Below are 135,141 nucleotides of genomic sequence, written 5' to 3'. Positions count from 1 at the left end.
CGTCTAGTCAAGGCTATGGTTTTCCCAGTGGTCATGTATGGATGGGAGAGTTGGACTGTCAAGAAAGCTGAGCGCCAAAGAATTGATGCTTTTGAACTGTGGTGTTGGAGAAGACTCTTGAGAGTCCCTTGGACTGCAAGGAGATCCAACCAGTCCACTCTGAAGGAGATCAGTCCTGGGTGTTCATTGGAAGGACTGATGCTAAAGCTGAAACTCTAATACTTTGGCCTCCTGATTCGTAGAGCTGACTCATTGGAAAAGACCCTGATGCTGGGAGGGATTGGGGGCAGGAGGAGAAGGGGATGATAGAGGATGAGATGGCTGATGGCATCGCTGACTCGATGGACATGAGTTTGAGTGAACTCCAGGAGTTGGTGATGGACAGGGAGGCCTAGCATGCTGCGATTCATGGGATCACAAAGAGTCGGACATGACTGAGTGACTGAATTAAACATACCACGCATAGTTCTAAAACATTTACAAATAATAACTCATTAAATCCATGTAGCCACCCTATAAAATACATACCATGACTATTACTCCCATGTTACTTACAGGGAAGCAGACCAGAGGGTGAAGTTACTCACTCAGTCTCATGTAGAAAGTAACTGGCAGAACAAGGATGCAAACCCAGACAGACTAACTCCAGATTCCATGACCTTAATGGTTATGTTGTGCTGCTTCTCCAGACTCAAAAAGCAAACAGTATAAACTGCAAGCTTAATTCAAGGCCTGGACTGTTATTTCTTTCTGGGATTTTCTTCCATAGGTATTTGCAAATGTCAAGTAAATCATTCTTTCTAGAAAGCAGCTAACATGGATTACAACTTTGTGCTGGGGACTGAGACAGTTCAGTTCAGTTCAGTCCCTCAGTCATGTCCGACTCTTTGCAACCCCATTAATTGCAGCACGCCAGGCCTCCCTGTCCATCACCAATTCCTGGAGTTTACACAAACTCACGTCCATTGAGTCGGTGATGCCAACCAACCATCTCATCCTCTGTCGTCCCCTTCTCCTCCTGCCCCCAATCCCTCCCAGCATCAGGGTCTTTTCCAATGAGTCAGCTCTACGAATCAGGAGGCCAAAGTATTAGAGTTTCAGCTTTAGCATCAGTCTTTCCAATGAACACTCAGGATTGATCTCCTTCAGAATGGACTGGTTGGATCTCCTTGCAGTCCAAGAGACTCTCAAAAGTCATCTCCAACACCATAGTTCAAAACCATCAATTCTTTGGTGCTCAGCTTTCTTTATAGTCCAACTCTCACATCCATACATGACCACTGGAAAAACCATAGCCTTGACTAGGCAGACCTTTGTTGGCAAAGGTCTCTGCTTTTTAATATGCTGTCTAGGTTGGTCATAACTTTCCTTCCAATGAATAGCATCTTTTAATTTCATGGCTGAAGTCTCCATCTGCAGTGATTTTGGAGCCCAAAAAAATAAAGTCAGCCACTCTTTGCCATGAATTGATGGGACCAGATACCATGATCTTAGTTTTCTGAATGTTGAGCTTTAAACCAACTTTTTCACTCTCCTCTTTCACTTTCATCAAGAGGCTCTTTAGTTCTTCCCTTTCTGCCATAAGGGTGGTGTCATCTGTATATCTGAGGTTATTGATAGTTCTCCCGGCAATCTTGATTCCAGCTTGTGCTTCTTCCAGCCCAGTGTTTCTCATGATGTACTCTGCATATAAGTTAAATAAGCAGGGTGACAATATACAGCCTGACATACTCCTTTCCCAATTTGGCACCAGTCTGTTGTTCCATGTCCAGTTCTAACTGTTGCTTCCTGACTGGCGCATAGGTTTCTCAAGAGGCAGGTCAGGTGGTCTGGTATTCCCATCTCCTTCAGAATTTTCCACAGTTTATTGTGATTACACAAAGGCTTTGGCATAGTCAATAAAGCATAAATAGATGTTTTTCTGGAATTATCTTGCTTTTTCCATAATCCAGCAAATGTTGGCAATTTGATCCCTGGCTCCTCTGCCTTTTCTAAAACCAGCTTGGACATCTGGAAGGTCACGGTTCATGTATTGCTGAAGCCTGGCTTGGAGAATTTTGAGCATTACTTTGCTAGTGTGTGAGATGAGTGCAATTGTGCAGTAGTTTGAGCATTCTTTGGCATTGTGTTTCTTTGGGATTGGAATGAAAACTGACCTTTTCCAGTCCTGTGGCCACTGCTGAGTTTTCCAAATTTGCTGGCATATTGAGTGCAGCACTTTCACAGCATCATCTTTTAGGATTTGAAATAGCTCAACTAGAATTCCATCACCTCCACTAGCTTTGTTCGGATGCTTCCTAAGGCCCACTTGATTTCACATTCCAGGATGTCTGGCTATAGGTGAGTGATCACACCATTGTGATTATCTGGGTCGTGAAGATCTTTTTTGTATAGTTCTTCTGTGTATAGTTCTTCTGTGTACCTCTTCTTAATATCTTCTGCTTCTGTTAGGTCCCTACCATTTCTGTCCTTAAATGTGCCCATCTTTGCATGAAATGTTCCCTTGGTATCTCTAATTTTCTTGAAGAGATCTCTAGTCTTTCCCACTCTATTGTTTTCCTCTATTTCTTTGCACTGATCACTGAGGAAGGCTTTCTTATCTCTCCTTGCTATTCTTTGGAACTCTGCATTCAAATGTGTATATCTTTCCTTTTCTCCTTTGCTTTTTGCTTCTCTTCTTTCACAGCTATTTGTAAAGCCTCCTCAGACAGCCATTTTGCTTTTTTGCATTTCTTTTTCTTGGGGATGGTCTTGATCCCTGTCTCCTGTTCAGTGTCATGAACCTCCGTCCATAGTTCATCAGGCACTCTGTCTATCAGATCTAGTCCCTTAAATCTATTTCTCACTTCCCCTGTATAATCATAAGGGGTTTGATTTAGGTCATACCTAAATGGTCTAGTGGTTTTCCCTACTTTCTTCAGTTTAAGTCTGAATTTGGCAATAAGGAGTTCATGATCTGAGCCACAGTCAGCTCCCAGTCTTGTTTTTTCTGACTGTATAGAGCTTCTCCATCTGTGGCTGCAAAGAATATAATCAGTCTGATTTCAGTGTTGGCATCTAGTGATGTCCATGTGTAGAGTCTTGAGACAGACCTGGATTCAGATCCCAGCTCTGCAGTTTGCCAAGCTGGGAGGCTTGGACAACTAACTTCAGATTTCTGTGCTTCACTGTCTTTGATGTAAAATGTACATATTAAAACCAACTACCTTTTAGAGTTGTGGTGAAGAGGAAATGGGTTGATGCAAATAAAATTCTTTGCAAAGGGCCAGGCCCAGAGTACTGAACACAGGTTCGTAGTTACTCTTTTTAACACTATCATCTTTATTTCATCCATATAGAGTGAGATACTGAGGGGCAGAGTGAGAAGAACATGGAATCTGGAGAAAGGAAATCCTGGATTAAAATATAGCCACATAATGTGTTCCCTGTATAGCCATAAGCAAGTCACTTCTAACACCCTTTCCTCCTCTTAAATAGAGATTCTGACAAGAGCTACTCTCTCAGCATTTGTCAGGATCTCATAAGCTCATATCTGTCAAAAGGGTTTCCTGCTTATCTACCAAGAAACACAAAAATTTTGTTCATCATTTATATAAAATAACCCATCAATAGTGGACTGAATGGTGACCCAAAAAATACATCTCAACCCACAGATGAGGAGAAAATATTTGTAAATGAAACAACTGACAAATGCATTAATCTCTAAAATATACAAATAGCTCATGCAGCTCACTATCAAAAAAAAAAAAACAATTAAAAAATGGGTAGATCTAAATAAACGTTTCTCCAAAGAAGACACACAGATAGCCAAAAAGCACATGAAAAGATGCTCGACATTACTAAATACTAAAACATTACTACTGCTGCTGCTAAGTCGCTTCAGTCGTGTCCGACTCTGTGCGACCCCATAGACGGCGGCCCACCAGGCTCCCCCGTCCCTGGGATTCTCCAGGCAAGAACACTGGAGTGGGTTGCCATTTCCTTCTCCAATGCATGAAAGCGAAAAGTGAAAGTGAAGTTGCTCAGTCGTGTCCGACTCTTCAGGACCCCATGGTCTGCAGCCTACCAGGCTCCTCCGTCCATGGGATTTCCCAGGCAAGAATACTGGAGTGGGGTGCCATAGTGAAATGCAAATCAAAACTACAGAGAGGTATCACCTCACACCTGTCAGAATGGCCATGATGAAAAAATATATATATATACATACACACACACAATAAACGCTAGAGGGACATAGAGAAAAGGGAACCCTCATACTTCGCAGAAATGTAAATTGGTGCAGCCACTATGGAGCACAGTATGGAGGTTCCTTTAAAACCTAAAAACAGAACTACCACATGACCCAGCAATTCCACTCCTGGCCGTATATCCAGAGAAAATCATAATTTGAAAAGATAAATGCATCCCACTGTTCAGTGCAGCACTATAATATTTATAACAACCAGGACACGGAAGCACATATTTCACACAAACGGAACTAGAGATTATCATATGATATCACTTACATGTGGAATCTAAAAACAAACCCAAAAAATGATACAAATGGACTTATTTACAAAATAGAAACAGACTCACAGGCTTCAGAATCTGGTTACCAAAGGGGATGGATGGGCAGGGGGATAAATTAGGAGTTCAGGATTAACATATACACTGCTGCTGCTAAGTCGCTTCAGTCGTGTCCGACTCTGTGCGACCCCATAGACGGCAGCCCACCAGGCTCCCCCGTCCTTGGGATTCTCCAGGCAAGAACACTGGAGTGGGTTGCCATTTCCTTCTCCAATGCATGAAAGTGAAAAGTGAAAGTGAAAGTGAAGTCGTGTCCAACTCTTGTCGCAGCCTACCAGTCTCCTCCGTCCATGGGATTTTCCAGGCAAGAGTCCTGGAGTGGGGTGCCATTGCCTTCTCCAAACATGCACACCACTATACATAAAATAGATAATCAATAAGGATCTACTGTAAATGATATGGAACTCTATCCAATATTCTTTTATAGCCTATATGAGAAAATAATCTGAAAAAGAATGGATATATGTATATGTATAACTTAACCACTTTGTTTATACAGTGGAAACTAACACAATATTGTAAATCAACTATACTTCAATATAAAATAAAAATTAAAAAAAAAAACCACATCTCAATCCTAACCCCCAAAACCTGTGAGCATGTCCTTTATTGCAAAAAGAGTCTTTGGAGATATAATTAAGTTATGGATCTCAAAATGAGATTATCCTGGATTATCTGAAAGTGAAAGTTGCTTAGTCATATTCAATTCTTTGTGATCCCATGGACTGTAGCCTGCCAGGCTCCTCCATCCATGGAATTCTCCAAACAAGAATACTAGAATGGGTAGTCATTCCCTTCTCCAGGAGATCTTCCTGACCCAGGGATGGAACTCAGGTCTCCTGCATTGCAGGCAGATTCTTTATCGTCTGAGCCACCAGGGACGCCCAGATTATCTGGGCAGACCCTAAATCCAATGACAAGTGGCAGGAGAAGATTCAGAGAGAAGGAGAAGTGATCTGAGTTCTGCTGGCAGAGCCAAGGAAGGAAGCCCTAGAGCCAGCAGAAGCAGGAAGCAGCAAGGAGGATTCCAAACCAGAAACTTCCAAGGGAGTGTGACCCTGCCAGCACCTTGATTTCAGACTTGATTTCAACTTCCAAGGGAGTGTGACCCTGCCAGCACCTTGATTTCTTGAAACTGTGTAAGAGAATGAATTTCCGCTACCTTAAACCATCAAGGGTATGGTAATCTGTTTCGGCAGCCCTAGGAAACTAAGACAATGTCCCCGGGGAGAAAGAAGAAAGAAAACCCATGAGAAGGCTGCCTCAGTTTCCTTGAGCCACCATAACAAAGTACCGCAGACTGAGTGGCACAAAAACATTTCTATCTCACAGTTCCGGAGGCTGGAAGTCCACAATCACGGTGCCAGCAAACTTGCTTTCTGGTGAGGACTCTCTTCTTGGCCAGCAGACGTCCCCTCGCCATTGAGTCCTCGCATGGCCTTTCCTCTGTGCTCACACAGGAAGAATGCTTCCTCTTGCTATAAGGACACCAGTTCCATCAGATGCCAGCCTCCCTTTCTGGCTTCCTCATCTAAAGTGAAAGTGAAAGTCGCTCAATCCTGTCCAACTCTTTGCAACCCCAAGGACTGTAGCCTGCCAGGCTCCTCTGTCCATGGAGTTCTCCAGGCCAGAATACTGGAGTTGGTAACTGTTCTCTTCTCCAGGAGATCTTCCCAACCCAGGGATGGAACCCAGGTCTCCCGCATTGCAGGCAGATTCTTTACCATCTGAGCCACCAGGGAAGCATCTAGAGGCCCTCTCTCAAAATACAGTCACATCGGGGGCTGGGGCTTCAACATGCGAATTAGAGGAAACACAATTCGGTCCATGACAGAGGCCATGTGAACAATATGTGAAAATCCAGAGCATGCAGAAGTGGTTCCACCACCGCACGTGGAGGCAGGCATTCTGGAACACAAGCTAACTTCCAGGAACTGGGCCCAGGACATTCCGCAATGATGGCCCAAGAACAGGCAGCAGCAAAGGGAGGGCCTAGGGGAAAATCTCCTACCCTCAGCCACCTCCCCAAGTCAGCCTCACATGCAGCTTATGCCCAGCCCTATTATTGCCCTTTATTTTTGTTTTTTAATTGAGCCTGCAGTACATGTAGGTGTCTTTTTTCCTTTTTTTTTTTTTGGCCATGCTGCTCGGTACATGGGATCTTAGTTCCCAAACCAGGGATCAAACCCAGGCCCTCTGCAATGGATGCAAGGAGTCTTAACCACTGGATCACCAGGGAAGTCCTTGCCCTTTCTCAGTCAATTGGCTGGTCTCCCCACAGAGAACAATCACAAAATTTCCCCACAGGGACTTAGATAAACCTATGGCTGATTCATGTTGATGTTTGGTAGAAAACCAATACAATTCTGTAAAGCAGTTATCCTTCAATTAAAAATAAGTAAAATTTTAAAAAAATTTCCCCACAGGGAACAACCACAAAGTTTCATTTTCAAAAAGTGAATTCTTAGAGTGGAAGTATCTCCAAAGAGTATCTGAATCCCTTCACACCACATGAGATGGTGTGTTTATAAATAAATATCTGCGTGCATTTGGGTTTCGAACAGCAAAGATGGCTGGAGTCATTTTATCAAAGAATCATTAAAAAGGCCGTTTATCCCCAAGTGGACGGGAATACACACCAAATCCAAATGGCAGAATTGTGAACAGGATTTAGGATTATACAGCAAAAGCATCCAAGGTAACTGCTCTGAAATCTGAAGAGTTGCAGCATGTTAAATTAAGTCCTCTGGCACCTCTTAAAATCTAGGGAGATCAGTCTTAGGTTTCTCTAACAGGTTAGGTTTTGGTGAAAAACAATGCAAGCATTTTATATCATGCTGGCTTTGAAAACAAATAACCGATCACCATCCATTCCTGCAACATCCTTTACCTTGTTGTTGCTGTTTAGTTGCTAAGTCGTGTCCAACTCTTTTGTGACCCCATGGACAGCAGCCCAGCAGGCTCCTCTGTCCATGGGATTTCCCAGGCAAGAATACTGGAGTGGGTTGCCATTTCCTTCTCCAAGGGATCTTCATGACCCAGGGATCAAATTTGCATCTCCTGCATTACAGGCAGATTTTTTTTTTTTTTTTTTTACCACTGAAACACCTGGGGAACCGTATTCTTTCCCTTAAATGTTTACAATTTATTTATTTAAAAAATATGTATTCAGCTCTTACTATGTGCCAGGCATAAGGCTGGATCCTGGGCTATTAATCATAAACAAAAAATGGACAATGCCCAACCAGAAGGTGGGCCCACCGTTGGCACTGGGGGTCAGGGTAAGAGGACTGGAGTCGGGAAACAGGAAGGCAGCCTTAAAGAAGGGAGTCCCCCTCCACCACACAGAACTCAGCAGGAAAACTAGAACACAGGCCAATCATAGGGAATCCATCAAGATTTAGAGGAACTCAGGAGTAGTAAAATCACTGCCGGAAGTGGGTGTCCTGATACAAGAAGCGGAGGCAGGGGGAAGGGGCACATTTCAGGCAACAGCCAGGGTCACAGGGACCCATGCCAGGAGCCCCATCCCTACTCTAACAAAGAGGCTGATGCACCGCCAAGTCCACCCTCCCCCACCGTTCCTGCCAGGAATGCCCTCGTCGTGGTTCAGCCTGGATGGGTTGGGGGCAGAGAGGAGAGAGCACGTGTTGAGGGCATCAGTGCATCCTGTGAGGCAGGAATGGATTCAAACCCACCTGGGGAAAATCGGGTGGCCAGAGACTCCCACAGCCACTGGGACTTTAAAGGCCACAATCCAAATGCACGCCACAGGGTCCAAGCACACAGCGAGTTTGGCCCGCCAGCCCCTGACTTCCTGGACCTGTCACTGTCTCACTGAGGAGCCCCTCTGGTCTCTGATCACTGTGCAGGGAGTCTCCCTGCCCTGGAGTCTGCGTGAGAACATCAAGACGGGGAGGAAGGAGAACGTGCAGGACAAGGGGAGCTGGCTGCGCACCGTTCACCACATACCCTCACAGTCCAATCCTGTTCTTGCATTTGTTTCTACTTGGTCTTATCTTTTCTGGGAAGCTGCAAGTCTCCAAATTTACACAGTGTCCCCAAATACCAAAAAAGTGAGGGGTAAATAGACTTATTTACCTGCTCTATATTAAAGACATCATGAAATCTGATTTTGGAAAAGCCATGGCCTCTCTAAGCCTCATTTTTCACCTCTGAAGAATACATAGAGAAGGTTTACTCGGGTGTGATCTGGGGGATCACCACCCATGGAAGGAAAGGGAGGGAAGGGGGCAGAACTGGGGAGAGGGAGAAGCTGGGCTGTGATGGAGCCTCAACCGAGGCCTCCACTCTGAGGCCCTTCATAGCTGCCAGGCTTGCAGGGAGCCGGCAAGGCCTTTATTTCCCTGCTATATCATGGAGGCGGCCAAGGAAGGGGCCAGGACTTCGGCGAGGCAGCTGTCTACAGTGGAGGTGACGCTAGAGAGGGGTCTGAGGGTAACACTCCTGGCAGCTGGAGGACTGCAGCCTGCATTGCTGAGAGGGATCTGAATGGTCATCCCAGCGTCCAGCACAGCAGCATTGGGACAGTGCATGTGACCACAGGGGCTGGGCTGGGCTCCCTGTGAGGGGACTGGAAATCAGGACAGAGACCCAGGCAGACAGAGCCAGGTGGTGGGAGTTTTGTGGGTATGAACAAACCAGAGCCCTCCTCAAGCTCCGTGGGCAGCAGGCTGAAGGCAGCAGGAGTTCTGCAGACCCCATGGAGTGTTTGAAGCCCCACTGACCACCGTTCGCAGACTGGGATGACTCAGTCCGGGCCAGGTCCCTGGCAGCCACTGCTGGCCTGTGGGCATGGGAGGGATTGGCACCAGTTGCTCTCAATCCACGATCACCTGGGAACATCTGCCTGTCCCACAGCAGGCCACACATGAGTCAGTCAACGTGCTTCCCTTCATAGACCTGTCCTACAGCCTTTGAAATAATTCCAGTCACTTTCAAATGACAGGAAAAATCGGATTCATTGGGCAGAGAAAAGCACATGAAATATGCACCTTATCAGTGTAACTATAAAAACGAGCTCTGCATATGGACAGGCATTGGCAGCAAACCCAGCAAATGAAACCACTGATTTTTATGATTGAGGGAGCATTTTTAATTCCTGTTATCATAGTGTGTAATAAATACTTCTTTTGCAGCCTTGACCGTCTCCCACCAGAGGAAGCTGAGGACACATCCGTACTGGCGGGCAGCCGGCAGACGCTCTTTTGCATTTCACACTCGCAGTGACAGCTGTGTGCAGCCCACACTCAGGCAGACCTCCAAGCCCACGAGGAGACTGCTCATGGGCAGCCACCAGCAAAGCCTCTGAGCAAGATGGGTTCAAAAGCTGGTGACAGGGGAAAATTTTTTTTTGGAGGGAAGAAAAGAGGATTTTGTTCTTCCCATACCCAGCAACTAGCAAGGGGGATGTTAAAGGAGGCAGAGTTTCGATCAATACTTAAGGAAAGTGTTTGTAATAACAACTGATGGCCTGTCTCCAGAGCATTAAGGCCACTAGCTTCAAGCAGAGGCTGAAAGATCATTGGTCAAGGATGCCACAGAAGCAGTTCAGTTCAGTGGCTCAGTCCTGTCCAACTCTTTGCAACCCCATGGACTGCAGCAAGCCAGGCTTCCCTGTCCATCACCAACTCTGGAGCTTACTCAAACTCATGCATCAAGTCAGTGATGCCATCCAACCATCTCATCCTCTGTCGTCCCCTTCTCCTCCTGCCTTCAATCTTTCCAGCATCAGGATCTTTTCCAATGAGTCAGTTATTTGCATCAAGTGGCCAATGTATTGGAGTTCCAACTTCAGCATCAGTCCTTCCAATGAATATTCAGAACTGATTTCCTTTAGGATTGGCTGGTTGGATCTCCTTGCAGTCCAAGGGACTCTCAAGAGTCTTCTCCAACACCACAGTTCAAAAGCATCAATACTTCGGCGCTCAACTTTCTTTATGGCTTAGGGAGGGTCAAAGACTCTGGCTTAATTTGTTTAATCATAAGATTTTATAGATGATCATTAAAATAATTCAAAACTTAACTCAGGGAAGGTGGGATATGGAGCAGCTGGGTCAGATCTCCATGGGTTCCTGAAGGGACAGTGGTCCCCAGTAGCCCATGGAGAAGGGGATGGCACACTCTCGCCGCCAGCGCCCTCTGGTGGTGACCGGCTCAACCGCATCTGGGCTGTACAATAGCCCAGACCTTTCAAGGCCGACTCACTGAAGAAGCCACAAACACTCATCTCTTCCTCATGCTCAAAAGCATTTGTAGAAGTATGGTGAAAAAAGCCCCACAGTTAACCAAGTGGTCTTATTTGCATCATTTTTTTCCCCTAAAAGTACTTTTTATTTTTACACTGAATTTAACACCATGGCCAAAGGCATTTGAATTGCAGGCTCACAACAAATTTTTATGACAAATTGTCAAGGAGCCCTAAACACCATTTACACATCAAGCGGGCTTGGATTCTGTCCATAATTCCCAAAGAAAACACTCTGTACCTTTCCTGTAGACGCTCAGCAAACATCTCGTCAACTCCTCATGTGCCAGGAACTATGTCAGGTGCTAAGGACCCAGAGATGAACTAAGCAGCAACTGAGAGATGGAAACACAGACAGACAGAGAGGGAGAAAGGCACTTAAAGTAACATTACGTATCAAATGTGAGAAGAGCCGAGAAGGGAGCACAGAGCGTAATCCGTGAGATTCCACGACTCTTCAGATAGCGGTGACATCTCACCTGGAACAGGAAAGTTAGTAGAATCACTCCGGATGGAGAAGGTGGCACAGGATATAACAGGGGCTAATATTTGTCGGGAAAGATGAAAAAGGTGAGTTTCCTAATGTGAAAGAAAGTTAAGGTGGAAAAAGAGAAGTTGCCTGGAGAGGTAAGGAGAGTTCTGATTGGGAAAGGCTGTGAGTGCCAAGCCTAAGAGTCCGGGCTCTATCCTGAGAGTCATGGGAGCCGCGGGGGTTTTCAAGCAAGGATCCAGTGGAATTTGTGGTTTTTATTTTAATCTTTCTGGCACAGCGAGAGGATGGGCCAGAGGCGAGTGGGACAAGTGACAGGAAATTATAGCCATCTGTTATAATTTCACCTGTCTCATTTAATCCTGATATCTATCACCATGATTACCTGTCCCTCACCTGACAGACAACCCACCGTGATAAAGAACTGATTCTGTACTGGAAAACCTCCCTGGTGTAGTTTAAAGAGTACAAGAACCCCCAAATTAGAATTATGGCTCCTCTACTGACCAGCTGTGTAACCTTGAAAAAGCCACTTAACAACACTGATTTCTAGCTCACTTAACTATAAAGTAGGAACGCCTGCCTCCCAGGGATGTTGTGACGATTCTGAGACACTATGTGAAAACTCAGGAAATCACAGAACTCTGTGAAAACAGAGTTTTCACAGTAGCTAATGCCACTGTCCTCTCGCTACGCTGGGATAAAGAGGTCCTCATTCCCCTTGGCATTAACTTTGCAATGGGGATCTGCCCAGATCTGGATTCCTTCTTTTCACTGTATTAAGAAAGTCTTCAATAATATGTCTTTTGACAAGACTGTAGTACATGAAAGAAAGTGTCTGTCTTTCTATATTTACCTGTGTCCCCAAGAAAGTGAGGTTGTGCCAAACCACACTCTGCCACTAGAGGGAGCTCATTCTTTAGCATCAAAGAAGTCATTCAGTTCAAACTGAAAGTAAGAGATCATCTGTTAGGAGAGACAAAAACCTAGAAAGTGTTGGTTGGCATGATGGTAGTGGTGATGGGTGTGTGTGTATCTGTGTGGGTGGGTGTGCCTCTCTTGGTGGTGGTGATGATAGGGTGTGAATGTGGGTGGGTGGGTGCGTTAGGGTATTCTAATTGTTATTCATCATTAGTCTAAGAGTAAAATCTCTGCAGAGAGGGACTAGAGGCTGACGCCAGTGCCACCATCTCCTAGTGTATGGACTTGGAAAAGTGACTTAATTTCTCAGAGCCTAAGTTTCTTCATCATGCCTACCTGATGGGAATGATTAGACAATGACATATTAGACACAGTGTCCAGCGAGTACCTAGCACAGAACAGGAATTCCATCAATTTTAGCATCCTTTCCTTTTTACATTCTGCTACAAATAACAATAACTGAGAACTATATTTAAGTGACATTGAAAGGCAAATAGGAGAAAACAGGAGTGGAGGGAGGCATGAAGGTGCCACAGAAAGCGCCTAGTGTTGGATGAGGGTCTCCCTCATCCTCCCAGCTGCTGAGTGAAGGCATCCATAGATGTGGATACCGTTTTATAAGCCCCCTGGCTAGACCAGGCAGCCACGAACAGATGGGCCACTAGGCGTGACTGCAAAATGAAGCGGGCATATGGACCGCAACTATGGCTCCCTCTCCCTTCTGTTGGAGCCGTTCCCCTCAGTCCTGGAGTCATTACCCTGAGGTGGGAGGGGAAACATGATTTAATCGATTTCATGTCACCCTATTTTATGTTTCCAAAGTCACCACATCAATCCTGCCTTGTATTTCCACAGAGTCTCTTCTTTTGGTATTCTAGCAAGTGGCTCTGACAAACGCTATGCTGAGACCATGCCAACACAACTGGTGGAAAAAGAAAATTCGAGTCAGACAACCAGGTTCCCTTGACTGAATTCCAAATATCAGAGGGGGTGATTTTTCCTGTCTGAATTCACACCCCCACCCCCGGCTCCATTTTTTTTTTTTAACTAAACCAACAGAATCAAATAGATCTTTCGGTTCTTCTTAGACAGATGGGGAAATTCACCTTTGTTAAGCACCTTTCGTGTGCCAGGCTCTGTGCTGGGCACATCACACACCGTCATGTAATATTCACAATAGTCTTGTGACAAAGTCATGTTTGTTTCTGCTTTCCCAAGGTGGCACCTGAGGTTCAGAGAGGTTGAGTAACTTGCCTGAGGTCACACAGCTCAGGTGGGAGAGGTTTGGTTTGGGAGAGCTCAGGTTTGGTGCTCTTAGGTGCTAGACACCGAAGTCTGTTTTTCCACCCAGTGTAAGAAAAGCTGTGTCCAACCTAGACAGCATATTGAAAAGCAGAGTCATGACTTTGCCAACAAAGGTCTGTCTAGTCAAAGCTATAGTTTCTCCAGTAGTCATGTATGGATGTGAGAGTTGGACCATAAGAAGGCTGAGCACTGAAGAACTGATACTTTCTAAGTGTGGTGTTGGAGAAGACTCTTGAGAGTCCCTTGGACACCAAAGAGTCAAACTAGTCAGTTGTAAAGGAAATCAACCCTGAATGTTTATTGGAAGGACTGAAGCTGAAGCCAAAGCTCCATTACTTTGGCCACCTGATGCGAAGAGCCAACTTATTAGAAAAGACCCTGATGCTGGGAAAGATTGAGGGCAAGAGGAAATGGGAACAACAGAGGACGAGATGGTTGGATGCCATATTGAGTCAATGGACAAGAGTTTGAGCAAACTCCAGGAGATGGTGGAGGACAGGGAAGCCTGGCATGCTGCAGTTCATGGGGCCGCAAAGAGTCGGACACAACTGAGTGACTGAACAACAAGAACATACCAACAAATACGCCAAGAGCCTCTCTGAAAGCTGCCGCTTTCAAATGTCCCTATGTGATATGCTCCCTCTCAGATCTCAGCCTTCTCAATACTTTCTTGAGTCTTCCTCATTATAAAATTTTTCCACTTAACTCACCCTCAAAGTTGATCATGGGCTTCCTAGGTAGTGCTAGTGGTAAAGAACCTGCCTGCTAATGCAGGAGACTTAAGAGACGCGCGTTCGATCCCTGGGTCAGGAAGGGAGAAGGAAATGACAACCCACTCCAGTATTCCTGCCTGGGAAATCCCAGAGGCAGAGGAGCCTGGCCAGCTAGAGTCCAAAGGGTCGCAGAGTCGGACATGACTGAATTGATTTTGCATGCAAAGGATCATCCCCTCTTTATTCACTGTAGCAATTACCCCACAAAAGCTAAGAATCCCTGTCTCGCAAGCAAAGAAATTGTGTGACTTGGCTGTCTCAGGCCACTCAGTTGGCATGCCTGGAACCACAGAAAAGCAACTTTCTCTCGTGTAAGAAACTGCCTCTAGGCTGAGCTGAAACTGCTCCCCAGTGTCCCGGATCTCTGAATACAAAACCCAGGAGTCTAGCTTTGAAACTCAAATGCTTTCCTGAACTCTCATCTCAGTACCGATTAAACATACCCTGAATTCATCTCTGTCCCCACTGTCAGTGCCCCCGATTAGGCTCTCTGCTGGATCCTCACACAAGTCAGCCACCTGCTGACCCGACTCCAGTCCTCCCTGGTCAACTCGACTGCTCGCTGTCAACAGAGGACTTTTCCCTGTGCACAGTTGCTTTACAATGTTGTGCTAGTTTCTGCTGTACAGCAAAGTGAATCAGTATACATATAGTCCGGAGAAGGCAATGGCAACCCACTCCAGTACTCTTGCCTGGAAAATCCCAGGGACGGGGGAGCCTGGTGGGCTGCCATCTATGGGGTTGCACAGAATCGGACATGACTGAGGTGACTTAGCAGCAGCAGCAGCAGTATACATATAGTCCCCTATTTTTTGGATTTCCTTCCCATTTAGGTGACCACAGAGCATTCAGTAGAGATCTCTATGCTATACAGACAGTTCTCCTTAGTTATCTATCTTATACACAGTAGTGTATACATGTCAATTCCAATCTCCCAATCCGTTAACAGAGCACTCTTTTTAAAAATTTAATTCCATCAGGTCACAGGTCTGTTGAAAACAGTGACCATCCCCCACCATCACCGCCAAGTGAAAGTCACTCAGTCGTGTCTGACTCTTTGCAACCCCATGGACTGTAGCCTGCCAGGCTTCTCTGTCCGTGAAATTCTCCAGGCCAGAATACTGTAGCCTGCAAGGCTTCTCTGGCCATGGAATTCTCCAGGCCAGAATACTGGAGTGGGTAGCTGTTCTCTTCTCCAGGAGGTCTTCGAACCCAGTAATAGAACCCAGGTCTCTCGCATAGAAGGCAGATTCTTTACCAGCTGAGCTACCAGGGAAGCCCTTATTTAACAGAAGTGTTTCTTCATTTGTACTTAGTCGCTCAGTTGTGTCTGACTCTCTGCGACCCCATGGACTGCAGCCCACCAGACTCCTCTGTCCACGGGGATTCTCCAGGCAAGAATATTGGAGTGGGTTGCCCAGCAAAGAGAGCCATAATTCATTAACCTGCCTAACAGCTTCCTGCATATTCTCACCCAGGTTGCCTTTTTAACCTCACCACAATCCACCCACACCCCCACTCCCTCCCCCTCGATTGCTTAGAAACAGTACAGTGTAGTGTCTCTGTTATTGTTGTTTAGATGATCAGTCATGCTGACTCTTTTCCAACCCCACTGCAGCTTGCCAGGCTCCTCTCTCCATGGGATTTCCCAGGCAAAAATACTGGAGTGGGTTGCCCTGCCCTTCTAAAGGGGATCTTCCTGACCCAAGAATGGAACCCATGTCTCCTGCATTGCCAAGCAGATTTTTTACCACTGAGCCAGGGAAGCCCACCTCATGCCAATCCATCTTCCACTCTTTCCTTTTAGAGATGGAACTCTGGAGTTTTCACTGAGCACAAGGACTCCCTTGCAGACAGCTATGACTATGTGACGAGACTGTGACCCATGGGATATAAGGGAAAGTGATGTGCACTACTCCTGGGTCATGTCACTCAAAAGAACCTTCTTCTGTACTAATATTTAGTCCTCACTCCCCTTCCCACCCCCTCACCTCCCCACCCTTGGCCTCTAGCATCTACCAATGTACTCCCTGATTCTATGAATTTGACCATTCTAGGGAGCACATATAAGTGAAATCAAACAGTGCTTGTCTGCACCTACTGTATATTGGAATGCATTTTTAAAGTTAACAATGCATGTCCCACAAACAGACTGCACCTTTTTCCCCCTGTGCTATACAGTAGGTTCTCACTGGTCATCTACCTTATACACAGTACTGTGTATGTATCAATCCTAACCTCCCAATCCATTCCCCCATCCCTTCTAATAGAGTTTCAGCTTAGGAAAGTGAAGATTTGAGAGATGGATGGTCGTGACAGTTGAACAACAGTGTGAATGTACTTAGTGCCCCTGAAATGTACAGTTAAATATGGTTAAAATATTATGTTTTATGTGACTTTTGTCACGATAAAACATTTTTTAAAAAGAAGCTTCTTGCTCTTCACTTTCTATTTGTTCTCAGGAATGAGAAAATGGATGTATTGGTAATACACCAGCTTTGATCATGTAGATGAAGATAACACCCTGGTGGGGTGGGAGGGGTGATGCAGCAACAAGATAGAAGGAACTTGGGTCCCTGAGGCTCTGCAGAGTACACCATGGCTGGACTTGTTTGGGCTGCCCTGTCGCAAAGAGTCGGACACGACTGAGCAACTGGATGAACTGAACTGAACTGAAAGATTCCACTGCACTGATTTCAGAGGCGATTCCAGGAATCACCACTAGGGGGTGGGGAAGTGAAACAGAGAAGGGAGAGAAATCAATGAGGTGTACATTACCTACTGACTGCATATGGGCAGCTGGACCTCAGTCACAATGGGGAATACTGGGAGAGAGAAGAATGTGACTCAGATGTCCTGGTCAAGGAGCGAGGGAGCTGGGGTAGTTATGTACCAACAGCTGCGGAAACTCACTGAGGGATACTAGAGAAGGGGGCACTCTGACTCCAGGCAGAGTGCTCTGGGGTCAGGGAGAGCCCCAGGCAGGTACAGGTGTTACAATGTCAGTAATCTGGGTGGACAGATGTGATAAGTCTTGAGAAGCCTTGGCTATCTCATCATACATATGCGTCTGCTACACTCACCCACCTCTCCATCCCTTTGACCTAGCTTGGAATTTTAGGAAAGAAATAAACCTATTTTAAGTCACCATTTTTCGTTAAGTCACTTAAAACCTATTTTAAGTCACCATTACTTAGTCTCTGTTAATGCATACGTTTCTGTTAAGGATCAACCTACTTTATACACTAGCATGAGACTACCTGCATTCAAAGCCCATCTCTACCACTTACTAGAGGCAAGGGACTGAACTTTTCTGGCCCTCAGTTTCTCCTCCTGAGAAATGGGCCTGTTTATATTTTTTCACGGGGCTGGTGTTCAGGGGCACCTGGGAGAATGCATGCAAACCACACTGCCTGGCCCAGAGCGAGCCAGCTGCTGCTCCTGTTTCACGCATCGGAGCCCTTTTTGAAAGCTGCTCTTGAATTTGTTTTGACAGTTCACGTGGTCCCTCCAAAGACAGAACACAATGGGCATCCCAGGGCAGCGCCAGAGAATGTAACAGCAAAGGCTCAGTCTGCTTAGATGCCGCTGCCCCAGAGTCAAAAAGAAACTGGGACCAGAAGCTAGAGCCAAAGATCAAAGCCAGGAAATGACAGCCAACCTGGGAAGAAAACGACAGGAAATGAGACCAGGCCACAGGGAAGCCACGAGAGGAGGGAGGAGATTCCAGCACTTCTGGAGTTTACAGCAGAGGTTCCCCAGGCTGCTGAGCTTCTCTGGCCCAAGCTTCCAGCCAGTCAGCAGGAAGCCAGTGCCCCACAAGAGTCTATGAATGAGCAAGCAGGTGCCCCTGGCGGTGGCCTGGCTGATTCCCAGCTCTGCTCAATTAGCACCTCCCTCATCATGCACCTGGACATCTGCAGATGACTGGCCCTCACCCCTTCCTGTACGCCTTCTCATTCCCCCAGCACCCATGGGAGCAGAGAACATGCCCCAAGACTGGAAACAGCAACTTCAGCCTTGCAAAGACCAGGCAGTGGGGACCAGGAATCATTAACAATTGCAGCATTGCCCAGGGTAAATGCCTCCTGATGGAGTCAAGAGAGAAATGACTGCAAGCAAGTGCTGTGTCATTAAGATTAGTTGAAACTGAACTTAGGGGGTTATTGTTTTAACCGTTTCTCTCCACGGGTGCCATCACAGATGCAGAACTGGTCGTTAATACTAATTATTCAGTCCACTTCTATGGAGCACTTTCCTGAGCCAGGTTCTGTATCAGCCCAGGGTCTCAGAGACTAGGAGACAGGCTCCACGACTTTGATTAAATCCTGTCCAAGTGGGGAGCAGCCAAGCAACCAACTGTATGATGAGCCAGTGATTTTTTAAACACTGACTGATAGTAAGTACGTGAGTGTGTGTGCTACATCGCTTCAGTCGTGTCCGACTCTGTGCAGCCCGCCAGGCTCCTCTGTCCATGGGTTTCTCCAGGCAAGAATTCCAGAGTGAATTGCCATGCTCTCCTCCAGGTGATCCTCCCAATGCAGAAATCGAACTGACCGTTTCCTATTTCTCCTGCATTTGCGGGCAGGCTCTTTACTAGGGTTTCCCTGAAAGCTCAGTTGGTAAAGAACCCTCCTGCAATGCAGGACAAGTGATGTGAAGTCTCTCAGTCGTGTCTGACTCCTTGCGACCCTGTGGACTCTAGCCCACCAGGCTCCTCCATCCATGGGATTTTCCAGGCGAGAATACTGGAGTGGGTTGCCAATGCAGGAGACCCTGGTTCAGTTCCTAGGCCGGGAAGATCCACTGGAGAAGGAATACACTACCCCCTCCAATATTCTTGGGTTTCCCTTTTGGCTTAGCTGGTAATGCGGGAGACCTGGTTTGGGAGAGATCTCTTGGAGAAGGGAAAAGCTACCCACTCCAGTATTCTGGCCTGGAGAATTCCATGGACTACAGTCCACAGGGTCGCAAAGAGTGGGACATGACTGAGCGACTTTCTCTTTCACTTTTTCTTTACTACTAGCGCCACCTGGGAAGCCTCTAGACGTGGAAATCCGCAGCTTCCTGGGCCCCACCCCCAGTGACTTCATCCAGCATCTGCATTTTTTTTTTTAAAGACTTTATTTTTTGGAACAGTTTTAAATTCACAGAAAAATTAGGAAGAGAGTATACAGGGAGTTCTTAAACACCCTCTCACCCTTACATTCCCAAAATACACTTATTAAAATTTATGAACCAATGTAGATATTTTTATTAAAGGCCAGGAAGCAACAGTTAGAACTGGACATGGAACAACAGACTGGTTCCAAACAGGAAAAGGAGTGCGTCAAGGCTGTATATTGTCACCCTGCTTATTTAACTTATATGCAGAGTACATCATGAGAAACACTGGGCTGGAAGAAGCACAAGCTGGAATCAAGATTGCCGGGAGAAATATCAATAACCTCAGATATGCAGATGACACCACCCTTATGGCAGAAAGTGAAGAGGAACTCAAAAACCTCTTGATAAAAGTCAAAGTGGAGAGTGAAAAAGTTGGCTTAAAGCTCAACATTCAGAAAACAAAGATCACGGCATCTGGTCCCATCACTTCATGGGAAATAGATGGGCAAACAGTGGAAACAGTGGCAGACTTTATTTTTTTGGGCTCCAAAATCACTGCAGATGGTGACTGCAGCCATGAAATTAAAAGACGCTTACTCCTTGGAAGGAAAGTTATGACCAACCTAGACAGCATATTGAAAAGCAGAGACATTACTTTGCCAACAAAGGTCCGTTGGACTGTAAAGAAAGCTGAGCGCCAAAGAATTGATGCTTTGAACTGTGGTGTTGGAGAAGACTCTTGAGAGTCCCTTGGACTGCAAGGAGATCCAACCAGTCCATTCTGAAGGAGATCAGCCCTGGAATTTCTTTGGAAGGAATGATGCTGAAGCTGAAACTCCAGTACTTTGGCCACCTCATGTGAAGAGTTGACTCATTGGAAAAGACTCTGATGCTGGGAGGGATTGGGGGCAGGAGGAGAAGGGGATGACAGAGGATGAGATGGCTGGATGGCATCACTGACTCGATGGATGTGAGTCTGAGTGAACTCCGGGAGTTGGTGATGGACAGGGAGGCATGGCGTGCACAATTCATGGGGTCGCAAAGAGTCGGACATGACTGAGCGATTGAACTGAACTGATAGTTTATTCAGATTCCCTCAGTTTTTACCTAGTGTATCCTTCTGTTCCAGAATCCCATCAGGATACCGTATCACATTTAGCTATCAGGTCTCCCCTCTTGGCTGTGACAATTTCCCAGATTCTCCTTGTTTTTGATGACCTTGACCATTGTGAGGAGAGCTGCTCAGGTATTTTATGGGTTTCCCTTCTACTGAAGTGTATCTGATGTTTTCCTAATGATCAGTCTGTGGCTATGATTGGGGAAGGAAACCAGAGAGGTAATGCACCCGTCTCATCACATCATATGCCTGGGTGCAAACAGTCAATGTGACATTACTGTTGATACTAATCACCTGACGAAGGTAGTGTTTGTCAGTTTTCTCTGCTATAATGCTATTCTCTCTCCTTTTTCTTTTTAGTCACTTCCCTACTTTACTCTTTGAAAGGAAATTATGTGCAGCCCACACTTTAAAAATGGGGAGTTGTTGGCCGCACCACCCAAATCAATCTACAGATTTGAAACAATCTCTATCAAATTACATTTCTCTCAAAACTATTACCAAAAAATCCCAAAATTTATATGGAACCATAAAAGATCCATAACTGCCAAAGCAATCCTGAGGAAAAAAGAACATAGCAGGAAGTATAACCCTCCCAGACTTTAGACAATACTACAAAGCTATAGTAATCAAAATAGTGTGGTAGTGGCACAAAAACAGACATGTGGATCAATGGAACAGAATAGACAGCCATAAATAAACCCACATACCTACAGTCAATTAATCTTTTCTTTTTTTCCACCTAGCGTTCAGTTCAGTTCAGTTCAGTCGCTCAGTCGTGTCCAACTCTTTGCAACCCCATGAATCACAGCACGCCAGGCCTCCCTGTCCATCACCAACTCCCGGAGTTCACTCAGACTCACATCCATCGAGTCAGTGATGCCATCCAGCCATCTCATCCTCTGTCGTCCCCTTCTCCTCCTGCCCCCAATCCCTCCCAGCATCAGAATCTTTTCCAATGAGTCAACTCTTTGCATGAGGTGGCCAAAGTACTGGAGCTTCAACTTTAGCATCATTCCTTCCAAAGAAATTCCAGGGCTGATCTCCTTCAGAATGGACTGGCTGGATCTCCTTGCAGTCCAAGGGACTCTCAAGAGTCTTCTCCAACACCACAGTTCAAAAGCATCAATTCTTCGGTGCTCAGCCTTCTTCACAGTCCAACTCTCACATCCATACATGACCACTGGAAAAGCCATAGCCTTGACTAGACAGACCTTTGTTGGCAAAGTAATGTCTCTGCTTTTCAATATGCTGTCTAGGTTGGTCATAACTTTCCTTCCAAGGAGTAAGCGTCTTTTAATTTCATGGCTGCAGTTATCATCTGCAGTGATTTTGGAGCCCAGAAAAATAAAGTCTGACACTGTTTCCACTGTTTGCCCATCTATTTCCCATGAAGTGATGGGACCAGATATTTAGAGAGCTAAATTAATCAATATTTGTCAACATTAGTAACAGGCTAATGTCTATGAAGGATGAAGGCCTCTCTCTCAAAGGAGGTAAGTTTTGAGTGAAATCTGAAATGAAATAAGTCATGCAGAAATCTGGGAAAAGAATGTTCCAACCTGAGAGACTACTCAATGCAAAGGTCCAAAGTTGGATATGCTTGGCATGCTCAAAGCTATCAAAGCGGCAGAATGTTGGGACATTCAAAAGCCTCAGACAGGATATCTGACCTAGGTCTTACAGGATGAATAGGAGTTGTTGTTTAGTCACTAAGTCGTGTCTGCCTCTTTTGTGACCCCATGGACTGTAGCCCCATCAGGCTCCTCTGTCCGTGGGATTTCCCAGGCAAGAATATTGGCGTGGGTTGCCATTTCCTTCTCCAGGGGACATCCTGACCCAGGGATCAAACCTGCACGTCCTGCATTGGCAGGCGGATTCTTTCCCACGGAGCCACCTGGGAACCTGAATAGGAGTCTGCCAGACCTAAAAGGGGCAGTGTGCTCCAAACAGAAGGCACAGCAAGGGCAATGAAAGTGTGGGGACAAGATTAAACTACACAGCGCTTTATACAGTATAAAGGGCTCCAGTCACACCAGCTGTTGCTCTTACTCATCAAGAAGGCATACAGAAGAGGAAGCAGTGGTACTAGAACAAACGGTAAAGAAAGCTGAAGAATCTGGGAGGTAGCTTTGTCAGGGAAAATAAACCTATGAGATTAAAAAGAAATCAGTGACAAACACTGGCATTAGTAATACAGATGCAGCCTTCATCTGACAAGTCCTCTTGGTGCTCTAGAAGCCCTGGAGAAAGTTGCAGAAACTGTACATACTTGATCAAAATCACTCTTGCTGGTTCTGCTGCCACTGCTCCTACTGCTACTTAGAAAAGTTACAAGAAAACTCAGGGGAAATCATAATAGGAGATTAAGCATCACATTAGAAATTAGCCTGATTAGATGTGTATTAGTCCAGGCCCTCCAGAGACACAGAACCAACAGGAGAAAGAAATAGACAGAGAGACAGACAGATAATGAGGAATTAGCTCTTGTGATTATGGGGGCTGAGAAGCCCCATGACCTGCCACCTGCAAGCTAAAGACCAACCTAGGAAAGCCAATGGTGTACATTTCACTCCAATTCCAAAGGTCTGAAAACCAAAAGCTCTGATGGCACAAGTCCCAGCCTGTGGGCAAACCACTGATGTCCCAGCTCAAGTAGTCAGGCAGAGAGAGAGAATTCCCCCCTTCTCTGCCTCTTTGTTCTGTTCAGGTCCTCAATGGATTTGGATGATGTCCATCCAAATTTGGGAGGTCAATCTGCTTGACTGAGTCCCCTTATTCAAATGCTCATCAGATCCAAAAATACTCTCAGATACACTCAGAAATTAATGTCTATTCTGAGTATCCCATGGTCTAGTCCAACTGACACATGAGATTAGTCATCACAAGATGCCAGTTCCCAAAGAAAGACATGAGCAAGTCAACCCATTCTTCAGAACCAAAATTGACAGTCCTGGGCTCAAGAAAACCAGAGGACTGATGTTGACCACCCCCCTCCCCTCCACATGGACCTATCTCTCCAGACTAGGAAACACTGGCAAGTGATTATCTTTCTGGAAGCAACAGAACATGGTAATTAAGAATATAAGGTGAGGGACTTCCCCGGTAGTCCAGTGGGTAGGACACCGCACTCCCAGTCCAGGGGATCTGGGTTCAACCCCTGGTCAGGGAACTAGATCCTACATGCTGCAGTGAAGACCTGTTGCAGCCCAATAAATAAATACAAATATTGTTTAAAAAAGCATATAAGGTAGATCTAGTCTCATCTCATATCTGCCATTACTATGTGTGTGTCCTTGGACAATCACCTCCCTCTCTCAGCCTGCTTCCTCATCTGTAAATTGAAAATGATAATTATAATACTATCTTCCTCAAAAAGCTGTGGTGAGAATTCAAAGATAATGCATGTAAAACACTCCATAAATGTTAGTTATTATGGATACATTTAAATATTATTCTTAAGAATCCTATTACAGTTAGAAAAGGGTTGGTAGAAAGCCTGAGAATAAAATGTATAATGACAGGGTTAAACCGCAGATATTCAAATTGTGACCAGAAGGAGGAAGGAAGAAAGAATTCAACTTTATTAAGCACTAACTGTGTGACAAACACTCTTAGACCCTTTAAATCGGAGTCCCATTCATGTCTCACAACCATCTCTGAAGAGTGAATTAGGCACTTACTGTCTTCATTTTTCAGAGACCAAATTTCAGGAAAGTTCAGTAATTTGTTCAAGGTCACAAAACTCCTAAATGCCATTTTTTTTCTGACTGTTCAACTCTGTTCTCTTTCTATTACAGCAAATACGTTTCTGCATGTTACCAACATCCAAGCTGTTATTCTAAATTCTAAGGTTAATCATTAATCTCTCAAAAAAGCACATTCAAATTCAACTCTTCAGGCTCAAGAGCAATTCATTTCAAGGATAACTGTGATTTTTGATGATGAGGTTTTCAAGAAAGTCACAGCTCATACTAGCCATGTAACTTGGGGGTGAATTCCCTAAACTCTCAGAGCCTTTATTTGCTCACCTGAAAAATGGTGATCATATATTTGCAAAGTTGCTATGTAAATTAAATGAGATTACATATGAGAAAGCACTCAGCACAGTGCCCATGTCTTTAATCTGAGTCTTCAAATTAGTCCTACTGAAATAGTTGGAAATCCTTTTCAGTCAGAATCCACTAAAATGATAACCTCACTGCTAACAGCCTTGATTACTTTTGTAGCTATAAAAAATATTTCCTTGGACAAATTCTTTTGGGGAATTAAGAAAGCAATGGATACAGTCCATTATACAGTGAAGTAAGTCAGAAAGAGAAAAACAAATATATTAATGCATATATGTGGAATCTAGAAAGATAGTACTGATGAACCTATTTGAAGGGCATCAGTGGAGACATAGAGATAGAAAAAAGACTTATGGACATGGGTAGTGGGGGAGAGGAAAGAGAGGGTGGGACGAATGGAGCGAGTAGCATGGAAACATACATTCAGTTCAGTTCAGTTCAGTCGCTCAGTCGTGTCCGACTCTTTGCTACTGCTGCTAAGTCACTTCAGTCGTGTTCGACTCTGTGCGACCCCATAGACGGCAGCCCACCAGGTTCCCCCGTCCCTGGGATTCTCCAGACAAGAACACTAGAGTGGGTTGCCATTACCTCCTCCAATGCATGAAAGTGAAAAGTGAAAGTGAAGTCGCTCAGTGGTGTCCGACTCTTAGCGACCCCATGGACTGCAGCCTACCAGGCTCCTCCGTCCATGGGATTTTCCAGGCAAGAGTACTGGAGTGGGGTGCCATTGCCTTCTCTGGTCCGACTCTTTGCGACCCCATGAATCACAGCACGCCAGGCCTCCGGGTCCATCACCAACTTCTGGAGTTCACTCAGACTCACGTCCATCGAGTCAGTGATGCCATCCAGCCATCTCATCCTCTGTCGTCCCCTTCTCCTCCTGCCCCCAATCCCTCCCAGCATCAGAGTCTTTTCCAATGAGTCAACTCTTCGCATGAGGTGGCCAAAGTACTGGAGTTTCAGCTTTAGCATCATTCCTTCCAAAGAACACCTGGGGCTGATCTCCTTTAGAATGGACTGGTTGGATCTCCTTGCAGTCCAAGGGGCTCTCAAGAGTCTTCTCCAACACCACAGTTCAAAAGCATACGTTACCATATGTAAAATAGATAGCCATTAGGAACTTGCTATAGGACTCAAGGAACTCAAATTGGAGCTCTGTAACAACCTAGAGGGACTGGCGGGAGAGTTTGGAGGAAGGTTCAAAAGAGAGGGGACCTAGGTATACCTGTGGCTGAATCATGTTAATGTATGGAAGAGACCAACAGAATATTGGAAAGCAATTATCCTTCAATTAAAATTAAATAATTTTTTAAAATAACAACAACAACAGCAAGGGAGTTCACCTTTCCATTCCCAAGTTAGATTCTTTCACTAGTGCCACCTGGGAAGCCCCAAAACAGAAAGACAACAGAAACTAAACTAACTTCATAACTCAATATTATAAATTTTTTATTTTTATAAACCGGGGAGTGTGTTTCACTTTTGCTGTATACGAGTATGTAGGGGATATGCAAAAAAAAAAAAAAAAAAAAACACACACACACACTGGATTTGTTAAAATAATATATATGTTGAGTTTGTTAGCTTTTAAAACTAAGATTTAGGAATAAGGCAGGAATACTAAGACAGGTATAAAAAATATCTCCCAGATGTACAAAATCAGTGCTTTCCAGAGTTGCCTGATGCTAAGAATTAGCTGATTCATGCCCTCAAGGGTGGCCGGGTGCGGGGCAGGAACTCTGTGCTTTCGAGAGCACCCCAGGTTATTCCTGAAACCCAGCGAATTAGGAAAATACTATTCAAACCCAACTTGCAAATTTCAAGATGTTTCACCTCCCCATGAGTCCACTAATTTTGGCCTCAAGTATTTTTGGCAATGCAACTACCAAATCATTAACTAATTCCCTAATGTGACTGACAATTAACTTTTAATAAAGAAAAGTACTGCTATAATTAATTTCAGAAAAGAAAGTACAATATGAAAACTGTCTGTCTCCATGAATGGTAAAGAAAGTCTTCTGACCGCGCTGGAAGGGAGAAGCCCACTTCCAGCAGAGAAAGTGATCCAGTGCGTCTCTCTGACCAGGTGATTTCAATCAGGTCCTACCCGCCACCCCAGGCAGGTGTTATACATGTTAGTAACTCCTGTCATCCAGCCAGAGAGAAGGTATCACAAGAACAGGGCAGATAGGAGATGACTGAATGGGAAGAAATTATGAACAACTGAACTAAACAAACTTAATCAACATTTGCATAATGTCCTAGGATTTACAGAGCCTTTTTATACAAACATCTTTTCATTTAACCTTTAGAACAATTCTGCAAGGTAAATGATCCCGACTCTACAGTCAAGGAGATCACGGCTCAAGCTAATTATCAAATGGTCCCTGGGCACAGGTTTTTCAGATTCTAGATTCCAGGTTTTTCTACACTTGGAGCTGCTTTGACGGACAATACTGGGTTAGAGGGAAAGGGTTTCTTTGAAGCAATGCAATAAAGAGGGAAACTGTCATGACTCAAGCAGAATAAAATATAAAGAGAAGAAAAGGATAAGGACTCTTAAGCAGAAAACATGAGAGAAGGCATTAGAGAATTCAGAACAGGAAAGTGACCAGTGACTGCAAATCAACCTCATAAATCTTGAAAGCTGTGTGAGGGGTAAAGCTTGTCAAGGCAGACCCAACACTGAAAGGTCCTTACCAAGACGGAGAATAGTCCATTATTCCTCACCAGGTGCCAGCCCCAAGAGCACAGGAGTGCAGCAGACTTACAGGGTCAGCAAAGGTTCATCACACTGAATGTGGTGCCCTGGGCCTGAAGACCATAAATCAGAGACAGACGTGCAGGGCTGTGAGGCTGGAAGGTGGGTGTGAGGTCGGATGTCCCCTCCAGGGTCTCCCCTCCAGCCCTCTAGCCTCTGTCCTGATCCAGACCTCCTTATCTCTGCCCTGATCTCTTGAGCAGTCACCCTGCCTCCAGCCTTACGAACTGTCTGCAAAGCACCATTTCAAATTGCAACCTGAGGACCCAACTTGATTCCTCTAGTAAAAGGTATCCAGTAACTCACATGATGCCTGAGATATGGCTCAGGGTCACATTCATAACTCCAGCACTAGGGACTTCCCTGATGGTCCACCGGCTAAGGTACTGTGCGGAGGTGGGCCCAGGTTCAACCCCTGGTCAGGAAAATATATTCCACATGTTGTAACTCGAGTTCGCACGCTGCAACTAAAAGATTCTGTGTACCACAACTAAGACCTGGTGCAGCCAAATAAATAAATAAAATATTAACGATAAGAACTCCAGCACTGCAGTTAGGCTGCCTGGGTTCAAATCTCAGGTCCCCTCCCACTGGCTGCAGATCCTTAAGGATTCACTTACCCTCTCTGAGCTTCTTCTGTGAAAAGGGGGTAATGGTGATACCAGTAGCACCTGCCTCCCAGCCGGCAATGAAGCACTTTGCACAATGCCTGGCCAGTGGCGTCTGCTCGGTTAGTGGTGGCTGTGATTACTGCCAATGAAAATAGCACTCCCGGGAAGATACAACTGGATTGTTTGTCCAGCGCATCCTTTGCTAGGAACTGTCCCAGTTTAGGATGAACTCCTGGCCATCACAAAATGATTCGGGCCTCCATCTACTAGCTCATTCATTCAGCAGTCTTTAAGGGTCTACTAGGAGTCCATGGGGTCGCTAAGCGTCAGACACGACTGAGCGACTTCACTTTCACTTTTCACTTTCATGCATTGGAGAAGGAAATGGCAACCCACTCCAGTGTTCTTGCCTGGAGAATCCCAGGGACGGGGGAGCCTGGTGGGCTGCCGTCTATGGGGTCGCACAGGGTCGGACATGACTGAAGCAACTTAGCAGCAGCAGCAGCAGGAGCCTGAAACTATTGTCAGTGCTGGTAAACCTCTATTTTTTAACATTTTATTATTCTATACAAATTGTATATATTTAAAGTCTGCAACATGATGTTTTGATATACACATGTTATGAAATGATTACTACAGCCAAGCTAATTAACACATCTATTACTTCACAGTTACCTTTTTTAAATGTGGTAAGAACTTCTGAAGATCTATAATATTAATATCATAATACAGTGTTATAACCATAATTCCACCATGCTGTACCTTAGACCTCTATAACTTACTCATCCTGCAAAACTGAGATTCTGTACCCTTTGACTAGCATTTCCTCTTCCCCCCACCCTTTCCCTGCTCTGGTTCTATGAGTTTGACCTTTTTGGATTCCACATATAAGTGAGACCATGTGGCATTTCTCTTTCAGTGTTTATTTCATTTAGCATAATGTCTTGTAGGCTCATCAGTGTTATTGGAAATAGCAAGATTCCTTCTTTTTTAAGGTTGAATAGTATTCCATTGTGTGTGTGTTGTGTGTATTTATCACAATTTCATTATCCATTCATCTATCAACAGACAATTATGTTGCTTCCACAGCTTGACTACAGTGAATGATGCTGCAGAGAGGATGAGATGGTGGTTATCCCCTCAAGATTCTGATTTTGTTTGTCTTCATGCTGTCAGTGCCCTGGCCTTTCTCCCACAGGAGCAGCTGCTGAAGAACATGACTGTTAATCTCCAGGATGAGAGTAACAGGAAGAGCAGCCTGGTTCCTCAGTGCAAAGACTCGGATTCACAACCGGGACAAAAAAACAATAACTATATTGCCCAACGCTTAAAAAATAAGGCTTCACTTTAATAAAATGGCAACCCACTCCAGTATTCTTGCCTGGAGAATCCCATGGACAGAGCAGCCTGGCAGGCTACAGTCCACGGGGTTGCAAAAAGTTGGACACAACTGAGCGACTTCACTTCTAATAAATCATTGGCTACATCTCTTATCACACACCCTCAACCTACATGTCTCACTCTGACCTCCTCTACTGGATTCCCAGCACCTGAGTTTTATATAACATCACAGAGCCCGATTTCCCAAACCAGACTGCTGCCTGAATCATCTGGAATGCTTGCTAAAAGCAAGATCACCGGGCCTGTCCCCTAGAAATTCTAATTCTAGGAAGCAGCCCAGCAATCTGTATTTCTAAGCAGAGTTCCAGATAAGTCCTACCTTTGAGAAACATTGAAAAACTCTGATATAACACATAAGGCCATGATAAGTAATTTCGGAAAATTTCTTAGCTAGAAAACAATCCTATGCAGTTAACACCACTGCCTTAGGGCAGCGGTCCCCAACCTTTTTGCGCCAGGGACCAGTTTCTCTGAAGACAAGTCTTCCCCAGACAGGATCCGAGAATGACTCAGGCCGTAATGCGATGGATGGGGAAAGATGGAGAGCGGCAGACGAAGCTTCTCGCTCACCCCTGCTGGCATCCTGCCCTGCGGCCAACAGGCCTCGGGGCCGGGACCGGTCCACGGACCCTGTTGGGGATCCCTGCCTTGTAGTTTTTGTTAAACGGCTGGTATTTGTGCATTACGCAGCAGCGACTTCAATGGACTCTTACACAATCACCTGGGGGGTTAAGTGGAAATTGGAAACAAAGAAGGTAAGTGACTTACTTGTCCAGGAGAAAATGATGAAGTTAGGCTTTCAGACTCCAGAGTCAGCCACACTCTTGCCTATTTGTTATTCTGCACTCCGTTCAGTGGTGCGCTGGTGGAGACTATGACTACAGCAGCCGCGAAGGTTCTCCGCCGACACATCGTCCACCTGGGCGCCGGATGGGGCTGGGCGGGAGGAGGAGGGGAGCAGGGGAGGCGAAGATACAGCTGGAGGGGCCAGGCGGAAGGTAAGGCGAATCACTCCCTATAACAGAGACTGTAACACTGCGGGCTAAGCAGGGTCAGGGCCTGGGCTCCAACTACACTGGGTAGCTTGGAAATTATTAAAGGTCAAAGAACACAAGCAACCAGCCAGCCAAGGTGATGGTGACCTCTGACCCCTGACCCGACTCTTGGCCTCTGTCCAGTCTACTCTCCTGCTGGGTCAGGGTCTGTGTCCTTCCTGCTGCTGCTCCCACCTCCTGAAGGCCCCCTTCCCCAGTCACCGCATCCCTGACTGTTAACACCCCCTCGGCTGGATACCTGCACCTCCAGGAAGCCCTCACTTGCATTTTCCTTGGAGTCTCTTACTTTGAACCCGTCATACTAATCCTCTCCGCCACTTGGACGAGGAGTCGCATGAGGGTGGCCGGGAGGCCAGGATACAACACTGTAGTTCAGGCCTGCGGGGAACCGGCAGCACGCACTCCGAGACACCCTGGGCAGCGCGGCCAGAGCGCAGGTCGTTCTGGACCTATGCTGTGGCTTTCTTGCTCCAGGTTGCTTTCTCCTTCTCTCTCACTCACTCTCACTTGCCATCCCTTTTCCTACCTCCTCCTTTCTCCCTACCCTGTTCCCTCCCCTCCTGACTCAAAATTTCTTCCAGTAGGCTTTTGCTTAAGCGCACTAAATCTCAACATGCACTATCTCCATCTCTCCTCCTCCCTCCCCGAGCTCACCACCATCACGGGCTTAGGCAAGAGGTGAGGCCAGTCCACCATGTCCGGTCTTCTGGAGGCACACGCGCCACCAGTCGCCATGACCAGCTTTTGTCTAGAGCCGGTTTCCTCTTTATTGCATGTTTGTGGCCCACAGTGGTAGCAGGCATCACTTTAATCCACTTCACAATTCAATTCCGGCTCTCCACTGGGTTCCCTCCAGATCCTGTGGCTCATAGAGATTCAGGATGGCAACAGGAAGTCCCCAAGACAGCACCAGCCGTGGTTCCAGAAGTCTCCTTCGGAGTGAGGGGGCGGGGTCTCAGTTCATTAATCCAACTGGTTCAAGATCAGGTTCTTCTAAGCCTGGCCTGTTCCTGTCTGGTACATTTTCTCAAATTAAACAGTTCACACCATATCTCTTGTTAGATGGGAATATCGCTGCTGCTGCTGCTGCTGCTAAGTCACTTCAGTTGTGTCCAACTCTGTGCGACCCCATAGACGGCAGCCCACCAGGCTCCCCCATCCCTGGGATTCTCCAGGCAAGAACACTGGAATGGGTTGCCATTTCCTTCTCCAATGCATGAAAGTGAAAAGTGAAAGTGAAGTCACTCAGTCGTGTCTGACTCTTAGAGACCCCATGGACTGCAGCCTACCAGGCTCCTCTCCCATGGGATTTTCCAGGCAAGAGTACTGGAGTGGGTTGCCATTGCCTTCTCCGGGGAATATCACTAGTGTCTCAGAATTCTCTTTGAAGCCCAAAGGTCACAAGTGGCCACAAATGGGTCACGGGGCCCTCCGTTTATCACCCACCTTCAGCCTAGACAAGCTTAGGAGAGTCGGAGGAAGGGTTTTGTGGACAAGGGTTGCCCATCCGGCAGGAAGTATGTGACATCCCCGTCCCCTCTCCATGAAGGAAGGAAATGACAAGGGTTCCGGTGTTCAGCCCACCTCAACCCCCAGGGAACTGCCTGTGACTGCAGAGTAGAGATAGAACCCCCTACCCAGAAGGTGAGGCATGTGTGTAGGTTTACCATGGGTTAGGTGGACTCCACTAAGAGTACTGGGCTGGAGCCATACAGGAGGATGGCCCGCAGGCTGAAGACATGCGAGCGGGAAGAGTCCGGATCGGTTCCCTCTGAGTCAGAACTGAGGGAAGGCTGTTAGCCAGCCAGAGGCTGCATCATCCATGCCAGAAATATGCTGCCCCTCCATCCCCTGGGTGGGGCGGGGCTTCAGGGACTTACAGAATCTCTCCTTGAGCATTTGGGCATCTGCCACACTGAGAACATCAAGACCCAATTATGCCAGCAAGTGTCAAGAATTACTACTTCCCTCTAATTCCTTCTCCCCAGAAGCAGGTGAATGGAGAGGAGAGGGCAGGAGTTGGAAGGCAGGGTGAAAAAACAGACCTCCCTTCCAAGGCAGGAGGCTGAGTCTGAGTCTGCCCTGAGCTGGGAACTGGAGGACAAAGAGAATTGGGTAAGAGAGTGAAATTTTAATTTAAATCAAACAGAACTTGTTAGTACTCTAAAAGTGAGTCTGTTCTGATACGTGAAATTGCCAGAAAGGCTCATATCTCTGAGATTTTACCCACAAATAGGAAGTGGGTAAAGAGTCTTGGTTGGGGGGAAAAAATTATTTTCAGATTTTATTCTACAACATTCAGCCCTTTCAACATAAATATAAATTATACTTGTAGTTCGGTTGTGCTCAGATGTAAGGTATGCTGGAACCTTGCAGGAGACAGGGGTTAAATGTGGACTCTGAGCTGGGAGGAGAATCAAGAATATGAGACCAAAGAGAAGGGGTCTGAGGGAGCTAACCTGGCTCAGGACAGGCTGGTGTGGACCAGTGTATGACCCCCCCCACCCAGCTCCTAAAGTCTGGTTCTCCACATACCTGTCTGGGCCAGTCTGACCACACATGAAGATGCTGTAGCAATAGGAGTCCAAGGCTCAGGTATCAGAGGGGAAGGGGGTACTGGTGGGAATTAGGCATGGAACTTGGGGTCTAGTCAAATTCACTTCTAGTCAAGATCTTCCAACCAAAGGCGGGACTGGAGAATTAGAAAGAGCAACCAGCAAAGTATGAGGCAGAGAACTAAGGCAGAAACAAGTCCCATGGACAGAGGCAGAAGTGCTGGCTGTGTGCAGACTCAGTTCCATGAATTTGCTTCCAACGAAACGTCTGCACAACTGCCCTCTCTGTGCTCTCTGTTCAGCCCTTGACTGGGTGAAGAATCTCTTCTTCATAGCATTCTGGGCTTCACTCTAACTTAGCCTTTATGTTACTATTGTATAATTGTCCCCTTGCTTTTCTGTCTCCTTTGCGAGGCCTGGGGGAAAGTCTGTTTGAGAGCAGGGATCCAGCAAATCTTTATTGAGTGGTTAAGTGAATGAATGAAGGAAGGAAGGAAGGACTGCATAGGTACCTTGAACCAGCTCCTGGTGGTGCATAGGTCCAAAATTTGGTTACCACCAAACAGACTTTAGTAAATGGCTTAGGGGATGGGTCAAAAAAGAAACCAAGATTGGTGGCTAGCTGCTGGGGCCTGGATCTAGGGTACAGGTGAATTCCTTTTAAGGACCATAGTGTTAAGGGAAAGGAGTACAGGAGCTTTCTTAATCATGATGGGCTCAGGACTTGAGGAAGAGAAATCCTATAGGTGGACGATGTCAGGGAACCCAGTGGGAAATTGTTGAGGAAGGCAGAGTTCAGGGAAGCAAGATGGCAGCTATAACACTGTGGTCTTTCTAGAGTGTTTCACAAAGGACCCTGAATTGTTTACAGCATAGGGGCCATATCAACCGTTGTTGTTTAGTCACTCAGTCGTGTCTGATTCTTTGAGACCCTATGAACCGCAGCACACCAGGCTTCTTGTCCTTCGCTATCTCCCGGAGTTTGCTCAAACTCATGTCCATTGAATCGGTGATACCATCCAACCATCTCATCCTCTGTCATCCCCTTCTCCTCCTGCTCTCAATCTTTCCCAGCATCAGAGTCTTTTCCAGTGAGTCAGCCCTTCACATCAGGTGGCCAAAGTATTGCAGTACATCTTCTGTATTAAATATTAATAACACAAGGACAACCATTCATCTGTGATGCCTAACACTGTGGCACTACGTCTTATAAGTAGAGGAATCACATCCAAGGGGCAATGATCCAGCTCCTACTGAATCTAGTTCCCACTGAATTACAGCTACAGAAGAATAATGTCATTTGGGAACATATGCTAAGAACACCTTCCCAATAAAATGCTTTAAATTAAAAGGCAGTGTTTAAATCAGACTGAGCATGTCAATATCAATGAGATGCAACTGGTTCCAACTGCCAGAGGGACACATCAAAATCCACATCATCACGCATATCCATTTCACCACGGAAAGGAAAGCTGGACAGACAAGGAGAGGATGGTCAGACATCACACCCAACATAATTTCAGATCTCTGAGTCCCATGCCAAGATTCTGCCAAACCTTATGGCATCCAAGAGAAGGGAGTTAGATAGAAAAGGCATATGGCTAGGGTGGGAGGGGGCTGGGGATAAACTGCACAAGGAACAGACTTGCTTTTCCAGAGGAGGTCTGCTTCAGCATCAGACTGTTGAGACAAAAATATGCTGTTTGAAACCCCCCAAAATGTCCTCGGCATTGTTTTTTAACACCAGGAATTGTGTCCTGGGGTGGGAGAGCTGCATTCAGCCCATACCTTACATACACACAAAGTGCAGACATGTGGACGGGAACACACGGGAATGCAATTCCCAGAAATCTAGACCTTCTTGGGTGCTGTCAGAGGCATCTGGCAGAAGTAACTTGATTACTTGATTCAAGACCCACACTGTATGTTTTGCAAGTATAATTTTTTTTTATTATTTCTTAAGGGGTAAAAAAAAAAAGTACACACATAAAATTAAGGTTTGGCATATTTTTAGTGTTTTTGCCAACTGTTACATGGGGGAGGGGTGTTAGCTTCAGTTCTTTAAATTATGTATAAAAAAAAAAAATAAAAAACCAAGTGGTCATAAGTAATTTGAAAAGAAACAAAAGAAAAGTAAGCTATCACAGAAAGCCAAAAGGCTACTGAGTGAGGAAAAGCCGCCATAGGAATTTCAGAAGTGGATGAAAATGGCGCTCAGAGAGAATCGGGTCAAAGCATAGAACACCCAAGCAACAGCCAGTCCTTCTGTATTTAACATGAGTCCAGGCCATAAATCTAACAATACTTAGACACGGTGCCCAAGGGCATTCCTTAGTTCAATCAGATATGTGACATTGAGCAAGTCACCCTCTCGCAAAATTAATTAAGAGCTTGGAGGACCTACAACATGTCTGCTACTATGCTAAATTTCATCATCATGCACTTTTTAAAATCCTCATTACAACTGGCATGTACAATTGTTATTCCCAACTTCCAAGTGAGGACACTGGAAGAAACAAAGGTTTCATAACATTCCCAATGTCACACAGCACCCTAACACATCAGGACTGGCTAGGGGATGGAATGCCAGAGTTAGAGGGTAGTACCAAACCAGTAAACCAGCCAAGCAAGGAGAGGAACCAGGGCAGAACAGTAGCAAGGACATGTGATGTTCTGCCCAATCTGACCCCATTTTATCTCATCCACCGAAGCTTCTGACCCTCAGAAAACCTGAAGGAGGACTCAAGCACAGGTCGTGATGATGATGAAGACTGACGAGGATGTGGATAATGGTAAAGATCCATGATGAAGAGCATGAGGGTAACAGTGATGATCAATAAAGCGGTACATTTATCAAGCCCTTTCTACGCGCTAGGCGTTGTCAGGGATTTTAAGTCCTTTATCTCCTCTGTCCCTTACTATAACCTTGTAAGGGAGAAATGGTCATTATCCTCCATGTCACAGATGAAAAGACTGAGGCTCAGAGGGAAATGAATCCCCTAAGGCAACACAGCTAGTAGGTAGTAAAGCTGAGACTCACATTCAAGCCTAGACACTCCAAAGGCCATGCTCTTAACCAGTACACTTACTTGACGGCCTTCCCATAGCTCAGGTTAGTCAGAAATCCACTACGGGTCTACTAGCCTACACTGCACCCAGGGAGGAAAATGACCAAAGAATTGAGTTGGCCAGAAAGTTCATTTGGGTTTTTCCACAACATAGTACAAAAAACCCAAATGAAGTTGTGGGCCAACCCAATAATTCCTAAGGTTCCATGTAGATATTAAATGCTAGGATCATGACTTTGTCATTATCATTACCTTTCAAAGTAGGTTTACCTTTTAAATTCTGGTTATTTTTGTTGATGGACAGAAGTTTTCATTTTATGGACTCAAACTTGAAATTCTTTAAATGATTATTTTTCTGTGACCTCAGTGCTTGGTAAGGTATTCTGCTGCAGAGGAAAAAAAAATGGTAACAACTCTATTTTACTTTTGTTCATTTTCTTACTATACATTCTTTAAACTCTTGAATCCATCTGGAATTCATTTTGAATATGGTAGGAATCAAATCTGAGATCCACTTGTCTAGCTAACCAGTGTTTCTGATAAAAGTCTTCTTGTCGCCTCTTCCCGCAATTACTATCACAAGATAAGGCATTCTTCTCTCAAAGCTGAAGTTTTCCAAGTGCTTTTCCAATTATGTGAATTCCTACCAATACATCTGTGACTCTCAATCTTCCTAAATTATGACGAGGTAATTCAATATCAAACCTTTTAACAGATAAAAAAAAAAAAGGACTGGCAAATAGAGCTGATATCTGATATCTTACAGCAGACATTTGATATCCCCACTCACAAATTTCAATGAAAATGGCAAACAAACTTTAGTTAACACTCCATTAGCTATTTGTAGACTGATCCCAGGGAAGACAACTAAGACTGGCATTACCCCAGGGCATGTACAACATTTAGGAAACAGCTAATTAGTGTTCATTGTGGAAGGCCAGGCAGTGCTGTCTTGGAGATGGCATGCCCCAAGTGGAGAAACAGTAAAGTCACATCTACAAGATAAATAAGAGGGAGAGAATATCTTTTTTAAAAAATTCCTCTTATGAAAGAGATTTACTCCAAGTAGCAGGAGACATTTTTGAAGCATTTATGTCATACGCTAAGCAAGATTCAAGGATATATTGCATCTATGAAACTAAAACAAAGAGTCATGAAGAAGTAATAATCTGACACCAAGACAGACTGCTGCTGCTGCTGCTAAGTCACTTCAGTTGTGTCCAACTCTGTGTGACCCCATAGATGGCAGCCTACCAGGCTTCCCCGTCCCTGGGATTCTCCAGGCAAGAACATTGGAGTGGGTTGCCATTTCCTTCTCCAATGCATGAAAGTGAAAAGTGAAAGGGAAGTCACTCGGTCATGTCCGACTCTTCACGACCCTATGGACTGCAGCCTACCAGGTTCCTCTGTCCATGGGATTTTCCAGGCAAGAGTACTGGAGTGGGGTGCCATCACCTTCTCCTCCAAGATAGACTGGATAGAGATAAAAATGAAATGGGAATTAAAGCTGTAATGGAAGCAAATAGATACTGCAGAAAATCAAATTACTGAAGTAGAAGAGCAAAGTAGAAAAATAAACATTTTTTAAATTTAAGAAGACATGCAGGATATACTGAGATTCAAACTGCATATGACCCTAATGTCTGCAGTATTCTAACCTTCATAACAGCTTTGTGCTCAATCGTGTCAGATTCTTCATGACCCCATGGACTATAGCCTGCCAGGCTCCTCTGTCCATGGAATTCTCCAGGCAAGAATACTGGAGTAGGTAGCCATTCTCTTCTCCAGGGGATCTTCCCGACCCAGGGATCAAACCCAGGTCTCTTGTCCATTGCAGAGAGATTCTTTACTGTCTGAGCCACCAGGGAAGCCCCTTTGTTGAGATATAATATACATACCATATAATTTACCAGATAAAGTGCACAACTCAATGCTTTTTAGTATATATGTACAGAGATGTGCAACCATTATCACAAAATAATTTTTAAATATTTTCATCAACCCCAAAAGAAACTCCATACCCCTTAAGAATCCCTAAACTCCTTATCCCCCATTAACCGCTAGGATAGGCAACCAATAATACACTTTGTTTCCATAGATTTGCCTATTTGGATATTTTGTATAAATGGAATCATAAAATACGTTGTCATCTGTGGCTGGGTTCTTTCATATACTGTATTTTTTAGATTCATTCTTTCAATACTTTTCAAAATCCAGTAATGGACAATTGGGTTGTTTTCACCTTTTGGCTATTATGTGCTCATAATATATAATATTATATAATAATAATATATCACATACATATTATAATAATACATAATGCTGTTATGAATATTCATGCACAAGTTTGGTTTTTTTGTCAGTCTTCAGCAGAATTACTGGGTCATAGAATAACTCTATTATCTACATTTTCAGGAACAGACTGGTTTTCCAAGGTAACTGCACTATTTTACATAACTACTAGCAGTATATGAATGTTCTAATTTCTTCACACCCTTGCCAACACTTGTTATTATCTGTCTTTTAAATTATAGCCATCCTGGTAGGAATATAGCAGTGTCTCATTGTGATTTTGATTTGCATTTTCTTTAATCAGCTAATAATGTTGAGCATCTTTTCCTATGTGTATTGGCCATTGGTATGTCTTCTTCAGAGAAATATCTATTCACCTCCTTTGCCCATTTTTAATTGTGTTGTTTTTTTATTATTGAACTGTAAAAATTCTTTATTCTAGATCTAAGTCCTTTATCAGATTTATGATTGACAAAAATTTTCTTCCACTCTGTGGATTGTCTTTTCATTTTACTGATGATGTCCTTTGAAAACTTTTGAAGCAAAAGTTTTTAACTTTGATTAAGTCCAATTTGCTATTTTTTCTTTGAGGCTTGTGCTTCTGTTGCCATATATAGGAAACAATGCCATATATAGAAAACTGAGATCATGAAGATTTGGGCCTATTTTTTTTTAAAGAATCTTATAGTAGTACTGCTTACATTAAGGTTATTAATCCAGTTTGAGTTAATTTTCCTATATTGAATGCAATAGGAGTTTGGCTTCATTATTGTGCATTTGGATATCATGCTGTCCTAGCACCACTTCTAGGCTTTTAAGTCACTCTGTTAATAGCCAAGAGAAATAGCTCAAAACCACAACCCACATAGCTGTAGGAAGTTCAGTGCCATCACCTCTATTCGTAAGGATTCCTGCATAGAGAAATGTGTCACACTTCATCATTGCTCTTTCTAAACCTCTTTCTTCTGGGTTTTTTTCTATCACAGATGCTATATGGCTCAGAAAGTAGATGCCCATGAACTGCACACATTGCAAAAGAAGTCCATAGTGTGCCTTCCAGTTCACTTTCCTCCTGAGAAAAGGGACCCCAAGCAGGTCTCTTCCACAAGCATGGCCTGGCTGAAGTACATATGTCACATATGCAACCTTGCCACTCCAGCCATAGCTGATGGTAGCAGGGAGGAGCTTCCAAGGTATGAAGCCGGATCTTCCTGACTCGGGGATCAAACCTGGTCTGCTGCATTGCAGGCAGATTTTTTACCGTCTGACCACAAGAGAAGCCCCATGAACTCTTAAGATGGCTTGATATAGACACTGCTTTAGAGGTATACACCATATGTGTGAGAGCAAACTGAACCCATCAAATCTTCTATTTTGGGAAGTGTAAATACTCCCACTGAAGTTGTGAGATTAATGGGAACTCTTGATCACAACAACCGATTATACCAAAGACGATTTTGGCTTAGACATCTTTTTTCAGGGATCCCACTGTGACACTATGGATATGATGTCTTATTGTAATAAAGTCCTGAAAGTAATCCTTTCCTCCATGGAATAAGCCCTAATTGGTTTTGTTATGTCATTCTCCATCCACTTTTTTTCGTAAGCTTTCAGGTTCTTAAGAATGATCTCCAGGTTTCCTTTTAATCCATCTCGGTTGAGAATATCTAGATTATGCTACTTTGTGATTGGCTTTAAACTCATCAGGTTCCATATTCTAAAACAATACAAGTAGTGAAGTGAAGTGAAGTCGCTCTGTCATGTCCGACTCTTTGCTACCCCATGGACAGCAGCCTGCACCAGGCTCCATGGGATTTTCTAGGCAAGAGTACTGAAGTGGGTTGCCATTTCCTTCTCTAGGGAATCTTCCCAACCCAGGGATCAAACCCCACAAATGATATGAAAATCTCCAATTCTTATCAACTGGGGAAGAATTATCCATAATTACCTCTAGCCTAGAGTATGTTTTCTTTTTTTTTTTTTTGAGATTTAATAATTTTATTTCTATTTTTTTCCTTGATTATCATGCCATTCAGGCTTTCTATTTCTTAGAATCAATTTTGATCATTTCCTCCCTCCCCAGGAAACCATCCATTTCTAAGTTACTCTGCTCCAGCTGTTCACATGATTGATTTTTAATTTGTTAATATTCTGTATATCTATTATTACTATTCTGAGCTACATTTTTATTTACATAATTTCTCCACTTCTGTTGTGATTAAAATTTCCAGGTTTGTCTCTTTAAAGAACCAGTTCTGACAAATCTACAAATTCCACAGTTTTCTACTTGTAAGTATATTTTTTATAACTGCCTTATTTATACTTTCTTTAAAGTTTTTATTCTTTTTCTAGCTTCTTGGTATAAAAAATTAATATTTTTTCCCAAAAACTTTAATTATATATTTTTCTACCTCAATCTTTATAAATGGATTATTTATAAAGGTCTATAAAGGTACATTAATTTGTGGTTAAATCAAATATTCCATGCATCCTTGAAAGGATGTTATTTGCTATGATATTAATATAATAATATAATATGTACTATATAATAATGTTAATATTTAGATAATTTCATCCCTTTAAAAATTACTTCTGTTTAAGAATAACAATGTGTTGAAATGTGTTATTTTCTTTCTTAATATTTCCAGTGCTTTTGCTATGTATATTTTGATGTTTCCTTAGCACATGCACTTTTATTACTATTGAATCTCCACTCTCCACTGTTTCTCAGTGACTGGCAGCATCAGCCTCACCTGGGAATTTCTTAGAAATGCAAATCCTCATGACCCAACCCAGACTTAATAAATCAGAAACTCTGTGGGTGGGGCCTAGGGATCTGCTTATTAACAGACCCTCCAGGTGATTCCGAAGCAGCTTAACTCAAAGAACCACAGATCTATATCAGCTGTTCTAGCAGTATAAGACCGGAGAAGGCAATGGCACCCTACTCCAGTACTCTTGCCTGGAAAATCCATGGACGGAGGAGCCCGGTAGGCTGCAGTCCATGGGGTCGCGAAGAGTCGGACACGACTGAGCGACTTCACTTTCACTTTTCACTTTCATGCATTGGAGAAGGAAATGGCAACCCACTCCAGCGTTCTTGCCTGGAGAATCCCAGGGACGGGGGAGCCTGGTGGGCTGCCGTCTATGGGGTCGCACAGAGTCGGACATGACTGAAGTGACTTAGCAGCAGCAGCAGCAGCAACAGTATAAGATAATTCTGACTTGGTTAACAGTTACTATAAGCACTCTACTTTCTTTCTTGTTTCTGTTTTCCTGACATATTTTTACATTTTATTTGATTATTGAATATAGCAAACCACTGAATTTTGTGATCAAATTTCAGAAATTTTAACTTGTTTAAACAGTAAAGTTTAAGCTTTTTTACATTTACTCTCATACTTATTATATTTGGTCTCTCTAATGCCATTGGAGCTTCCTTGGTGGCTCAGTGGAATCTGCATGCCAATACTGGAGACTCGGGCTCGATCCTTGGGTTGGGAGGATCCCCTGGAGAAGGAAATGATAACCTGCTCCAGTATTCTTGCCTGGGAAATTCCATGGACAGAGGAACCTGGCAGACCCACAGGGTCGCAAAAGAGTCAGACATGATTTAGCGACTCAACCACAATGCCATTTTATGCTTTCTGGTTTTCGTTTCTTTGATATTTCCTTTCTGTTCTAGTATTCTGTAGGTTAAACTTTATTTTACTCTTCTAAAACGTTTGAAAACCTAGTAGTGAATTGCATGTAAAACTTTCAAAAGCACTCTCAAATCTATCTTTATTTACCAAATACAGACGGTCATTTTTACTGTACTCTATTAAAGACATGAAAATCAGCAGCTGTATTTTTCCCTTGCCCTCCATTCTTTCTTTCATTTTGAATTCAGATAATATTATTTTCTCCTTTAGATATATAAAATATGTATAATTTCTTAATATATAGTCCTGTGCCTTCTGTGCAAATACATTTACCACTAAATTAATATATTCAATGCTTACCACAGTGTAAAATATGTCTTAATGATCTGGAACACCTTGTCACTAATTTGTTAAGCAATATTATATGGGTGTTATGTCTCTCCAGGTACCAAACATACCTGACGGTGTCTTCTTACACCCTTCATATGAGAGCCACAGCATTCTCCAGTAAGTTCTACATACACTACGACATTGTTTTCTAACATTTACTGTTGCCAAGAATTCTAAAGTCAATCTACTTTTTGGTCATTTGCCAGAACTGGGTTTTTTCCTTCTTATCAGGATGTTTGTACGATTACTTCTTTTTCTTTGAAATTCAATGTTCTTAATTTTTTAAGTTTTTTAATCCATAAATCCTTTTTTCATATTTTCCTCTATTTCCTCTACTGCATTTGTTCTGGATTCTTTTCCTAGAGTACCTATTAATTATGAAGTTAATTTCTTCTTTCTGTTGCTTATAGAGGTTTCCCTGGTGGCTCAGTGGTAAAGAATCCGCCTGCCAATGCAGGAAATGCAGGTTCAATCCCTGGGTGGGGAAGAGCCCCTGGAGGAGGAAATGGGAAACCACTCTAGTATTCTTGCCTAGGAAATCCCATGGAAAGAGGAGCCTGGCGGGCTACAGTCCATGGGGTCGCACAGAGTCGAACATGACAGAAGCGACTAAAAAACAACACCTTTCTCTTGCTTATAGATGTCGTTTTGTTTGATATTGCTCTAATATCTTTGCCCCTTTCTTCTGCATTCTAAGAACATCTAAAATTTGTCTTCCACCTCACTTAATTGCTTCTTTTAATAGTATATGGTCTCCACTTTCTTGGTTCCTATGTGAACTTCAGCTACTTTATTTGTTCCTCTGTATGCATACTTTTGTTTTCTTATTCCTTTCCCTTCCATACCAGCTTGGTCAGTTAAATAGAAGCAAGTGCCTTGTCTATCTTGTTAGGAATTATATCTTTTAATGTATTTTTGGTTTCTCATAAGAGTTATTTCAGAGGAAAGTGAATTTGCTTAGTCACAGTACATTACCATGCTTCTCTTGTGCTGAGAATTTTTCCATAAACCTTATATTGATTTTTTTCTGTTCTCATCTTTATGAAAGAGATAACACACTTGTCCAGGATTGAAGCATTACCAAGAAAGAATTGCTTAGAGACTAGTCAGTATTTGGGTGATGAGTAGTCAAAGAGGGTGTCCCCTCAACTCCTTCATATCCTATATTCAAATCCACAGGAGAAAAAAGTAGCAACGGGTTATAAATGCAGAGATTCAGCAACCTGGAGATTAAACAGGGCCACTTGTGAAATCAATATCTGTAACATCAAAGAGAGGAAAATACCTCATGCTGTGCCCTCACTGGGTACATTCCTGCTCCTACAATTTTCAGAGCCAGAAGGAAATTAAGGCCCAGAGAAGTCAAGCCATTTCCCCAGCTGTGACATAGTCTAAACCTGAATCCAGGTGTCTGGCCTCCAAACTCAACTTTTCTTCTTTTCCCTGAATTATCCCTGTTTTCTCTGGGATCAATTCTGTTATTGCATTATGATTTTTTCCTTCTTTTCTTCAGGCATCTGGTGATCTGTGGTTGTATTCATATTGCTGAATAAAGGACTAGGTTAATTAATGATTAATAATGAGTGTGTGTTTGCTCAACCATTACCAGCGTTCCCCTCCCTACCCCTTAGGGAGAGGCATGAACATGGGCTCTCCCTCTGCAGGTGGAGTGTGTTCACTGGGAAGCATCTCTTTAAGGTGTGAGGGTAGGGAACAGGCAGCAACATCTCCAGTGCCCACTGGCCCCAATGTCTAGATAAAGAAAACTGATAAAATTTGTGGGGCTTGGCCTCTTGCATGCAGATTTCTTGATTTCTTCAGAAAATATGCTTTTCTCTTCGGCCTTAGATGGAAAGGACACCCACTCTGCAGGTAGATTTAATGGGGGAAAGGAGGGAAGTTTAAAAAGTTAAACAAGCCAGCCATCCTACAGACTTTTTTTTTTTTTTTATCTCTATTGTGGCCACTCCTCCAACTCCCATGATGTGTTCCTCCATACTGTTGACTTTGGGAGGTGGGCAGGCTCCCCTTCCCAAAGAAACCTGCCTCCCCTCTGTCCTGCTGCTGTCTCTAGGGCAAGACTGAGCCCTGGCCCTCTCTATTCTGGCTTGCCCATGAGTTTAAACTCAATCTGCCTTCTATTTTCTAGAAATTCTTCAAAATATTTGATGTTCTAACATGCCACACTACTTTCTCATTTTAATGAATCATGTTGATATTCTTAAGGGTGAAAGGGGTTGAAAGCTTGTGCTCAGTCTGCCTTCAGGAACTGAAACTTGGGCAGAGAATTTCCAGCAATCAACCTAACAGACAGAGAGCTGCAGAGAATATAAAGAATACTATTTTTCTGTAAATTGGTGCAGCCACTATGGAAAACAGTATGGAAGTTCCTCAAAAAACTAAAAATGGATTTGTCATATGACCCAGCAACCCCACTCCTGGGCATATATCCAGAGAAAACCATAATTTAGAAAGATACGTGCACCTCTATGTTCACTGCAGCACTATTTACAATAGCCAAGACATGAAAGCAACCTACATGTCCACTGACAGATGAATGGATAAAGATGTGGTGTTTACAAACAATGGAATAAATACTACTCAGCCATGAAAAAGAATGGAATAATGCCATCTGCTGCAACATGGATGGACCTAGAGATTATTATACTAAGTGAAACAAGGCAGAAAGAAAAAGACAAATACCATATGATGTCAATTACGTGGAGTCTAAATGACACAAATGAGCTTATCTACAAAACAGAAGCAGACTCACGTAGAAAACAGACATGGCTGCCAAAGCGGTAGAGAGGTGGGGGAGGGACTGATTGAAAGTTTAGGACTAGCAGATGCAAGCCATTATATAGAATGCATAAACAACAAGGTATGACTGTATGGCACAGAGAAGCATATTCAATATCCTGTAGTAAACCATAATGGAAAAGAATGTGAAAAAGAATGTATACATATATATATACATATGATTGAATCACTTTGCTGAAATTAACACATTGTAAATCAACTATACTTCGATAAAAATTTATTAAAAGAATATTATTTAAGACACTTTCTTTAAGTGCCTTAAAATAATATATTTTTATTCTAAAATTTAAAATTTTATAATTATGTGTCATAATCCTGGATAGTCTATAAAAATTCCATTTGTTCTATGAATTCTATAAATTTTATAATTTATATTTATATATTTTATATATTGATAATTTATATTTTATATAAACTATTTAAAATTCTGTATTTTTTAAACTACCATATATTTTTTCATAATGATAAAACAATGTTTTAAGAGTGTGTTGGGAAAATATCAGAATAGTGGCTTAAAACTCTGTCCCAAAATTCTATAACTATGTTGGCGACATGTTAATTAGATTTATTGTAGTGATCATTTCACAATATACACAGGTACTGAATCATTATGTTGTATACTTGAAAGTAATATAATGTATGTCAATTACACCTCAATAAAAAAATAAATCTAAGTCAGAGGAAGACAAATACTATATGATATCACTTACATGTGGAATCTAAAATAATACAACAAACTACCAAATATAACAAAAAAGAAGCAGACTCAAAGATATGGAGAACAAACGAGTGGTCACCAGTGGGGAGAGGGAAGGGGCAAGGGGCAATAAAGGGGTGGGGGGAAAAGGGTTATTATAGAATACATTTAATAGATATAACCTATAATTTAGGCAATAGCCTAAGATATTGAGTTAAAATGAAGTTACAATGAAGCTATTTTCTCATAAAGAACCATTTGGTAAAAGTAAAATAAAAATAAAAATTTAATAATAATAATTTAAAAACGAAACTCTGTCCCATGAAGCCCTGAAGTTCAGCAAAGGTGGCTCAAGGATGAAAGAGCAGGATGAGAACAGACTCCCAGTGTCCCTGCCCCACTTCAGAAACAGTACCACTTTTCCTGCCGCTCTCATCTATTTCATCTATGAGATTTTGTATATGATTTTACCTGCAAAATGGTCACCATTGCCTAAAACACTGTTTGAAACACATTGTATTACAAGCTTTATATTTGGTTTATTTGGGGACACTGTGATTTGTAAATAGGCTTTTTTGTTTATTTAATAATCGTTAAATTGGCTTCTTTTAACAAGCACAATTTATCTCATTCTAGCTTTTGGAACGTTGTGTTCTCCTTGATTGCATCACAGGTTTCTCCTGCCACCTGGTGGCAACATATGTCTATTGCAGGGGCAATGTCTAAATTTAGCGGGTATCTGCTGAAGTTGCAAATACAGCTCACAAAGCTATTCTTAGAGATTTTTTAAAACATCCAATTACAAGACAATTCTACATCCATTGTATCATTTTTTCCTCCCACCAGCTTTCACAGTGGGTATTCGTATTCTTTTCTATTTTCAGCAGAGAAAGAAGGAGCTCAAGAGCTAAGAAACTGACCTTAGATGATAGCCAGACAATAATGGGATTAGAACTCAGCCCCAAACTTGCAACAGCCATGAGAGTGATAGCTTCGTAACAATCTTTAAGGTCTTAAATCTAGAAAGATATTTGGGCTGGAGGTACAACATTGGTGGCCATCAGAATAGAAGAAATATTTGAAGGTTGATCAAAACTTGAAACCAAGAAAAATGATGCAATGGGGTTCCAATAAACAAACCAAAATGGCCTGGCTTAGGAACAGTGGGTTAAAGAAAAGGACGCTCATACTGGCAGTCTGAAGCCACAATCTTAGGAATGGACATCTTTGTCTATTATGTGAAAATGCATAGTAAGGAGGAGGAGGAAAGAGAGGAAGGGGCAGAGGAGACATAACAGCTCTACTCTCCACTCTACCCTCCACGTTCTAGGCCAAATTAAAAACTCTAGCCTGTATTTGTTATGAGAAACACAGATGAGACAAAAATCAACAATGAAGTATGACTGTTCACAGCCTCTTTCCCTCCTTACCCCTCATTCCCTAAGTGACTATTTCTTGCCAATTATTCAATCAGTGCCTGGACATTTTTATAAATAGTGGGATAATCAACAAGAGAGGGAATGTAAGAGGGAGAGGATACCTCTTAAAAGGAAAAGGAGAATTAAAAGCAGAAAAGGAAAAGAACAAATGGAAAGAATGTATCCAGACATAGGAGACCTTACAAGCTGGGTTTAGAGTTTGGGGTGGGACAGAAGTGAAGCTTTGATAGAGTGTGTTGTATGGGAGATTAGTAAAGAGAGAATCTAGCTGGGCATAGCCTTAGACGGGTCACCAGGTAGGAGCAGTCACACAAGCAAGACAGCAAGTCACGAATCCAGGCAGATGGCCAGAGGTGCACAAAGGGCCACAGGTCAAAATTCCTGAGGAAGAGCCCAAGGCCAGTGTGACTTTGAGGTGAAGTCTACGACAGAAACTAGCTCATCAGCAGAGATGGATCCTGAGCAACAGATGCCAAAGAGAAAGGGTCATATTCCACTGAGCAAAGGAGAGAAGGAGATTGAAGAAACCTGACATATTCAAGTGCAATAGGAGAGAACTCTGTCCAGACTTAAGAGCACAGCTCTGCCATTTTCTAACTGGTGAACTTGGAGACTTCCTCCCCTCTCTGAGCTTCCACACATCATCTGGATAGTGAGAAGATGTGGCTGGGGGATTTCTGAGGGCTCTTTTGGCCCTGACCCTCAGCCTCAGCACCCCACTTGGCTGCAGGCACTCTAGCTGTCTCTTTTCCTTGGGACAGGTGAGACTAAGAGAAGTTGGTGCCCTTTGACTGCTGTTGCCAAGGGCAGTCCCACCACCAACCCCAGCCTAGCAGCTTTCTCATCACCACACCCTTCTCTGTTGTCTTCCACCTGCCTTTGGTGCATAACCACCACGAGGCTCCAACACTGTATTCCTCAGCATTCCGCATGCTCTGGGACTCTGCTTTTGCTCTGTCCTCTCTATCCAAAATAGGAATGTCACCTGCCAAATACTTTTTTATGCTTCTAAATATTGTCTATGACAGGAAGGAGCATTGCTCTCTTCTCTGATTCCTAGACTCCTAGAACTCTGGAGTTGAATGAGCTTATGATAATTATTTGTCTTCCATTTCAGATGTAATCTCTGTTGGTATTCAATAAATACTTACTAATTCATTTATCAAGTGATGTGTTAAGTTAATAAACAAATGCACACACTTCTCACTATATTCACTGCCAACATCTCTATCATCTGAATTTTTCTAGTAATTCTTAACTGTTCTCCTTATATCTGCCTCCTTGTCCATTTTTCCTCCTTTTAAAACTTTAGACATAATATTTATCAGAGCTCTCTGCTCTACTCAGAGCTCTCCTGAGAGAGTTAAAGGCATTTGCAAACTCCTGTATGATCAAGGAAATCCCCTGTACCACGCTTCACCTCCATCACTCCACTCCAGCCACACTGACTTCCTTGGTGTCCTGCAAACATGCCCTAACTCTAACTCTTCTGGGACTCTGCCCCCAAATACCTGCCTGGCTCACCATATTTAAAATTTTCAACATGGAATACCCTACAGCTTCTCCAGCTTTAAAATAGATGACATAATTTACGTACTGTATGTACTGTCTATCTCTTCCAGGAAGTTCCACGAGGAGGGGTTTTGGGTCCGTTTCATCCATTGCTATATCCACAGTAGCTTGGCACTCAACATTTGAAATCCCTGGTTCTCAAGTTTTTTGACTACAGCGTGATATCTCATTCAAGTAAGCTAATCTAGCAGCCAAAATAGTTTGAACCTTTTGTTGTGGTCTTTAAAAACTCTGAAGAAGATTGCAATTGTAATCCAAGCAAGATGTCTTAAAAATTTTCCCTTCTACCCTAATTCTTAGATTCCAGAGCTGCTTCCTCTAACATCTTCACGTCTCTCTCTGAACCCTCCCCAGGTACCCTGTTCATGTGAGGTCTTTATTCTCCTTCCTCGTGGAACCATTCCACCTACGTCCCCAGCAGGACTTCTGCTCCTCCCGCCTCAGAGCCACACTAGGATGGCTCCCTACTGAGGGAAGTGGGTCGAGTCCTCTAAGGAGCAAGGTTCTCTCACTCTGTGTGCTCTTCCCAAGGTAACTGTAATAAAGAAATTTGGGGGTAATAAATTTGTCCATTTCTTAAAAATGCAACCTCAGACAGCAAACAGGCCAGGAACTCCAAAATGTTCCCAAGGAGTCACATGTGTGTTAGTTGAGGCACTTGTCATTAACTTACCTATGAGCAGTGGGGCAGAAGTTAGAGACTTCCCTCCCGTCTAGTCTGTTTTTTTCTGGAGAGTTTGGAGGCTGGGGGACTGGAGCAACTAGCTAGAAGAGAAACTGAGTCAAGCCCTGGCAGTCCTGTCCGCAAACTCAGGTGCTCAGCTCTCTGTTTGGGAAGTCTGGCTACCTAGAGAAGCATATTCCAGGAAACAGCCAGGCCACAAAGTTCTCAGTTCCAGAGACCTGGTTATCTCAGTTGGTGGCCAAGACTCTCGAGTTAAGAGAATAGGCACTTATTTGGAGAAAAACCCAAGAGTGACAGAACCTCAGAGCTTCTGTCCTTGAATCAGAGGAACTAAAGAACAGGGACCAGAATTACCACCTGAGCCATCACCAGAAGGGAGAGGGAAGAGCTGGGACCCGGTGAGCCAAGCACTCAGGAATTCCCTTGAGAGCAAATCTCATGCAGGAAAGGAGACCGGAGGAGTCGCGATGGGGTCACTTGGTCCCAATCAGGCCTGAAGACCTTGACTCTAAGCATGTGAGCAAAGCTGCCCTTGGTCAAAATAGACACAAGGTCCGAAGCAGAATGAAGCTACAGGTAGGGCTGTCAGAGGACATAGGATGGTCAGAAAATTCATCTGTTCACCCCACAAATATTTATTGAGTGCCTACTATTATTGCCAGGTACTCTAGGGGCTGACATCCTAGTCAAATGACAAATCTCTATTTGGGGGACTTCCCTGGGAGACACGGGTCTGACCCCTGGTCCAGGAAGATCCCACGTGCCAAGGGGCAACTAAGTTCATGCGTCACAGGCACCTAAAGCCCATGCTCCACAACACAAGAGGCTACCGCAATAAGAAGGCTGCGCACAACTAGAGACCAGCACCTGCTCACAGCAACTAGAGAAAGCCTGCACACAGCAATGAAGACCCAGCCAGTGCAGAGAAAAAAAAACCTCTCTCTGGGACAAGTCAGAACCAGAGAACGTCCTCAGTACCTGCTCGGTCCACGCCTATGGTAACTCTGACAACAAACTGCAGGGAGTCCAGTTGGCTTGTGCTACATATTTATTTTAACCCCAGAAAAAGTTTAACAACCAAAATAAAATCATAGTGCCTTGAAAAATAAAAGAATGTCCATGGCTGATTTTATTATTGTTATTTCCTAGAACTCTAGGCAGCCTACTCAGGATTCCAGGATTCCACAGAGCACAATTTAAAATCCTTTGTCCTCAGTCAGGCTGACCTTCCAAAAACCAGGTGGGCACACTCTCTATTCCCCGAGCAGCAGTAGCAGGGAGATATATCAAAGGAGAGTGAGCTAGGCTTCATTACGGGAGCTCTGAGGCTCGAACTGGGCCTCCCAGAGGGTCCATGTGGACTTATAAATAGATGCAGTAAAAGAGTAAATAATGAATTTGTGCAATTGGAGGGAAAAGCTCTAAAGCAGTTCTGGCGATGTGGAGACAACCATTTAAAAAACAGTGCCTGTGCACGCATCTCACCCGGCAGATATAATGGCTTCATATACATTCATGAGCTTTGGTCTCCCAACTCTTCCTCTTTTTCAATCACAATCATAAAAGACAAAGAAAAAGTGAGAGGGGAGAGAAAGACAGATAAACTTTAAGGCTCCGAATTGCAAACACAACCTACAGTTTGTAAATTGCTTGGAGACCTTTGGAGGGAGAATCAAGGAAATGAAAAGTAGAACATACAGGAATATTGCTGTTTAGGGGAAAGTCTCTGCTCTGGGCATAAAATCTTGTCTGGAGAATGGCTGAGAGGCACAGTACAGCCTGAACGCAAGATTGCTTTGTATAAAGGACGTGCCTTGCTCTTCACTCTGCATCCCTCTGCCTGCCTCCTGTGGCTGTCTCCAAGGTCATTTATTTGTGCAAGTGCCAAGGCTCTACGGTTTTAGTGATATGGAAAAACAAGGGCCCAGGAGTCCTGGCTCTGCTTGTCAGCTTCTGTTAGCCCAACCCTCCCAAGTAAATCTTTTTTAAAGTGAGATACAGTTGATTTAAGGATATTAGTTTCAGGTGTAGCTCGGGTGGTGCATCGGTAAAGAATCCTCCTGTCAATGTAGGAGACGCAAGAGACGCAGGTTGGATCCCCGGGTCAGGAAGATCCTCTGGAAGAGGAAATGGCAACCCACTCCAGTAGTCTTGCCTGGAGTTGGACAGAGGAGCCTGGCTGGCTACAGTTCATGGAGCTGCAAAGAGTCAGACTTACTGAGCTGTCACACATGGACCAGGTAGCTCTTCTGAGAGGCAACCTGCCACCGAGTCAGGGGGTCTCAGAGCTCGAACCATGGAGTCTGATTTCCTGAGTTTAAATCCTAGCTCAGCCACTTTTTGTTTAACCTGCACTTTCTTCCATAAAAGAGTTGGGTCATCTGCAAAAAAAGGGCTTTTCAGTTTTGTGCATTTGTACACGTATCGCCTGGTGATTTGGGTAGGGGAATTTATTGTTTTTAGAAATAAACACACACGCACACACAGTGAGGAAATCAGCTGCCAGTAACTTGAGGTCAAGTTATTGTTATGTGCTAGGGTCTTGTGTCCTCAAAGGCAAGTGCGCGGTCTAACTTCAGCGGGAAGGAATTGAGCAGTGCGGCCGAAAGGGATGAACGAGAGATCACAGGCCAGCTTCCGTTTCCACACCAGGCTGTGTGCTTAGACCAAAGGCAGCCGAGAGGCAAGCAGCCAGCTCAGCGGGGTCACAGGGCTCGGGTGCCCCTTCCCTGTGAGTGAGACTGACCCCAGGCCCTGGCAAGCTGTTAGGGGGCTCGGGCTGCCAGAGGAGCAGCTCTTCAGAAGAGATGTGAGATGAAGGTCGTACCCATTTGTGTTGAGCCCTGGCCTCGCTGCAGCGCTGAGTAGCCTTGGCCCAGGGCCAGCTTGGATAATTACATTTCACCTGCCCAGACTCCCCCATGGCTTCCCCTGAGAGGCATATTCCTCTTCCACGGCTGCCGTGATCCAGAACATAAATACTCTCTCAAAGGCAGTATTCTATGCCTGGGCAGCTGAGGTTTTGTTCCTTAAAAGGAAAATCCTCTTGTAACTACATACTTACTATCATTCCTTCATTCTTCAGCAAATAGTTATTAAGCAGCTACTTAATAAGTGCTAAGCACAGTGCGGAGAGCCTGAGTGAGGAAATGAGTAAGACAATAAATTCTCTGGCCCTGAAGCAGCTCACAGTCTAGCAGGAAAACCATCAGGATGAATGGTGAATGTCTTTTAAAATGGAATCTAGCTGGAGAACCAAAAAGAAAGATTCCAGATCTGCACAGAAGAGTTAAGGATGGTTTCCAGTGTCGGCAATGTGGGAACTGAGCTGTTAACTAGAACTTCAGTAAGCAGATAATAAGAACGTGCAAAGCAGTGGACAAGACGATATGCAGAGCAAGAGGGTATGAAAGAGCTTGGAACTGACAGAATAGAAGACAGAGTGGCAGGAGTATACAGTATGAGAGGGGTAGGAAGAGGAGGAGGCTGGAAACGGAGTCCCTGGCAAGAAGTGAAGAGCCTGGAGTATCACAGTAAGGATGTGTTTGCAGCACTTGAAGATTTTAAGCCTTGGAGCAACCGGTCCATCCATGTTTTATAAAGTCGCTCTGTAGCAGTGTGGAGGAGAGTGGGGAAACTAAAGAGCAAAGATCAGAAACATCAAAAATATGGCACTCTTCTCCTACACCCAATAAGAGGTAGTGGGAGAGAGGGGCAGACAGTAAGTGTTGGGGGCCAGAGTGAGGTACTCCGCCCGTGGCAAAGGTCATGAGGAAGGAGGCTCGACATATGCAAAGGCGGGATCGAGCCTCAGGAGTCCCCCTGGAAATCCTCGAGCATCTACCCCCATAACCAGAGTCTGCCTACTTTACTACTTTGTGCTCTCACCTACACCTCTGACTTTATGGGGGGCTGTCCCCCACCACCTCTTTTCGGAGAAGGAGTTAACTTAGAGCTAATAAAAAATTGACTTAGAGTTAATAAAAACTCCTGGGCGTGACAAGAGTGTTTTAACCTACAAACTCCTCTGAAGGTTCTCTAGCCTGCCTGACAGGCTTGTCCGGCCACATGTGATTGCTCACAGCCTCCCAAACGTGAGAGGCATGAGATGCTTTAAACCTTCTAAAAACAGGTTCCTTAGAAAAGTTAGAAAACTATTAGGATAAGTATAACGGGCTGATTAGAAATTGTATTGGTGAAGGGTTTTTCATTTGTTGAGCCAATGTTTGTTGCTAAGACTCCACATCCCCTGCCCTTACACACATTAATGAATATATAGAAGAAATAAGTATTAACCTTTGATATTAATCACATTAGACCTTAGGCTAAGTAAATTCTTTCCTTAACTAAAACCCACTATACCCTCACCCTATAGGAATGTAACTTTATTTGGGTGGTGTCTGTTTTAAGAATAATCACCCCTGGAGAAATAAGTGTCCTGGTTGACCGCTGTCACAAGGAGAGGGTCATAAATTGTCAGCAGGCCCCCCTGGCCAGAAGATGATGTAACACCCCTAAGACCTCTGTATACATTTGTATGAAGCACCTGACTTTGATAAAAGTCAGGACTGCTGACCCCACATGACTTTTGCATAACATCTCAGTGTATAAAAGTAGACCATGGAAAATAAAGAATTGGGATCAGTTTCTCGAAATACTGGTCTCCCCATGTCGCTCTCTCTCTCACTCTGGTTGAGTCTCCATCTGGAGCGTGGAACCCGCCATGCTTACTAATTATGCCTGGGCTTCTAAGATCCGACCGGGGAGGCCTCAGTGTCTCCTCTCCTTCAGGAGAACAGAAGGATGCCTGCGGCCTACGTAAGTGGTGCAAGCTTCTTGTCTTGAAGTTTTATTGGTCTCCTGCGTAAACCAAGCTACTCAGCCTCTTTTCTCCACTGAATTTTCCTACTGAGCTATCCTCATCCTATTACTCTTTATATCTTTGATAAAATATTTAAATAAATAGGTCGCCAACGCTGTCCCCGCTTCGAATACCCTGGATCAGCCGGGGCTGGACCCCAGCAAGTAAGTGTTCAGGATGGGAAATCAACAGGTTCCTAGTGCCTGGTGGGATGAAAAGTGAGAGAGTAAAAGAATCTAGAAGATTGGGCAGCTGGGTGGATGGTGGGACTATTAACCAAGATGCCACAGGGAGGAGGCGGGGCAGGGGGCATAAGGGACTTGGGCGGGGACCAGAAAAGGCAGCCACGAACGTAGGTCTGAGCTCATGAACTCACAGAAGTTCTCTGCAAGCACCGTCAGCTGCATTTTATCAACAAATTTATCTCTGGAGGTTCTACACCTGGGTCCACAAACCTGAGCTACCAATCCCTGAGAGGGCATGTTAAAACACATATTTCTGGGCCCCATCCCAGAATTTAAGATTTAGAAGGTCTAGGGTTCCCTCCACAAGAATTATATTTCTAGCAAATTCCCTGTGATGTTGATGCACCTGACCTGGATGTCATGCAAGAACTTCTACTCTAGACTTTTGTATGGGCTGTTTACCCTGCTTGATCTGAGATTGTCTCTGGGTGGGTGGAGATGATCAAAAATGTTCCTTTTTACCACCAGAATTTCAAGGATTCAGTTATAACCTTAAGAACAAGTGTTTGTATTTAGTGGTGCTTAATCTCCCATTTTTTTCTCAAATGACAGGGTTTTAAAAAGTGTTAGCCGATAATAATAGGTAACGTATTTTTTTTTTTTTGAAGGTCAGCTACATGCCAGGCATCATGCTAAACATTTTTCATACACTGTCTCATTTAGTCCCATAGAAGTGAATACCATTACAATTCCCATGTCTCAGGTGAGGATAAGAGTAAGTGAAAGTCACTCTCTATGCGACCCCATGGACTATACAGTCAATGGAATTCTCCAGGCCAGAATACTGGAGTGGGTAGCCTTTCCCTTCTCCAGGGAATCTTTCCAACCCAGGGACTGAATCCAGGTCTCCCACACTGCAGGCGGATTCTTTACCAGCTAAGCCACCAGAGAAGCCCAAGAATACTGGAGTGGGTAGCCTATCCCTTCTCCAGAGGATCTTCCCGACCCAGGAATTGAACCAGGGTCGCCTGAATTGCAGGAGAATTCTTTACCATTCTGATAACAGTTAAAATCAACCCAAGGTCAAGTTGTTATTAAATGGCAGATTTACTAGAGTCTATGCTCCAATACTGGAGAAGGAAATGGCAGCCCACTCCAGTGTTCTTGCCTGGAGAATCCCAGGGACGGCGGTGCCTGGTGGACTGCCGTCTATGGGGTCGCACAGAGTCGGACACGACTGAAGTGACTTAGCAGCAGCAGCAGCAGCAGCAGCATGCTCCAATACTATAGTTTACCACATTCTTTAGCATCCCATATTTTGTTCTATAAAATAGGTTAGCTATTTTATAGAACAAGACCAGAATTTTTCCACATCCTATTATGTCATTAACCTACAGTGGTTTCCTGAATCTGTTTGCAAAAATCTGCCAGCACATAGCTGGCAGACACGATGGAGTGTAACAATCATCTTTCAGCTCCTTAATAACCCTTGTGCATTGAACAATCAAGAAAATAGAAGGGTCAAGTGGAAGGCAACGCCCTGTAGTGCTATGATTGTGTTTGAGGATTTTCTGTGATGACGCTTGGGGGATATATGGGCATTCTCAGCATATTAAGAGTGTAAGAACCTCTCACAACATCTGTTCCAACAACATCTCTAGACAGTACATGCAGTATCATCCTTAAAAGACAATGTTCAGAAAGCTCTAAGCCATTGTTGATTTTTTTTGGCCACCTCCAAAGAGGAAAGCAAACAAAGCAAGCAATTCAAGTCCCAGCTCTCTATATGCAGCTCTACTGGTTATTTAGAATCTAGTAGTTATTTAGCCACTAGGTTACATGCCTAAACTGTGAGACAGAATGTGCCCTAGGAGACTATACGACACCAGAAATTTGTGACCTAGGACTTCCCTGGTGGTCCAGTGGTTGAGTCCACCTGCCAGTGCAAAGGACACAGGTTTGATCCCTGCTCAGGGGAGATTCTGCATTCTATGGGGCAACCAATCCCATGCGCCACAACTGCTGAAGCCCACATACTCTACAGCCCAGGCACCACAACGAGAGAGTAGCCCCTGCTCACCCCAACTAGATAAAGTTTATGTACAGCAACAAAAACTCAGCACCCCCCCCCCCCCCCCGCCAAGAAAAAATTGTGACTTGTATCCCAGGGTTATTTTAATGTAAATTCCTAAAAGCTGGGGATTATGAGTATGGCTGCTTGAGGAAGCCATGTGGACCAGGACACCCCTCTTGTGAGGACATGAAACTCTTTAAAGGGTATATGTGAGTGCCCTTCTGGAAAAGACAGCACTAAAGAAAATTTCAGGAGGAGGACCCTCCCCAAACTGTCCTGGAACCAAGCCTGACCGACAGTCTGAGGTTCACCAGCAGGGTTCCTGGGATTAGGTTTCTTGTCATAGGCAAAGAATTCCCAAGGTAAGCCTTCATATGTAAGCCTTCTCCCAAATCTCTGTCCATATTACTGGATTTCAGTATCAGCACGAACCTGGACTTGACTCTCAGTCCCTGTGGCTCGGGTCTGGAAGTCTCACTCTACTTGATTCCAGGAGCCGTCCCACCCCGTTTTCCAGGGCCTATGCACTAGTATCCATAACAGTCCCACCACCAAAATTATCTCCACACCTGCCACTGGCTAACATCTTACTTCAGACGGAGCAGAACAGCACTAACAGAATGCTGACTGCTGTCTGAATTCCAGCAAAACCTTGGCTTTAGCTCCTGCTGCCTTGCTCCAGACACCACAACATTGCCCGTTGGACACAGCTGTGTCCAAGGCTGCTGCTGCTGCTGCTAAGTCGCTTCAGTTGTGTCTGACTCTGTGCAACCCCACAGACAGCAGCCCACCAGGCTCCCCCGTCCCTGGGATTCTCCAGGCAAGAACATTGGAGTGGGTTGCCATTTCCTTCTCCAATGCATGAAAGTGAAAAGTGAAAGTGAAGTCACTCAGTCGTGTCCGACCCTCAGCGACTCCATGGACTGCAGCCTACCAGGCTCCTCCACCCATAGGATTTTCCAGGCAAGAGTACTGGAGTGGGGCGCCATTGCCTTCTCCAGTCCAAGGCTGCTAGTTCTCACCAAATTCATCTCCTCTTCTTGGGCTCATAGTCCAGTCTCTTTCAGTTAGATGTGGCTGTATCATTCAGTTTTACCAAAGGGAGGTGAGTCATGGTATTTCAAGTTTAGCTCATAAAAACCTTGTATGTGCCTCTTTCCCCTTCCAGGGCAACCTTGAAAGTCATTTATTGAAAACGGCAAAGTTGTGCTCACTTTAGCAGTACATAAACTAAAAACTGGACTGATACAGAGATGAGCATGGCCCCTGCAGAAGGATGGCACCCAAATTCGTGACGCCTTTCACTTAACCTATAATGGAATATAATCTGAGGGAAAAAAAATAACTGAATCACTTTGCTCCTAAAACACAATATTGTAAATCAACTATACTACATTTTTTTTTTTAACTGCAAAGCTTATCAGCCTGGCTCTCTGAATGCCTGTGCAAAGCATTGTTCTCCACCAACTTGAAATGTCTTGAACTCTTCTTGGAACTGAAAATCAACTTGAATGTATTTGAGCCATTATACATTCTGGAAACTTTGGTTACTGCAGCTGGCGTAACCAACTAACACAAGTGGATCAACTCCCAATTCACTAAATACCCTTTAGAGAATCATCCACGAGAACCCTCCTCCTTTATGAGTTAACCTCCCTGGCCCTGCACTCAGTCTCCGCTTGCTGGCTTCTCTTACCATGCATGGCTGAGATCCCAGCTTATCTGCCAATCCCATCTAAATAAGCATGGCAGTCTATGAACTCAGGGAAGCAGCAGCTGGATTTAAGGCAAGGAGATGAGGATGCATACACACACACAGCCCTGAGCCTGTTCCTCTCAATCTGCTCATCCAGGAGTGGCTTGCCTGGTATCCCTCAGTGAGGGAATGCAAGCCTGTAACTTTAGTTGTCACTCTGTGAAGAGATGACAGGATCCAAAAGAATCCCAATCAACATATTACTCATTTCCTTTGCTTCTCTAGAGTAGTTTGTTGTTGTTGTGATAGGAGATGTGGAAATTGCCTTCTTTAGGGTAATCAGGAACTTCTGAAACCAGCTGGAACTTCTGTTAACCCAGGTTATAAACACTGTTAGCAGTGTTCTGGATCCCTATCTGAAATATACTCTTCTGGCCATGCTTGAGAGGCTTAGAACCTGAACCAGCAGAGTGCAGAGATGAGACACAAGGGAGAAGCACGGGGAACACAGTTAAGACCAGTGAATTATCATGACCATGGGCCAATTGTTGCACTTTATTTTCCATGAAGGGAATTCCTTGATCAGAAGAAATACTATGTGGAATACTATGGTGTATGTAAGGCATTCTGTTTTGGTAAAAGCATTGCATTCAGGGATGCAAAATCCATGTCCAAAGTGTCTGTTCCAGTAAGAGCAAAACGCTGCCCCTTCCATGATGGAAGCAGTCCAATGCAATCAAACTGGTGCCATGATGTAGGCTTAGTACTGTTGTCTATGGCTGGCAGATTGGGCACTCAGCAGCAGCTACAGCCAGGATGGCTGTGGAGAGAAGTCCATGTTATTGAACGCATATATAACCTCAATATAAATTGAGGATTGGCCTTTTCATTTTTTGAAAAAAAAAAAAAAAAGACTATTGGAATTTTTATAGGGATTGCATTTGGGTCTGTAGAGTGCTTTGGGACATACTGTCATCTTAACAATATTAAAGTCTTCTAATGCATGAACATGGGTTATCTTTCCATTTATTTAGGTCTACTTTCATTTCTTTCAGTGAGGTTTTATGTCTTCTTAAATTTGCTGAAATTGTTTTGTGGCCTAACATATGGACTATGATGGAGAATATTCCATATGCCTTTGAGAAGTATGTTCTGCTGCTGTTCAGTGGAATATTCTGTATTTGTCTGTTAGGCCCATTTCGTCTATAAAGTTGTCCAAAACCACTGTTTTCTTATTTACTGTCTATACGATCTATGCATTGTTAAAAATAGAGGACTGAAGTCCCTACTATTATTATAGTATTTCTTACTCCCTTCAGATCTGTATTTGCTTCATATACTTAAGTGCTCTCATGTTGGGTGCATATAAATATGTTATATCCTCTTAATGAATTGATCCTTTTATCATTAGTTATTGACCTTGTCTCTTGTTACTATTTTTGACTTAGTCTTATTTTGTCTGATGTAAATATAGTTATCCCTGGTCTCTTGAGTTCTACTTACACGAAATATCTTTTTCTATGTTTCCACTTTCAGCATATGTGTATCCTTAAAGCTTAAGTGAATCTTTTACATACAGCATATAGTTCGGTCTTATTTTCTTATTCATCTAGCCACTCTATGACTTTCCAATGGATAATTTAATCCACTTACAAGTTATTTTTTGATGACTTACTAATAAAGTGAGGACTTACTAATGACATCTTATTGTTTTCTGGATGCTTTTTAGTTCCCTTATTCCTTTCCTCTTCTCTTGCTGCTTTCCTTTTTGAACTGATAATTCTTCATTTTGATATGCTTTGATTCTCTAATCTTTACTGTTAGTTTATCTACTATAGGTTCTGCTTTGTGGTTACTATGAGGCTTACATATTTTATAGATATACCAGTCTATTTTACACTGATAATGATTTACCTTCGATTATATACAAAACTCATGGGGTCGCAAAGAGTCAGACACGACTGAGTGACTGAACTGAACTGAACTGAAATACAAAACTACTCTTACTTTCCCTTTCATGTTTTCAATATCACAATTTACCTTTTTATATTATGTATTCCTAAATTATTATTTTTAATAGTTTTGTTCTTAACATTTATACTAGAGTTAAATGGTTAACACATCACTATATTACAGTATTAGGGTATTCTGATTTTGACTACATACTTACCTTTTCATATATATTTTCACACTACTAATTAACATCTTTTCACATTTTCATGTTACTAATTAGCATCTTTTCATTTTGGCTTCAGTACATTCTTTCAGCATCTCTTACAAGGCAGGTCACTGGTGAGCCACTCCCTTCAGCTTCTGTCTGTCTGGGAAAGTACTTATATTGCCTTAATTTTTGAGATACAAGTTTGCCAGTCAGATATTATTGGCTGGCAGTTTCTTCCTTTCAGTTGCATAGATTTTCTTTCAGTTGTATATATTTCACTTTGAATATATCATACTACTCTCACATAGCCTGCAAAGTTTCTGCTGAGAAATCTCCCAGTAGGCCTACAGGAGTTCCCTTGTAAGTACAACTTTCTTCCCTCTTGATGCTTTTAAGATTCTCTTTTTGTCTTTAATTTTTGACAGCTTTCTTATAACACAATGTGCCTTGGAGAATATCACTTTAAGTTGAGATCGTTTGGTGACCTACAAGCTTCATGAATTTGAATATCCAAACTGTTCCCCAGATTTGGGACATTCTCTGCCATTATTTCTTTAAATAAACTTTCTTTCTTCATCTACCTCTCTTCTTCTTCTGGGACTCCAATAATTCACAGATTGTTTCTTTTTAATTTTAGTCAGTTTCTACTCTTAGCATAATAGTAGCTAGTCATTTCCCCACCCTAGCCCTCTCAGGCATTCATACATGTGTTCCAGGAACAACCTGCACACAAGTTGCAGGAGCCAGGGCTGGCAAAAAAGACTGTCTTCCAAATATGAGGAATCTATGTTTTGCTTGCTGATTGATGTTTTTGATCACAAAGGTGCAAAGTAGGCAGCCATTTTTGTTTCATCCCTTCCCCCCGAATTAAATAACTTCTAGGGGATATGCAGGGCCAGTGCCCTTTTTCCTCTCTTCATTTTTCTCTTTTCCCCCTTTTAGGATCCAGACATTAACGGCTAGGACGTTCAAAAACAACTGTATCTATGGAAGAAATGAGAAAGTGACTGTGCATGCCCAGTAAAAGGCACAGGCTGAAAACAGACATGAGAAGACCTTATGTTTATACCTCAGGCTAACTCCTAACACAAAAATAATCTGCAACAAATACAAGACAAAACAAAACAATAAACAAAAACAATTTCTTATAAACCACCAAACCCTAGGAAGGGAGAGAACCTGATTTGCATTTACAACATTATTAGATTCAAATGTCCAGCTGTCAACAAAATTCACAAAAGAAACAGAAAAGTGTGGCTCATTCAAAATAAATAATCAGAAACTGTCACTGAAACAGACTCATAAATCTGGTGGCAGATTTACGAGATAAAGACTTTTAAAAAGTCTTAAAAATGCTCAAAGAACTAAGAGAAGATATGGAGAAGCGAAGACAACAATGTGTTAAAAAAAAAAAAAAAAAGGAAATATCACTAGATGGAAAGCTAAAAAAACAAAAAGAAATTCTGCAGCAGAAAAGTACAATAATTGAAATTTAAAATTTACTTGAGAGAGGCAAAGACAAATTTGGATAGGCAGAAGAAATAATCAGCAAAACTGAAGATAGGACAATGAAAATTATTAGAGGAACAGAAAGAAAAAAGACTGAAAAGTGAACAGAGCCTTCTTGACTACCATCTAGCAGAACATAATCCACATTGTAGGAGTATCAAATGGAAAAGAGAGCCAGAAAGAAGCGACAGTATCTGAAGGAAAAAATGGCTGAAAACTTTCCAAATTTGATGAAAGACATAAACATTCAAGAAGCTCAATGAACTCTAAGTAAGATTAACTCAAAGAAACTCATACCAAGACACATTAAACTTTCAAAAGACAACCTTGAAAGCACCGAGAGAGAAGTGATTCATCATATATAAGGGATACTCAATAATACTGTCAGCAGATTTCTCATCAGAAATGTTGGAGGCCAGAGGTAGACCAACATATTCTAAATGTTAAAAGAAAAAAACTTGATGACCAAAAATTTTACATCCAGCATAACTGCTAAGTCATTTCAGTTGTGTCTGACTCTGTGCGACCCCACAGATGGTAGCCCACCAGGCTCCCCCATCCCTGGGACCCTCCAGGCAAGAACACTGGAGTGGGTTGCCATTTCCTTCTCCAATGCATGAAAGTGAAAAGTGAAAGTGAAGTTGCTCAGTCGTGTCCAACTCTTAGCGACCCTAGGGACTGCAGCCTACCAGGCTCCTCTGCTCATGGGATTTTCCAGGCAAGAGTACTGGAGTGGGGTGCCATTGCCTTCTCTGTACATCCAGCATAAATATCCTCTAAAAGTGAGCAAGAAATCAAGGCATTTTCAAATAAACAAAAATTGAGTTTCTTACCACAAAATCTTCCCTAAAAGAAATACTCAAGTGAGTTGCTATGTGAAATGAAAGGATACTCAACAGTAACTTGAGGTGATACAAAGAAATATAGAATTAATAAAGGCAAATAGATGTACAATGATAAAAGCTGATATTACTGTAATAATGGTTGACAACTCCACATTTTGTTATCCACATTGTAAGAGACTGATATATCTTTTAAAAGCAATTATTAGTTCAAAAGTAATACTGTAACTATGGTTTGTAACTCCACATTTGGTTTTCTACTTAAGAAGCTGATGCATTTATATTATTAGTTTATATCTGGGGGGACATAATGTATAAAGATGTAATTTTAGGACATCAACAATCAAAAGGGGTGGAAATAGAGCTATTAAAAGAGCAGAGTTTTTCTGTTGTTGAAGTTCAGATGGTGTAAATTCAAATAAGAATGTTATACCTTCAGAATGTTAAATGGAATTTTCATGGCATTCAAAAAGAAAATAGCTGTAGAATATATACAAAAGGAAAAGGGAAAGGAACTTAAACATTTCACTACAAAAAATCAACTAAATGCAAAAGAAGAAAGTAATGCAGGAAATAATGAATAAAAAGTTATATGCCATACATGAAACAAATAGAAAGTGACAAGAGAAAGTCCTTCTACATCACTAATTGCAGGCATATCTCATTTTATTGCACTTTACACATATTGTACTTTATTTTTTAATTGAAGTTTGTTGGTAACTCTGCATAGTACAAGTCTGTCAGTGTATTTTTCCAAGAGCATCTGCTCATACTTTGTGTCTCAATGTCACATTTCAGTAATTCTCACAATATTTCAAACTTTTTCATTTTTATTTGTTATGGTAATCTGTGATCAGTGATCTATGATGTTACTATTGCAAAAAGATTAATTTTCCAAAAGATTCAGACGATGGTTAGCATTGTTTAACAATAAAGTAGAAACAGATTAAACTCCCCAATCAGAAGACAGAGATTGGTAGAATGGATTTTAAAAATGATCCAACCAAATGCCCTCTACAGTAGACTCACTTTAGACCCAAAGACAGAAAGACTGAAAGTAAAAGGATGGAAAAAGGCATGTAATGCAAATAATAACCAAAACAGAGCATGTCAAAATAACTTTAAATCAAAAACAGCTGTAAGAGACAAAGAAGGGCATTATGCGTTAATAATTATACCTTAAGGCAAGATTCAATAGAGCATGAAGATACAACAATCATTATTGTATTCACTATACTTACATAGCTAATAACAGACCATCAAAATACATGGAGAAAAAATTGACAAAATTGAAGAGAGAAATAGACAGTTCTACAACAATAGTTGAAGACTTCAATACCCCATACTCATAATAATATTAACAGAACAACCTAAAAAAAAGGTAAGAAAATAGAGGACTTCAACAGCACAATAAACCAACCGGAGCTAACAGACATATACAGAATACTCTACCCAACAAGAGCATATACATTCTTCTCAAGTGCACGTGGGACACTTTCCAGGAGAGAGTATATCTTAAGGCACAAATTAAGCCACAAGAGAGGCAAACAGATATTATGCAGAGTATCTTCTCCAATCACAACAGAATGAAATTTAAAAATCAGTAATAGGATTAAATTGGAAAACCCACAAATTTGTGGAAATTAAACAGCACATTCTTAAACAATGGACCAAAGGTTAAATCACAAGAGAAATTAGAAAATACTTAGAGACAAATGAAACTAAAATACAACATATCAGAACTTACAGAATTCAGTGAAAGCCAGACAAAGGGAGAATTTTATAGCCCAAAATGCTTATATTCAAAACAAGGAAGATTTCAAATCCACAATCTAACTTTACAACCTAAAAAACTATAAATCTTAAGAACAAACTAAACCCAAGCTAGCAGAAGAAACAAAATAGAGTGTAGCAGTGATAGAGAACAGAAAAATAATAATAAAAAGTAATGAAAACAAATCAACAAACCTTTAGCTAGAGGAACTGAGGAAAAAAAAGAGAAGATTCAAATTACCAAAATCAGAAATGAAAAGGAATAAAGGAATTCTAAAGGAATAAAAAAGGACTGTAAGAGAGTACCATAAGCAACTGTATACCAACAAACTGGATAACTTAGATGAACAAATTCCTAGAAACATAAAACCTGCGAAGACTAAATCACAAAGAAATGTAAAATCTGAGAAAACCTGTAACTAGTACGGAGTAATAAAAAAAAAAACCCCAACAAAGAAAGCCCCAGATCTAATGACTTCACTGGTGAATTCTATCAAACACATAAAAGAACTAATAATAATCCTTTTCACACTTTTCCAAAAAGTTAAAGACAAGGCAACACTTCATAACTCATTCTATGAGAGGCCAGCATTATCCTGATACCAATGTTAAGCAACAACACTACAAGAAAAAACAAAACTATACACCAATATCCCTTATGAACACTGATGCAAAAATCTTCAACAAAACATTTCCAAACCAAATTCAACAACATACTAAAATGATCATATACCATGACCAAGTGAGATTTATTCTTGGAATGCAAGGGTGGTTGAACATATGAAACTGATCAATGTAATATACTACATTAATCCCATGAAGGGAAAAAAAACCCACGTGATCACCTCAACAAATACAGAAAAAGCATTTGACAAAACTCAACACATTTCCATGATAAAAACACTGAATAAACTAGGAATAGGAGGAAATTACCTCAACATAATACAAGCCATATATGAAAAACATACAAAGAACATCATGCATGACAGTGAAAGACTAAGATTTTACACCAACGATCAGGAAAAAAACCAAAGTTGTTTACTTTTGCCACTTCTTTCAAACATAGTACTGGAAGTCCTAACCAAAGCAATTAGGAAAGAAAAGGAAATAAAAGGCATTCAAATTGGAAAGGAAGAAACAAAACTGTCTCTATCTGCTGATGCTGCTCTATGTAGAAAACTCTAAATATCACAACAAAAAAGTTAAAAATAATGAATTCATCAAAAAGGCAGGATAAAAAGTAAACACACAAAAATTAATAGCATTTCTATACACTAAAAAAGTAACAATCTGAAAAGGAAATCATGAAAACAATTCCATTTACAATAGTATCAAAAAAGAAAAAAATTTTTAGGAATTAGCTTAACCAAGAAGGTGAGATACTTACACAATAAAAAGTATAACAATATTGCTGAAGTTAAAGGAGACATAAATAAATGGAAACACATCTCATGTTCATGGATTAGAAGTTTTGTCAATAATACCCATGACCTACAATAGAATTTCTGTCAATATCTTGATTTCTTTAGAAAAACTCATCCTAAAATTTATATGGAATCTCAAGCAACCCCAAATAGCCAAAACAATCTTAAAACAGAATGAAGCTAGAATACTTACACATTTCAAAAACCTGCTCTTTTGTGATCCCATGGACTGTAGTCTGACAGGCTCCTCTGTCCATGGGATTTTCCAGAATACTGGAGTGGGTTGCCATTCCCTTCACCAGGGGAATCTTTCAGACCCAGGGATCGAACTCAGGTCTCCTGCATTGGAGGCAGATTCTTTACTGTCTGAGCCACCAGTTGAGTTCAGTTCAGTTGCTCAGTCATGTCCAACTCTTTGCGATCCCATGAATTGCGGCACGCCAGGCCTCCCTGTCCATCACCAACTCCCAGAGTTCACCCAAACTCTTGTCCATAGATAGGTGATGCCATCCAGCCATCTCATCCTCTGTCGTCCCCTTCTCCTCCTGCCCCCAATCCCTCCCAGCATCAGAGTCTTTTCCAATGAGTCAACTCTTCGCATGAGGTGGCCAAAGTACTGGAGTTTCAGCTTCAGCATCAGTCCTTCCGAAGAACACTCAGGACTAATCTCCTTTAGGATGGACTGGTTGGACCTCCTTGCAGTCCAAGGGACTCTCAAGAGTCTTCTCCAACACCACAGTTCAAAAGCATCAATTCTTCGGCGCTCAGCTTTCTTCGCAGTCCAACTCTCACATCCATACATGACCACTGGAAAAACCATAGCCTTGACTAGATGGACCTTTGTTGGCAAAGTAATGTCTCTGCTTTTCAATATGCTATCTAGGTTGGTCATTACTTTCCTTCCAAGGGAAGACCCCAAAACCTGATTATAAAGCTACAGTAATCAAGAGTGTTCATACTAGCAGATATACAGACATATACACCCAACTAGATAGAATCGAGCCCCCAGAAATTAACCACATATATGGTCAAATTTTTGACAAGAGTGCAGAGATTGTTCAATGGGGAAGGAACAGCCTTTCTAATAAATGGTGCTGGGAAAACTGAATGAACACACGCAAAAGAAAAAAGTTGGACCCTCCTAACACTATATGCAAATATTAACTCAAAGTGGATCAAAGGCCTAAATAATAACACCTAAAACTATAAAATTCTTAAAAGGAAAAATAGGACAGATCTTCATGACACTGGATTTGGCAATGATTTCTTTAATATGACACCAAAGGCAAAGGCAACAAAATAAAAAGTAGACAAAATGGACTTCATAAATATTTTTAAATGTGTGCACCACATTTAAGAGTAAAATAGGTAAAATATTGAGAGTAAAAAGGTAACCCACAAAATAGGATAAAATATTTGTAAGTCATATATCTGATAAAGGATTTATACAACCAATATATACAGAACTAAAACTCAGGGACGGGGGGAAAAAAAAGAAAGAAAAGACCAAATTAAAGCATGAACAAAGGGCTTGGAAAAAGATTTCTTCAAAGATTTACAAATGGCCAGTAAGTTCAGGAAAAGATCCTCAAAGTCACTAATCATTTGGGAAATGCAAATCAAAACTACAATGAGATACCACCTCACACTGATAAGGATGGCTACTATCAAAAAAAAAAATGTTTTGATTTGGGTATAAAAAACTAGAACATTTATGAACCTAAATGTCTAGAACCCCAAAGATTTGGTTCAGACAGGGGCTGCAACTTAAAAGATTCTGGACAGTTTGATTTCAAGTCTTTTTTACAAAGAACAACATGAATAACACTGCTCTAGATAAGGAGTCAGGACCAAACCTGAAGCGTCTTGAACACATACCCACTTTAGAGGGAGACAGAAGGATTTTAAAAGATTGTATTCAACTGAATTTAATTACCATAAAACCCATCATAATACCTACTTGCAATCAGAAAGAAGTATAATGTGAGCTTCTGAGGACTTGCATTCAACTAAGAACATGAAAGACATAAGGTGAATGCAGTAACTGGCATAGTAGTGCAGTAACAGCAATGAAAGAATTACTTAAGTGCATGAGTCAGAAGGCCATACAGAGCAAGTGAGCTCCTCCATAATATCATTATATCACCATAACACCATAACAGTAAAATAAAACACAGTAACAGTGTAATGAAGAGAAGAGACTTCTGAACAAATCTTACTGACCTGTGGTATTTAAATATTATACATAGGAAATGACTGTGGCACAGTATTCTGCACTCCAAACTGCAGAACTCTGGTTATATCCATAAATCAACTAGATGTTTCTCTGTGAAATAATGTTTTAAACACATTTTCATATACCTCATTTTCAAAACAGTCCTTTAAGGTAAGCCGACATGGCAAAGACAGTTATGTATCCTCTAACACAAACTGTGCTCTTCCTCAGTAATATAACCCCCAACATACCAGCTGCTCAAAATGAAGACCATAACAAGCTAATGTTTCATTAACTTGTTATTCATATTTTTATAAAATACATTCATTTTTCCTTAGGTTTAGACCTCATATAGTCTTCCCAGCTGTATACTTCAACATTTTTAAGCTGAATCATTTCCCAAGCATACTATTAGTCCTTCGAATTTTTCCTGTCACTTACACAGGTTTTCATAATACCAAATGTCCTCTGCAAATTTAATCAAGATGTTATGTACTTCTCCTCACATCTCATTAAGATGTCAATGTAACAGTGTTTCTTATCAGCCACTGTAGCCTATTCCTTTCACTTCATATTATCCTCAAGAAAGGTTTTTTAGTCTACAGTCTATTTTACTGAGATAGACTGAATTTTTACATCAAACGTCATATGATTACACAAAATATTTCTAAAAATAAAAATATTCATTATTAACTTTATTCTCTTTACTAATACACTCTACAGGGATGAAAATACATCTAAAGTTATTTTATACAGCAGGAGAGTCCCCTTTTCTCCCCCACACCAAACCACAATCCCACCATACGAATTGCTTATTTTTATCCCAATTAAATCTTAATCCTCTTTACTAAATGTAGTAAAAAAAAAACAATAGTTTTCAACTTCAATTCAGTGTGCCATATAACTTTGTATTGTCATGGATTAATAAGACAGCCATGTAAACAAAGCTGTACTGATTTTCAAACTAGATGCATTTGGATTGTATATTTCAATACGGATCACTACCTTCCCAACTAATCCCATACCTAGACTGAGCTTAGAGGATTTTTATTGTCAGATTCTTATTCACCATCTCTTGTAAATACCAAAGTTGTGATAAACCAAGGACAAGCCTACATACAAACTCCCTAAATAGACATACCCTGGTAGCTCAGCTGGTAAGGAATACACCTGCAATGCAGGAGACCCCAGTTTGATTTCTGGGTCAGGAAGATCCCCTAAAGAAGGGCTAGGCTAACCACTCCAATATCTTGGGCTTCCCTGGTGGCTCAGTTGGTAAAGAATCCGTCTGCAGTGCGGGAGACCTGGGTTCGATCCCTGAGCTAGGAGATACCCTAGAGGAAGGCATGGCAACCCACTCCAGTATTCTTGCCTGGAGAATCCCCATGGACAAAGGAGCCTGACGGGCTGCAGTCCATGGGGTCACAAAGAGTCAAACGTGACAGAGCGACTAAGCACAACACAAAAAGTCTTGTGTATTCTTTAAATACATTATAGGAATTTACACATTATAAATTCCTACAGACAAAGTGGCTGCATATATAACATGTACGGTGATTTCTGAGAAGCAGAACCAAAAATTAGGCCCAAATAATAGAATCATTACATAATAGCATAAAGTGTTCCTCTTTTAAGTGCTTTTCAGAATAAAAGCGAGGCACTCCTTTATTTGGGGTTCCTCAGACGGGCAAATGTATTTGTCTTGTGTGCTCAGTTGCATCCAACTCTTTGAAGTCCCATGGACTGTAGCCCACGAGGCTCCTCTGCCAGGGAATTTTCTAGACAAGAATACTGGAGTGGGGTGCCATTTCCTACTCCAGGGGATCTTCCCAACACAGGGATGGAACCTGCATTTCTTGCATCTCCTGCACTGGCTGGCAGAATCTTTACGACTAGCACCACTTGGGAAGCCCATATTGTAACTCAGAGGTAGGCAAAAGTTTCTTAAGACATAGAAAACAGTAACTGTAAAACAGAATTCTGGGAAATTAGTTTTTTGAAATCTAAAATGTGTGCCCATTAAATGACATCATTATAAAAATGACATCATTATGTAGGTAGTCCATCAGTCAGTTCAGTTCAGTCGCTCAGTCGTGTCCAACTCTTTGTGATTCCATGAATCGCAGCACGCCATGCCTCCCTGTCCATCACCAACTCCCGGAGTTCACCCAGACTCACATCCATCGAGTCGGTGATGCCATCCAGCCATCTCATCCTCTGTCGTCCCCTTCTCCTCCTGCCCCCAATCCCTCCCAGCATCAGAGTCTTTTCCAATGATTCAACTCTGCATGAGGTGGCCAAAGTGCTGGAGTACAACTTTAGCATCATTTCATAGCCCCCACAAAAATATGTACAAAACACCTACTTAACAAAGAATGGATATCCAAGATACATGAAGAACAACTTAATAATAATAAGATAAATTCAATAAAATACAGGCAAAACATCCAAAGAAACACTTTACAGAGCAAGATATACAAATGGCCAATAAGTACACATAAAATAGTGCTCTACGTCACGTTAATCATTAAGGGAATGAAAATTAAAACCATAAAAACTATAAACCACTCACTGGAAATGAACAAAATTAAAATGCTTGACAACACTAATCCTGTGTAAGACTGTATGTAGATCAACTGGAACTCTCATACGTTGTTGTGAAGTGTAAAATGGAACAACTACTTTGGAAAAGACGTCTAGCAGTTGCCTTTTTTTAATAAAACATAATTCTACTCCAAGGTATTTGTTCAACAAAAATAAAAACACATGTTCCCCAAAAGATTTGTACAAAAAAATGTTCACAGTAGCTTGTTCAGAACATCCCAAACTAGAAACAGCCTTGATGGGCATCAATATGATAAACAAACTGTGACATAGTCATATATAGTACAATGCTATAAATAATTAAAGAGGAATGAACTAGTGATAAATGCAACAAGATGCATGAATTTCAAAAACATTATGCTGTTTGAAAGATGTATTATGCCAAAGAGAATATACTGCATGATTTTATTTCTATTCAGTTGTGGGGAGGAGGCTTAACTAGAAATGAACTTCCTGAGGCACTGATAATGATAGGAGTTTAGACTGTACCAGTTGCATGCATTTGCCAACTCTTTAAATATATGCTTTCATTGTATGTGAATTTTAACTTAAAAAAGAATAAACTGTAAAGACAAGAAAAATCTTATCAAAGAAATATGTTGGTTAAAAACAAGTGTGCAATTGTACTAAATAAGAAAAATAAATTCAATAATTTTGGGGAAAAATACATAATCTAACTCAACTAAGTGAAGAAACAGAATGACCCTTGCACTTAACACAGATGTCTGCCTGACTTATTCCCCTACTTCCTCTCCAGTAAAATACAATTTTAACAGAAAGGCCTTTCTAACTCCTACTTAACAAGTACCCCTAGCTCTCTCACTTTCTGTCGTTGGGTCCTGCTTAACATATATTCATAACCTTTAGTATTACCACAAGAACATATCTGCTTGCTTATTCTATGTCTCATCACCAGCAAAATGTAAACAACAAGAAAGCAGTGGGGGGAGAGATGGTATTTTTGAACATGTTATTCCACTTCTAATGTATCACTCATTTGCGATCAACTTGTGATTTGTGGTAGATTTTAACAGAATGAAGTACGTACGCCTTAATAGACCAAAAAAAAAAAATTAACCAAAGAGGGAAAGTCTCTCCTCTTCTCTCCACATTTTGCTTTCTGCCTACAGCAAAGCTGGAATTTCCCTGAAATCCATTCACTCCACATTATCTGTGCAGTCCCTCTCCAGCCATTACACCCTCAACAAGGAAGAGTGACGAATCTGATAAATCAAGAGTTTGATATTAATTTGGTCTTATTTTACTAGAGGCTGAGATCACTGAGTTAAGCCAGCCCATGTTCTTGCCAGTTTCTTGTCTCCTCTTATTTAAGAAAACCTACCAGATCTTAATTTTCTCAGTGCTACCTGTCTGTCTGTGTGAAGCAGGTCCACAGGCTTCATTCATGCTATATGTTGGGTAAGGAATGTAACAGTCTGCTTTGCAAATCCAGTCAAGTCTCTGCAGGCAGCATGAAGAGTGGGAGGTTTCAGGCCTAAGCCATGTCCTCCAGTAGAGCTCTTAAAAATCCTGAATTAAAGGTTATGGATACTTGCAAAGATTAATAAAGTTTGTATATCTCATGTGGACAGTAACATTTGGATATATATCAAATCAACCAAAAGGCCACAGGAGCTATAAACTCCTATATCAAGAAAAATAGAAAAAAAAAAAAAATAATATAATACTCCATTGGTACTAAATAATTTATTGCAATAAGTTTATCTTTAACACAAGTGTAAAATAAGATTCCTGACATTTCAATTAGTTAAACCCAAACTTCAAAACTAAGCCAGTAATTAGCAACATTTTAATTCTGAAAAGTTTTTAACTATAAAAGTATCAAATATAATATAGAACCCTTAAATATTTAATGACTTTTGTCAGAATATTAAAAAATTAACTTCTGATCATTCCAAAGCTATCAAAGGTCCTCCCCCCTCACAGAAAAACTTTCTTAGCAAGTAAAAGTATAGTACCTGCTGGTGTTTATATTTATTATTTTTTTTAATTTTAAAAACCAAGACTTTCAAACTGAATATGATTTGAATATTTTTATGTCATCCAAAAATGTCTGATACATACTAACTCTATGCAGGCTCATGGTCTTAGCAGAAGAAATCATGTCAGTCACAGAGTTTTTAAAATTATACCTGGAATTTTAAACTATAAAATAAAGAAGGTTTAACATTATTTAATGACTTTTCTACTTATTATTGTATTATTGTAATTATTTTTGCCAATAAGGTACAAAATGTAAAGTCATCATTCTTTACTCAAGTAGACTACTACCATACAAGATTTTAGTTTGTTTCTTCTTAATTAGCTGGTTGCTGTCAAATGCCCCAGGACAATTCTCATTAGAGCTGTAACTAGTTTTAATGTCAAATAAGATTAGTAATATATGTACATGTACATTAAAACATAACAAACATATGTAACACTAGTAAGAGACATTCAACTAGAAAACTGACAAGTACTCATAAGAAAGGAAACATAAAGGTAATTTTTTTTAATTTAAATAATCCTTAAGAATATACGACACCCATGGCAGATTCATGTACGCCCATGGCAGATTCATGTTGATGTGTGGCAGAACCAATACAATATTGTAAAGTAAAAAAAAAAAAATTTTTAATAAAAAAAAATTAACAAACAAACAAACAAAAGAATATATGAAATGCTCTGAAGAATTTCTCCCACAGGTAAAACAAATGTGTTTTAAGGAGAGAGAAAAATATAAGCTCCTCAAAACTTACAAAGCAAAACATGGACTTAGTAACTTATTAAAAATTATGCCCCTGATTTTCTTTTGAGAAAAAAGAAATAGTACAAACAAGGGCATGAAACACAGTTAAAAATTAAGACTAATATTCTATTCTCACTGAAAAATGCTAGGAGAAAACAATTAAATTTCAGATATTTCCATTTAATGTGGGAAAAAAATACAATGTTCATTTCTGAGATATAAGCTAGTAATTTATTTTCATTCATAATATAAAGTGATTTGGGTAAAGTTTATTCTTCCCAGTACTCAAAATTAAACAAGAACTTTTTTTCATATCTAGGAATTATAATGGTAATGTGAAATAAAAGTTTAATTTTGCTGAACTAAAATTTATGAAATATCTAAACAATAAGAATTTAATTTTTGTTATTTTGCAATGACAATAGGTTTACTTTTTCTAACATTTTTTAAAAATCCAGCCTTCTTTTATCCATATAAAACTTTTAAAAATCACAATAGAATCTTTTATATATAACTTAGAAAAACAATTTCACATGATATACTAATAACACTCAGGAAATTACAATCCAGAAAGGGACAGTCTCCCTGAAACAGAAAGAAGTTCTTTCTTTTTGTCACCTCCAATCCTTATAATCTTTATTTACATCATTTACAAGAAATATTTATCACAATCTGACAGGTAGATAAGAAAAAGAAAATTTTTTGCTTTCTCAAGCTCATCAAGTGAATTTACTCAGTCTTCTTACTATGTTTCTTTTTAACTTTATCTGAAGCATTAGCTACAGGTTTTGAGGTAGATGAACCAGTACCATTGAAAGACGATTTTGTTTCACTTTTCTTTTCACATGGTGAAAACTGCTGCTGCCAGCCAAACAGCATCCGACTCAATGTATCTTCAAAACAAGCAAAAGGCACAAGAGCAGTCTTTGTAATCATCATGGTTATCTGAAAAAAAAAGTTCAATTTTGAATTTAAATACAAATGTTTTCTGTTTCCCAAAACTGAGAGGAGAAAGTGAAAAGAGGAAAAGAGTCAAAACACATTTTTTTATTGAAGTATAACTGACATATAACAATATACTAGTTTCAGGAATACAACACAATGGTTCAATATTTGTATACAAAGTGAAATCACCACCACAGTAAGTCTAGTTAACATTCATCATGCACAGTTACATATACAATTTTTTTATGTGATGAGAACTTTTAAGAGCTACTCTTAATGACTTTCAAATATTACAACAGTTGCCATGCTATACATTACATACTTGATGACTTATTTATAACTGAAAGTTTGGACCTTTTGACTCCCTTTAACCTATTTCACCAAGCCTCACCACCCCTACCCGCCCCCCCGCCCCCCGCCTTTTGGCAACAACTAATCTGTTCTCTGTATCTATGAGCTTGGATTGTTTTAAATTTTAGATTCCACTTATAAATGAAATCATAGTGTATTTGTCTTTGTCTCATTTTTTCACCTGGCATAATGCCCACTTATGACATTAGCTGTGGGCTTGCCATATATAACCTCTATTATGTTGAGGTACATTCCCTCTATACCCAGTTTTTTATTGTAAGTGGACGTTGAATTCTGTCAAATGCTTTTACTGCCTCTATTGAGATAATTATATGATTTTTATCCTTCATTTTGTTAATGTGATATATCGATTCATTTGCAGATGATGAACCATTCTTGCATCCCTGGAATTAATCCCACTTGATCACAGTGTATAATTTCTTTAATGTATTGTTGAACCTGGTCTGCTAATATTTTGTTGGTTTCTGCATCTATGCTCATCAGGGATATTGCCCTGCAATTTTCTTTTCTTGCGGCATCCTTGTCTGATTTTAGTTTCAGGGTAATGTTGACCTTGTAAAATGAGTTTGGACGCATACCATCATTTTTTTATTTTTGGAAGAGTTTGAGAAGGATTGGTATTAACTCTTTTAATGTCTGGTAGAATCCGCCAGCAAAACTCTCTGGTCCTGGACTTTTGTTGGGAGATTCCTGATTTCTGATACAATCTCCTTACTAGTAATTGGTCTGTTCAGATTTTCTTTTTCTTTGTGATTCAGTCTTGGTAGGTTATATGTTTCTAGAAATATATCCATTTCTTCTAGCTTGTCCACTTTGTTGGCATATAAGTGCACACAGTAGTTTTTTACAATCCCTTGTATTTTTGTGGTATCAGTTGTAATGTCCTCTTTTGTTTCTAACCGAGTCCGTTTGAGTTCTCTCTTTTTCTTTCTTGGTGAGTCTAACTACAAGTTTGTTCATCTTGTTTATCTTTTCAAAGAACCATCTCTTACTCTGATCTCTTCTGTTGTCCTCTTAGCTTGTATTTCATTTATTTCCACTCTATGTTACGTCCTTGCTTCCATTACCTTTGGGCTTCATTTGTTCTTCTTCTTCTACTTCCTTTAGGTATAAAGTTAGGTTGTTTGAGATTTTTCTCATTTCTTGAGGCAGGCATTTATCACTATGAACTTGCCTCTTAAAACTGCTTTTGCTATATCCCGTAAGATTTGTATGTTGTATTTCTACTTTTGCTTCAAGGTACTTTTTAAAAAATTTTCTTCACTGATTTCTTCATTGACTCACTGGTTCTTCTATAGTATTATGTTTAATTCCCACTTCTGTGATGTTTCCAGTTTTTTTCTTGTAAATGATTTCTAGTTTCATACTATTCTGGTAGAAAAAGATTCTTGATATGATTTTCATCTTTTTAAATTAACTTGTTTTATGATCTAACATATGAACCCTGGATAATATACCATGTGTGCATGAAAATAAAATGTATTCTGTTGCTTTTGGATGGAATGTCCTATCTAAACTGTAGTTAAGTCTATCTGAGGCAATGTTAAGTCCTTTGAGGCAATGTTTCCTTCTTGATTTTCTGTCTAGTAATCTATCCATTATGGTAAGTGAAGAGACTTTGATAAGTCCCTTACTATCACTGTTTTGCTGTCTGTTTCTCTTTACAAAGTGTCAGTTGCTCAGTTCTGTCCGACTACAACCCCATGGACTGAAGTCCACCAGGCTCCTCTGTCCATGGAATTCTCCAGGCAAGAATACTTGAGTGGATAGCTATTTTTTTCTCCAGGGAATGTTCCTGACTCAGGGATTGAGCCCAGGTCTCCCATATTGCAGGTGGATTCTTCACTGTCTGAGCCACCAGGGAAGCCCCCTATTTATCTTTAGGTCTGTTATTATTTGCTTTATATATTTATGTAGATACATAAATATCTGCAGCCAATGGACATAAATTTGAGTAAACTCTGGGAGATAGTGAAGGAGAGGCAAGTCTGGCATGCTGCAGTCCATAGGGTCTCAAAAGAATCGGACAGACTTAGTGACTGAACAATAACAAAACATTTGCAAATGTTATATATCCTGTTAGACTGACCCCTTTATCATTACTTACTACCCTTCTTTCTAGTCTTTTTTTTTTTAAGTCTATTTTATCTGATATAAGCAGAGCTACCCCAACTTTCTTTGGGCTTTCCTTTGCAGAAAATATATTTTTCCATCCCTTCCCTTTCAGTCTGTTTCTCTCCTTACATCTGAAGTGAATCTCTTGCAGGCAGCACAGAAATGGGACTTACTTTTTTTTTTTATCCCTTCGGTCACTTCATGTATTCTAAATAGTGAATTTAGAGTAAATAATAAGTATGTGAATGCTAAGGCTTCAGTTGTGTCCTACTCTTTGCAACCCTACTTATTGTCATTTACTTAATTGTCTTCTGGCTGTTTTGTAGTTCCTCTCTGGTATTTTCATTCCTTGCTCTCTTCTCTTATGGCTTGATGACTTTCTTTAGAATGCTTAGATTACTTTCTCATCATCTTTTGTGTATTTATTATGAGACTTTCATACAGCAACTTACATAAATAACAGTCTACTTTAAGTTGACAACTTAAATGCATTTTAAAGCTTTATACTTTTACCCTTCCCCTCAATGTTTTTTATGTTTTTGATATTATATTTTACATCTTTTTATCTTGTATGTATTCACTCATTGTTGTAGTTATGGTTCTACTACTTTTATTTTTTAAGATTCATACTAGCTTTATAAGTGATTAAGCTACTACCTTTCCTATATATTTATTATTCTTTACCAGTGAGATTCATATTTTCATGTTTTGTGGTTACTAATTAGCATCCTTTTTTTTCAGCTTAAAGAAGTCCCTTTAACACTTCTTGTAAGGCCAATGTAGTGGTGATGTACTCCTTTAACTTTTGCTTGTCTGGAAAAATTCTTTAACTCTCCTCTAATTTTTAATGTAACTCTGCCAGGTAGAGTAATCTAGACTGGAATTTTTTTCCCCTCAGTAATTTGAATATATCATGCTACTCCCTTCTGGCCTGAAAAGTTTCTGCTGGAAAAATCTGCTCATAGCCTTCTGGGGGTTTATTTATACATAACACATTGTTTTTCTCTTGCTGCTTTTAAGAATCTTTTTGCCTTAAACTGTTGACATTTTAATTATAACGTTCACTTCCCTGGTGGTCCACTGGAAGTGGTGGTCCACTGCAGAAGCTGCCTGCAAATCCAGGGTACACGGGTTTCAATCCTTGGTCCAGGAAGATCCCACACGCAAGCTGCACATGCCACGGAACAACTAAGCCCATGTGTCACAAAATACTGAAGCCAGCGTGCTCTAGGGCCTATGCTCCACAACAAGAGAAGCCATCTCAATGAGAAGCCCACACACTGCAATCAAGAGTAGCCCCCACTCGCCACAACTAGAGAAAGCCTGCACACAGCAATGAAGACCCAGTGCAACCATAAATCAATTAATATTTTTAAAAAGAATAATTATAATATGTCTTGGTGTAGGTCTCTTTGGGGTCCTCTTGTGTAGAATGCTCTCGGCTTCCTGGATCTGCATGTCTGTTTCCTTCCCCAAATTAGGGAAGTTTTCAGGCATTATTTCTTCAAATAATTCTTCTGCCCCTTCCTCTCTCCTATCTCCTTCTGGGAGCCCTGTTACGTGAATGTTAGTCCTGAGATTGCTCCATAAATTCCCTAAGTTATCTTCACTTTCTTTTGTTCTCCTTCCTTTTTGCAGCTCTCAATGGGTGAGGTCTACTGCCTGGTGGTTAAGTTCACTGATCCTTTTTGCTTCCATCTAGTCTGCTGTTGTACCCCTCTAGTAAATGTCTTAGTTCAGTTATGATAGTCTTCAGCTCTGTGACTCTAGTACTTTCTTGAATTCCCTATTTTCTATACTGAAGTTCTGTGTTCAAAATGCATTCTTAATTTAATCTTCAGGAGAAGCAAATTAAGCTAGATTCTAGGGAAAAAAAATCTGTTCTCTATAACTTTACGCTTAACTAATGGAAAAAAACACAACTCCTTAATAATAAAAGATACCACATTGTGAGTGCCAAATGAGCAGCATAAACAACAACAACAAAAATACATTTAGTAACAAAAGGAAATAAGAAGACAAAATAATATACACCAAATGACCAATAACAGCTATTACTACTATGCACTTAACACGTGCTAGAGCTGTGTGATAATGTGTTTGTATTACTTTATTCTCTTTAAATGTAATCCAAAAACTAATCTATCATTACTCTCATCATAAAGATGTAGAACTCAGGTTCTGACATGTTAAGTAACTTGTTCAAAGTCACAGAGCTAATAAGTGGTAAAGTAGTTTGGAACACTCAGATTTTGACTTCAGTCACTAAATATACTGTAGTCTACCACTATCTGAAGTCACAGTCTTCCAGTAAAGTATAGATAGTGCCAGTAGGAGGGAATGTACTAAGTCTTTAGCCATCCAAAATTTCCCATATATAAATTGAGATAGCGGGAGGAAGAATGGAGAGAGGTACCAACCTATTATCTGGCAAAATATACAATGTTCAGAGATATTTAGATTTGCTCAAGAAATTATCCTGGTACCAAAATGAATCTGGGAGAACTTTACGATTCAGAAAGGCTCCCAAAAGTCTATGAATTTTCAAGAGTCAATTCCTCCAGCAGATCGCAGATAATGAATCAAACTAGGTATTTCTGGGAATTAAATATTCACAAGAGGTACCTACATAATCAGCTTTCTTAAGGACAATGGAATCAAGAGTAAATTCCTAGTATCTGCAATATACTTTAGGTAGTAGGGAGCTGGAGACAAAGTAGGTGTCCATTACAGAAGAATGTATAAGTAAAATAAACACTGTGTAATTGTTAAAAGTAATAAATAATAAAGTCATATGGAAAAATTCTTGAGATATATTGTTAGACGAAAATGCGACAAAGAACAAAAGCTCTAAAATACTATCATTGATATTAATTTTTAAAAAACGCACACACACATAGCATTGTGAATGTACTAAATGCCACTGATTGTACAATTTTAAATAACTGAATTTGCTATGCCACTTTGACCTCAATAAAAATGAACACTTTTACTCATGTACATAAACTCCAGACCAACCATGACTAAATAGCTTATATCAGACTAGTATCCCAACAGAATCAATATAAAAGACATAAATACATAAAACAACTGTTAAAAGGCACTGGAGTACAACCAATACAGGTATAACCTGGTGGGATTATGATCCCTAAAAGAAAGGAAGTTGAACAAAGTGAACTTCACATTTATCTTGGCATTTTCTTTTAAGGAGAGAACAACAGCTGGGAGGCCAAAGAGCTGAGCAGCCTGCTGCTTGATACTAGGAAGACAGATTGGAGTTCAAAGTCAGGCAAGATGGAGCTGCCCAGGAGTACAACTCAGGCTTAAACTGAGACCCCCAAAAGGATCACATTCTAGAAAGGCAAATACGAACTACAATAGCAAGCACTAACAAAGCCTAAAACCAACAGGCTTTGTGCATTAAACTTGACTGCGAAAGGAATGTTGAGTGTAATCCCTGACCTCAAAGATCTTACAGACTAGTCAGACAGATAAGTAAATCAGTAATAATACAACAGCAATGGAGTAAGTGCAATAATAGACACTTGCCCAGAAATGTTAAGAAATGGATTTGGAGTCATTATGACACAAGTAAAAGGTAAAGGCATAAATATGAATGTGATCACCTAGAGAGAATATAGAATGAGAAGACTCCAAATACAATGTTAACATCCGAGTTTATGTCATTACTGGTTAAGATCCAGAAGAATTTCTTTAGATAAAATTATTCTTTAGAATAAACAGTTACAATGACATGTACTACGATAATTATTCTGGTCATAGCTTGACTTCATGGACTGTCAGGAAAATGCAAAAGAGTTCAGATTAAACAAGGGTCCACTGTCTGGAAAACAGCAATGTATTTTTATAAAATCCAGAAAAAAGAGTGTCAGGAACTAAAGTAATTCCTGAGAATGTGAACTATAGTTAAGTATTTTTCAAAGTCAAGTTTTAATAGAATTTCCACTCCCAGTAGACTCATCACTCAGCTGAGGAATACTGTTGACATCAGAAATTACTGCTGAGATAGACTTATGAGGTTCATGGACAGATTTCTGTGAATTCAGCCTCTTCTTAGGGCTTGATTCAGCAAGGTGACACAAATGTAATGGTGACAAATGAAATGAACCCTTATTCTTCTACAAATAAAACATAAAACTCTCCCTACTCAGCAAGTTATTAAAAGAAACAGCATATTACCTAAATTAAACAGCATTTGACTCATAGTCTCTAACTTAAAAAGGGAAGGAAACCAAAGAGTCTAAAAACTTTAAAGATACTCTGATATTTAAACATATTCTAAAATATAACTTAATTCCAGTAAAGAAATTGTTTGAAGCTCTTCCACATTCTTTATATCTAATATTGTATCATTTCAAAATATGCCCAGAAAAATGTGATTTAAAATATAAGTTCTTCAAAGGCACAAATAGGACTCATATACTTTTACATCCTCTATAGTGCATAGCAATAAGAATAGAGTACAATGAACAAACACAATTTCTAATCACATGAATAATTCAAAGACTATTACAATACATCTGTATAAGCAAAATTTGCAAATTTAATCTTTCTCTTCACCCAGAACATACTTTTCCTGTCTCTATCTGCCCAAATTCAAACATCCTTTGCAGTGTAACTGTAAGGTGTCTATTCCATTATACGTTCTCCAGCACCCTCTAATGAAAATAATGTTGCCCTGTAAGAAGCTTCTAGAATATGGTACATTCAACCAGGTTTTCTGTCACTCTATACTTCTTTGGTGATATCATTCACTCAGACACTAATAATTACTAACCTGAACGACTGTCAAATCTTCAGATCCTCATTTTTATAAATCTCTTCAGTAAGCTGGGCAAGCAAATTGTTCACCTAGTAGTATAGACTTAGATAAATAAGTGACTATGCCAAAGCTTTTGACTCTGTGGATCACAATAAACTGTGGAAAATTCTGAAAGAGATGGGAATACCAGACCACCTTGACCTGCCTCTTGAGAAACCTATATGCAGGTCAGGAAGCAACAGTTAGAACTGGACATGGAACAACAGACTGGTTCCAAATAGGAAAAGGAGTACATCAAGGCTGTATATTGTCACCCTGCTTATTTAACTTATATGCAGAGTACATCATGAGAAACACTGGGCTGGAAGAAGCACAAGCTGGAATCAAGATTGCTGGGAGAAATATCAATAACCTCAGATATGCAGATGACACCACCCTTATGGCAGAAAGTGAAGAGGAACTAAAGAGCCTCTTGATGAAAGTGAAAGAGGAGAGTGAAAAAGTTGGCTTAATGCTCAACATACAGAAAACGAAGATCATGGCATTTGGTCCCATCACTTCATGGCAAATAGATGGGGAAACAGTGCAAACAGTGTCAGACTTAATTTTTGGGGGCTCCAAAATCACTGCAGATGGTGACTGCAGCCATGAAATAAAAAGATGCTTACTCCTTGGAAGGAAAGTTATGACCAACCTAGACAGCATATTGAAAAAGCAGAGGCATTACTTTGCCAACAAAGGTCCATCTAGTCAAGGCTATGGTTTTTCCAGCGGTCGTGTATGGATGTGAGAGTTGGACTGTGAAGAAAGCTGAGCACCGAAGAATTGGTGCTTTTGAACTGTGGTGTTGGAGAAGACTCTTGAGAGTCCCTTGGTCTGCAAGGAGATCTAACCAGTCCATCCTAAAGGATATCAGTCCTGGGTGTTCATTGGAAGGACTGATGTTGAAGCTGAAACTCCAATACTTCAGCCACCTCATGCAAAGAGTTGACTCACTGGAAAAGACCCTGATGCTGGGAGGGATTAGGGGCAGGAGGAGGAGACAACAGAGGATGAGATGGCTGGATGGCATCACCGACTCGATGGACATGAGTTTGGGTAAACTCTGTGAGTTGGTGATGGACAGGGAGGCCTGGTGTGCTGCGATTCATGGGGTCGCAGAGAGTTGGACACGACTGAGTGACTGAACTGAACTGAATTAAATACAGAGAGACCTATGAAAGAACATTTCGGCCATTTATCAGTCAGTCAACAAATATATATTAAAAATCTACTATAGGCACCAGACACAATGCTAGGGATACAGTTATGAATAAAACAAACTTGGTCCCTATTCTCATGAAGTTTAAAAGCATAGTGCTTTGTATTTCTTTTTAGACAATAACATCTTGAAGAAACAGTCTCTGTCTTAGTCAAAGTTTATGTGTCCATTTGTATCCCCCAAAAAGCTTAATACCATTGTCCCTCATTCATGTATTCAACAATACATGATATTGTATTCAACAATATACTATCTCAATAGTAAGTAATAAAGTGTTAGTCACACAGCCATGTCCGATTCTTTGTGACTCCATGGACTGCAGCGCACCAGTCTTCCCTGTCCATGGAATTCTCCAGGCAAGAATACTGGAGTGGGTTTCCATTTCCTCCTCCAGGGCTCTGACTGACCTGAAGACACCTCTCAAAAGTATTCAGCATAACTGACCATCCCTTTAATACCATCTCCTGGTTTTTAGCAGCTTCTTCCCAGTTTCTCACTCTGGATCTTCCTTCTCTAAATATTAGAAAATCTCAGGACTCTGTCCTTTCTCCTGTCTCTAGCTTTTGTCCCTGTGTAATGTAACTACCTGCCTAAGATAATCTATAAACCAAATACAATCTTAGTAAAAATACCAACAAATTCCATTACGGAGTTAGAGAAACTACCATTAAAAGTTTGTATCAATATGCCAAAAAAGCTGGGGAAAAAATTGAAAATAAACATGCCAGAATATCCAGAAAAGACTGAAAAAGTGCCCAGTTCTCTTTGTATATAGGATATGTAGAGATGATACCACCCTTATGGCAGAAAACAAAGAAGAACTAAAGAGCCTCTTGATGAAAGTGAAAGAGCAGAGTGAAAAAGTTGGCTTAAAACTCAACATTCAGAAAACTAAGATCATGGCATTTCGTCCCATCACTTCATGGCAAATTGATGGGGAAACAGAGGAAACAGTGACAGATTTCATTTTGGGGAGCTCCAAGATCCCTGCAGATGGTGGTTGCAGCCATGAAATTAAAAGATGCTTACTCCTTGGAAGGAAAGTTATGACCAACCTAGATAGCATATTAAAAAGCAGAGACATTACTTTGCCAACAAAGGTCCGTCTAGTCAAGGCTATTGTTTTTCCAGTGCTCATGTATGGATGTGAGAGTTGGACTACAAAGAAAGTTGAGCGCAGAAGAATTGATGCTTTTGAACTATAGTGTTGGAGAAGACTCTTGAGAGTCCCTTGGACTGCAAGGAGATCCAACCAGTCCATCCTAAAGGAGATCAGTCCTCGGTGTTCATTGGAAGGACTGATGTTGAAGCTGAAACTCCAATACTTTGGCCACCTGATGCGAAGAGCTGACTCATTTGAAAAGACCCTGATGCTGGGAAAGACTGAGGGCAGGAGGAGAAGGGGACGACAGAGGATGAGATGGCTGGATGGCATCACTGACTCAATGGACATGGGGTTTGGGTAGACTCCGGCAGTTGGTAATGGACAGGGAGGCCCGGTGGGCTGCTGTAATAATATATGAATATATATATATATATAAATCACTCTGTTGTACATGTAAAAAATGACAACACTGTAAGTCAATTATATGTCAATAAAATTTTAAAAAGCAGAAAACAAGGAAGCAAAGGCCAAATTTTTCAAACAAACTGATGAAACTAATAAACCTCTAGTTAGACCAATTTGAAACGAGAGATAAAGATACAGATGATCAATACCAGAAATGAAACTGAAGACATCACTATAGATACATAAAGGATAACAAAGAACTACTATTAACAATTTCATGTTAATAAAATCAAAAGTTTAAATGGCACTTAAGAAATGAGTGAAAAATATAACTTACCAAAATGAACACAAATTAAACAGATAATGTGAACTGTCCTATATCAAATGCCTAAAATAATGCCAAATCTACCTAAACTCTTTCAGAGAGTAAAGAATTGAACATTTCTCAACCTATTTAATAAGCTTAGTCTTACGATGATACAAAACCATACAGATTACAAAGAAAATATACTTCATGAACACAATGGAAAAAAATATACTTGAAAAATATTAACAAATTGAATCTGGCAATGCACAAAAAAGATACATCATGACAAAGTGGGGTTTATGACAGAAATGAAAGGTTTATACAACATTTTAAAAAATAAATTAGTATAATCCACTCTATTAACAGAACCAAACAAAAATTCTGGAGCCGAAGAACACACTAAATGAGACAGAAGAATGCGTTAGAAAGCACTGGAAATAGAGCAAATCATGAGGAAGAGAGCATTAGTGAGCTTGAAGATAAAAATCTAGAAATGATAGAAGCAGAAGATGAAAGAGACTCAAGATATTTTAAAAATAGGAAAATTCTATGAGAGAGATCTGACTCTTAGCAAGGGCAACATTAGGGTAATCGGTAATCCAGAAAGAAAAGAGAGGAAGAAGGGAGCAACTTACCTTTTTTAAAAAAAATTAATAGCTGAGAACTTCCAAAAGTTGGAGAAAGAAGTGGATATTTAAATCCATGAAAAAATACCCAACTACCTCAGTGCAAAAAGACCTTCTCAAAGACATATTATATTAAAATTGTCAAAAGTCAAAGAAATAATTTTTTAAAAAGAATAGTAACCTACAAAGGAACCCTCATTAGGCTATCAGTAGATTTCTCAGCAGAAACTATAGGCCAGGAGGAAGTAAAATGACATTCTCAAAATACTGTAAGGTAAAAACTGTCAGCCAAGAATACTCTATCCAGCAAAGTTATCATTTGGTTTTGTTTGTTCCCAGACAAAAACTTGGAGAGTTTAACACTAGAGCTGCTTTTTAAGAAATTTAAGAAATAAATAGGTAAAAGCACACAATATTTTCAGTAAGGTAACAAACAGAATCAGAAAATTGCGACTCAATACCAAAATACTTTTTTAAAATTTAATATAGCATTGGGGTTAAAGGGCAGAGGGAGAAGAAAAATAACTACAGCTATTACAATATGGTAACAAAGTCACAACATAAAATGGAAATCTGAGATGACAAAAACAAAAAAGGAAAAGAAAAAAGAATAGAACTTATATAAGTAAATGAAAATAAAATGCTATCCATGGAAAGGATTATTTATGATGTGGTATTATCTATGATTTCATGTGAAACACAAAACATAAATCTAGACATGAAACAGAGAAACATGAAACAGAGAAAAAGAAGAAACTGAGAAGAACATCATAGAAAACCACCACACAAAACGGTAGACAGAAACACAAGGAAAAGAAACAATGGAGATACAGAGCAATCAAAAAACAAAAGATAAAATAGTAGTACAAGTCCTCATCTATCCACAATCACACTAAACATAAATGAATTTGCCAATCAAAAGACAAAGTAGCTGGATGAATTAAACAAGACCCAACTATATGTGCTCTAGAAGACTTACCTCAACTGTAAAGACAAACATAAGTTTCAAGTGAAGGGATGAAAGATGATACTTCAGAAACAGCAGCCAAAAGAAAAACAAGTGTAGTCATACTCATATCAGACAAAACAGACTTCAAGTCAAAAAATTTAACAAGAGACACAGATGGACAGTATTTGATGATAAAGATGACAACGCATCAAGAGGACATTAACAGTTATTAATATTATATATGCACCTAACATAGGAACACCAAAATATATAAACCCATTAACAGACCTAAAGGGAGAAACACCCTTATGGCAGAAAGTGAAGAGGAAATAAAAAGCCTCTTGATGAAAGTGAAAGGGTAGAGTGAAAAAGTTGGCTTAAAACTCAACATTCAGAAAACGAAGATCATGGCATCTGGTCCCATCACTTCATGGGAAATAAATGGGGAAACAGTGGAAACAGTGTCAGACTTTATTTTTGGGGCTCCAAAATCACTGCAGATGGTGACTGCAGCCATGAAATTAAAAGATGCTTACTCCTTGGAAGAAAAGTTATGACCAACCTAGATAGCATGTTGAAAAGCAGAGACATTACTTTGCCAACAAAGGTCCATCTAGTCAAGGCTATGGTTTTTCCAGTGGTCACTGGATGTGAGAGTTGGACTATGAGGAAGGCTGAGTGCCAAAGAATTGATGCTTTTGAACTGTGGTGTTGGAGAAGACTCTTGAGAGTCCATTGGACTGCAAGGAGATCCAACCAGTCTATTCTGAAGGTGATCAGCCCTGGGATTTCTTTGGAAGGAATGATGCTAAAGCTGAAACTCCAGTACTTTGGCCACCTCATGTGAAAAGTTGACTCATTGGAAAAGACTCTCATTCTGGGAGGGACTGGGGGCAGGAGGAGAAGGGGACGACAGGATGAGATGGCTGGAATGGCATCACTGACTCAATAGATGTGAGTCTGAAGTGAACTCCGGGAGTTGGTGATGGACAGCGAGGCCTGGCGTGCTGCGATTCATGGGGTCGCAAAGAGTCAGATACAACTGAGCGACTGAACTGAACTGAATTGAACTGAACTGAAAGGGAGAAATTGATAACAACACAATAATAGTAGGGGACTCTAATACACCACTTACATCACTGGATAGATCATCTAGACACAAAGTCAATAAGGAAACAGCAGCCTTAAATGAAACATTAAATCAGATAGATTTGATAGATTTGCATAGAGCAGTCCATCCAAACACAGCAAAATACATATTCTTCTCAACTGCACACAGAATTTTCTCAAGGATAGACCATATGTTGGGACACAAGTCTCAGTAAATTTAAGAAGGCTGAAATCAGATCAAGAATCTTTTTCAACCATAATGGTATAAAACTAGAAATAAACTACCAGAAGAAAATGGATAGAGTCACAAATATGTGGAGACTACACAACATGTTACTTAACAACTATGGGTCAATGAAGAAATCAAAGGAGAAATCAAAAACTACCTGAAGATAAATGAAAATAAATACGCAATACACCAAAATCTATGGGATGATACAAAAGTGGTACAAAGAATGAAGTTTATAGCACTAAAGGCCTACTGCAAGGAACAAGAAAAATCTCAGATATACAATCTAACCTTGCACCAAAAGAAAGTTGAAGAACATGAAGTAGAAAGAAGGAAATAATAAAAATCAGAATGGAAACAAAACAGACACTCAAAAGACAATGGAAAATATCAAACTAAGAGCTGTTTCTTTGAAAAGATAGACAAAGCTGACAAAGCAGGATGGAAAAATGAGTAATGGAAATCAACTGTATGGTGACAGATGGAAAATATTTTTTTTTAATTAAAAAAAATTTTTTTTGCTATACTGCACAGCTGGTGAGCTCTTAGTTCCCCACCAGGGATTGAACTCAGGCCCCAGCAGTGGAAGCACAGAGTCCTAACCACTGAATCACCAGGGAATTCCCTAAAGTAAACTTTTGATGGTAAGCATACAGCTGTAGTCTCTGCACTAGTAGAACTACAATGTACACGCGAAACTTGTGTGTTATAAACCAACATTACCTCAATTAAAGATAAGTTTTTTAAAAAGTTAAACATAAACTTTCCATATGACCCAATAATTCTATTATCTATCCAAGAGAAATGAAAACATATCTCCACACAAAGTAAACATATTCATAGCAGCTTTATTCATAACAACCTTAGTCAAATAATCAAAAGTTGGAAATAACCCAAAACCCATTAATAGATAATACAGTTCAGTTCAGTCACTCAGTTGTGTCTGACTCTTTGCGACCCCATGAACTGCAGCATGCCAGGTATCCCTGTCCATCACCAACTCTTGGAGTTTACTCAAACTCAGGTCCACTGAGTCGATGATGCCATCCAACCATTTCACCCTCTGTCATCCCCTTCTCCTCCCACCTTCCATCTTTCCCAGCATCAGGGTCTTTTCAAATGAGTCAGTTCTTTGCATCAAGCGACCAAAATATTGGAGTTTCAGCTTCAGCATCAGTCCTTCCAATGAACATTCAGGACTGATTTCCTTTAGGATGGACAGGATGGATCTCCTTGCTGTCCAAGGGACTCTCAACAGTCTTCTCCAACACCACAGTTCAAAAGCATCAATTCTTTGGAGCTCAGCTTTCTTCATAGTCCAACTCTCACATTCATATATGACTACTGGAAAAACCACAGCTTTGACTATACGCACCTTTGTTGGCAAAGTAATGTCTCTGCTTTTTAATATGCTATTTAGGTTGGTCATAACTTTTCTTCCAAGGAGTGTCTTTTAATTTTATGGCTACAGTCACCATCTGCAATGATTTTGAAGCCCCCAAAAATAAAATCTGTCATTGTTTCCACTGTTTCCCCATCTATTTGCCATGAAGTGATGGGACCAGATGCCCTGATCTTAGTTTTCTGAATGTTGAGTTTAAAGGCAACTTTTTACTCTCCTTAGATAAACAAACTATGGAATATAATGCTACTTAGCAATAAAAAGGAATATGCAACAACATGGGTAAATCTCAAAAACCTTCTGCTGAGCAAAAGAAGCCAGACACCAAAGATGCATACTGTATTATTTCATCATGGGTGGTGGTTGGGATTTACTTGAGTAGAGCACAAGCAACTTATCCAAGTAATGGAAACATTCCATATCTTGGTTGTAGTGGTATACAAATTTACTATAACTCTAGAATGAGTGTATTTTATTATGCAAATTCAGTTCAGTTCAGTCGCTCAGTCGTGTCCAACTCTTTGCAACCCCATGAATCACAGCATGCCAGGCCTCCCTGTCCATCACCAACTCCCTGGAGTTCACCCAAACTCATGTCCACTGAGTCGGTGATGCCATCCAGCCATCTCATCCTGTCGTCCCCTTCTCCTCCTGCCCCCAATCCCTCCCAGCATCAGAGTCTTTTCCAATGAGTCAACTCTTCTCATGAGGTGGCCGAAGTACTGGAGTTTCAGCTTCAGCATCATTCCTTCCAAAGAATACCCAGGACTGATCTCCTTCAGGATGGACTGGTTGGATCTCCTTGCAGTCCAAGGGACTCTCAAGAGTCTTCTCCAACACCACAGTTCAAAAGCATCAGTTCTTCGGTGCTCAGCTTTCTTCATAGTCCAACTCTCACATCCATACATGACCACAGGAAAAACCATAGCCTTGACTAGACGGACCTTTGTTGGCAAAGTAACGTTTCTGCTTTTGAATATGCTATCTAGGTTGGTCATAACTTTCCTTCCAAGGAGTAAGCGTCTTTTAATTTCATGGCTGCAGTCACCATCTGCAGTGATTGTGGAGCCCCCAAAAATAAAGTCTGACATTGTTTCCACTGTTTCCCCATCTATTTCCCATGAAGTGATGGGACCAGATGCCATGATCTTCGTTTTCTGAATGTTGAGCTTTAAGCCAACTTTTTCACTCTCCACTTTCACTTTCATCAAGAGGCTTTTGAGTTCCTCTTCACTTTCTGCCATAAGGGTGGTGTCATCTGCATATCGGAGGTTTGATAGTTCTCCCAGCAATCTTGATTCCAGCTTGTGCTTCTTCCAGCCCAGCGTTTCTCATGACGTATTCTGCATATAAGTTAAATAAGCAGGGTGACGATATACAGCCTTGACGTACTCCTTTTCCTACAGTAAAGTTGATTTTTTTTTTTTTATTTTTAAAGGAGCTCATTCCTAAGTTTTTTGTAAATTATTCTTTGCTAAAACATTTTTTAAGAGATCCTGATAGAGCTGGGCTCTGTACTGTGTACCTTGAAAGACTCAAATAGGTTACAACCAGAAATGGAATTACTAATTTACAAGATACATAAATCTCCAACTTCATCAGATATTGCTAAACTGCTCTCCCAAGTTGTTTTTGTTTCAACTCTAAATCCCTTTAAAGTAGTTCATACTCTATGTCTTTACTTCCTCTTATTCACCTAGTCTATTAAAAATAGTTTTCTATTCTCTAACAGTCCATTGAAACTACTTTTACCAGGGTTATCAAATACCTCTTAATTTCAAAATTCAACAGCCTTTTCAGTTTTAATCATTCTTGACCACTCCAGTCTCCTTTTCTTTTATTTCACAATTACACTATTTCACATAATGTCTTACACTGAGGAACCAAAAGATATTTCATACTTCTGAAACTTTTCTCAAGTTGTCTCTGGTGGGAGAAAGTAAACTTGGCCAAAATAACCAAGTGAAATGACAGTCACTTAGTCATGTCCAACTCTTTGCATCCCCACAGATATATAGTCCATGGAATTCTCCAGACTAGAATACTGGAGTAGGTAGCCTTTCCCTTCTCCAGGGGATGTTCCCAACCCACAGATCAAACCCAGGTCTCCTGCATTGCAGGCGGATTCTTTACCAGCTGAGCCACAACAGAAGCCCAAGAATACTGGAGTGGGTATCCTATCCCTTCTCCAGCAGATCTTCCTGATCCAGGAATTGAACTGGGGTCTCCTGCACTGCAGGATTCTTTACCAACTGAGCTATCAGGGAATCCCAATAGCCAAATATATCCCAATATACAAATATCCCAATAGCCAAAACAACAACCAAAGACAAGCCAAATATGTCATTTTTTATCTTAAAAATGTATGTGAATTTTGGATTCTATTCTGTAATATATTCATATTCAACTTTAAAGCATTTAAAATAAATTAACATTGAGACTAATCAATGATACATAATGCATTGTATTTATAATATGACTGTACATAATGTCAAAATATATCCCCTGGGTTATGTATAATTCTAGCCTGAGAAACATAAATGACTTACTCAAAATTGTGAAGCCTAGATTTTAACATGTCTAATTCCAAAGCCCATGTGCCTTCCCCATACCAAGAGTCTCAGTTGGCACAAGTTTCTTTCCTCTGAGACTTGAGTTTTAACAATCACAAAGGACTTGAAAGTGGGAAAAGTAAAATAAGTCCTCCTTGAAAGAAACTGGGACCCCCCCCACGAGGACAGAACATTCAGAGAATGTTCAACTTGCTTGGGCTATGGAAGAAAGGAAAGGAGGAAAAAAGACAGGAGGGAGGGAAAAAACGGAAGAAAAAAAACAAGAGGAGAAGAAAAGATAAATTAAACATACTTCCCTCTGAAAAAAAGAAAATTAATAGATGAGACAAGGAAAATGTAACTATATATCTGAAACATAACGAACAAGTATATATGTAGATAAAGGTAGACTCCCTATGCCTTCAAAATAAAGAATACATTTACTTTTCACACATATAAATAATAATTACAAAATCTCATCAATAACAATAAAAATGAAGTCTCAACAAATATCAAACAATAACATACAGTTATATAATAACCACATATACTGTCCACAATGCAGTTCTAAAAAAAATCATTTTCTAAAAAGATTTTTTTGGGGAGGACTTCCCCACTGGTCCAAGGCTTAAGACTTCACTTACATGAAATATTAGAATAGACAAATTTATAGGTATAAAGTAGATCACTGGTTGCCTACAGTTAAGTGGAATGTGAAAAAACATGAAGGGAATGCTAATGGGTATGAGGTTTATTTTGGGGTGATAAAAACGCTCTAATATCGACTGTGGTAACAGCAGCACATCTCTGTGCTAAAAACCACTGAACTGAACACTTTAAATGGATGAATTGTATAGTGTGTAAAATGTACTTCAGTAAAGCTATTACCAAAAAAAAAAAAAAAAAGGCATCTCAAAATTTAATGACTGGAAGAAGAGGGCACATATGAAGAGATTTTGCCTTAGACATCTGAAGTACAACCACCACAGATGACCTCTACTGCAGAGAATACTGGAAAAAAAAAAATGATCTCTACAGTGATTTGATTCTTTCTAAGATATAAATTTAAATAACATATTCTGTTTTCCTTCTAAGCATCTCATAGGTATGGTTTTAGCCAGAAGTATCTATGCTGACAGAGTTATCTATAAGATTTCTCTAGGCTTAAATAATACTTTAAAAATCAACTGTAGCTGCTGAATAACCAACAAATCACAGAAGAAATCAAAAAAGAAATCAAAATATACATAGAAACGAATGAAAATGAAAACACAACAACCCAAAACCTGCAGGACACTGTAAAAGCAGTCCTAAGGGGAAAGTTCATAGCAATACAGTCATACCTCAAGAAACAAGAAAAAAGTCAAATAAATAACCTAATTCTACACCTAAAGCAACTAGAAAAGGAAGAAATGAAGAACCTCAGGGTTAGTAGAAGGAAAGAAATCTTAAAAATTAGGGCAGAAATAAATGCAAAAGAAACAAAAGAGACCATAGCAAAAATCAACAAAGCCAAAAGCTGGTTCTTTGAAAGGATAAATAAAATTGGCAAACCATTAGCCAGACTCATCAAGAAACAAAGGGAGAAAAATCACATCAATAAAATTAGAAATAAAAATGGAGAGATCACAACAGACAACACAGAAATACAAAGGATCATAAGAGACTACTATCAACAATTATATGCCAATAAAATGGACAACGTGGAAGAAATGGACAAAGTCTTAGAAAACTACAACTTTCCAAAACTCGACCAGGAAGAAATAGAAAATCTTAACAGACCCATCACCAAGCACGGAAATTGAAACTGTAATCAAAAATCTTCCAGCAAACAAAAGCCCAGGTCCAGAAGGCTTCACAGCTGAATTCTACCAAAAATTTAGAGAAGAGCTAACACCTATCCTGCTCAAACTCTTCCAGAAAATTGCAGAGGAAGGTAAACTTCCAAACTCATTCTATGAGGCCACCATCACCCTGATACCAAAACCTGACAAAGATCCCACAAAAAAAGAAAACTACAGGCCAATATCACTGATGAACATAGATGCAAAAATCCTTAACAAAATTCTAGCAATCAGAATCCAACAACACATTAAAAAGATCATACACCATGACCAAATGGGCTTTATCCCAGGGATGCAAGGATTCTTCAATATCCGCAAATCAATCAATGTAATACACCACATTAACAAATTGAAAAATAAAAACCATATGATTATCTCAATAGGTGCAGAGAAAGCCTTTGACAAAATTCAACATCCATTTATGATAAAAACTCTCCAGAAAGCAGGAATAGAAGGAACATACCTCAACATAATAAAAGCTATATATGACAAACCCACAGCAAACATTATCCTCAATGGTGAAAACTTGAAAGCATTTCCTCTAAAGTCAGGAACAAGACAAGGGTGCCCACTTTCACCATTACTATTCAACATAGTTTTGGAAGTTTTGGCCACAGCAATCAGAGCAGAAAAAGAAATAAAAGGAATCCAAATTGGAAAAGAAGAAGTAAAACTCTCACTGTTTGCAGATGACATGATCCTCTACATAGAAAACCCTAAAGACTCCACCAGAAAATTACTAGACCTAATCAATGATTATAGTAAAGTTGCAGGATATAAAATCAACACACAGAAATCCCTTGCATTCCTATACACTAATAATGAGAAAAAGAAAGAGAAATTAAGGAAACAATTCCATTCACCATTGCAATGGAAAGAATAAAATACTTAGGAATATATCTAACTAAAGAAACTAAAGACCTATATATAGAAAACTATAAAACACTGGTGAAAGAAATCAAAGAGGACACTAATAGATGGAGAAATATACCTTGTTCATGGATTGGAAGAATCAATATAGTGAAAATGAGTATACGACCCAAAGCAATTTATAGATTCAACGCAATCCCTATCAAACTACCAACGGTGTTCTTCACAGAGCTAGAACAAATAATTTCACAATTTGTATGGAAATACAAAAAAACTCAAATAGCCAAAGCTATCTTGAGAAAGAATAATGGAACTGGAGGAATCAACCTACCTGACTTCAGGCTCCATTACAAAGCCACAGTCATCAAGATAGCATGGTACTGGCACAAAGACAGAAATATTGATCAATGGAACAAAATAGAAAGCCCAGAGATAAATCCACGCACATATGGACACCTTATCTTTGACAAAGGAGGCAAAAATATACAATGGATTAAAGATAATCTCTTTAACAAGTGGTGCTGGGAAAACTGGTCAACCACTTGTAAAAGAATGAAACTAGAACCCTTTCTAACACCATACACAAAAATAAACTCAAAATGGATTAAAGATCTCAACGTAAGACCAGAAACTATAAAACTCCTAGAGGAGAACATAGGCAAAACACTCTCTGACATACATCACAGCAGGATCCTCTATGACCCACGTCCCAGAATATTGGAAATAAAAGCAAAAATAAACAAATGGGACCTAACTAACCTTAAAAGCTTCTGCACAACAAAGGAAACTATTAGCAAGGTGAAAAGACAGCCTTCAGAATGGGAGAAAATAATAGCAAATGAAGCAACTGACAAACAACTAATCTCAAAAATATACAAGCAACTCCTACAGCTCAATTCCAGAAAAATAAATGACCCAATCAAAAAATGGGCCAAAGAACTAAATAGACATTTCTCCAAAGAAGACATACAGATGGCTAACAAACACATGAAAAGATGCTCAACATCACTCATTATCAGAGAAATGCAAATCAAAACCACTATGAGGTACCATTTCACGCCAGTCAGAATGGCTGCGATCCAAAAGTCTACAAGCAATAAATGCTGGAGAGGGTGTGGAAAAGGGAACCCTCTTACACTGTTGGTGAGAATGCAAACTAGTACAGCCACTATGGAGAACAGTGTGGAGATTCCTTAAAAAACTGGAAATAGAACTGCCTTATGATCCAGCAATCCCACTGCTGGGCATACACACTGAGGAAACCAGAAGGGAAAGAGACACGTGTACCCCAATGTTCATCGCAGCACTGTTCATAATAGCCAGGACATGGAAGCAACCTAGATGTCCATCAGCAGATGAATGGATAAGAAAGCTGTGGTACATATACACAATGGAGTATTACTCAGCCATTAAAAAGAAAACATTTGCATCAGTTCTAATGAGGTGGATGAAACTGGAGCCTATTATACAGAGTGAAGTAAGCCAGAAAGAAAAACACCAATACAGTATACTAACACATACATATGGAATTTAGAAAGATGGTAACAATAACCCTGTATATGAGACAGCAAAAGAGACACTGATGTATAGAACAGTCTTATGAACTCTGTGGGAGAGGGAGAGGGTGGGAAGATTTGGGAGAATGGCATTGAAATATGTATACTATCATGTATGAAACGAGTCGCCAGTCCAGGTTCGATGCACGATACTGGATGCTTGGGGCTGGTGCACTGGGACGACTCAGAGGGATGGTATGGGGAGGGAGGAGGGAGGGAGGTTCAGAATGGAGAACACGTGTATACCTGTGGCAGATTCATTTCGATGTTTGGCAAAACCAATACAATACTGTAAAGTTTAAAAATAAAATAAAATTTAAAAAAATCAACCGTATACCAGTGAACAATATATAATAACTTTAAGAATAATAATCAGAATTAGTCTCATCATAAAGCTGCAAGCAAAATTCATAAGATGTGTCAGACACAGTCATAGAATAATACATGTCATCTCCAATCCTGTCAACAATCGATACAGTGAAGATGAGGAAATCAGGTTCAGAGATACTGAGTAACTTGCCTATTCAGTGATTAGACAACAAAGCTAGGATTTGAATTTAAGACTGCCTGTCTCTAAAACCTATGATATCGTACTATTTCCTATCTTTAAGAAGGGATAAAACATCCAATCAGGCAATAGTAATTAAAGAGATTAACCACAAATATGTACTAATATAAAAATATTAAAAGTTTAAAAGAACTTCAGAGAACATCTACGCAAAGTACCTCATTTTACAAATGACACAATACTTTGCAGTCTCTGATTAGCCTTGGCTATTTCTGCTACTCTCTGGCCTCCAACGTATTACAAAGTCAAAGGGTTAGTCAGTTATGTCTGACTCCTTGTGACCCCATGGACTGTAGCCTGCCAGGCTCCACTATCCATGGAATTCTCAAGGCAAGAATACTGGAGGGGGTTGCCATTCCCTTCTCCAGGGGGTCTTTCTGACCCAGTGATCAAACCTGGGTCTCCTGCATTGCAGGCAGATGTATTAAAAGGCTATCTGCAAATCCTTCATGATAGCCTCAGCATAAATCAAACGAGGAATCATAGAAGAGCTATGTTTCAGTAAGTCATGGATGTGCTGAATAAACTCCCCAAAACTGATATTTTTAGACTATCATACAAAGTAATTATTTCTGTTATTTGCCTTATGCAGAATTCTGGTTACACATAATCTATAATACTGATTTATTGCTACTTTGAGCACCTACCTTCGTGGCCACAAGAAACACAGTAAAGAGGAACATAAGATTATGCTTTGATATTGCCAAATACTTGGTTTGCTGAAATGTGAAGATAACTGATCCCAGCAGGGTTACCTTGGCAGGGCTGAAAATAAAACACATTTTAACTCAGTAAGTATTAAGCATGATTTATCTCTATATTTCTCAGAGTAGTCTCAAAATATTAATTAAATGAGTTATTAATAGATGTAACACAAAAATGAATTCTATAAACTTTTGGAAATGCTGAGTTATATAAAGTTAAACACCCTTCTTCTCAGCATAAAGTATCAGATTTTAGAATGTTCATACACACTGTGACTTTCTGATAAGACAGTACTTTTGTATATGCAATATTTCTGAATTGACCATATAACATTGTTTCAAAAGGATACGAAAGTCCCACGTTCTATAGCATGATTTGAGAAAAGCTTATTAATCCTGAAAAATCTTACAGTGCTAACCAAGCTCCTCGGGTGGGATGGGGAATGGAAAAGAAAGTCTTGATCTGTAGCAGTTCCTCATCTTCTAAGGTGTAAATATCTTGTGGTATTCGCAGGCAATTTGATCCAGTTCAGTTCAGTTCAGTCGCTCAGTCATGTCCAACTCTTTGCGACCCCATGAATCGCAGCACACCACATCTCCCTGTCCATCACCAACTCCCGGAGTTCACTCAGACTCACATCCATCGAGTCAGTGATGCCATCCAGCCATCTCATCCTCTGTCGTCCCCTTCTCCTCCTGCCCCCAATCCCTTCCAGCATCAGAGTCTTTTCCAATGAGTCAACTCTTCATGAGGTGGCCAAAGTACTGCAGTTTCAGCTTTAGCATCAGTCCTTCCAAAGAAATCCCAGGGCTGATCTCCTTCAGAATGGACTGGTTGGATCTCCTTGCAGTCCAAGGGACTCTCAAGAGTCTTCTCCAACACCACACTTCAAAAGCATCAATTCTTCGGCGCTCAGCCTTCTTCATAGTCCAACTCTCACATTCATACATGACCATAGGAAAAACCATAGCCTTGACTAGACGGACCTTTGTTGGCAAAGTAATATCTCTGCTTTTCAACATGCTATCTAGGTTGGTCACAACTTTTCTTCCAAGAAGTAAGCGTCTTTTAATTTCATGGCTGCAGTCACCAGCTGCAGTGATTTTGGAGCCCCCAAAAATAAAGTCTGACACTGTTTCCACTGTTTCCCCATCTATTTCCCATGAAGTGATGGGACCAGATGCCATGATCTTCGTTTTCTGAATGTTGAGTTTTAAGCCAACTTTTTCACTCTCTTCTTTCATCTTCATCAAGAGGCTTTTTAGTTCCTCTTCACTTTCTGCCATAAGGGTGGTGTCATCTGCATATCTGACGTTATTGATATTTTCTCCTGGCAGGACCCCCCACAAATACCAAAACTCACTGATGCTCAAGTCCCTTATATATACTGATGTAATTGCATATAATCTATGCACATCCTCCCACAAACTGTAAATAATCTCCAGAATATTTATAATACCAATATAAACGCCACGTAAACAGTTGTAAATACAATATGAATACTACGTAAACAGCTCTCAGCATATGAAAAATTCAGTTTGCTTTCAGAAACTTTCTGGAATTTTTAACAAATATTTTTGGTCCACAGTTGGTTAATACAAAGGCAGAAACCTTGGATATACAGGGCCAACTGTACTCCCAGAGCCCACTTCAGGCTGCTGTGCATAATAGGTCTCATAAAACAGCATGAGCCAGCACCAGCACATTACTTAGCTAACTCCTGTACAAAACATTAGCATTAGCCAATATCTTAAAGTCTATAATAAGATATTAATCTACAAATAAGAAGTACTATTTTCATGTCATATATTTGCCACACACTTAAAGTATATCTCAGTAACATCATTTTCTAGCTGTTTATGCTTACAACTAGAAAAAGATAAATAATAAACTCTCAGAGAGCCATACTGTAAAACATGACAAATGTAAAAGTCCCTATAAGTAACTCTGTGAAAAATAAGTTCTTTCTTTAATTAGTACAAACTAAGGATTGAGTTCAAAACAGAATTAGGCTGGGGTAACAGGATTTGGATCTTGCTTACCAATAACTGGGCAGCGTTCCTGTTTTAGGACAGTGGTCCACAAGCTTTTTGACTGTGAGTCTCTAATGGTAAAAGTGTTTAAGACACTCCTTAATATATATCAATTATTTTATAATTACGTACCTATACAATTACATCATAAAATGTACACCAAACTGACTTTTTTAAAAGGATGAGATTTAAAAATTGGTTAATTCCACTAAGACATTGTCTTAATGTCATTTTGCTACTCTGTTTCTAATAGTTCAGTTTCTATAACAGAGTGCCTCATCAAAGGCATCTCAGCATACACACACTGTATTTTGGATTGTGTTCTCTTAGAGCATAAATTCACAAGCAATGAATCGGAGGAGCAAGGATTGTGAAAACAATAAATTGGAGCAGGTGGTTGAAGCAGCATTAGGATTTAGAAGACAGTGAGATTAGTTAGGAAGATCAGAATGCATTCAGAAAATTCTTATGCCTATTAATTTCCTGTGAATCTAGTATATAGCAATCTGCTTCCAAAATACAATGGTGGAACGGGCAAGGATAACAGCTACAGACACTGCCATTCCAAAAGGAAGAAAATGTAAAGAAGAAAGTGATCACAGACCTATGCAATTTCAAAATTCAGCAGGTCAAATTCCATTAGATTTCAAGGCCCAGGACTAACTCTCCATGGCTTAAGGGAGTCCATCCTCTGAGTCTGCAGCTCTAATCTCTGCACTCATGACTCTGGCTTATTCACCTGTGACTCCAGCCTATGGGTCTAACCTCGGCTTCTAAGACCACAATTCCCACCTTAAAGCCATACTTCCTTTTCCCTGAATGGTAGCCTATGTGTACAGCTAAGAAGTTTTATCAGCCTGTTACTAACCATAGAATTTTGACAGTCTGAATTCTTTTATTTCATCTTATCTCTGTCCTTTTCAGTCCAACCTGACAGTGATTCTGTTGATATAACATCTTCAAAAATATTTAGGGCTTCCTATGTGTGACACACGGAGAAGGCAATGGCAAACCACTCCAGTACTCTTGCCTGGAGAATCCCAGGGATGGGGGAGCCTGGTGGGCTGCCATCTATGGGGTCACACAGAGTCAGACACGACTGAAGCGACTTAGCAGCAGCAGCAGCATGTGTGACACATGGGCTTCCCAGGTGGTAGAGTTGGTAAAGAATCTTCCTGCCATTGCAGGAGACACAAGAGACACAGGTTCAATCCCTGTGTCAGGAAGATCCCCTGGAGTAGGAAATGGCAACGCACTCCAGTATTCTTGCTGGGGAAATCCCATGGACGGAAGAGCCTGGCCGGCTACAATCCATGGAGTCACAAAGAGTTGGACACAACTCAGTGACTAAACAACACATACATATATACATCCATATATTTATTACCAAACACTTTTGCATAGTGGAGAAACCCTTTATGGTCTTAGAGAATATGTATGTTGGAATAAACAGAATGTTGGTAGAAACACGAACATTAGAGGTGCTGGTGAGGTCTCAGAAGGAAATGAGGAACATGATACTGGAAACGGAAAGAAAGATATTTAGTTACATGTGCTACAGTTTTGTGGAAAGCATAATCTGTGAACTTGGATATTTAGTTGAGATTTGGAAGCAAACTGCTGATGGTCTGAGTTGGTTTCTTCTTGCTTCTTACAATGAAGTGTGAAAGGAAAGCTTTGAATTGAGGGAATAACTGCTAAACAAAAAAAAACAAGACTTGATGATTTGGGAAATTATCAGCCTATCCAGTCTGTAAAAAATGACAAAATTAGGAGAGTTATTCTTAGGAAAAGCTAGCTGTGGAGAGAAAGTTAAGGATGTGGCTAGGCAACTTTTGCTAGTGTTAAGAGATTAGGTGTGTAATTCATGGACCCATTCAGCTCTCACAGCAGAAGCCAGGAATAAAGATGAGATTATCCAGGAAAAGTCTGTGGAGGATCATCTTGACTAATGGCATGGATCCCCTGTGTCATATTTGTGTGCATGCATGCTCAGTGGCTCAGTCATGTCCAACTCTTCGTGATCCCATGGACTGTATACATAAATACACACATGGCCTTCCCTGGTGGCTCAGTGGTAAAAGAATCCACCTGCCAATGCAGGAGACATGGGTTTGATCCCTCGTTAGGAAGATCCCCTGGAGAAAGGAATGGCAACCCACTCCAGTATTCTTGCCTGGGAAATTCCATGGACACAGAAGCCTGGCGGGCTACTGTCTATGGGAGTAGCAAAAGAGTCGGACACAACTGAACAGCTAACACTTCCACTTTCTCACACACACACACACACAGAACTATTTTCCAAGTTTCACACACACACACATACATGCATACACAAAATATCATAATGGACACACATACACAAAATATCATAATGGACCCCATGATTTCACTTGACAAACTGTTAAATCATTCAATCATTCACATAGCATTTACTAACTATCTACTATGTGGTAGGTGCTTCAGATATAAAAGCAATCAAAAGAGAGAAAATCCCTGTACTTGGCCTCTGGTATTCTTTGAAGCATGAGGGAAAGCCAAGGGGATAGAAAAACAAACATAATGGATAAGTAAATTATAAAATATGATAAATGCTGGGTGGGGGGAATAGAGGGAAGTGTTTCAATTTTAAGTAAGGTAGTTTTCATTGAGAAGTTAAGCTCTGAAAAACTACGTTGAGCAAAGTAGATAAGGGAGCTAGCCACCTAAGGAAAAATATTCTAGACAGAGAGAGAAGTTAGTTTTAAAACAGACAACACCTGGCTTGTTCAAGGATACAGTGCAGTGAGCAAGGGAGAGAACAGTGAGAGCTGACGTCAAAGCAAATTGGGTGTGGTGGAGACACATATCTTGGAGGGTCTCAGAGACCAGTTGGGCAGACACTACAAGGTTTTAAAAAGAGGACAATCACAACTTGATTTCAGTTTTACAGCCTTGAGAAATGTTTCATGGTTTCCTCAGTATGTATGCCCAGCAGTGGGATTGCTGGATCATAAGGCAGTTCTATTTCCAGTTTTTTAAGGAATCTCCACACTGTTCTCCATAGTGGCTGTACTAGTTTGCATTCCCACCAACAGTGTAAGAGAGTTCCCTTTTCTCCACACCCTCTCCAGCATTTATTGCTTGTAGACTTATGGATCGCAGCCATTCTGACTGGCGTGAAATGGTACCTCATAGTGGTTTTGATTTGCATTTCTCTGATAATGAGTGATGTTGAGCATCTTTTCATGTGTTTGTTAGCCATCTGTATGTCTTCTTTGGAGAAATGTCTATTTAGTTCTTTGGCCCATTTTTTGATTGGGTCATTTATTTTTCTGGAGTTGAGCTGTAGGAGTTGCTTGTATATTTTTGAGATTAGTTGTTTGTCAGTTGCTTCATTTGCTATTATTTTCTCCCATTCTGAAAGCTGCCTTTTCACCTTGCTAATAGTTTCCTTTGTTGTGCAGAAGCTTTTAAGTTTAATTAGGTCCCATGCACTGTTTATAATAGCCAGGACATGGAAGCAACCTAGATGCCCATCAGCAGATGAATGGATAAGAAAGCTGTGGTACATATACACAATGGAGTATTACTCAGCCATTAAAAAGGATACATTTGAATCAGTTCTAAAGAGATGGATGAAACTGGAGCCTATTTACAGAGTGAAGTAAGCCAGAAAGAAAAACACCAGTACAGTATACTAACGCATATATATGGAATTTAGATAGATGGTAACAATAACCCTGTGTACGAGACAACAAAAGAGACACCAATGTATAGATCAGTCTTATGGACTCTGTGGGAGAGGGAGAGGGAGAGGGTGGGGAGATTTGGGAGAATGGCATTGAAACATGTATACTATCATGTATGAAACGAGTCGCCAGTCCAGGTTCGATGCACGATACTGGATGCTTGAGGCTGGTGCACTGGGACGACTCAGAGGGAGGGTATGGGGAGGGAGGAGGGAGGAGGGTTCAGGATGGGGAACACAGGTATACCTGTGGCGGATTCATCTCGATATTTGGCAAAACTAATACAATATTGTAAAGTTTAAAAATAAAATAAAATTTAAAAAAAAAAAAAGAAAAGAAATGTTTCATGGAAGAAATTTCAAGGCATATACTCAAAATGAGAAAAATGTCCCCTTTCACTAATGTCTTATTTATAACTTATTTACTTATTTATCAATCAAAGCTTCCTTTGTTCCATTTCTAAATTACTTCATTCAAGCTTTAAGAGATACATTCTAAGTTAAACATCCTGAAATCTACTGGTTCATTCAAACACATACTTCATCATTCATACTACTTCTCAACCTTCATTTTTAATCCATTCTAATGAGTTTATTTTACATTAAGTCTTCCTCACCTTGCTTATTATGGCCATTAAAGCCTAAGTCTTTCCTTACTGAATTGTGCAAATGGTAACTATATTTCTCTATTTCATTTTCAGTTGCATCAGGAATACATTTCTGACTTATTTGATTGGGTCAATGTCTGTAGAGAAATCTAACAATTAAATTCTCCTAAATGGGTGCAAAAGGTGGTATGAATTGTACAAACACAGAATGGGTTATTTCCTCTTTTTCTTATTTTTTGTATGTAGTTACTCAACTCTCATTTTTAAAGTAACTAACAGAGCTTTTTGATAATGTATTGACTATTCACATAAGTTTGACATTTTACTACCAGAACTATGAATAATTTGGAATCTGGGCGATGATGTAGCCATTAATGAAAATGCCAAGAGGCTGCCACTGATTCCAGAGAAGTCTGCTCCTGTTCTCAGTTCATAAATACACTCTCTTCCCACAACCCTACAACAATCCAAGAGCTTTTGTTTGGTTTTATTTTCTAAGAGGAGGAACCCACAGAAAAAGTAATCAATATTTATTTTTAAAGCTACATTTAAGACAGTAGACTTTCTGGAAAAAAAAAAAAAAAAAGATAGGTTTCCTGGTTTTCTCCCCATTATCATTTTATTTGTCTTTCTGTTTGTTTGTTTCATTCACATATAGAGTCCAAAATGTTTTAAAAATAAATTTGGTAAAATCTAAAGATAAAAGACCACGTCTCAGTACAGTCTATACAAACTCACTAGGACATCTTCAGCCATTCCTCGGCTTCTGGTTTCCAACATCCTTTTACCAACTGCTCAAAATTCGTGATAATGCTACCACCTGCACCTAAAAAGGCCAAGATAAGATAGGAATGTGTTAATTGTTCAGTCATGCAGACTCTTTGCAAGCCCATGGACTACAGCCCACTAGTTTCCTCTGTCAATGGACTTCTCCAGTAAAGGATACTGGAGTGAGTAGCCATTCCCTTTTCCAGGGGATCTTCCTGAGCCAGGAATGCAACCCAGGTCTCCTGCACTGCAGGCTGATACTTTACCGTCTGAGCTACCAAAACAAGAATGCTGCTGCTGCTGCTAAGTCGCTTCAGTCATGTCTGGCTCTGTGCGACCCCGTAGACGGCAGCCTACCAGGCTTCCCGTCCCTGGAATTCTCCAGGCAAGAACACTGGAGTGGGTTGCCATTTCCTTCTCCAATGCATGAAAGTGAAAAGTGAAAGTGAAGTCGCTCAGTCGTGTCCGACTCTTAGCGACCCCATGAACTGCAGCCTACCAGGCTCCTCCATCCATGGGATTTTCTAGGCAAAAGTACTGGAGTGGGGTGCCATTGCCTTCTCCAAAAACAAGACTACTTAACCAAATATTCTTGAGAAAATATATGAAATGAAGCCATAATTCTATCTCCTGACTTAAAATTCCAAGCTATAATTCTAGGGAGGAAGAAAAAAGTTGCTTTGTACATTTATGGTACCAAGACAACTGCAATTCTTTCTTGGCAGCTGTCTATTGTACTACAATTAAGGTTAAAACTGGGGTCTCAGACAGAGATGTAACTTGAGGTTTGTTTCTGACCTGAAAAAATAAACTCCTCTGCTTTATCATTTCCTTCTCTGATTTTAGTTTTAGGTGCAATAACTGTAACAACACACTGAAAATTTAATTTCAACTTATAAAAGAACAATAAAGGTAGATAATATAGGGTGAACATAAACCCATAATCAATCACATTTACTATTTCAGATTATTCAAGATGGAAAAAAAATACAGAAAAAACTAAGAGCAAAATTTCTTTAATTAGATAAACCACATAATTTCTTATGTTAACTTGTTTTTTATATGGTGACAGCACCTTAATTAACTATGAATCTCTCTGGTTACAGCTATTAAATAAACCAATAATATATATTGTATATTTTAAGACAATCAGCTGTAAAATAATGGCTGATGACTAGTAATAGTTAAGAGTGCCAGTTTTGAATTAAATTAACCAGCCAACAGAAACAAAGCTTTCATCTTCCAAAGAAGTCTCTGTTACTAAAGTATGTGGTCCCCATTAATGTAACCAAAGAACTATTCAGTACTTGTAGTACACCAATAACAGAATATTTATGAACATATGTTGTTAATATTACCTCGGGCCCATCCAACAGCTATCATGACTATCCAGCCATTTTTGTAATAGCTATTAGCATGTGTGACTCCACCTACTATTTTCCAAGTTCTGGTCACTTCCTTCATTCCCGCAGCCAACAGTTGAACAGGTAGGAATGAGTATGCCTGGGAAATTAGGTCACATGGGCAAAAAAATGCAATATACCTGAAATTAAAATTTAAATATTTTAATATGACTGTAATCAGAACAAAAAAATCTAGCGTATCAGCAATAACAATCTGATAAAACACAACAAATGGAATTATCCAAATAAACATGGAATTTGACTACAAGAAGACCACAAATGATTTGAATTAAGTCGTTTTTTTTTTTTCTTGGCTGCTCCATGAGGCATGTGGGATCTTAGTTCCCCAACTAGGGAACAATCCATGCTCCCTGCAGGAAAGCACAGAGTGTTAACCACTGGACTGCCAGGGAAGTTCCAAAGTGAATTTTTTAAATCACATGAAGCACATAAAAAAATCTGCCAAAAAGTCATAATGAAAGAGGAATATAAATTTTGTACTTCTGAGTACTCTATATTTGCTGTAAGTTCCTAATCTGTGTCTATACTACTCTAGAAGCTAAGTACTGAATGCACCAACAATACAAAGCCAGTGTATAATCACCATTATGGCAGAAAGCGAAGAACTAAAGAGCCTCTTGATGAAAGTGAAAGGAGAGTCAAAAAGTTGGCTTCAAACTCAACATTCAGAAAACTAAGATCATGACATCTGGTCCCATCACTTCATAGCAAATAGATGGGGAAACAATGGAAACAGTGAGAGGCTTGATTTTTGGGGGGAGCTCCAAAATCACTGCAGATGGTGACTGCAGACATAAAATTAAAAAACGCTTGCTCCTTGGAAGAAAAGTTATGACCAAACCAGACAGCATATTAAAAAACAGAGACATTACTTTGCCAACAAAGGTCCGTCTAGTCAAAGCTATGCTTTTTCCGTTAGTCATGTATGGATGTGAGAGTTGGACTACAAAGAAAGCTGAGCACCAAAGAATTGATGCTTTTGAACTGTAGTGTTGGAGAAGACTCTTGAGAGTCCCTTGAACAGCAAGGAGATCCAAGCAGTCCATCCTAAAGGAGATTAGTCCTGAATATTCATTGGAAGGACTGATGTTGAAGCTGAAACTTCAATACTTTGGCCACCTGATGCGAAGAGCTGACTCACTGGAAAAGACCCTGATGCTGGGAAAGATGGAAGGTGGTAGGAGAAGGGGATGACAGAGGATGAGATGGTTGGATGGCATCACCAACTCAATGGACATGAGTTTGAGTAGACTCTGGGAGTTGCTGATGGACAGGGAGGCCTGGTGTGCTGCAGTCCATGGGGTCGCAAAGAGTCAGACATGACTGAGCAACTGAACTTGAACTTGATAATCACTTCTGCTTTGGAGTATCTCTAGATACAAAATGAAAGGCCCTCAGTCGTGTCCGACTCTTTGTGACACCATGGACTATACAGTCCATGGAATCCTTCAGGCCAGAATACTGGAGTGGGCAGCCTTTCCCTTCTCCAGGGGATCTTCCCAACCCAGGGATCAAACCCAGGTCTCCCGCATGGCAGGTGGATTCTTTACCAGCTGAGCCACAAGGGAAGCCCTCTCTAGGTAGAGAGTGTCTTTGGAATTAGAAAAGAGCCTTTGGTAGCTGAGCAAGGAGAAGCATTTCAACCCCACTTACATCTTTACCTGTGCCCCTTTGTGTATAAACTGCAACCTATACAGAGAAAGGTCATAGCTCTCAACAAGACAGATTCATTCATGTTAAGGAAAAACACATTTCCATACAGTTAAAAGAATATGAAGCTTGTTCTTCAACTCAGTTGAGTAACTTTAAGTTTCAACCAATTAAATTGTGATATTAGTTTAAGAATAATTCATTCCTCAGGTGAGTTATTTTCTGCAGCTTCATTTGTTCTAAGCATCTGTTCAACAATTTAACAGTACTACTGATAGGAAGACATAGCACTCCCCCACTCCCATATTCCTAATACTCTCTGGCAGACAATTTTGTGCTTAAAGCAAAATGTTTATCTGGAAGCAATGAGGAATATACTGCTCAAAAGAGGTACTCTATCTTTTCTAAAAGAAGTTGTTAATCTTATTTTAATTCATGGTTCATAAATCCAAATTCCCAAAAGTATTCATGGAATATGAAAACTGTTCACCAAAACATTACTTCAGAGACCAAGTATAAGATGCAATGATTTGTTAGGCCTGAAGCACCCTCTCTTCAACTCCACTTACCAATTCTTCCTTTTCTTGAAGATTTCACTCAAATACTACCATATACATTGACTTTGGGAGTTTCATTTTATAGTCTCAGTTCAGACTAAATTCTGATGGTTCCTATATACAATGTAGCTCTTCTATACCTTTTCTTTATAATAAATTATAACAGTCCTTAATGACAGGAATCATTCACTGTGTTACACCCTGACCTAAAACTCAGCATAATAAAAAGTAGCCCTGAATCATTTATTAACAGTTAATAAATTCAGTTCAGTTCAGTTGACTCGCTCAATCGTGTCCGAGTCTTTGCGACCCCATGAATCGCAGCATGCCACGCCTCCCTGTCCATCACCAACTCCCGGAGTTCACTCAGACTCACATCCATCGAGTCAGTGATGCCATCCAGCCATCTCATCCTCTGTCGTCCCCTTCTTCTCCTGCCCCCAATCCCTTCCAGCATCAGAGTCTTTTCCAATGAGTCAACTCTTCATGAGGTGGCCAAAGTACTGCAGTTTCAGCTTTAGCATCAGTCCTTCCAAAGAAATCCCTGGGCTGATCTCCTTCAGAATGGACTGGTTGGATCTCCTTGCAGTCCAAGGGACTCTCAAGAGTCTTCTCCAACACCACAGTTCAAAAGCATCAATTCTTCAGCGCTCAGCCTTCTTCACAGTCCAATTCTCACATCCATACATGACCACAGGAAAAACCATAGACTTGACTAGACGGACCTTTGTTGGCAAAGTAATATCTCTGCTTTTCAATATGCTATCTAGGTTGGTCATAACTTTTCTTCCAAGGAGTAAGCATCTTTTAATTTCATGGCTGCAGTCACCATCTGCAGTCATTTTGGAGCCCAGAAAAATAAAGTCTGACACTGTTTCCACTGTTTCCCCATCTATTTCCCATGAAGTGATGGGACCAGATGCCATGATCTTCGTTTTCTGAATGTTGAGCTTTAAGCCAACTTTTTCACTCTCCACTTTCACTTTCATCAAGAGGCTTTTGAGTTCCTCTTCACTTTCTGCCATAAGGGTGGTGACATCTGCATATCTGAGGTTATTGATAGTTCTCCCAGCAATCTTGCTTCCAGCTTGTGCTTCTTCCAGCCCAGCGTTTCTCATGAGGTACTCTGAATATAAGTTAAATAAGCAGGGTGACAATATACAGCCTTGACGTACTCCTTTTCCTATTTGGAACCAGTCTGTTGTTCCATGTCCAGTTCTAACTGTTGCTTCCTGACCTGCATACAGATTTCTCAAGAGGCAGGTCAGGTGGTCTGGTACTCCCATCTCTTTCAGAATTTTCCACAGTTTATTGTAATCCACACAGTCAAAGGCTTTGGCATAGTCAATAAAGGAGAAATAGATGTTTTTCTGGAACTCTCTTGCTTTTTCCATGATCCAGCGGATGTTGGCAATTTGATCTCTGGTTCCTCTGCCTTTTCTAAAACCAGCTTGAACATCTGGAAGTTCACGGTTCATGTATTGCTGAAGCCTGGCTTGGAGAATTTTGAGCATTACCTTACTAGCATGTGAGATGAGTGCAATTGTGCAGTAGTTCTAGCATTCTTTGGCATTGCCTTTCTTAGGGATTGGAATGAAAACTGACCTTTTCCAGTCCTGTGGCCACTGCTGAGTTTTCCAAATTTGCTGGCATACTGAGTGCAGCACTTTCACAGCATCATCTTTCAGGATTTGAAATAGCTCAACTGGAATTCCATCACCTCCACTAGCTTTGTTCATAGTGATGCTTTCTAAGGCCCACTTGACTTCACATTCCAGGATGTCTGGCTCTAGGTGAGTGATCACACCATCGTGATTATCTGGGTCGTGAAGATCTTTTTTGTACAGTTCTTCTGTGTATTCTTGTTAATAAATTAGCAGGAGGCAAAACACAAAATATATCAAAAAACCATCTGATAATCAAAGACCTTTAAAGAAAGAAAGAAATTACCTAAGAATAGTTAAAAGCTTTTTGAAAATGACTTGCTAAATCACTTCAGTCATGTCCGACTCTGTGCGACCCCACAGAAGGTAGCCCACCAGGCTCCCACGTCCCTGGGATTTTTCTCCAGGCAAGAACACTGGAGTGGGTTGCCATTTCCTTCTCCAATGCATGAAAGTGAAAAGTGAAACTGAAGTCATTCAATCATGTCCGACCCTCAGCGACCCCATGGACTGCAGCCTTCCAGGCTCCTCCGTCCATCGGATTTTCCAGGCAAGAGTACTGGAGTGGGGTGCCATTGCCTTCTCCTTGAAAATGACTGGTATAATATAAAAACTTTACATGTTTATAAAATATTTTGAAAGCCTCTCTTTAAATTCTCTCTTTAAAGGTAGAACAAATTTCCAGGAAGTAGGTTAGGTGCCAGGAAAAGAAAAGAGTTACACTTAAGCAATTTTTTAAAGTATATTTTTAAATAAAATAAAAATAGTGTATGCTCAAAATACTCAAACAAAAACACAACAAAACAAAAATAATACAAATGGCCTCATTTTCATTCTCCACACAGAAACTATCTTTAGATCAGATCAGAGATCAGTTGCTCAGTCGTGTCCGACTCTTTGCGACCCCATGAACCGCAACACGCCAGGCCTCCCTGTCCATCACCAACTCCCGGAGTTCACCCACTCATGTCCATCGAGTCAGTGATGCCATCCAGCCATCTCATCCTCTGTCGTCCCCTTCTCCTCCTGCTCCCAATCCCTCCCAGCATCAGAGTCTTTTCCAATGAGTCAACTCTTCGCATGAGGTGGCCAAAGTACTGCAGTTTCAGCTTTAGCATCATTCCCTCCAAAGAAATCCCAGGGCCGATCTCCTTCAGAATGGACTGGTTGATCTCCTTGCAGTCCAAGGGACTCTCAAGAGTCTTCTCCAACACCACAGTTCAAAAGCATCAATTCTTCGGCGCTCAGCCTTCTTCACAGTCCAATTCTCACATCCATACATGACCACAGGAAAAACCATAGCCTTGACTAGCCGGGCCTTTGTTGGCAAAGTAATGTCTCTGCTTTTCAATATGCTATCTAGGTTGGTCATAACTTTCCTTCCAAGGAGTAAGCGTCTTTTAATTTCATGGCTAAGTCACCATCTGCAGTGATTTTGGAGCCCAGAAAAATAAAGTCTGACACTGTTTCCACTGTTTCCCCATCTTTTTCCCATGAAGTGGTGGGACCTGATGCCATGATCTTTGTTTTCTGAATGTTGAGCTTTAAGCCAACTTTTTCAACATGAGTCAAAGCCTAAACTACAAGAGCAATCTTGACATTTTTTCCCCCTAACTTAAGGGATCAAATCCATGCCCCCTGCAGGGAAAGCACTGCATCTTAACTACGGACCACCAAGGAAGTTCCAATCTTGGAGTTTTTATATCCAGCTATGTGACATTTTGGCATATGGTCTAAAAATCTGTAACTACTGCTATTTCTAATAAATAAGTCTTTACTGCATTTCAGGTATTTCTAAAGTATACCTATAACACACTAGTATTTCAAACAAAAATAGTTCTCATTTCAAGTGTTAAACAGCCACAGGGCAAAAGAAGAATTGTTTATTGTGCTCCATAGACTTACAAGTAAGCAAATCACACCAGAGGCTCCCTAAACAGCCATTCCCGCTCTATAACACGTTAGCTTTTTAAAATTTCTTTGATGACTCACTCAACCAACACTCATTAAGGAATCATCATGTTCCTCCTTCTGTAAAGATTATAATTTCACCTTTAATTAAAATTGTAGCATCTAAGGAACTTTTAACTTTAAAGCACTTAAAGAAAACATATCAGAAAAGAAGGACTGCAACATAACATGAAATGGAACAAGAACGCAATTTATTTCTCATATATTTTTAAGTCACTTAGATTAACAGAGAGAAAAAAAAGACAAGGAATAGTGCTAAATAACAAAAGTTAGTCTAAAATAGGATACAAACAGGATGCAAGGCCACTGACAAATCAAAGTTGAAACAGTTAAAAAATAGGAAGATGCAATGAGAATTTAGTTTAATACCAAGAGTTGAGCTTCCCATGGTTAATCACTGAGAACTCTGCCTTCATTTTCCCTTAATGCCCCTCCTCTGACTACCAAAACCAGGATAACTTCACCAAGTCAAAAGAGAGCAATAAACTAAATGCAGTTCATATTAGTCCAATAAGATAGCTTTTCTCTTGCTCTCATTACTCTAACAAATGAATAACTTTATGTATATTCTCTGAAAAAGACTATTACAGAATGACAAGACTTATATAACTATACTTCTTGTTGTATTTTTTCCTCATAAAAATGCAGTCTCAGTTATGTAAATGTGCAATATATAATAACTGATACTTAGAAGTTAAAGGAAAATAAACTGGGGCATAAAAATCAATACACAGAAGAATTATAAAATATTTACTTCCTCCCAGAAACAGTTTTCAAAAGGAAAAATCCCATGAAAGGCTATACTGTTTTCCAAACAACACTAAACATACCATGACATACCAAGTTACTGTTTCCCTTTGCCAGCAGATGGTGCTGATTTCCAGATGTGAGCAGTATGAGCTATTATACTAAAGATGACCTTCCCAATAAGTGTATTCACATACTCCCTTAGTTTAGCTTGCTAGAGTTAAAAGTAAATCACAAACATTTTAATCTCTCAAATCAAAATCAAATGAAGCAAAGATTAGAAACTTGTTCTCAACATTAAAACTTGGACAAAGAAAACATTAAAACACACTGTGTCTTTAAGCAAGCACCATTTTTTTTTTGTATTTAAGGGTCTGTGAACACAAAGACAATGTATTTCCCAAAACCAAAACAAAATGCTGTGCAAGTGCAGACTAAAGGACTAGGTAGCTTAGGTCTGAATCCTGGCTCCAGCTACTAGACACCTGTGATTCCTTGGGCAAGTTGTCTCAGATCCCTTATCTACCAAATGAAAATAAAACAGAACTTGCCTCACTGGTTTCCTGTGAGGTTAAATGAGAGCACAAATGTAAAGCACTTAGAAAAGTGTCTGAAACAGTAAATACTACATCAGTGGCTGCTATTGTTGTTGTTTAGTAGTACCCAACAAAACAACTAGAACCAATAAAAAAGGTCATCAGAAAAAGAATGAATATAGATATTAATATAATAGATTATACAGCAATGAGAAGGAATGTACCACAGCTACAAACAAAACACAGATGAATCTAAGTAACATAATGCTGAGTGAAAAAAGCCCTAGAGAACTATATAAAGTATAACACTCCATTTTAAAACAGGGCAAAAAACAGATAGAACTAAAAAGATATACTGTTTAGATATTCATATGTAAGATATACACCTTTTTCTGAAAAAGTAAGATAAACACAAACAAGGTAGAAATTATCTGTATGAAAAGTCCAGGGAGATGGGATGAGAGAAATATGAGTATTTAAGTTATTGGTGCAGTTCAGTTCTTAGATTTAAGTGCACTATAGTGGAGATGTAAATTAGCATAATCATTTGAGAAATGATTTGTCATTATCTAGTAGAGCTTAAAAATCACTTTCCCTATAACTCAATAAATATATTCTTAAGTTATACCAAGAGAAAAATCTCTTGGTATATCATGTGTATCATGTTCCTAACAACATTGTAATAGGAAAAAAAAAAAAAACTGGAAATAATTCTATGTCAACAAAGAAATGGATGAAATATGACCACAATTCATTCTGATAAGCTATACAGGAGAGAAAATTAGTAAATTATAACCATACACCATAAAGCTGAATCTCAGGAACAAAGGCTGAACAAAAAAAGCAAGTCAATGAAAAATACATATATATGATTCCATTTATAAAACTGTCACGAAATACATTGTTTAGAAATAATATATACCAGAACTACACAGAAAAGTAAAGAAATGACAGGTACAACATTTGAACTGTGGCACTGGAGAAGACTCTTGAGAGATCCTTGGACTGCAAGGAGATCCAACCAGTCCATCCTAAAGGAGATCAGTCGTCCATTCAAAGGAGATCAGTCCTGGGTGTTCTTGGAAGGAATGATGCTAAAGCTGAAACTCCAGTACTTTGGCCACCTCCTGCAAAGAGTTGACTCATTGGAAAATACTCTGACGCTGGGAGGGATTGGGGGCAGGAAGGGGACAACAGAGGATGAGATGGCTGGATGGCATCACCGACTCAATGGACATGAGTTTGAGTGAACTCCGCGAGTTGGTGATGGACAGGGAGGCCTGGCGTGATGCAGCTCATGGGGTCACAAAGAGTCGGACATGACTGAGCGACTGAACTGAACTGACGGAAGAAAGGCGGTGGGACTGGGCTGAGTGTGGAAGGTCACACAAGGAACATCAAAACTAATGACAAGTGTTCTGGGAAGATAGTGGCAGCAGTAGTCACACAGACTTAGATCTCTTCAAATCCCCACATAAAAACAGACAGGGCAACTAGAGAGCAAAGCCAAAATCCCATCCACAGCACTTGGAACAAAACTATGTGACAAGGTATCCTTTCAAATCCCAAAGGGTAAAGGGGTAGAGGCAAATCACCAGCACCCAAGACCTAACTGCTTGACAGGAAGAAGAAAGTAAGTGGCAACTAATGGACCTAAGAACAAAACAGCTTCAAAATAACTAATGGGTATTCACTAGAAAACACAGCAGGCCAACTTGGAAAACAACAGCTGAAACTGGAAGGATTCCAACATTTCCAATACTAGGTGAGACAGAGTCCATGATAAGAAGGTCCATAGGGGTTCGACCAACGTAGTCCCCATGAACTCTGAAAACTGATCCACCTAGGCTCCCTTCTGGAACAAGTGCCATAATGAGAATCAAAACTGAGCATGGACTTCCCTGGTGGCCCAGTGGTTAAGACTCTGAGCTCCCACTGCAGAGACCTCAGGTTTGACACCGGTCAGGGAAGTTAAACATGTCACGGGCTGTGGTCAAAAAGAAAAAAAAAAAAAAAAACTGAACAGGACAGAACAACAAAAGCAGGGGAAGGTACAGACCAAACTGGGGAAGAGGAAAAGACTGGTGAAATCTCAGAAAGCAAGTCATCATCTTTTGAATACTATATAACAACAACCGATGCAGGAGCTCTATGAAGTCAGAGAATCTTTCATGAATTTTACTTTATCTTAGAAGTTCAAGAAACTTGATTCCACATAAAAATGACCAACAGAAAATTATCAAGGTCAAACCCTATATAAATTTATTATTATAAGAGAAAAAAAAAATCCCTATAAAGAAAGTACTCAGGTAAATGTGTTCACAAAATAGATCAAAACTGCAACCTATTTCAAAACAAGGTAAAGACATTAAGAAAGCGATACAACACATAAAAGAACAATGCACATCAAAAATACAGAAACTGAGAACTGGAGATAAATACTCACAAAGAGTAAGAAAAAAGATTAAAAAATTATTTCAGTAATGAAGACCAAACTAGAAGGAAAACAAAAGTGCCTTCTAAAAAAAGAGTAGGTAAAAAAGAAAATTTAAAAAAAATTTTAAAGACATAAAAAGGTTCATTGAAGAAAGGCAAAAAAGAGCCAATAGGAGTTCCTGGAGAAATTCAAAGCAAGAGAAGAGTACATATAATAAAAGTTTTCTCAATTTAAAACACACACACACACACACACAGCTACGAAAAACGACAGACCACATACCTAAAAATATTGACCCCAAAATGCCCAACATCTAGTAACATTTAATTTAAATTACTAGACTTTTATGCCAGAAAAAAAACTTTGCAGCATTTAGAAAAGAAGAGCATGTGACTTCTAAGAGAAAGAAAATTAAATGATCAGTTTTTCACAGACTGCTTCATAAACAAGAAAACTGAGTAACATATTTAAAATACTCAGACCTAGAAAGTATGATCCTATATCCAATAAAACTGACTTTCAGGTACAAAAAACAGAAACTTATCAACACATGAGAAGTTGGGGACTAGTATTCCAGATGAATGAATTAAGAAAAAAAACCTTCAGAAAGCCAAAATTACTACAGACACAGACATAAGGACTGATAAAATAACATTAAATATACAGTTTAGCTATAACTCAAAGACTGAAAAAGAATTAAGAAGGGAAGAGTATAGTACGCAAAAACTATTACTATGACAGTGTAGAATAGTACATCTATTTTAAAAATAAGATAATGAAAAGAGTATATGCAAAAAAATTATATTTTCAGTAATCGTATTGGTGGTATTCATATGATTACTCCAAAACTGTTATGTAATACATGAATGATACAGAATAAATGGGCGGTGTTGAAATATCCTAATTCTATCATGTCTTGTGTCCTTAAGGATCAAAATTTTTCATTTCAGTTCAGTTCAGTGGCTCAGTCGTCTCTGACTCTTTGCTACCCCATGGACTGCAGCACACCAGGCCTCCCTGTCCGTCACCAACTCACGGAGTTTACTCAAACTCGGGTCCATTGAGTCGGTGATGCCATCCAACTATCTCATCCTCTGTTGTCCCCTTCTCCTCCCGCCTTCTATCTTTCCTAGCATCAGGGTCTTTTCAAATGAGTCAATTCTTTGCATCAGATGGCCAAAGTTTTGGAGTTTCAACTTTAGCATCAGTCCTTCCAATGAATTTTCAGGACTGATCTCCTTTAGGATGGACTGCCTGGATCTCCTTGCTGTCCAAGGGACTCTCAAGAGTCTTCTCCAACACCACAGTTCAAAAGTATCAATTCTTTGGCACTCAGCTTTCGTTATAGTCCAACTCTCACATCCATACATGACCACTGGAAAAACCATAGCTTGGACTAGACAGACCTTTGTTGACAAAGTAACGTCTCTGCTTTTTAATATGCTGTCTAGGTGCATCATAGCTTTTCTTCCAAGGAGCACGCATCTTTTAATTTCATGGCTGCAGTCACCATCTGCAGTGATTTTGGAGCCCAGAAAAATAGTCTCTTACTGTTTCCACTATTTCCCCTTCTATTTGCCATGAAGTGACGGGACCAAATGCCATGATCGTTTTCTGAATATTGAGCTTTAAGCCAACTTTTCACTCTCCTCTTTCATTTTCACCAAGAGGCTCTTTAGTTCTTTTTCACTTTTTGCCATAAGGGTGGTGTCATCTGCATATCTGAGGTTATTGATATTTCTCCTGGCAATCTTGATTCCAGCTTGCGTTTCCTCCAGCCCAGCGTTTCTCATGATGTACTCTGCATATAAGTTAAATAAGCAGGGTGACAATATACAGCCTTGACGTACTCCTTTCCCTCTTTGGAACCAGTCTGTTGTTCCATGTCTAGTTCTAACTGTTGCTTCCTGACCTGCACACAGACTTCTCAAGAGGCAGGTCAGGTGATCTGGTATTCCCATCTCTTTTAAGAATTTTCCACAATTTGTGGTGACAGAAACAGTCAAAGGCTTTGGCACAGTCAATAAAGCAGAAATAGATGTTTTTCTGAAACTCTCTTGCTTTTTTGATGATTCGGCAGATGTTGGCAATTTGATCTCTGGTTCCTCTGCCTTTTTTAAAACCAGCTTGAACATCTGGAAGTTCACGGTTCAAGTACTGTTGAAGCTTGCTTTGGAGAATTTTGAGCATTGCTTTACTAGGATGTGAGATGAGTGCAACTGTGCAGTAGTTCGAGCATTCTTTGGCATTGCCTTTCTTGGGGACTGGAATGAAAACTGACCTTTTCCAGTCCTGTGGCCACTGCGGAGTTTTCCAAATTTGCTGGCATATTGAGTGCAACACTTTCATAGCATCAGCTTTTAGGATTTGAAATACTTCAACTGGAATTCCATCACCTCCATTAGCTTTGTTCGTAGTGATGCTTCCAAAGGCCCACTTGACTTCACATTCCAGGATGTCTGGATCCTGGTGAGTGATCACACCATCCTGATTATCTGGTTCATGAAGATCTTTTTTGTACAGTTCTTCTGTGTATTCTTGCCACCTCTTCTTAATATCTTCTGCTTCTGTTAGGTCCATACCATTTCTGTCCTTTATCGAGCCCATCTTTGCATGAAATGTTCCCTTGGTATCTCTAATTTTCTTAAAGAGATCTCTAGTCTTTCCCATTCTATTGTTTTCCTCTATTTCTCTGCACTGATCGCTGAAGAAGGCTTTCTTACCTCTCCTTGCTATTCTTTGGAACTCTGCACTCAAATGGGTATATCTTTCCTTTTCTCCTTTGTTTTTTGCTTGTCTTCTTTTCACAGCTATTTGTAAGGCCTCCCTAGACAGCCATTCTGCTTTTTTGCATTTCTTTTCTTGGGGATGGTCTTGATCCCTGTCTCCTATACAATGTCACCAACCTCCGTCCATAGTTCATCAGGCAGTCTATCAGATCTAATCTCTTGAATCTATTTGTCACTTTCATTGTATAATCGTAAGCGATTTGATTTAGGTCATACCTGAATGGTCTATGGTTTTCCCTACTTTCTTCAATTTAAATTTGGCAATAAGGAGTTCATGATCTGAGCCTCAGTCAGCTCCCAGTCTTGTTTTTGTCTGACTGTTCAGAGCTTCTCCATCTTTGACTGTAAAGAATATAATCAGTCTGATTCGGTACTGACCATCTGGTGATGTCCATGTGTAGATCTTCTCTTATGTTGTTGGAAGAGGGTGTTTTCTATGACCAGTACATTCTCTTAGCAAAACTCTATTAGCCTTTGCCCTGCTTCATTCTGTACTCTAAGGCCAAATCTGCCTGTTACTCCAGGTGTTTCTTGACTTCCTACTTCTGCATTCCAGTCCCCTATAATGAAAAGGACATCTTTTTTGTGTGTTAGTTCTAGAAGGTCTTATAGATCTGATAGAACCGTTCAACTTCAGCTTCTTCAGCATTACTGGTCGGGGCATAGACTTGTATTACCATGATACTGAATTCTTAATTCAAAATTCTTAGTGTAGAAGAAAGAAGATACATACGTAACAGAGAAAAGTTACATAAATTCTATGATCCTAAATTTCAGTTAGAAATATCAGTGAACTCGTGAGTTATTTTATCCTTATTTTTCCTAGCTCTGTGCACTGAAAAGACCTAGAATACATAAATAGTTTGGAGAAGGCAATGGCAACCCACTCCAGTACTCTTGCCTGGAATATCCCATGGACAGAGGAGCCTGGTGGGCTGCAGTCCATGGGGTCGCTAAGGGTCGGACACGACTGAGCTACTTCCCTTTCACTTTTCACTTCCATGCATTGGAGAAGGAAATGGCAACCTACTCCAGTGTTCTTGCCTGGAGAATCCCAGGGATGGGGGAGTCTGGTGGGCTGCCGTCTCTGGGGTCGCACAGAGTCGGACACGACTGAAGCGACTTAGCAGCAGCAGCAGCAGTGTTCAGACTGTGACCTTGAAATACCTTTCCTCCTAAAAGGAACCAGAGTTTCCTACAGAAATCAGTTAATTCCAGAAGAACGTACAAGGTGAATCTTGTATTAATTAAGTAGCAAGGAAGCTAATCAAAGTCTTACAAGCCAATCTGAAGAAATTCCCACTAGTCAACAAAGCGTCAATTTGAGCTTTAATAATAAGAAAATCCTAATTTATTGAAACCCATAAAATACGCTTAATCCATGAGCTCATACTTACTTAAAAATTTTTTAAATTACAACAGCAACAACAAAAAAATACTGGTCACTTCTGAAGAACAGCAGGGGACCAATTCATAATTCCTGAAAACTGTAAATAAAAGGCAAGAATCAAGTATTTATCCTTCCTTTCCTTTATGAACTATACAACTTGGGTAACCAAATAATGGATGATTAGTGGGAAGTATTTATTTATAATACTACTTCAATTAATATACAGAAGAAAAGACGGACTACTGCCATTTTGAAATTTTCAATTAGTTATCAGATGAAAGTCATTAAAAGAGTACTAACATCAATAAAAAAAGAAAGCTTATCACACATTTTGGTCTCTCGTGGTCTTGTTAATTAAAGGGATCTAGGAGAAGGAAAATTCTGAAAGAGACGGAAATACCAGACCACCTGACCTGCCTCTTGAGAAATTTGTACGCAGGTCAGGAAGCAACAGTTAGAACTGGACATGGAACAACAGACTGGTTCCAAATAGGAAAAGGAGTACGTCAAGGCTGTATATTGTCACCCTGCTTATTTAACTTATATGCAGAGTACATCATGAGAAACGCTGGGCTGGAAGAAGCACAAGCTGGAATCAAGATTGCTGGAAGAAATATCAACAACCTCCGATATGCAGATGACACCACCCCTATGGCAGAAAGTGAAGAGGAACTAAAAAGCCTCTTGATGAAAGTGAAAGTGGAGAGTAAAAAGTTGGCTTAAAGTTCAACATTCAGAAAACGAAGATTATGGCATTTGGTCTCATCACTTCATGGGAAATAGATGGGGAAACAGTGGAAACAGCGTCAGACTTAATTTTTTTGGGTTCCAAAATGAATGCAGATGGTGACTGCAGCCATGAAATTAAAAGACGCTTACTCCTTGGAAGGAAAGTTATGACCAACCTAGATAGCATATTGAAAAGCAGAGACATTACTTTGCCAACAAAGGTCCGGCTAGTCAAGGCTATGGTTTTTCCTGTGGTCATGTATGGATGTGAGAGTTGGACTGTGAAGAAGGCTGAGCGCCGAAGAATTGATGCTTTTGATCTGTGGTGTTGGAGAAGACTCTTGAGAGTCCCTTGGACTGCAAGGAGATCCAACCAGTCCGTTCTGAAGGCGATCAGCCCTGGGATTTCTTTGGAAGGAATGATGCTAAAGCTGAAACTCCAGTACTTTGGCCACCTCATGAGAAGAGTTGACTCATTGGAAAAGACTCTGATGCTGGGAGGAATTGGGGGCAGGAGAAGGGGACGACAGAGGATGAGATGGCTGGATGGCATCACTGACTCGATGGACATGAGTCTGAGTGAGCTCCGGGAGCTCGTGATGGACAGGGAGGCCTGGTGTGCTGCGATTCATGGGGTCGCAAAGAGTCAGACACGACTGAGCAACTGAACTGAACTGAACTGAACATGAATCTGCTCTGGATTCTGGATCAATCTGCCAATTATCAGGAAACACAGAAAATAGAAGAATATAATGATCTGCACCATGAGTATGCAATCAGCAAACTCACTAGTATAGAAAAGTCTACATTTCAAATAGCTCTGGTTCTTCATGAGATAACTATAAGGAAAAACGGAATGGAAGGAAAACTGATAAAATCAAACAGACTTAAAGACACATTAAAATTTTTAATGTGTGTAACTAAATTATAGTGTCTTGGAATGAACATCTGGATGATAAAATTTTGTATGCAAGGAAGTCATAAACATAAAAGTCAGGATAATGGTGTGCTATCATCTATTATTTGGTTACCTAGTTGTATACTTCATACAGGAAAGGAAGGGTATACACTTGATTCTTGCTCTTTGTTTACAGTTTTCAGGATATGAATTGGTCCCCTGCTGTTCTCCAAAAGTTTCCAGTTCCTTTTGTTCCTGTTATTTAAAAAGAAACTTTAAGTTAGTAAGAGCTCATGGATTAAGCATATTTTATGGGTTTCAATAAACTGCAATTTTATTATTAAACCTCAAACTGTCCCTTCATTGACCAGGGGGAATTTCTTCAGATTGGCTCTTGAGACTGATTAGCTTCCTTGCTAGTTAATATAAGATTCATCTTGTACTTTCTTCTGGAAGAAAGAATCCAAATCAAATTCAGGTTAGATCCCTTTATTTAGCAAGACCATAAGAGACCCAAAATGTCTGATAAGCTTTTTTTTTTGCTGACGTTAGCACTCTTAATGACTTTCATCTGATAACTAATTAAGAATTTCAAAATGGAAATAGTCAGTCTTTTCTTCTTTTATTATTTATGGTGGAAAGAGAGTAGTGATTGGAATGTGACACCCAGAAGGAACTTCTGGGACAGATGACAAAGTTCTTTATTTCTTGACTTGGGTCATGGTTTCAAGGATATACCTAGCAATAATTCATTGGGTGATATACTTGGATTTCTGAATTTTTACTTTATAATAAAATATTTTTATAAGACGACAAAGGATGAGATGATTGGATGGCATCACCGACTCAATGGATATGAGTTTGAATGAACTCCAGATGGTCAGGGAGGCCTGGCATGCTGCAGTTCATGGGGTCACAAAGAGTCAGACATGACTGAGCAACTGAACTGAATATTTTTTTAATGTAAATGATGGATATAAAAGTTTTTATTGTGTCATTATTCTTTGTCCTCTGCATATATTATAAATATTCCTTTGCACCTACTCAATATTAACTGAAACTTTTAAATTAAAAAACACATATTGTTTATAATGAAAGTTCTTCTTGGTTAAGATTATGCTAATTTGAAATTGAGACCCTGTCATTTATCAATATATCAAGCATCAATTTCCTCTTATATTAAATGGGAATAACAAAAGATTTCAAGTTAACAACTAAATACTATACTATTAGTTAACTACAAAAAATACATTTATTTTCCATTTCTAACATATCTTAATTTCAGCCAAGAAAGTATATATTTATAGACAAGCAATTTTATTTCATTTAATGAACCACTAATCAAGATCTGTAATTTCTTGCCACTCAATTACAGAACTCCCATGTAACACAAGCAGTCCATTCCTTTAGCAATGTACTTACTGAGACTGGAACAGTAGTACTTGGCACACAATCAACAAAACAAAGTCCCTGCTCTGATAGGCTGCTATTCTAGTGGAGTGAGACAAACCATCATAAAAAGAAATAAACAGACAACACACCAGACAGTAATAAATCTAGGAAGAAAAAAAAAGAAGTATGATGAGATAGTCATGGGAGAGGAGGTATGTTTTTTAGAGAAGACCTCTCCAAAAAAAGAAAATACGAGCCTCCTGGGAAAAGAACATCACAGAGAAAAGAGAGCAAGCACAAGGGCACTGAGATAGAGCAATATCTTTGTGTTCAAAAAAATGGCAAAGCCAACATGACTAGAGCAGACTGAGCAAGAATAGACTAGAAAGACATTACAACACAGAGTGGAAAGGAAGATTTTACAGTCTTACAGGGTACGCTAAGAGTTTTGAATTTTCCTCTTAATAAGAAAATACTGATCAGAGAAGTAATATGTTCTAATAAATTATTTTTAAATAATCACTTTTATCTACTATGTCAAAAAGAGTTGGATACGACAGCAACTCAACAGCAGCAAAAATAAAGACAAGACTCAGGGGGGATAATGGAAGAAGCAGCTAGACCACTTAGGAAGCTACTGCAACTGTCCAGGCAATAGTGGTAGTTAGTATACAGGAGTAGAAGCGAAAGTGATGAAAAGTGTCAGAGTCTGGATATCCTACTTTCATATAGTTTCAGCATCGAGACACATTAAAAAAAAAATTCTCCAAAGTGTTAATATCCTCTTAAAACAAAGCTATAGAAATAAAAGTCCTTGAGAAAGTGTTTTAAAACACACAGTAACTGGATGGTTATACTTTAAGAAATAGTTAAGCAAATAAATGAGAGACAGTGGTTGTTAAGTGTCAAGGCTCTATAGGCAAGCTTCCTGGTTTTGATCCTAGCTCAATCACTTACTAAACATGAAAATAACAGCAAAGTTTCTCTATGCCTCAGTTTTCTCATTTTTCAAATGGAAATAATAGGAGCTACTTCATTAGACCCTTGTGATATGACAATGAATATAAAGAATTTTAGCTGACACATGGTAACAGCTCAATATGTATTTGCTATCAAACTTACTGTTCTACTCCAAACAGTTTCTATGGCTACAGGTTCCCACTATTTTTCCCATTGCTACCACTATTTATAATATCCCCTTTTATAATTGGTTACATATTTAAATGGAGAAGGAAATGGCAATCCACTCCGGTATTCTCGCCTAGGAAATCCCATGGACAAAGTCTGAGACTAGCGGGCTACAGTTCATGGGGTTGCAAAGAGTCAGGCATGACTTAGCAACTGAGCACATATTTAAAATTATCACAATAGGGACTTCCCCAGTGGTCCAGTGGTTAAAAATCTGCCTTGCAATACAGGGGAGGTAGTTCTATCCCTGGTCAGGGAACTAAGATCCCACAAGCCATGGAGTAACTGAAGCCCCTGTGTCAAAACTACAGAAGACCAACTGCCACAACTAGAGAATCCATGTGCCACAACAAAAAGCTCCCACAAGATGCAATGAAGATCTCTCATGCTGCAACTAAGACCCAATTCAGCCAAATAAATAGTTTTTAAAAATTAAAAAAAAAATTATCACAATAAAAATTAACTTCAAATGTTCCTAATGTTACATATTTCATTGATTTGATTTTTAATCAAAAGTTTCTCCTTTAGGTTTAACAAAGCTCTCTGATTGGTATTATACTTTTTTTTAACTTGGAAGATCACTCCTCTTAAAGATAACTGAAGTTGAATTTGCAAGAATCCAAAGCAATTCCTATTAACATTTTTTTCTTCACTTCAAAAAAAAAGTAATGTTAAATTTCATAAGGCTCTGAAAAATCAGAGTATGACAAGAACAATTAACAGAAATATCATAATCACTTGGACTTTTTGTGTAGTTGGTCACACTCTTGATTATTAAGTTGTATAACTATGAGCATAGGTTAGGTTCACAAGATCAACTGTTGGGGGTCCAATATTTGATGTCCTTTCATACTTGAAATGCTTCCACTAAAGACACATAAGAAAATGGTAACAATACCTACCTCTGAGAGAGAATAGGGGAGAAGGGTGATAAAGAGATATACTTTGCATTTAAAACCTCTGGCATAATTTGGGTGCCTTCCCTTGCAAATGTATTAACTTCTAAGAACATAAAATATTTTTTAAAGAAAAAAATACCATTTACTAACAATTTACAGAACAATTTTTTAAATAGTTCACCACAATGACAGCTTACCAGATTGAAGATGCCAGTAATATATTAGTGTTGTTTGCAAGAAACCTAAGTGGAGGCTCTGCAAGCAGTACACAGGATAAAATTCCTCCACCAAAGCAGTGGAGCATAGCAGTAAACCAGCTTGACAGAGGATTCTTCCATGCCAGCGCTGCTGCTCCTGAAATGATAAAGTAAATGTTTGAGATACTGTACACTAAACAAGTCCTGAGGTACCAGTGGCACTAAAGAAACACACTTCTTAATTTCATAATTTTGTAGAACTTACTATTACTCATAAGTATGACAATCATGATCATCATAAACTGTATCTCCTGTTCTTTAAATCAACACTGGAAACTTTTGTTAAGACATGGGTGATGTGGGGCATCTTTAAAATACCCTCTTTAGGATCTTATTGGACTTACCTGGTGGCTCAGATGGTAAAGTGACTGCCTACAATGAGGGACACCCAGGTTCAATCCCTGGGTCAGGAAGATCTCCTGGAGAAGGCAATGGCAACCCACTCCAGTATTCTTTCCTGGAAAATCCCATGGACAGAGGAGCCTGGTAGGCTGCAGTCCATGGGGTCGCAAATAGTCGGACATGACTGAGCGACTTCACTTCAGGATCTTACTGCCAGTTTCCTAGTAGTACATTATTATACAGACAATCTCCCCATCTACTGTCTCCTTTCATTTCCAAACCTACTGTAAGTACGTCAGTTAATATGTCCAAGTGAAATATTAAGAAAAATTTATAATCTTAAGTACTTTAGAAAATAAAGCTGGAAGACTAAAGTTTCAATATGACAGACTTGAAACAGAATGACAAAATAAACTCAGAGGTGAAAGGCTGATGAGAAATAGGTATTTACGTCATCTCAAATGTCTCCTAACAGATTATTTATTACAGAGAGAAATAGTAACTTTAGACTGGGCAAACCTTGCAGACATCACTATAAACAGACAATTTCAAGTGATCTCTGATACTATGCACTAAGGACACATCATTGCTACTGTAGTATTTCTACTATACCAAAAATGTGTAACCTCAACTAGTTTAATTATACAAACTCAAATTGAGGGCTATTCTAAAAAAAAAAAAACAAACTAACAAACACTTGGCCTATATTTTAACAACATAAAGGTCAAAGAACACACACACAAAAAAGGCTGATTAAATGTTTCAGATTAAATGACATTAAAGAGACAACCAAATGCAATGCAATTCATTTCCCTAGATCGTATTTCAGAATGAGAAAGAACATTTATAAAAGAACTTTATGGACAACAAATTGATAAAATTTAAACATGGACTGTGGCTTTAATAATAGTATTTTATCACTGTTAAACTTCCTGATTTTGATAACTGTATTGTGACTCTTAAAATCAACACACTTAAGCAGTCAAAAGTAACTGGGCAAAATGCCTCCAATTCACACTGAAGTGGTTCTGCAAAAATACTCTACAGAGATAAAAACATTCAGAGAAATGGTAAGGTACAAACTTTTAGTCATACGTGAATAAGTTTTGGGATCTAATGTACAGCATAATGACTGTAGTTAATAATACTATATAATACTATATTATATCCTTGAAATTTGCTAAAAGAGTAGATTTTAAGTGTTGTCACCACACACACACACACACACAAACACTCAAAAGGTAACTATGTGAGATGATAAACGTGTTAATCACTTCACTGTGGTACTTCACAATGTGCTGCTGCTGCTGCTGCTGCTAAGTCACATCAGTCGTGTCCGACTCTGTGTGACCCCATAGACGGCAGCCCACCAGGCTCCCCCGTCCCTGGGATTCTCCAGGCAAGAACACTGGAGTGGGTTGCCATTTCCTTCTCCAATGCATGAAAGTGAAAAGTGAAGTTGCTCAGTCGTGCCCGACTCTTAGTGACCCCATGGACTGCAGCCTACTAGGCTCCTCTGTCCATGGGATTTTCCAGGCAAGAATACTGGAGTGGGTTGCCATTGCCTTCTCCACACAATGTACTATGTATATCAAATCATCACATTGTACACTTTAAATATATATAATTTTGTCAATTATAGGTCAATAAAGCTGGGGGGAAAATTAAATAAATGGGGCTAAATGTCAGTTGGTGATTCTGGGTAAAGTCATGGGAGTTCCTTGACCTAGTCCAGCAAACTTCTATAAGCAAAATTATTACAGGAAACAGTACAAAAAAATTTTTTTACCTGGCCAGAAAAATAGAAGCAAATTATAAAAATGAAAATAGAAATTAAATAGATGCTAGAGACAGGCAAGCAATAAAGCCAACCCAAAGCTTTTCTTGGAAAAGACAAATAAAACAGAATATTGTTCAGTAAGTCTGAAAAATGGGTGTGGAGAGGGGAAGGAATGAAAATAATGTATAATATTAGAAGCAAAAAATGGAAATAATTTGAGATTTTATTATAAGAAAACATGTAATCTAATAAAGGTGAACATATAGTTGAAATGGAAATTGAAATGGACAATTTTCCTAAAAAACTATATATTGCAAAATCCCCTTAAGGATAGGTAGAAACTTGAACACACAAATAACTATGAAAAAAAATTACAGGGTAGTCCAAGATCTATCCTAGGAAAGGTGTTAGACCCAGATAAACTAATGGACAAATACCAAATAATTTCTTATTACTCATTTTTATATTATATAACCATTATAGAGTTTAGAAAAACTTAAACTATTCTGTGAAACAACATAACTCCAACATAAAAAAACTGTAAAGAAAAATAAAGAAGAGAGACTGAGAGAGGAAGGAGGATGGGAGTCAGGAAAAAGGGAGGAGGGAAAAGCAGGAGGGAAGAAAAAAAAGAAGACGACACTGTAAGTCACACTATAATTTTAACTTATACAGTACACAAATATATCCATAACAAATTAAAATTAGTAGTTTTTCAAAAGGATCACAAATCATAACCAGGTAGATTTTTATCCAAAGAATTTAAGGAAGGTTTAACACAAATTCATTAAAATCATTCACTATACTAACAAATTAATATGATCACTCCTTTAGACAGACATTAAAAAATCACTTGATGAAAATTTTAACATTCATTTTTTTTTAATCTAGTAATCTAAGAACAGGGGGGAAAAAAGCCATGAAGAAAAAGATTTATAAGTTTGACACCATCAAAATTTAAAACTTCTGAACTTCCTGGTGGTCCAGTGGTTAAGACTCTACCCGCCAATGCACGGGACATGGGTTCAATCCCTGGTCGACAAAGATTCTACATGTCACAGGGCAACTAAGCCTGTGCGCCACAACTACTGAGCCGATGAGACCCAGAGCCCATACTCTGCAAAAAGCACCACCTCAATGAGAAGCTCGTGCACCACACCTAGATAGCCCCCACTCACTGCAACAACAGAAAACCCACACCCATCAAGGAAGACCCAGCACAGTCATAAATAAATAAAAACAACTTGTTAAAAAATTTTTTAACCTCTATATAACAAAACACTAGGATAAAATATTTTTTAACCAATAAGGCAAATTCCAGAGTCCCCACAGAGCCTGAGAGAGAACTGGGAGTGTCTCCTGTGGAGGTACAAGTCAGCAGTGGAGTGCCCCAGGGGCAGGGGCTCTGAGTGCAACAGACCTGGGTAGGCATAAGCCCTCTTGGAGGAGGTCGCCATTACCACCACCATAGAGCCGCCAGAACTTACACAGGACTGGGAAATAAACTCTTGGTGGACACAGACAAAACCTGGTGTGCACCAGGACCCAGGAGAAAGGATCAGTGGCCCCACCAGAGACCGACCCAGATTTGCCTATAAGTGTCCAGGAGTCTCCGGCAGAGGCGTGGGTTGGTGGTGGCCTGCTGCAGGGCTGAGGGCACTAAGTGTAGTAGTGCATGCACGGGATCTTTTGAAAGAGGTCACCATTATCTTCATTACCCCCACCATAATTACAGTTCAGTTCAGTTCACTCAGTCGTGTCCAACTCTTTGTGACCCCATGAATCGCAGCACACCAGGCCTCCCTGTCCATCACCAACTCCCAGAGTTTACTTAAACTCATGTCCATTGAGTCGGTGATGCCATCCAGCCATCTCATCCTCTGTCGTCCCCTTCTCCTCCTGCCCCCATTCCCTCCCAAAATCAGGGTCTTTTCCAATGAGTCAACTCTTCGCATGAGGTGGCCAAAGTACTGGAGTTTCAGCTTCAACATCAGTCCTTCCAATGAACACCCAGGACTGATCTCCTTTAGAATAGACTGGTTGGATAGACTGCAAGATCTCCTTGCAGTCCAAGGGACCCTCAAGAGTCTTCTCCAACACCACAGATCAAAAGTATCAATTCTTCGGTGCTCAGCTTTCTCACATCCATACATGACCACTGGAAAAACCATAGCCTTGACTAGATGGACCTTTGTTGGCAAAGTAATGCCTCTGCTTTTCAATATGCTATCTAGGTTGGTCATAACTTTCCTTCCAAGGAGTAAGCGTCTTTTAATTTCATGGCTGCAGTCACCATCTGCAGTGATTCTGGAGCCCAGAAAAATAAAGTCTGCCACTGTTTCCACTGTTTGCCCATCTATTTCCCATGAAGTGATGGGACCAGATGCCGTGATCTTTGTTTTCTGAATGTTGAGCTTTAAGCCAACTTTTTCACTCTCCACTTTCACTTTCATCAAGAGGCTTTTTAGTTCCTCTTCACTTTTTGCCATAAGGGTGGTGTCATCTGCATATCGGAGGTTATTGACATTTCTCCCGGCAATCTTGATTCCAGCTTGTGCTTCCTCCAGCCCAGCGTTTCTCATGATGTACTCTGCATATAAGTTAAATAAGCAGGGTGACAATATATAGCCTTGATGTACTCCCTTCCCTATTTGGAACCAGTCTGTTGTTCCATGTCCTATTTTAACTGTTGCTTCCTGACCTGCACACAGGTTTCCCAAGAAGCAGGTCAGGTGGTCTGGTATTCCCATCTCTTTCAGAATTTCCCACAGTTTACTGGGATCCACACAGTCAAAGGCTTTGGCATAGTCAATAAAGCAGAAATAGATGTTTTTCTGGAACTCTCTTGTTTTTTCCATGATCCAGTGGATGCTGGCAACTTGATCTCTGGTTCCTCTGTCTTTTCTAAAACCAGCTTGAACATCTGGAAGTTCACAGTTCACGTAATGCTGAAGCCTGGCTTGGAGAATTTTGAGCATTACTTTACTAGCATGTGAGATGAATGCAATTGTGTGGTAGTTTGAGCATTCTTTGGCATTACCTTTCTTTGGGATTGGAATGAAAATGGACTTTTTCCAGTTCTGTGGCCACTGCTGAGTTTTCCGAATTTGCTGACATATTGAGTGCAGCACTTTCACAGCATCATCGTTTTCCAGGGGATCTTCACAACCCAGGGAGTGAACCCAGGTCTCCTTCATTGCAGGCAGATTCTTTACCAGCTGAGTCACCAGGGAAACCCAATAAGATACCCAGGAAAACATAAAAAATAAATGAAAAAAAAAAAACCCTATACTATTAGTCAAAACTAAAGGGGTAATACCAACCTTCTCCAAAAGGACTTATGGCAGCATGCTGCACCTCCCAGGACTGCTGCTGCCAGTGCCTCTGACTTCACAGTAGGCCGCTGTCAACCCAAGCCTCTGCCAGACACTCCCAAATACTTACAGCAGAAGATGAGTGCACGTCCTTCTACATTGCCCTCATGCTAACCAAAATGATCACGTGGATCACAGTTTTGTGTAACTCAATGAAACTGACAAGGGAATATTTCATGCAAAGATGGAAACACTAAAGGACAGAAACAGTATGGACCTAACAGAAGCAAAAGAAAGATATTAAGAAAAGGTGGCAAGAATACACAGAACTGTACAGTAAAGGTCTTAATGACCCAGATAACCACAATGGTGTGATCACTCACCTAGAGCCAGACATCCTGGAGTGTGAAGTCAAGTGGGCCTCAAGAAGCATTACTAAGACAAAGCTAGTGGAGGTGATGGAATTCCAGGTGAGCTATTTCTAATCCTAAAAGATAATGTTGTTAAAGTGCTGTACTCAATTCATCAGCAAATTTGGAAAACTCAGCAGAGGCCACAGGACTGGAAAAGGTCAGTTTTTATTCCAATCCCAAAGAAAGACAATGCCAAAGAATGTTCAAACTACGACACAATTGCACTCATCTCACACGCTAGTGTGAATTCTATACTTTTTATATGTTCACAAGTACTAGTACTAGAATATAACATTTTTACACCCGGTGGAGTACTGTATCAGTGTCCAGTTAGTCCAGTGGTCCTTAAAGATTTTGGTCTCAGGACTCCTCTGCACTAAGTCGCTTCAGTTGTGTTCGACAGTTGTGTCCGACTCTGTGTGATCCCATGGACTGCAGCCCACCAGGCTCCTCCGTCCATGGGATTTTCCAGGCAAGAGCACTGGAGCAGGGTGCCATTGCCTTCTCTGCAGAACTCCTCTACAGCCCCCCAAAATAGTGAGTAGATGAATGGTTGCCAGGGGTTTGGGGAGGGCTGACTATAAAGGGGTAGGAAAGAATATGGGATGGATGATGAAACTGTTCTATATCTTGACTGTGATGGTAGGTACATGACTGTATGTTTGTCCAAAATAACAGAATTTTATATTTAAAGGAGTGAATATACGTAAATTAAACTTTCCAAAAGTCTGACTCAAAAAAAAAAAAATTCTTGAAGATCCCAAAGAGCTTCTGTTTATTTGAGCTATCAATATCTAGCATATTAGAAATTATAAATGAGAAAAATCAGGGATTCCCTGGTTGCTCAGTGGTGAAGAATTTGGTTGCCAATCCAGGAAACACAGGTTGATCCCTGATCAGGGAAGATCCCACATGCTGCAGAGCATCTAAGCCCATTTGCTACAACTATTGAAACTGTGCTCTAGAGCCTGGGAGCCACAACTACTGAGGCCCTTGTGCGCTACATACAGCCTGTGCTCTGCAACAAGAACAGAGAAACCCATAAGCTCATGCAGCAACAAAGATCAAGCACACCCAAAAATAAATAAATAAAACTATCAAAAAAATTGTAAATGAGAAAATCTTTAGTTTTTTATGTATTCATTTTTTAAATAATAAATGCAGTGGATGTTAACAAATAATGTATTCTTCATGAAAAATAACTATTTTCCAAAGCAAAAAATATATAAGTGAGAAAAGTCACATTTTTTGAGTCAATCTCTTTAATGTCTGCCTTCAAATAGGAAACAGCTGGATACCTGCTTCTGCATTCAACCTGTTACAGTATGACAGGTCATTTGGCCTCCGGAAAACTCCACTGTACACTTGTAAGAAAATGAGTGTGAAAAGACAACACATGCATATTATTACAAAAATAATTTTCAGCTGGAAATGTCAGGAACCCCAGGGCTCCTGGACCATACTTGGAGAACCTCTGATCTAACCTATACAAGAAAATATCAAGTATTAAATATGGTAAAGTGATAAAATATATTTATTTTCAAATCAAGTAAAGTGTCTCTTATGATTATCCATTCCAATTTAATACACTAATATTCCCTTCATCCAGGTCAAAACTTCTCTACCAAACAATGATTTAGACTGAGCTACCAATCTCAATTTAAATTAAAAACATTTCAGAGGTCCATGAGTTTAAAAAAAAAAAAACCACCAGAGACTTCCCTAGTGGTCCAGTGGTTAGGACTCCAGGCTTCAAAATGCAGGGGGTGTGGGTTCCATCCCTGGTTGGGGAACTAAGATCCCACATGCCATCCTGGTTCAGCCAAAAATTTAAAAATTAATTTTAAAATGTTTTAAAAAGAAAAATCATACCATAAGAGGCACAGCATCATCCTCGAGCCTTCACTCACTGACTGTAGGACAAGGCACATCAAAGGCAGCATGAACATGGAGAGAGTAAGGCAAAGAAAACACCTGACCTCAGGTAAAAAGAAGAGAGCACAAAACGAAAAGGCAGGCAGAACAACTGCAAAAGTCAAGCAATACAGGAGCAAACATATCCTGAAGGAAAAACACAAGAAAAAATAAACACTGCTCCCTGTATGCACACTTAAAGGAACTCAAAACTCTGTTTTAAGAACACATCCCCATTCTACTGGCAGTGAAACTACACCAAACGGCTCTTCTTGTGCAATGTCACTCATATGACCCCCAATGGGAATCCACTCTCCTCTCAGCAATCTGTGTCTAACATGCTAAGCAAGGTGGGAGACCTGTGCGTTACGGGGAATGTAGAGGGTGCCTACTTGAGGCTTTTTCCGTGTTTACACAACTTTCACAACCGGAGAGCAGTCCAGAACCAGTTACCAGTCCAAGCGACGAAGTCAGACCTGCTGTCTGCTCGGTTCCCAGGCCCTTTTAAAATATTTCCCAAGGAAGAGGGGGCACCGCCAGGAGACGGCGCCATCCCAGGGCGAACAAGGGCAGTCCTGAACTGCCAAAAGTGGCTGCGGCCGCCCTGTCACCTGTCCTGGCAGTCCCTCCCGCGGCAGTGGGACGGCCCCGCACTCTCCCCCGTAACTCCTTTGGCGGGGTCCGGGGCCACCTTCCTCAGCGGCCTCAGTTGCCCCTTCTATACGGCGGTCGGACGGGCCCCCTCTCCCCTGCGCCCCTCTAGCTTGACTACAGGACTCCCGGCGCGAGGCAGCTCGGCCGCTCACCCAGCTCAGGCCGTCCCCGCGGTGAGTGGTCCCTGAGGGGGACGATCCTCGGCGCCCAACACTCACCCGGCTGATGCTTCAACGCCATCACCGACACCAGGTAGTGGGCGATATCAAAAAAGGGGAACATGGAAGTGCGAGAAAAGGCAAGAGTCAGCTCATTCCACGGAGACTCCATCGTGACTACCGACCGCCGCAGCCGAAGCAGCCGCGGAGACGGGTTCCCGGCGTGCGCGGCGAGGGGTTGGGGGAGGAGACGGCCGCGGCCGCGCGCTCCTCGACGCGCCTCCGGGAGCCCTGCGCGTGCGCCCTGGCTAGAGAGGCTGGCGCGCGGAGGGGCGGGGCCGCGTGTCTCGAGAGCCTCGGGCGCGCGGGCGGTTGGCGGGTGAGCGGGATGAGCCGGCTGCCCCCGCCACAGCCGAACCTTGTTCTCCTAATAAGGGTCCAGCATCTTCTCGGTGCAGGGGGTTGTACCAGATCTGGAGAATGGGCAGATGAATGCAACATAAGTAATGAATAAAAAATGTTTTATTTCTGTTAACATTTAATTCGTTTGTTATTTTTAAAACGAATAAAGAACTATTTAAAATGTGTCTTAGTTATTTCTAATATGCTAAATATTGATAAATGAAACCCACAAAAAGTCTCAGGACTCTGGGATCCTTTACAATTTTTTTTTAAGGCAGTTTTTTTAAAGGTTTAATTTACATACATTTTATTCAGCCTTTTTAGTATAACGTTCTATAATTTTGGATAAACGCAGTCCACAAGAGGAGACGCTCAGAGTTGTGCGTGCTAAGTCACTTCAGTCTTATCCGACTCTATGTGACCCCATTAACCGGAGCCCACCAGGCTTCTCTGGCCATGGGATGCTTCAGGCAAGAATACAGGCGTGGGTCACCAGCCCTCCTCCAGGGGATCTTCCCCACCCAGGGGTCACACCCCTTCTCTTATGCCTCCTGCACTGGCAGACTGGTTCTTTACTACTAATCTTACCAGACGACCTTGCACCAAACAGGAAAAAAAGCAACTTGTGATTATTTACATTTTGATGTTTCAGTATGTTCTTTCCACAATTTTTATACATTTCTTTATCTTTGGAATTTTAGTATTGTGAATTTAGGGGCAGAACTTTGATGTTATTTCCCAAAAATTTAGTTTTAATGTCTTAAACCCCACAAAGTATGTGTTTTTTCCTTGGACTTAAAATACTACAATATCTCTAAATCATATGTCTGTGCCAACATCACTCTGAGGCATAATTAAATTCATTACTAACACCAATAGGCCAAGAGTGAAAAGCCCTAGAGTTGTTTTTTTTTTTTAAAGAAATATCAAACATTTTGCTTACCCTAAACATATTAATTCCAACAGAAAAGAACAGATCATTTCAGACTCTACAAGTAATCTGAAACTTGTTTCATTTCAAAATCAAAAATATGTTAGATGCCTCCCACCTGCCTAGAACCTAAAGAATTTTTTTTAATCTAAGAGAAACGAAA

At 40.4% G+C, this 135,141-nt stretch overlaps 1 protein-coding gene and 1 non-coding gene across 2 annotated transcripts; one reads left to right on the top strand and one right to left on the bottom strand.

Moving 5' to 3' along the window:
- Window positions 1-57,932: 57,932 nt before the first annotated feature.
- On the top strand, window positions 57,933-58,037 carry LOC112447906 (U6 spliceosomal RNA). The gene has a single exon (XR_003036175.1). It is a non-coding gene; the product is annotated as a U6 spliceosomal RNA (small nuclear RNA).
- Window positions 58,038-73,911: 15,874 nt separating this feature from the next.
- On the bottom strand, window positions 73,912-133,892 carry TMEM38B (transmembrane protein 38B). Its single transcript, NM_001076387.1, has 6 exons — window positions 133,706-133,892; window positions 125,011-125,167; window positions 105,901-106,085; window positions 104,513-104,600; window positions 97,346-97,463; window positions 73,912-74,644 (listed from the first exon to the last, which is right to left on the bottom strand). Exons 1-6 carry the CDS (start codon window positions 133,815-133,817, stop codon window positions 74,429-74,431), a joined length of 876 nt encoding a protein of 291 aa, NP_001069855.1. The 5' UTR covers window positions 133,818-133,892; the 3' UTR covers window positions 73,912-74,428.
- Window positions 133,893-135,141: the final 1,249 nt, after the last annotated feature.

Source organism: Bos taurus, chromosome 8, assembly GCF_002263795.3.
Source record: "Bos taurus isolate L1 Dominette 01449 registration number 42190680 breed Hereford chromosome 8, ARS-UCD2.0, whole genome shotgun sequence".
Lineage (NCBI taxonomy): Eukaryota > Metazoa > Chordata > Mammalia > Artiodactyla > Bovidae > Bos > Bos taurus.
This window is presented reverse-complemented; position numbering and strand designations above follow the sequence as displayed.

Bases quoted from the DNA above. Each gene is read 5' to 3' on its own strand.
- TMEM38B (NM_001076387.1), bottom strand. From the start codon at position 133,817: ATGGAGTCTCCGTGGAATGAGCTGACTCTTGCCTTTTCTCGCACTTCC. The intron at 106,086-125,010 runs GTAAGCTGTCAT...TTTTAATTTCAG, and splicing joins TTACTGGCATCTTCAATCTG to GTATATTGCATTTTTTTGCC. The intron at 104,601-105,900 runs GTAATATTAACA...TGGCCTTTTTAG, and splicing joins AGCTGTTGGATGGGCCCGAG to GTGCAGGTGGTAGCATTATC.